Here is a 103,927-nt window from a genome sequence, read left to right as displayed (position 1 = left end):
ATGGAAACAGATATGGCTGCCAGTCAACCCTGTGCCCGAGGAGGTCCCAGCACAGGAAAAATGACCCCTGCGAGCACCCCCATCTGGGAGAAAGCCACCCCCCAAATTCCTGCCCTGATACCAGACAATCCAGTTCCTCCCTGGGTCCCTGGCGCTGGAGCTCAGAGGAAGCGGCACCATGTAAGTCCATGGCTGGCCCTTTAACAGGAACACCTGGGAACTCCAGCAGCCTGTGTCACTGAGCCACAATCCCTTCTGGTTTTTCTGTCCGAAGCTACGGGGACTATTCTTCTCAGCTCTGGAACCCTGTGCTGGGGGTCTGGTGTGGGACTGGGACCCCTTGCTTCTCAGGGAAGGCCTCTGCAGCTGAGATATCCCTCCCAGTTAAAAAACACACCGCACGTGGGTTTTGGACCAGCCTGTTATGTGCCTCCGCCATTCCTATAAGTCTTGATATACTTTCTTCTCTAGTTGTAGGACTTCCATTCAGCCAGATTTCAGGTGGTTCTGAATGGCAGTTGTTCTGTTTTAGTTGTAATTTTGATGTGGTTGTGGGAGGTGGTGAGTACTGGCATTTACCTACGCCATCATCTTGGTTCTCCCAAGGAATCAGGTGGGAAGTATTTGGTTTTTAGCATTTGTCATCATAAAGCCCTAAACAAGTACTGGTATATATCTATAGGTCTTTTTGTCATTTACTGGCTGAGGTTTTAAACTCTCCTTACTGGTTGTGGTAGCAGACACCTAAGATGGTGCCCAGAGACCCCCACCCCCTGGCATTCATGCCCCCTGAACCCCTCTCCCCTTGGGTGAGCTGGATCGAGCACCGTGCAGAGAAGGTGGTGAGAATGATGGACATCTCTGAGATGAGGTTATAAAAGACTGTGACTTCCATCTTGCTGGCTTGGGTGAACCAAGCTGCCATGTTGGAGAGGCCTTCGTGGCAAGAAACCTAGTATTTTAAGTATTTATCATAATTTATTTGTATTGAGAGAACTCAATTTCTTCTGGCATCAGGGCTGTTAGGCAAGTGGAAGAAACTCCAAACCCTCTCCTGTTTAAGCCACTCTCCCAGCCCCCTCCCTGCCATACACACCCTTCATTTCTCCTTCTCTGACCCCCACACAAAAAGTAAGTCCTGTGCCATCAGGACTGATGACTGCATCAAGTGACTCTGGGGATTATGTCCCCACGACTCCCACCCTGTCACTAAACCCTGAATGGGCCAAAGCTTTCATGTTGGAGCTAGAAGGAAAGAGAGCACAAATAGAGGGCTTAGATCAGGGGTCCTCACACTTTTTAAACAGGGGGCCAGTTCACTGTCCCTCAGACCGTTGGAGGGCCGGACTATAGTTTAAAAAAAAAATATGAACAAATTCCTATGCACACAACGGCAGCAAAAACACCCGGCGGGCTGGATAAATGTTTTCGGCGGGTTGCATGTGGCCTGCGGGCCGTAGTTTGAGAACCCCTGGCTTAGCTAATACACCAAATCTCTCATAAAATGCCCTGGAAAGGCACAGATCACCAGGCAGGGAAGGGAAGGACATGGGAGGACATGGTGGCAGAGAATTCCCGAAGCCCCTCTGCAGGAAGACAGCAAAGGAAGCAGGGACAGCCACTGCAGAGCCACACAGGGAGGGGCAGGACGCGCCCATGGCAGTTTCACATGGTTCACGGGGGCTGTATATCCCAGAGGCCATTGCTCAGGAACCATCTCACTCCCCTGTGCGTTCGAGGGCCTCCTCGGCACCAAGGTGTTCAGTCAGTATCCCCTGGCTCTCACTGACCCTGTGGCCTGAGAGAACATTTTTTAAAAAGCAATATTCCACTTCTCAATTGGGACCTGTATTATTTTTAAAAGTAAATTGCAATCTGGAGGGGGGACAGAGGACTTCTTTGTATGGACATTATACTTCATTAAATACTTCCCCGGTTTTATCTGTAACTAGGAAATAATTAGAAGGATGAACACAGTTTCTTAAGTGATACTAGAAAGTAGGATTTCTGGTTCCTTTACGTTGTCTAATTTTTATGTAATGACCTGCATTGCTTTGCAAGATTTTAAACATGTAATAAAAAAGAACAATCCTTTCAAGACAAGTGCAGGAACGACATCGACAGTAGTTAGAAAATATGACATTTTATTTTCACTCAGGATGTACAGTACGTGAATTTGGAAGTGAAATCATTGCAAGGTTCTGCAGTGTAGAACCTTACTATCGGCCCACCATTAATTAGTCCATTCATCGCAAAGCAGCCGCACCAGGGTCAGCTCCATTTGTGCTGTAGTTGAAATGAGCTCTCAACGTTAAACACCCAGTAGCATGTGAGTAATAGGTTACAGCAGACATGAACTAAGTTTCAACATTTCATCTTTGGAACAAATTCTGCTTATTTACATGTTAAGAATAGGTATTCTAATCACTTTCCCTATTGTGAGTTTTAATGACTGATTTTACGCTACAGAAGGTTTGCCAGCTGTTACTTTTAGTTTCTAAAAGCAGTAACTTATTGTTTATAAAAGGTGATGTTGAAGGCGCTTTTAGAGATATTTGAGGAGAACAAGATTACTACTGAAAGAACTGCACATGTTTTCAAGCATAACACACATGGTTGCATATTTAACTGAGCTGTTTTAAGACAGTGGCAGTTGTACTACCTCACATACTTTCCTACCATTTAAACCTCATAATTACAGTTTGAATATACAGTCTGACTTAGACCTCTGCACAGCCTCTAAAGCATGGTTTTCAGGTTTGTTTTTATACATAAATTAGAGCTGAAGTTGGTCCTTGATTTGAAGAACTGTGCTACCTGGAAGCACTACATCTTACACTATTGATGGCTAACAGCAGCTTTACAGGGGAAGCATCCCAGCGGTACCTCCCACACCACCGACCCCGGACAAGAGCCTCTCAGAGGCCCACGCTGCCTTGAAGGGTCCGGAGGAAGCAGCTGAGCAGCCAAGGGCAGTCCTAAAATCAGGTGACTTTGGACCATTAGCATAAGAGAGAGACTTTACAATCTTTGATTTCATTTATACCCTTTAAAAAAGGTACAGCATACCTGAACTTTCCATCACACTTGAAGAAGCTGAGCTCCTAAGGCAGCCCCACAGAGACTCCCAGGAACACGGCCCCTTCTCTTCCCACCGCGAAGTCATGGCTGTGTTGTCAAGCTCCTTGATGAATGGAGAAAACTTACACTTTATAAGCAGAGCAGTTAGCGTCCATTAAGAAGAGTCCGAAGGTGTGTAGGAAAGTATGCTTGCCAACAGTAATGCTTCCATAGTGACGATAATGAAACTGAGCTAGATGAACAATGGACTGTTTTACACAATGAAAGCTAGATTTTTGATATATATTACTTATTCTCCAATAGTTGATTAAACTGACAATGGACAGATTCCTTCCCTCTGTGAGCTGAATTCAGGTTATGTTTGAATTACAGAACAGCTTCAGATTATAAACACAGCGTCCAACAGTAGAGATCACCAGGCAGATCACCAATGGTCAGTCAGCGCCCCGCACAGACAGATGTGCTCGGGGTAAAGGCTTCCTAAGACCTCGGCTCCTGTGGAAAGCGGGTCAGTAAAGACTCCAGTTCTGCAGGATGGAGTCTTGCAGGCCAAGCCGCTTTCCACAGACACAAACTCAGTCTATCTTTTCTTTCTGGACCAATCTGGGAGCATCGACAAAATCTTTGCCGTTGTAAAGGATAATAAAAAATGTTCCAACGCTTGCAACTCCCCAGAAGAGCACATAGGCCAGTGTTTCTGTCCAAGTGTCACCTGTTGATACAAAAAAACAAAGAGTTGATAAGTAAGTCATTTACTGAGACCAGAGCCAATATTCAGCCGTTCAGCACATCTTGGACATTAAAAGTTTACAAAATACAGAACCTCTCGCTTGAGCTTTAGGCCAGCAGTTCTCAAGCTCTGGCTGGGCTTGGTAGCCTATTTGAATAACATGTAACCAGTGCTGAGGGCACTTCTCAGCCCTGCAGCTCACGAAGGTCAGCAGCAGGCCAGGCAAGCTGGACTTTGCTGCAGTCCCTGAGGAGTGGACCTTGTGTACCCTGTCCGTGTGATCACACTGGCCTCCTTGGTGGAGAGGAAAGCAAGGTGGGGACCCACTCCTGAGGGCTGTGGGAAAGCATGCTGCAAGGGGGTCCTAGTCTCTTAGATACCAAAGTAGGGACTGAAAATCAGACACTACTGTATATAAACTCCACAAGGCTCATTATTTCATAGCAAGCAACTGACATGAGATATTACCATCCACAGCATTCAGTATCTTTCTACTTAAAAACATAACAAAATCTGTGTGATTGCTCATTTTCCCAGCTCTTGAGTCTCAAAATTCTTCCTGGACAAAGGAGAAAGGCTGCTCCTCACAAGCCCCCTGCCCCCACCGTTCCCCAGACAACTGTCCAGGTACTCAGGCCATGCCCAGCCCTGGCTCTCCTGCCTCTCAGGGGGGGACGGGACTTTACAAGGAAATGCAAGTCCACAGTAAAAAATAAAAATAAAAATAGCACAACTAACTCAACAGTGGGGGGACTCCCAGGAAATGGCATTGGGCGGTGTTGTGAAGAAAGCAGTCAGAGGATTTGGGAGTAAACAGCCTGCAGGCCTGAGGGACCAGGAAGCACATGCTGGCTGGCCCTGTCCCCTTCCTTCTGCCCACACCTGACACGGGACCATTTGTGCCACACGGTGATCCCTATGCCCTCCAGCCCTGGGCCTGTTATTACACTATGAGCTAAGAAGGCTTTTTACCTTATTAGAGTGGTAAAAACAAAGTGCACAACAGAGATCACAGGTAGTTTGCAAAGTGTAAACTATTGATTATCTAACTCTTGACAGAAAAAATTTCCTAAGTAAACTTAGCAAAAAAAAAAAAAGTAAGCCCTGTGTTAAAGCAACCATAGGCCGCCTCCTTCCCCACAGTGGCTGCTGCAATGCTCACCACCCCAGGAGATGCAGATGAGAGGGACTGGCTCCCTTCCAGGAGCGGGTGGGCAGAACCTGTGTGGTGGGGGTGAAACAGGAGTCCTTCATTCAGCAAACTGAGCTGGGGACTTCCTATACCCCGGATGCAGGCAGTAACCAAGGAGAGAGACCGTCTATGCACTCAGGAAGGTGCTGATCCAGTGAGAGAGGGGTGTGCAGATCATTACCACTGAGAGGCACACGAAAAAAAGAAATCCTAGGTGCTTAGGAAGTTAAAGGGGGGGGGGGGGGGGGCTTACGAGTGCTATGGAAATCAGAGGAGGAAAGGGCGCCTGGTGGGAGAATCAGGGAACACTGTGTGTGTTTTTGGGGGGCGCATGGGGGCGGCATCTGAATAGGGTCCAGGCTGAGAAATGTTAGCCCAAGGAATGCAGGGTGGGGGTGGAGACTGGAGGCTGACCCAGTACAAGAGCACAATACAGCCCAGGCAGGCGCCAATTCCCAGAGACTGCAGAGTACTTAATGGAGACACGTGAATCTTAGGTGCTTAGTAACTTAGTTACAAGAAAATATTGAGAGAAAAAAAGAAAACCAGTAAAGACCTTGCAGCTCAGTCCGTAGGCAATTTTGCTCTCAATCTGTTAAAATTTAATAAGTACTATATTAACCTACTAACAACATTTGTCCAATAGGTGATTGGTTAAATAAACTATACATCCATAAATGGAATACTTTGGAGTCTTTAAAAATAAAGAACATGGCCCTAGCCGGTTTGGCTCAGTGGATGGAGCGTCGGCCTGCGGACTGAGGGGTCCCAGGTTCGATTCCGGTCAAGGGCATGTGCCTTGGTTGCGGGCACATCTCCAGTGGGGGGTGTGCAGGGGGCAGCTGGTCGATGTTTCTCTCTCATCGATGTTTCTGACTCTCTATCCCTCTCCATTCCTCTCTGTGAAAAATCAATAAAATATATATTTTAAAAAAATAAATAAATAAAGAACATGGAAAAGGTTTATATTGCTCAGTGGAAAAAACAAGTTTTTAAAAAATGTATATTTCAAGATTAAAACATCAAAATATTAAGAGTAGTTAGCTTATCTCTAGAAAGCAGATGATAACAGGAAAAAAACATTTATGAAGCTACCGAGTATATTTTTTCCTCTGGTCACATCTAAGGACTAATCTTACCTGTTCATTCTACTCACTGAATTTATTTGGGGAACATCAAGTGTTGAGTAGACTCTAAAACTCAAGATGCTATACAAGGAAAGTTCAACATTCTAAACGAGTGTAAGATGGTGAAATAGGAGCAGACTTACCAGCCATAAGGAGGCAGATAATGCACATTGAAAAGGCCACGACCATGATAATAGGCAACTGGGAGAGAGAACAGAGAGAGAAAACATCAGTAAGAATGCTCCCTAGTGGTTGCATAATCAGTTTGCTTTCCCTGAAAGAGAATAAACCTCGTCCGCTATCTAATATACAAATATCTTTTTTCAAAAAACATCACCACTTAGGGGTTAGTCACAGCTGCCTAGACCTTTAGATGGTTAAGTAATCAAACGTGAGAAGCATGACTTTGCTCCAAATCAAGTACCACATGGAGGGCAGCTGCCCAGATGCGAGCCAAGGACACCAGGCCCCCTTCCTTCCAGGACTCTGCCCACTGGAATGGGACCCCAGAGTGGCTCCTGCAAGTCTGGTAAAAGGAGTCAAAAAGGAGAGAAGTACCGGAACCGTACAAGCACACCTTGTTTTATTGTACTTCTTACTGCGCTTTGCCCTTTTTTTTTTTTTTTAAACAAATTGAAGGTTTGTGGCAACCCTGTGTCAAGCAAGCCCGCCAAGGCCATTTTCTTACAGGCTCAGGTGATGGTTAGCATTTTTTAGCAATAAATTTTTTTTTTAATTAAGATCTGTACATTGCTTTTTTTTAGACATAATGCTATTGCCCACTTCAGACTACAGCACAGTGCAAGCGTTTACATGCACTGGGAAACCAAGAGTTCCCGTGACTCACTGCGTGGCGATAGCCGCTGCACTGCGGTATCTGGAACTGACACCGCAGTATCTCTGAGGCATATGCCTGTACTTTGCCTTCTGAGACACAAGGTTGCCTCCAACAATCCCTGCACGTAAGGGGCGTGGAGTCTTCCTGAAATGAGAAGCCTTTTACGTTCCCCTTGCTATGGTTCTTGCATTAAAAGGATGTGCAAGACGGAGTGAAATCTGAAAGAAAAATGCTCCGAAGTTTCTTTACTCCTCTCCCAGTACACTCCTAGGGGAAACCGGAGCATTTATATTCCATTTAGAATTCATAAATGTTTTAAATCAAGGGGAGTTGGCACCATTTATACCCTCAGATACAATGCTTTTAATAACTTGAAAAAATAAGGTTTCTTACCGCCAGAAATTTCAAATCCCGTGGAACACTTAGAGGACTATGAGATTCTAATTCGTCCACCGAGTAGTTCCCCAGAAACAAGTCTATGGCGTCCTAGAACAGACAGAAGAAAACCATTAACTCCCAAGTCAGGTGTGCACACATTACTGAGGAACAGTGCAAAGGTGCAACCACCAATGACCAATAATCAGCATCAAATACAAACTCACTTGTCTGAATCCATCAGAAAAGTTGTTCTTGTAATACCGAATCAGTGAGTTCCAGCCGTCCTTTACAAGTCCCAGCTGAGTTCTCTTCCCAGTTCTGGTTGAAAGAGGTCAATTTTGAGTTACATACAGTGGGGCCTTGACTTACGAGTGTCCCGACTAACGAGTTTTTTGAGATACCAGCTGTCTCTCAGCCGATTTTTTGCATTGAGTTGATAGAGTAATTTGAGTTAACGAGCTCAGTCTCGGAACGAATTAAACTCTTAAGTCAAGGCCCCACTGTATTTGCATATTAAATTCCCCCAGTTTTACAGTGTGAGAAAAAGTGACCAGTAAGTGTGTGTTACGGAGATAAGGGAGTTACGACAATTTTTAAAATCAACCCTGAACCTATAAAGGAGATACCTCACAAATGACCAGTAGTGGGGTCCAAGAATATGTATTCTCTTTCTAAAACACCACCAAAGTAGCACAAAGAGGAAAAGCATTCAGTTCCCTTTGCAAAGACCAGAAATAAGAGGAGAAACACAAAGTCCAGGTTAAGGGGTATGAAACAGCAGAAAGGCTAAGAAATCCTATTTTGCTCCCAGGGAATCCACACAGCGGAAAAAGCCCACCCGCATCGGTAACAAATTCAGTGGTCCCACCTCTCGCTATCAGTGTGGTCCCAGGAGCAGCGTCAGAAACCGGGTGCTTGCTTAGAGGTGCAGAATCTCAGGCCCGCCCCAGAACTGCTGGCCCTAACCAGGGACTCGGGGGCCCAGTACATCTGAGAACTGAAGAGCTGTTGTTCTCAATCCTCGCTGTGCATGTGAATCACCCAGGGAGGCGAAGAGCCCACGAGCAAGCCTGGGCCTCACCCGACCTGACTGGTCTAATGGGGCCCGGGCGCTGCTGTTTGCTCTTATTGCTGCTGTCTGAAAGCTGTCCAGGTGGCCCAGACCTGTGAACACCGAATGTTATTTAAAAAGCATGGCTTGCCTGGTAAAGTCAGTCTTCAAGGCACCAGTTCCCGCATACTGTTTGGCACAAGCATTTGCGTTGTCAGCCCAGGCTGTGAAAAAAAGTAAAAAGCAGCTGATGATGAAAATGACAACCAGAGTTCTAAATCTAAAATATTAATTTATTTCAAAATTTGAGTAACTTTGCCTCTATTAAAACACCTACCATTTTTGTAAATCTTCTCAAATTCATCTTGTTCTTCAAGCTTTTGTCCCACATGCAAAACACCTAGTCTCTGAAATGAGAAGGACCCCATGTTTACATCTACTAGGTTTCAGCACCCAGGATTTAAAAGAAAAAGCAGACCGTCCTGCCCTAGCTGGTTTGGCTCAGTAGGTAAGAGTGTCGGCCTGCAGACTGAGGGGTCCCAGGTTTAATTCTGGTCAAGGGCACGTACCTTGGTTGCAGGTTCCCTGGCCCTTTTCGGGGTGCATACAGGAGGCAACCAATCGTGTTTCTCTCTGTCTCTCCCTCTCCCTTCCACTCTCTCTTAAAATCAATGGAAAAATATCTTCGGGTGAGGATTAACTAAAAAAAAGGGCAAGAAAAAGCAGACCATCCTCAAATCGCTTCACGTGGTTCCTGGTTCTGGCTGCAGGCAGGAGGTGCGTTCCTTGTTGAGGTCCCAGTGGACCCAGGCCCTCTGCCCAGCCAGGGGGCAAAGCCTCTCTGAGGGTTCCCCCGCAGCCCCAGCACCAAGGGAACAGGCAGGGCTGTCAGTACTTGGGGGAGGAGTGGAGGGAAAGGAAAAGGAGAAAGTGAACGCTCCTGTGAGATTCCTGCCATCGCTTCCTCCTTCCACTGCCTTTACCCCTCTGCCTTCCCCACAATTCACCATCCCCAGGCTTCCTCACCCCAAACTTACCCCCTAACCAGCGAGAAATGGATGAACTCTACCTGCCCACAAACTGCATACCCATGAAGCCCTTCACATATCATTTCAGGATTCCTGGGCACCCGTGGCTCCTTTGGGTTCAGTGGTCACTGGTTAGAAAGCCCTGCATTGGGCTTGGTCGTGGACCCTCAACCCTCTCAGAACCACCGTCTTCTCTGTGTCTACCCCAGACACAGCACAGGTGTGGTAACCTCAGTGACCTCAGCGGGGTAGCAGCTCTGCCCTCACTGGAAATGGAAAGAGGCACCCCTGGCGTCCCCACCCCAGTGCATCCGGCACTGATGACACCAGAGAGGTTCCTGCCCCGAGTGTCTACAATCGGTCAGGTTTATACCACCATATTCAGCATTAGAACAGTTCACTGTAGCTTACAGAACCTGGTTAAGTAGAGTTTTGTTCATCAGCCTTGGAAAACACCATTCTTAATGTTGCCGCTATTGAAAAACACACTCTGAAGTCAACCCAACAGACTGACAAGCACCCAATTCAACAGGAAACTGGAGAACCTCCAAGAGGGAGTCCACGCCCTGGGCACATGCTACTTTAGGGTTCCGGGACAATTCATCCCGGGGGGAGGTACTCTACTGCCACAGTTCCTCCCTGGGTGCCACAAAACCTCTGTGAACAAAGTTGAATGCTTCCTAATTATTTCAGCAGGAAACCATTTGGGATGCATTTTTGTTTGCCCCTCATAACAAATGCCAATGTGATCTAGAAAGTTGGATGCTACATATTTTTTAAAAATATATTTTATTGATTTTTTACAGAGAGGAAGGGAGAGGGATAGAGAAACATCGATCAGCTGCCTCCTGCACACTCCCTACTGGGGATGTGCCCGCAACCAAGGTACATGCCCTTGACCGGAATCGAACCTGGGACCCTTGAGTCCGCAGGCCGGCGCTCTATCTATCCACTGAGCCAAACCGGTTAGGGCAGATACTACATATTTTTAAGTCCAAACATAAATAGAAGAAAATATTCACATCTATTTTCTGAAACAGCATGATCTCAATGATGAAGCAAAGCTGTGTCAGAGCTTTTTACCTGGGAGTCAATATCCTTGGCCAGTAGTAAGAGATGCAAATGAAAACAACCTGGAGGTGCTACTGTGTACTACTAACATAGAAAACAGTTTTAAGTGGAAATATCTAATGCTGGCAAGAGTTCCATGAAATGGATCACTTACTGATGTCCGTGTAAGTGATCCAAAATGGCATGACCCTTGTGAAAAAATATGTGAGTGTGTGTGTGTATAATTCCCTTTAACCCAGTAATTGAACTTCCAGGAATTAACCCGAAGGAAATAAAGTAACAATGATACATGCATATATCCTCTCTACAGTGTTATTTATAAGCCAACAATGTAGCAACCTAAATGACTTAGTAAAACTGAATGCAACCCATAAAAATTATGACATATATGATGCTAGAGGAAATTGCAAAACTGAAACTTGCACATGCACATACCGACCACGGAAAATGCACAGCCACAGATGGCAAGACACAAAAACAACATAAGCTGGGTTAAGGTGAGGGCAACATGAATGTTTTTTGTTATTGATTTTTAAAGATGAAGTTTCTTTAATTTTTTGCTATACTGTTGAATAAAAGAAGAGAAGGCCCTAGCTCCGTGGTCGGCAAACTGCGGCTCACGAGCCACTTGCAGCTCTTTGGCTCCTTGAGTGTGGCTCTTCCTAAGCCTTAGGAGTACTTAAGTTAATAACAATGTACCTACCTATATAGTTTAAGTTTAAAACATTTGGCTCTCAAAAGAAATTTCAATCGTTGTACTGTTGATATTTGGCTCTGCTGACTAATGAGTTTGCCGACCACTGCCTTAGCTGGTTTGGCTCAGTGGATAGAGCCTTGGCCTGTGGACTGAAGGGTCCCAGGTTCAACTCCGGTCAAAGGCACATGCCCAAGTTTCAGGCTTCATCATAAGTAGGGGGCGTGCAGGAGGCAGCCGATCAGTGATTCTCTCATCATTGACGTTTCTCCTTCTCCCTTCCTCTCTGAAGTCAATAGACAAAGAAAGAAAGGAAAGGAAAGGAAGGAAAGAAAAAAAAGGAAGAAAAGGAAGGAAGTAAGGGAGGGTGGGAGGGAGGGACTGCACCTGCAGCTGGGCCTGAAGCGAGCGCCGAGCTAACAGACTCTGGATCACGTTGGTTCTGTCCAGACAGTCCATGCAGTTGCTGCGGAACACGCCTTCCTGATTCGTCACCACCTTGCCAGTAGAGTCCACTAGAAAATAACTAAAACATATTTGTATAAACACTCTCATAAAAGTCAATTATATCTACCAAGGACATACCTCTTATAACACAGGACTCCGATCAGTAACATTATTAAAACCAGTAAACTGAAATGTCAGACAGGAAATGCATGATCCAGGGATACTTGGTTCCCACAGACCAAAAAGACGTTTGAAGTGCTGAGGCAAGTGAACGCCCCATCCAAACAACAACTGTAACATCACAGGTCGTTTCACCTAGACAGTGGTCGGCAAACTGCGGCTCTTTGGTCCCTTGAGTGTGGCTCTTCCACAAAATACAGACTTCTGCGCATGGGCCACGAAGTTTCGATCACACTGTACATGCGCGCCCGCACGTGGTATTTTGTGGAAGAGCCGCACTCAAGGGGCCACAGAGCCGCATGTGGCTTGCAAGCCGCAGTTTGCCAACCACTGACCTAAGAGATGTGAAGAAGCTCAGCTGGAGATTGTAAAGGTTGCCATGGCATCAACCATGCTTCCCTAAGGCCAGAGGAGGCTTCACCTGACATAATCATCCCACCTCCGTCCCATGTGTCAGGATGTCTTGAAACACGGTCCCTGTACTATCCATGTCAGAATTCCCTGTTTGCCGAAACCGGTTTGGCTCAGTGGATAGACCGTCGGCCTGCGGACTGAAAGGTCCCAGGTTCGATTCTGGTCAAGGGCATGTACCTGGGTTGCGGGCACATCCCCAGTAGGAGATGTGCAGGAGGCAGCTGATCGATGTTTCTCTCTCATTGATGTTTCTAACTCTCTATCTCTCTCCCTTCCTCTCTGTAAAAAATCAATTAAAAAATATTTAAAAAAAAAAAAAGAATTCCCTGTTTGTTCAAAGTGAAGGTGGTTGGCCTTGAGGTAAATTAAGAATTTCTGAAGCAAGGGTTGGATGTTATACATTAAAACATTTTTAAATCCTTTCTTAAAACAAATAATAAAAATTTTATAAGGTGTAATGGGGTATTTGAAGAATCAGTCTCCCTTTCTCCCCTTAACCACCAGATGTCTGCACTGGAGCCAACCTGGTCTCCAGTTCCTGAGTCTCCTGCAGTGTTAACAATCTCCTCAGAGAATGCTCTGCACTCGAAAATTCGACAACACACATGGAGGCGAAGAGCATGAACTCTGACAGCAAGCAACTGATTTGCTAGCCTTACTCCTTAGGCAACTTAACTAGCTGTGTGACTTTACATGATTAACCTAATCTCTCCAAGCCTACATTTTTTCATCTACAAAATGGAGGTGACAGCACCACGCTGGGCTGCTTGAAGGTGTGAATGATAACGCATAATACACACAGAAGTCAAAGTGCTTGGCAGAATGCATGAACAGCATGTGATGAATACTAGATAATACTAATTAAGGCAGACAAATTGACAGGATGGTTTCCATTCCTTCTTCTGGCTTTAAAATAAGTAAAGACTGACATATGCGCAAAGTACAGTAAATCTGTGAACAACACAGTAAATAGCATGGTAAAAGCACACAAAAAAATGCTATGAGGACATTCAGACCCTTTGACCCATTAATTTCTACTCTCAAGAATTTATTTTAGGAAATAATTTAACAGAAGTAACATATGTACCCAGAGTGATTCACTGCAACACAACCTTCCATGGCAGGAAGAGAAAAGGAAACAAATACTCAACCAAGGAAAGCATTGAACTGAAACTGTATCATGACGCAAGGGAACACAGAATGCCATTAAACACAAGCCTCACAAGGGCTGGAAACGCTAATGACACAAATCTGTGACAATGTTTAGTTAAAACAACTGAATATTAAACAGTGTAAGTTAACGTCAATTATGTAAAAATTATAAATGTGTGAAAGATAATTCATAAAAACACAAAAATACCCTGTTATGGGTCATTTTTAAGAATTTAAAAATATTTCTAAATTATAAAGTCTCATCTTTTCAATATAAAAAAATCTAGTCCAGCCGGCATGGCTCAGTGGTTGAACGTCAACCTGTGAACCAGGAGGTCACGGTTCGATTCCTGGTCACGGCACATGCCCAGGTTGCAAGGCTCGATCCTCAGTGTGGGGAGTGCAGAAGGCAGCCGATCAATGATTTCTCTCATCATTGATATTTCTATCTCTCCCCCTCCCTTCTTCTCTTAAATCAATAAAAAATATGTTAAAAAAACAAAAACAAAAGAAAACTCTAAAAATAATAGTATGGACAAGTGCTGTCAACCCAGGGAAATGTATTTGTAAGTCTGCTAGACAATGAATAAATATGGTTAATATATACACAGATCTTTTTCCACGACCACCACAGGGAAATAATAGCTTACCTTAATTCATCCTGCATTTCTGCTACCCGATCCAATAAAATACTTAGTCGATCCCATCTCATATTTTTACATTCCTTATGGAAGTCAAAGGCAATATATCTACCAAAACAAAAGATATTCAAAACTGACCAAAGGTTACTCACTTTCCCTCTAACAACAATACCGTCCTAGCTGACTGTCCTCTCTATATCACAGCACACAGCTACCCTGGGACAGCAGGCCCCCTTCCCTCCAGGTTTACACTGTGCACACACCCACCTCCTCTCGCTCGTAACCTACAGAGGGAAAATGCACCCACTCCTGCCTTCACATGCTCTTCTAGAGGCCCTCAGACTGAGAACAGAGCAGCCTAGCTCAGTGCAGGAGTGAACTCAGGTGTAGCAACCAGGCGTGCAATATAAAGGAGCCCTCTCCAACTAAGTATCTGACACATGTTACCCCCATGTGCAAAGGACAGGGTCCCACTGTATTGTTTTTCAAAGTGTTTAAAATGTTCAAAATGGTTAGATGGTGCTGTGTACTAGGGAAGAACAGAGGCAGAATGGCCGCCACTCTGGTTACTGACCATACTAACAAGAAATTTCCTTTTGCCAATATCTATGCATCACACACACGGTAGAATTTTCCTGTTTGTCAATCTATGATGGGCTGTTGTTCAGTTATCCGATACTTAAGAGACACACATCTTTTCAATGTTAAAACACATTTATCAGTGACGGCAGCCTACTATGAGCTGAAAAATGCCCCTTGAGAGGGGAAAATCACGAACCAATTCCTGAAGGTTAAGGGGGGAAGAGTGGACAGAGGACCTGAGCACCACAGACACATGAAGATCCTCACGTGTCCCATTTCTGCCTAACTTCCCTCTCAGGCTCAAGCCGAGTCACAAGGTAGGACTAGAAGGAGACTGCACTCATCTACAGAGTTCAACTCAGAGGAGGTGTCTGCTCTCAGGTGACACCTTTGGCTCCTAGAAACTGACGGGGCATCACCAGACTGTGGGCTTGTTCTAAGAAGGTCAAAAAAGGGTCTCCTATCACTTCCATTATTGCAGGGGAGAAGTTAAAAACAAAACTAGAAATAAGTATGAAAATAGAGGTTAACCAACTGAGAGGTTTGGCACTGGGAAGACGGGAGTGAGGGACGCATTTTCAGTGACAGCTCCAATAAAAGTGACACTGTGACAGTTATTTTTGGAGTGCTCTGACCAGAAGGAATAGCTCTAGACTTGTTCAAAGAATTTAAGTAGTTCACTGGCACCTAAATCACATTTATATCTTCTAAGAAGGAGTTACATAGTTTTATTTTGATAATATAAAATATTACATAAAATAGAAAATATGATAATTTTAAGTATATTAGTCTACTGAACCCCAAATAACCCAGTACTATTTCTTTGGAAAGTTTTCCCCGTGTCTGTGACGCCTTCCTACCAGAGCACAGCCCCTCCTCCGCCCCAGTTCCTGCCACAGAAAGCTCCAAATGGGCTGACTCATTACCTCGCACCTCTCCACAGGCAACTACTGATCTTAGAATTGCCCTCTGTTGAAAAGGCTACACAGGGTTTGCAACTGCTGCCTGGTGACTTACAGGAGAGGCCAAGCTGCTGCTCTAGACAAGGCCATCATGCCAGAGTAAAGTGCTCCAGCTCATGAGGGGGCTGCGACCACAGAGACCACACAAAGCTATCACAAGGAAATGTAATTCGTGGCCCAATGACCATAGTGATGCAAAGCCTCTAGAAGGTGATTTTAATCAGGGACTAAATTTTTGCAAAGTTCAAATTAAACTCAACTGCTAAGAAGTTATTCTGCAATAGAAATTATGCTAGAAAATTTCAAGCCAACAAAATCATGCTTTGATCTAGTATTAAAAAACCAACAAATTAAAACATATGTCTATGAAATACATAATACTAGAGGCCCGGTGCACAGATTTGTGCACCGGTAGGGTCCTTTGGCCTGGACTGAGGGGATCAGGCCAGAACTGGCTTTCGACATCCCCTGAGGGGTCCCGGATTGCAAGAAGGTGCAGGCCAGGCCAAGGGACCCCACCAGTGAATGACTGGGGCCGGGGAGGGACCGTGGGAGGGCTCCAGGACGTGTCTGGCCCGTCTTGCCCAGTCCCAATCAGCCGGACCTCAGCAGCAAGCTAACCTACTGGTCGGAGCATCTGCCCCCTGGTGGTCAGTGCACGTCATAGTGACTGGTTGAACAGTCAGACACTTAGCATAATAGGCTTTTATTATATAGCATAGGATGTGGGATCTATATACTTGTGTATGTGTGCAAGTATACATCTAATCCGAAAAGACTTGTAACAAATTTATATTGAGGTACCTGATCATTCCATTTCCCAAGGAGGACACCATTGTTGCAAATGCCTGTTCAAGTGGCTTCTCGGAGCCCTTCTGGTTAACCTGTAAACAATTTAAAAACACTATAGCTTTAAGTCTATTTGAAAGGAGAGAGTGATGGCCTGGCCAGCTAGCTTAGTTCGCTAGAGCATTGTCCCAAAGTTGCAGGTTTGATCCCGGTCAGGACACATACAAGAACCAACCAATGAATGCCTAAATAAGTGGAACAACAAATCAATGTTTTTCTCTCTCTCCTTTCTTCCCTCTCAAATCAATACATACAAATATAAATTTTTAAAAAAATAAAAGGAGAGAGTGACATCAGCAAAATGCAGGACCAGGAAGCTCCAAGCTCTTGTTCCCTTACAAAAACACTGAGAAAACCAGAAGCTGACAACCAACTTCTTAGGAGCTCTGGAAAACAAAGGTTTACAGCAACCAAGAAAACGTCCAATCAAGAAAAAGCCACTCCTAGGTATATAGCTAAAGGAATGGAGAGCAGGGATTCTTACACCTCTGCTCAAAACAACCCAATGTCCATCAATGAATAAATGGATAAACAAACTGTGGTACACACATATAATGGAATATTATTTAGTCTTAAAAAGGGATGAAATTTTGATACATGCTGTGACATGAGTGGACCTTAACCAATTTATGCGAGGTGAAAGGAGCAAGACACAAAGGAGCAGGTATTTGAACAGGTAAATTTATAGATATGGAAAGTAGGTCAGAGTTACTTGGGGCTGAGGGGAGACAGATAATAGGAAGCTAAGTTTAATGGATACTGAGTTTCTGTTTGGTATGAAGAAAAGTTGGAAATGGTCAGTAGTGATGGCTGCACAACATTCTTAATGTCACTAAACTGCACAATTAAAAATGATAATGATGCAGGGGATTGTTAAGGGCGGGGAAAAAAAGGAGACATATGTAATACTCTTTGTAATACTTTAAGCAATAAAACAATTAAAAAATGATAATGATGAATTTTATGTTAGGTTAAAAAATAAAAGTTTGTTCTGCTCCCCTAGAAACAAGAAACATACCAGATTGATTATGACTTGTTTTCCATAAATAATTAATTGTGAATCAAAATGCCTTTGGAAACCATCCATCTAGAGAAGAAAAGAAGAGTTATTCACTTTACCAGAGGACACTGTAAGAATACTTATAAAAATGATGTAAAGTATCTCCTTGTCTTTTAGATATTCTAAATACCAACTAGTAAATAGCAATTATAAGCCATTCTACTCCAAGATGCAATATTGCTACTTTAACTCCGAGCACAGTATCAAATAGCACACACTAAATACTCTAGTTGCAGATCTTACTGAAATCTCTAAAATCTAAATGTGTGATAGCATTCAACTACAGCTTGTTCTTGCACATTTCTAACATGCCATCTTACAACCATTTGGTTTAGGTTCACTATGTGCCAGGACTAAGCAGAAAGGCCTCAAGGATGATGAATTCTGCCTTACGAGGAATAAATACATGCTCTATATGTAAATTACAATGCCAATAGGCTATTTTTAGCCAGGAAGGAAACCATGGAAGATACACACATGATTTGCTACTTTGTTGATCTGCGGTCGTGGTTTGTACTTGAGGTTTGGTCTTTGAGACCAGAAAACTGGTATTGATCCTCGAGTCTAAAAAAAAAAAAAGAGAAATGTGAAAAAAAAAAAAAAGAACAATAACAAACATACACGTAAACTTGTTTTTCTCACCTTACATGTTGTCAGAGGTATATACATATCAATAACCACAAAGGAAAAGTATATATACAACCTACCAATTATGAAAGAAGTCCATGTGTGCCTGCTCCTAATCTAAAGTTCATGTATTGTGGGAAGACATTTGAAAGGCCCTTTTCTGCTTCTGATTTTATATGCATGTTGCTAGTGTAGTACAGTTTAGTGTTTCCCTAAATTCTAAAGTAAATCAATTTATCTGAGTAGAAATTAATGTTATGTCTGTTATATAATTTGGCATTATAATAAAACTGGAAAATGGCTGTATTCATTCTCAAATGAGTATGTCTATGAACGTGTATGTTTAGCTACTAATGCTCTGGAGCAGCAAGTGCTCCACAACTCCTTAGGGAGGCGAAAAACGAGAAAAGGAGATTATCTCACAATGAAGTCAGCGCAGGTAGAGTCCGCTGTCCCATCACCCCTGCCCTGAATAAGTCTGAAGAATTAGGCTGAAAGGTGGCTCCTTTCCATAACCCCGGCACCTCCTATTCCTACCCCTCTCCTTTAGGGACCTAATTCAAGGGAGGAAGTGCCAGAAAGCTGAGTGTCAGGTTAATAGAATACCCTTGTTTTGGGTGAACTTGTTCCACATTGCAGACAAAGATATTACTTTTAAAAGGAGGAGAGCAGAGAGAAATTTCAATAACCTGACAAAATTATGACCCAAGCAGAAAGGCCAGCTCACCTGGCTGGCTGCCCACAGACATGTTAACTTGCCTGGACAAATGAAGCTTTGCTTCCATTGTAGTGAACAATTTGTTCTGTTTCTACAAAGTTAGCTGCGTGGCCTTCAGAATCAATCCCTAAATTGAAAAAAAATTAAATTAACTGTTTATCACATAAGAAACACACCAGAAACTCACTAGTTCAGTTTAACTTGGAGAGAATTAAGTCAGTTCAAATTAGTGGAAAAGTACTTATAAAAACAAATGCATTAACACATGACCAGAAAGTTAATAGATGCTCATTTTAAACAGGCTTAAAGAGGAGTATTAAGGACCTGTTAACAAATAAAGTTGGTTGTTATTTAATATTAATATATCAAGTGTTTATACATATTTAATCCTATGATTCCTCAAAAACAGTGTTTCTCAAACTTGAGATATATTGTAAAGGAAAAAATTACAAATTCTCAAGGACTCCTGAAAGTTTGTCCATAAATCCCAGGATGTTTTGTTGTTTGTTTGTTTTTTTGGTTAATCCTCACCCGAGGATATTTTTTCCATTGATTATGAGAGGGTGGAAGGTTCTGTGATCCTAACCACCTCACTCATTTAGTGTCTCTCTTCCTCTGCTGTATTATCTACAATAAGGGAGAGTAACCCAATAACTCCCTGGCCCCAAACTTCTACGATTTATCTAAAGGTCCATAGGATTTTACTCTGATAGTCTGGCAAAAAAAAAAAAAAAAAAGAGAGAAACTCCTTTTCATAATAACAGTAACTTTTAATACAGATTTTAAAGGCTTGGTTTAAGGAAACTAGCATTTGCTAGTACAAAGCCTAGAGAACAAATGTAGATCTTTAAAGTTGAAGGCATAAAGTCACATGTCTAGCTTTATGCATGCAAAGAAACGAAGAATAGTAAGAGAAAATACTTTCTGCTATGATTTCAGGTTACTGAAACTACAGAGTTCAGCTTGCTGTCACACATCCAGCAAATAACATGATTGGTGCCTCTTAGAGCAGGAAGCAGCAGTGTATAAGGTCTCTTAACGTTTGCAACATAATACAGTGACTGGAGTAAGGCACAGAAGACCTAACTAATTCTTATAATGAAGCAGCAGATAAGTATCTATTGAGGCTTTCAAATGATAATGAAAACAAAAAAATACAAAAGATTACAGTCATGTCACATTCAGTAGTGACAGATATAACCCAGAACTGCAGCATACTGGACAACATTAATCCTACCTCTCACGTAATAGCGCACGCCAGCTCTGAAGCAACTCCTCCTCGAGATGAGAATCCAATCAAAGTACTTTCCATTAATAGAACACGAGTGCATAGTAATAACTTAACTACATTAAGTAAATATAACATACAGAGAAATCACGTGTATGAAGGAGAGGAGTTTGGTATGACTAAATCTACCTGGATGTCTATAGAAATCTCAAGCTTCACATGTCCGAATGGAACCCTGAATACTCTTAAGCCTCCCTCCCACCTCTAGGCTCTTCCCCGCATCAGTGGATGGCTTCATTCCATGTACTCTGATCAAAAGAGTAAATTTTCAGAAACCACCTCTCTTCCATATCCCATGTACAAATTGTCAGAAAATCCCATTAGCTCTACCTGCAAAATATATCTAGAACCTGCCCATATTCACCACCATAACTTCTATCCTCTAAGTCTTGGGCAACGTTGCCCCTCACCTGGGTTACTGAGGCTGCCTCCTAATCATTCCTTGCATCCTCCCTTGCTCTCCTTTGTCTTATCATGCCCACCCTCTATTTAGATCCCAACAGTTTCTCATCACAGCTGAACTAAGAGGCACGGCCTATTTGGCCCTGCATAATCTCAGCACAGCTACTTCTCTAATCACACCGCCACTCTCTCTGCTCCAGGCATGCGCCTGCCTTGGGGCCTTGGATCTTGTTGATCTCTCTGTATGTATGCAAACCATGTGACTATACCTCTAATCAAGAAACTACATTAATTTAAAGCTTCACATTAAGCCTGTGACAATATTATTTCCTCATGAATAAACTATTCTAAAATCGCCTAGACAGAAAGATCACCTCCATCTCTGCAGGGCACCGTCCTGATTCTAGGTACTCATCAGCATACAGTGCTTGTCCTTCAACAGCCAGCTCATGTTCCTTCCCTATTTTTATTATAATCTCCATGATAAAGATTAGTTTTTAAAGTAAACTTACAATTAGATAATTATTGAATTATAAACTGCTTTTGATTTGATTCTGCAATATTTGAGACTCTCCTCATGCAATATTTGAGGCTATCACTAAACCTGCCTTGTAACAGTATTCAAACAAAGACTGCTAGAAAACTAGAGTATCATGTAAGGATACAGCCGTGTAATACTGGAAGAGCAAACCGATGGACCTGAAATGAAGACATATATTACATTTAGGACTAAATATAGTTTAAAAGTAAACAGCACGACATAAAATGTATTCACACATGAGGAGGTAACATACGAGTATAACAAGGTAGTAATCTTATGGGTAAAAAGAAACTTCTCTCATGTAACATTGTCTTTTCAATTAGAAAATTCAAGAATGTGCTATAATTGTTTGGGCTTGACTACTCAGATTTTAGAACACTAATGAAACCACTGCAGTTGCAGAACATTTTCCTCCCTCCTTTTCAGTCTTTGTCTCCAACAACTCCACTCCTCTAGGGAAAAGATGTGCCCACACTGGCTGTCTGCAGCTCAAACTACTTTGTCCCCAAAAAGAAAAGCACATGACAAAAAATAAAGCCATTAGGCAAATCTGTTTAACCAGATTCACTATATTATGCCTACTAGTTGGTCCTCATTGTTTGTACTTCATTTGTATAAATGAAGGACAGAGGAAGGTGACGCCTATCGAATCACATCCCCACAGAAAGACAAATGCAGAGCTCTCCACTTGCCTGGGTCTTGGCTCTGGCTCCTCATTTCTCCATTATTTGTCCACTAAAACCCATTATCTCCCTCTTACTTATAAAAACAGTGTATTTTTACTTAAGGCTCCTACAGGAGATACAACCGGAGATGGCAGACCTGACCCAAGTTTAATAGTCATAAACAGAGTTAAATTAGAATTATTTACCCAAACCTTTGGTGATTAGGGAGCCATTTATACTATGTAGGCAATTAAAACTTGGACTGTAACAAATAAGCAGGTTTTATTTAGTGTACATTACCTCTGGCTGCGCAGAAAGTTCTCTCAGAAGGTGACAATTCCATACAAACCGCTGATCTGCCTAAGAGAGAAGTTTTACAATTAATAAAACATCTCTTGGCAAGGCGAGTTTCTACAGAAAGAAAAATATGACAACCAATGTTTCCACCTGGTGGCTTTGACAGGCTCCAAACAAAACCCTTCCCCTCAAATCGGGCCCTCCTCTTCTGGGTTTCCTGCCTCACTGCCTCAAGCCAGTGCTGCTGGCCCAGAAACCTGGGAGTCCTCTCAGGATCTTTCTTGCTCATATATTTCGTCAATTTAGTCCAAAGTCTTCTTCCAAATCTGCCCTCTCTTCTACATCCCTACTCCCACCGCCTCAGCAGCACTTGACTCCAGCCTAACTAATGAAGTCAAGTCTTGGCCTTGCCCCTCCCACTGGTCCCTCCACACGCTGCCAGCAATTCTCTAACAGGACACGTAGGTCAGGTCTCCTGTCTGCTGGGAAGTCTTCACTGGCTCTCTGTCATCTAAAGAGCCAAAGCTTCGCATGGCTTCACCAGGCCTGGGATCTGGCAGCCCCTACTTAACTCTCTGATCTCATCTCTGACCATTCTGATGTTCAAACTGTAAATACATAAGAAGCTCCTTCAACAACTCAGTAGATTAATCAATTCTCTCCATTCTCTTTATAAAACGCACCAACTGACACGCCACTCCCACCCCGCCCACGACCACCAGCTGAGAGTTGCAGGGAGTGGCTCTTGTGCTTAGTTATAACCAGGTAGATGGTACACTTCCCAAGATTCAGGTGTGTGTTCCACTTTGGTCTGGGCCAGTTGTACTTGTTAGTCATCATTACACAGTTTAACGAAATATTTTATAAATCAATGAAATGTGATTTAAAAACAAGCTGCTGTTTCTATAAAGCTGAATGGTTTGGAATTTAACTTGATAAAAGGCAAATTGCTGAAACAAAGCTGCTGCTGAATTAGAAGTGGGACTGGCACAGCAAAAATCTATAGGATTCTGCAAACAGACTGCTCTGTGTCAAAATCTTTAGAGATTCAAACTGGGAAGTGTTATGGATGTAATTTATCCAGAGAAGACAATTAGGAACCAAGGAACCAAAAACAAAGAAAAGCCTATGGTACTACATAAAAAAAAACTGACCAGTCAATGTAAAATTTCACGTGAAGCTAAAACATTTAAAGCATAGGTGGTGTCTTTATCACTTTTGTGATTCCCTATGTTAACCTGAATGACTCTCTTGATTAGCTGACAAAATATTCCTTCTGCATCCCCAGATGTGACAGCTTCTTTTTCAGTTTAGCCTAATACTGTCACCATCTCTGCCCGGAACCCCCCTCTCCCATTGTCACCTGACCACTAAGGTCTATTCATCATTCAATCTCAGCTCAAAAGTTATCTTTGTAAAGCCGTCCCTGACTCCCGCAGACAGAATGAGACCCGCCTTCCTCAGGACCCCGCTACACTTGGCACAAATCGCCACGGCAGCAAGTGCCCCTTGTTTTGTGATTGCCTGGACTTCGCTTCCCCAGGAGACTGCAGGCTCCCACAGTGCAGGGCCTTGTCAGTTCATTCTGTGTCCCTAAGTGGCTAATACAGTGCCCGGTCCACAACAGGCATCTGAGAGACATTTGACAAATGCAGATTCAGAATGTAGCAACTGCTTTAAAAAGCAAGTTTCTTTGTAGTTAAAAGCCAAATTTCTTGATTGCTTAGCTTACATCTGAATTTATAGACAAACCTACATAAATTGTTCTAGATTAGAGTATGAAATCTTAATAATGTAAATCAACAAAACATTGATTTAGGTTGAACTAAATGAAATTACCATTTTTATTGGTCAAAACTGGTCAATTACTGGCAATTTCTTATGGTTCAATCTAATACATAACTGACAGCAACCTTTTAAATTCTTTCTGCCACCTAAACACAACTAAGGTTTGTTAATAAAAAATCAAGACAGCAATCATCCAGGTTCCTACAGCAGCACTTTTAAGATGAGATAATCTGAGGCCTACTTTTAAAGGTATGTTCATCTTTAAAAAATAATAACAAAAAAAAAACCATCTTAAACAAAAAAAGCAAGTTCCTAAGTCAGTAAGTTGTTACTTTTTCAGCTGCAAAAACTATAAGTAACTCCACTGCAGAAAGAACACTCATTGCCTGTTAGAACATCTATTTTTTAAGCATAACTATCTACATTAATAAAAGAGAAACATGGTAATTAGTGTACAACCGCTACCCTTCCCATTGGCTAATCAGCATATCCTTATGCAAATTAACTGTCAGCCAAGATGGCGGCCGGCAGCCATGCACTGAAGGGAACAGGGAGGCTTGCTTGCTCCAGTGATGGCGGACTCCAACGTTCCCCGCCTGACTTGCCAGCCTCTCAGCTGCAACTCTAAGCAACTATGTTGCAAATATAGAAGCTAAACAAAACCCCAGAAACCTGCTTTCAGTCAGCCGGGCTTCAGCCAGCCTGACCGCAACATTGTATCAATGTTTTCAGCAGCGAGGCCTCAGAGCTAAAGCTGGCCCAGAATAAAAAAGAAAAAAAGGAGCGGTTGGGAGCTTCAGTCACCCACCAGCCGGAAAACGGCCCTCAGCCCCTCACCCAGGCTGGCCAGGCACCCCAGTGGGGACCCCCACCCTGATCCAGGACACCCTTCAGGGCAAACCAGCCGGCCCCCACCCATGCACCAGGCCTCTATCCTATATAGTAAAAGGGTACTATGCCTCCCGGCACCAGGATCAGCGTGACAGCGGGCAGCGCCCAAACCCCCTGATCGCCCTGCGGCTCTGTGTGTGACAGGGTTTGGCACCCCAACCCTCCTCCCCCCACGGGCCCTGCTCTGTGTGTGACGGGGTAGAGCCATAACCTCCCCATCGGCCCTGCCCTGAGTGTGACAGTGGCGGCACCCCAACCCCCTGATCGGCCCTGCTCTGTGGGTGATAGAGGGCGGCGCCCCAACTCCCTGATCCGCCCTGCTCTGTGCGTGACAGGGGGGAGCTCCCCAACCCCGATGGGCCCTGCTCTGTGCGTGACAGGGGGGAGCTCCCCAACCCCCTGATGGGCCCTGCTCTGTGCGTGACAGGGGGGAGCTCCCCAACCCCCCTGATGGGCCCTGCTCTGTGCGTGACAGGGTACGGAGCCCCAACCCCGCTGATGGGCCCTGCTCTGTGGGTGACAGGGGGCAGCGCCCCAACCCCCTGATCGGCCCTGCTCTGTGCGTGACAGGGGGTGGCGCTGCAACCTCCCCATCGACCCTGCCTTGAGTGTGACAGGGGGCGGTGCCCCAACCCCCCAATCTGCCCTACCCTGAGCATGACTGAGGGTGGCATCGCAACCTCCCGATCCGCCCTGCTCTGTGCATGACAGGGGGCGGCGCCCCAACTCCCCAATCGGCCCTGCTCTGAGCCCGACCAGGGGCTGCACCTAGGGATTGGGCCTGCCCTCTGCCACCGGGAGCAGGCCTAAGCCAGCAGGTCGTTATCTCCCGAGGGGTCCCAGACTGTGAGAGGGCACAGGCCGGGCTGAGAGACACCCCCCGGTCCCCCCAGTGCACAAATTTTTATGCACTGGGCCTCTAGTGTTACTAATATATGTTAAGGCTGTAGAACACCTAGAGCTAGGGGATTACCAATGTGTGTATTTATACTGCATTTCTGACTACCTACGTCATGGCTCTCAGTCCTGTCTGTGTAACATACAGACTGGGGTCCTAAATTGGGAATTGACATATATCTGAAACATGGTAAGTTTTCAAAGCCCCATACATAATCCTGATACAGCCAGGATTTAGAAAAAGCAATATATATTTTTATGGAAGAAACAGATATGCCCCTTAAAAAAAAGAACCCCAAGTAAGTAAAAATACCTGTCAATTAAGCTTACCCTTTCCAAGAGACTCATTTCTTGAAACTCTGGACTAGTGTTGGATAGTCGCTGCAAAGTATGGGTCAAATCATATGTGGTTGAAAAGTAAAACCCATCCACACTCAATACATGGTTTATCATTGCTAGGAAGGTTTTATTATCTTGTAACTGTAAACAAAGGAGATAAAAAAAATCAGTCTACCTCAGACTTGAAAGGAATCTGTCAACATGAAGAAAGAATGAAAATAAAAACCTGTTAGTCTGGCCCTATTAAATATCACTGGCACAAGGACTGGGTTGGGGGAGGGGGGGATGCTCACCATTTCCCCAGGACCTAGGACAGTTCCTGACTCCAGATGATACTCAATAACTAGTGTAACGTATGACTACATTGATGAGGCAGAACTCCTTCCCTCTGATGTCCTTCACAATTTTTACTCTATAGGCAGAAGAGTTATTTTAATGAAACATCACCAACTTAGGTTATGACCTACTGTGTCCCAGATACTTTACATAGATTTTCTACCTTCAAAAACAACCCTGCTAGATTAGTATTATCCTCATTTATCAAATGAAAAACATAAATTCACGAAGGGCCCAGTAACCTAGTAAATAACAAGAGAATTATAACATCCCGTTCTTAAGAAACTTTACTGGTTGGGGTAGAATTCTTTTTCTTTTTATATTAAAAAGAAAAATCCTGTAAAAGTAGTATCTATATTTTCTGGTAATAATTTTAGCTGGCTTTCCCAATAAATACCAAGATTGACATTTATTTTAATCTTTGTTTTAAAAAATAACTGTTTTCCTAGCCAGGACACATACAAGAATCAATGAATGCATAAATAAGTGGAACAGCAAATGGATGTTTCTCTCTCTCTCAAAACAATCAATAAATAGAGATTTTAAAAAATAAATGTTGATGTTTGGTAATTATGAGACATAAGCACTTCATTAATATTAATAAGTTCACCTTCACCGAGACCTCTCGCTGTGTATTTAGAGTTTCTTGAACAGCGACAATAACAGCATTCGCACAGTCAGCTATTTCTTCCACACCCCATTTATGTTCAATGTGAATTTCACTCCTAGAGTTGTCACTTTTTGTCTGCACTTTCATCTTTAGTGGGATAATATTTAGTTAGTATACCAGGATAACTGAAATATAAACCATGTTGTTGGAAGACTGATATTAACTAACCATGCTAACTGAAATCCATGCATACAGGAATCGTGCAAAAAGAGGACTGTTTGAACACATATACACACATATTTATAGTCACATGTGGAAAAAGTGAAGAAAAAAATTTTTATGGGGAAAGATGGAACGCAACAGGATGAGTGCAACTTCAAAGGTATCTAACATTTTATTTCTTTTACAAAAAAAAATGAAATTAAAATTGGGTGTTGAGAACATGCATTTTCTGTTTGTCCTTTTCTCTCCATATGAAATTTCACAATTTAAGAACTGAGTCAGTTTAAAATAAAACCAAGAGAAATTAAATATATGAAGAATTTTTTAAATACATTTTATGGCTAGGTGTAAAAGTATGTAAAGCGACCTTGCTTTATGGTTAAATAATGAGGCTTAAAAAAATCCAGCAAACATTCTTTGTATTCCACCTCCCTCTTCACCCCATGGTACTACTTTGGGTTTTGCAATTAGTAAGTGCTTCCATTTCTTACCTGAATATCAGTTAAGTGCAACATGGTCTTCTTATAAGAAAGAATATCAAAATCTGTTGCTTTCCAGATTACATGATTGAAAAATTCACCTATTTTTATCTTTTTGGTAATGACAATTAGATAATTTCCTGCAAAAAAGCAAAGCCAAACTCAGATAAATAGGCAACTCTAATGCCAAAAGTAGTAAGTGGTCCTTGTTTAAACTCCAAAGGCTAGCGAATGAGACTGTATTGTGCTATACAGAGAAAAGGCCCATACTTTTTTAAAGCAATCTTATAATTTATAAATAGTAAGACCAGCATATTATTTAGAAAAATTCCTATTGAAAGTTCAAATTTTCTCAAAAAGATAAACGCAAAAGCTTTTGGTAGCTGAAGTCGTGATCTTAGCAGATCAAAGTAGAGACAGAAGACACTTCTCTCTCTCTCTCTCTCTCTCTCTCTCTCTCTCTCCCCCCTGTTATCCCCAAGACAGACAGGTTTCTGCTAATACATTTCCCAGTGTGTAGCCTAAATCAACATAGTTATGAGATCTGGCCTCTGTAGGACAAGGTCCCATCTACACCACTCCTATGTCCTTCATGTCTGTCGTTCTATCATGGTAGAGAGAAGTGCTGGGGCAGTAGTATAACTGGTTAATGCAATGTTACAGATGGTCCCCAATTTATGATAGTTTGACTTAGGACTTTTCTCCTTCATAATGGTGCTAAGCAATATGCATTTAGTAGCAACCATACTTCAATTTTTGAATGTGGATCTTTTCCAGGCTAGCAATATGCAGTAGGAGACCCTCCCATGATGCTGGGCAGTGGCCGAGGGCCGCAGCTCCCAGTCAGGCACACGATCATGAGGGTAAACTGGTGTGTTCATGTATCAGAGATGCTGCCCAGCTGTAGGCTAATGTGAGTGCTCTGAGCACGTTTAAGGTAGGCCAGGCTAAGCTATGAAGTTCGGTAAGTTGGGTACATTACATGCATTTCTGACTTTGGATATTTCCAACCTATGTATGATGTGTTTATTGGGATGGAAGCCCATCGTAAGTCTGGAGCATCAGTACAAAGATGAGCAGTCAGGCATCAAGGAGCCAGCACAGCACCACGCACAATACACCAACCCTGATCCTGGCCACCACCTCCCCCCACAAATAAAACAGGGTAAGCCTTTCCCACTAATTAATTCTTAAGCTCTGTTCAAGGCTCTACTCACAAGTGCCCTCCCTGGCAGTTTTCCTATGTACATCTCTCTCCTAGACGTTGTCACACTGTACTGCAGTAATTTACTACTAACATGCCTTTCACTAGACTGTAAAGTGAGGCCAAAAGGGACGTACATCTTTTTTTTTTAAGTATTGCATATTTTCTTCTTTTTTTAAAATTATCTTTACTGATTTCAGAGGAAGGGAGAGGGAGAGAGAAACCATCAATGAGATAGAATCATTGATGAGAGAGAGAGAGAGAAACATCAATGATGAGAGAGAATCATTGATCGACTGCCTCCTGCACGCCCCCTACTGGGGATTGAGCCTGCAACCCAGGCATGTGCCCTTGACCAGAATTGAACCTAGGACCCTTCAGTCCACAGGCCGATGGCATATCCACTGAGCCAAACCGTCTAGGGGAAGACATACATCTTTTATAACTTAGCACAGTACCTGACACAACATGAATTTTTTAAAAGTTCAATGAAATGAAATTTAGACTAACAAAACCACTTTCTAATTGCTCAGAATCAGGTAACATTCTCTAACATGCACTATGTCATATTCAACTCAGTCCAGAGTTGAAAGTAGAATACTCTGATCCATCAATGCATTAAATTATTTCCTTAAACCCTCTTAGAATATATGAAAAATTCGTTTTTAATAAAACCTCAGGCTGATAAATTTAACCATTTGGGGTATGTTATTTTTAGAAATTAATGACAAATATTTAAATCTACAGATTATTGCCTAAAGCATGACATGAAGTGTTCCTTCATCTTATACTCCAAGTGTCAATTTAATTACCTTATTTGTCCATCTTAGCTTATTTCTTATTTCTTCCTTACCTGCCACCAGATGGATTGTGCCCAGGATACCAAATATTGGTCTTGTGACAGCTGAAGGAGGAATATCTTTCTTGACTTTAAAAGAGAAGAAAAAAAAAATCACAGAACACATTCACCAAAAGAATGGGAAATTTAGTTTGATTTCAACAATTACTTCTATTAAGTAAACATACATGATTTGTTGTTAAAAGCAATACTCCTTCATTAGTCCTCCATTTGGGCAGAATTTAAAATAAGCATGTCCACATTTACAAAGGTCTCTGCCTGTCCCGAATATGGTGTCAAATGTAACATGCTTCAGCATTCCTATCAGGTAAATTGTGGGTTATTTCTAATGTCAATTTTCAACTAAATTTATTCAACCTCTTGCCAGAAGGTCTTTATCCCTTTAAGATAATTAGAAAGTAAGTGGGAGGAGTGTTGAGACATGATTTTAATTTCAACATGCAACTAATGGAATGCAACGAAGACTTGCCTAGCTATGCCTAAGAATGTGGGAAGTGCAGGTGAAGGTTCAAGGGAGATAGAAGAAGGAAAAGCCTCCTCCTCATGTCTAATAGTAATTTGTACAGTCGGGAGGCATCACCATGAACTGTGACTATATCAATGCCCTTATTAATAAATTAATCTATTAATCTTAGACTATAGGGTTCATTTCATAACTGTTAAACTTTTAGCCAACATGTTTACAAAACATATTTTGTAGAACTCCAGTTTAGAGAATAATGCCCCAATAAATAAGCTTATTTTACTTTGCCCACATCACCCCTAGTCCCTCTCCCAGGAAGAGTGAGAATGCACAGGAGAATAAAAGCTCTGAGAAGGCCTAAGGCAAAACAAAACTGTCCCACTGTGTAATTCATGGTTTTCCAAACTTATGTGACTATAAATCTTTTCTCCCGGTCACAGTTTAATTATCACTGAAACACTGTTGTAAATCCAAGTTCTTTTTTCTAAAGGCAGTCCTATTACTCTGAAGAAAGTAGTTCTCAATAAGGTCTAAAATTCACTTGCTTTATCTAGTAATTCAATTTACTCAGCAATGTTATCACACAATTAACAACATGAAATATAGGAATATGAGTGTGATGAAAAGCACAAAGAAAATTCTGAGTATATTGAGGTCATCTGATGAACTTAAATAGATAGAGCTATAAGTTATATTAACTGGAGTAGAATAGCAATAAAAACATGATAATTTTAATAGGTTAGTTTTTCATGGAAGAAAGTAAATCCTTCTTTTCATGGCAACGGTCTGTATTTCCAACTGACAGAGAAAAGGAGCAAGTCACCCCTCATCATCACTGGCTTTAGGTCAAAGTATCTCTTCATGTATCTTCTGATGAGTGTGTGGTACTATCTTTACATCCAAACTATTCATGACCCACTCAAATGGGTCTGCAATCTCTACCCACAAATTAAATATCACTAAAAAGTCAAAAACAATTGAAAATACATTCATACTAAATAGCTTTTATCAATAGGTTGTATCAATAGGGGATATAGAAGTAGTGTAATTAAACTTCAGGAGAAGGACACTGACATTGGTTAAAACCAATCAGCTATATTGAGAGAGCACCCACCAAGAAATGTCAGATCAAACTGAAACAGAGATCTAATTCAATTTGGTCGAATGAAAACTATATTTATGGCCCTTACCAGACTAACCACATAACCAAGGAAATGGAAATGTATAGTCATGCCTTTCTTGCACTTTACTATCCTATGCAATATTTTCGTATTTCACGTTATGTGTTGAAAGGATATTTATTATGTCCTCAATGCCTATTCCATGGTCACTCAAATGCTGCACTCAAGAAAAAATATAGAATTCGGTCTAGAGGTGAATTTTTTTAAAAAATGAAATTCTAAATGTGATAATGGTACATTAATTTGTCACCAAAATTATTTCACATTAATTTAGTCAGAAATCAGTGTTCTACACAACTGGGGGGGGGGGGGGGTAATGGAGGACAGGGGGAGAGATAAACCCGGTAAGCAAAGCCGAAATATAACTGGACAGATGGATAAGATAGGTAAAGCTTAAAACATTATTTGCCTAAAACAGAAGTTGTTGTCAGTAATGTTTATATTATTTTTCATTCTTTAATTACCCTCACAGTCATGAATATTTTAAAAACAAAAGCTGGTATTAACATTCCACACACTTAATGCTAAAACAACCTTCTCACACTCAAAATACCTTAAATCTTACAGATAGAAGGAACTTGGACATCAACAAAACCAATCATGTAAAGAGTATAGATAAAGGAACAAATAAAGAAATAACTATCTTTTTAAAAAAGTCCTTACAGATTGCAAAATTTTCAAAATCGTTTCTCCTTTTCGGAAAAAGGAGAAAGCATAAAATTAATGCATAGAAATCAAATGAGGTAGCAAGAATTAAAACTTTGTAAGATACTCAGAGACCCACACACTGGCACACCGCTGATTAGTTTAATGACTGCAGCTTAGGTATGAAGTCTTTCTGACACTTGTAAACCTGGCTGTAAAATACCTGAGAGGGTAACCTCTGTGGACACGCGGTCGATGATAAGCACATCATCCACTCCATCGTCACAAGCTTCCACATAAAATTTTTCAGTTGTGATATGCCTAGGAGAAATTTAAAGCCATAAATAACTAAACCAAATGAAACAGACTCCCAAAGAACTACTTATTATAACAATTTCAGCCGGGTTTAAATTTTACATCATTGTCCCAGTTTCTGGATTGATGAAGCTGTTATGCAGTCCTTATGTGTTCAGTGCCACTCTTTTCACTTGTATATTTAATGCTGACAAGATTTTAATTTGCTGTAAAACCACCAATATTCAACAGTCACACTATTGGACTAGTCAACAGCAAGGTCTTCAAAATTCTGAAGGATAATAATTTCTAAGTGAGAATTCTATATATAGCCACACGATCAAACAAGTGTGACAACAGAATAGAAACATTTCCAGGTGTGCCATATCTTAAAAGACACCTCTTTCACTCTTAGAAAGAAGGAAAGATTAGTTTCACAAAAATAGAGTAAATCGAGAGTTAGACTTGGCATTCCACACAGGAGATGTGAAAGAAATGACGGGCAGAGAGGTTCCAGGACAGCTCTGTGGCCGGACGGACAGCCCGTCCAGATTAAAGCAGGGCAGAGGCTCCCAGAGTAAGCCTCAGAGAATAAAATGAACTGAGTTTCCTGATAGGTTTGAAAGGAGTTTTACTGCTGAAACTGAAGATTAATTAGTGAGAACGACACTGAAAGTTAATAAAAGTTAGTAAAAAGAAAACGGTCACTTTTTCAATTCCAGAAAAAAACAACACATTTTTATAAGACTATGTAATTAATTATACTATACTCCTGACTTCATTTGAACCACATCTACATAGTAACCAAAACAATATGACCACTGAGTATCTTAATATAACTACACTGAGGAGAGGAGAGGAAAAGAATGTGGTATAAAAGCCTAATTCTCATCTTCTACAGCAGGAAGACATCAGAAGACTAAAAATGAAAAAACCAGGAAACAGCAGTACAGACATGTTGTTCTGGAGTGAAAAACCAGAAGCGATCGCTTGGAGAGTTGAAAGTGGATGTCTCTGGGGCAGAGGGGACTGGGCGTGAGAAGCGCCTTCATTATAAGCTTTGTGTACTGTTTACTTTTAAACCACATACATGCATGAGATTAAAATAAAATTAAGAGTAACTGTAGATCAAGGCAGAGAGTTCTGGTCCAAGGGCTCTGACTTCTGCTGGATGTCATCTCTCTGGGACAGGGGTCCTCAAACTACGGCCCGTGGGCCACATGCCGCCCGCCGGCCCGCCGGGTGTTTTTGCCGCCGCTGTGTGCATAGGAATTTGTTCATAGTTTTTTTTTAAACTATAGTCCGGCCCTCCAACGGTCTGAGGGACAGTGAACTGGCCCCCTGTTTAAAAAGTTTGAGGACCCCTGCTCTGGAAGATATGGCAGGAATCTAAGTGCTGGTGCTGCCAGCAGGCTATTCTGATAATGTTATTGAAAACAGCTTAAGAACTCAGTAAGAACAGTGACTGCTAGCTAAGAAGAGTAATGACAAGTAATGACTCAGAATCCCACTAGTCATAATAGCAGGCGTCATCCCAACTCATAGTCACCTGCCTGTCCCTTTGCTGTCTTCCTCTTCTTTCCCTCCTTCCACTTCCCACCCCTCATTAATTGGCCTTAACAATGATCTGAAATACAACAGATTTTATTCTCTAAGTTTTATGCTTCCCAGGTTTCATTTCAAAAGCTAGCGGAAACTAACTGTCCAGCACTTACTGAGTCAGAAAGACTTAAGTAAACACCCGGTGGTTTCATGTTTGCTGGTAAGTATGGTTTTACTATTTTTGTCTTTAATCTTCCCCAAACAGGCTACCAAGCCTCTGTTGACAAGGACTCTAAGCTTATTCATTCCCCTGGGTATTTTTCACACAAAATGATAGCAGACGTTCCAGTTAATTTTCTTAGACTATAACAAACACCTACATTAAGTTGTTTGTTTTTTTCTTTTCTTTTAAACCTCACCAGAAGATATGTCTATTGATTCGACAGAGACAAAGGGTGGGGAGAGAGAGAGGGAGAGAAAGGAGATGGAAAGAGGGAAAGAAAGAAGGGGGGAAGACATAGATCTGAGAGGGAAATGAAGTGAGAGAGAAGCCTCGATCGTTCGCTTCTCCTAAGTGCCCCAACTGGGGACCAAACCCACAACCTAGGTATGTGCCCTAACCAGGAATCAAACCTGAGATCTCTTGGTGTATGGGACAAAGCTCCAACCAACCAAGCCACACTGGCCAGGGCTAATTTGGTTGGGTTTTTTTTGTGTTTTTTTTTTAAATGTATTTTATTGATTTTTTACAGAGAGGGAGGGAGAGAGATAGAGAGTTAGAAACATCGACGAGAGAGAAACATCGATCAGCCGCCTCCTGCACATCCTCCACTGGGGACGCGCCCGCAACCCAGGTATATGCCCTTGACCGGAATCGAACCCGGGACCCCTCGGTCTGCAGGCCGACGCTCTATCCACTGAGCCAAACCGGTTTCGGTGGCTAAGTTGGTTTTTATATGTGGCCTTTAACTGATGTCTTCTTTGGCTCAATGACAGGCAGAACAAACAGAATTTTAAAAATTGTTTTCCTTTCTCCTAGCAAGAAAAGATCTTGACAGGTCACATTTTAACTGGATTTGATGTTATAATGTAACTAATAAAGAGGAGAAAGAGGGAGCGGTTTGTTTTCTCTGATTAGAAAGTCAACAATGTGTCACAGAAGCCAAGTTTGCCAGCAGTTTTTCAAAATTAACTAGTCAACAGGCCATACTGAGTTTTTGATGTAATAAATACATGGAAACCAAGACAGAAGACTCACTCATAACCAAAAATCTAGGAGCAAATCCTCTCCCTAATGCAAAAAGAAAGGTCCTCAATTGCTGTGATGTCTCTCATTTCTATAAAACTATCTCACATTGCTTATTTTATGAAATAGATTTTAGAAGTTAAGACAAGGGGAACCGTTCCAAGAACATGATTTGCTCCTTAACTATGCTGTTGATAAAAAAAAAAAAATCTCAAGTTCAAAATGATACTGTATACTGAAAAGAACTCTGGTCCTATATAAACCTCTGGTGAAGTTATCAGAAACCAATGGGTATTTTAACCTCTAACTGAACAAGAATACCACCTTGTTCCCTTCAAGACAGCGATTCAATATCAACCCAGAGTTCTAGTTTCTGTTAAGATGACAAGTATTTTGGGAGATAGCTAAAAATAACATAATACTGAAATAACAATTACTTCCTATTGTCAACTTTCATTTGGTTGACTTTTCCTTTTATGGATTACTGCCCAAATATGGGACAAAAAAAGAAAAAGAAATCACAGGCAACTAAAAATTAAATTCAGGGCGGGCTGGAGGGGGTTAATGGGGGGGAGGGGAGAGTGGGACATATGTAATACTTTCAACAATAAAGAACTATTAAAAATAAAATTAGAAAATAAAAATTAAATTCAACAAGGGCAATTCTATTATATTTAATATAAATACACTTAACCTTATAGTCACCTGGGATTCAATAGCTATTTTTTTTTTTTCTAATGTATTTTTATTGATTTCAGAGAGGAAGGAAGAGGGAGAGAAAGAAACATCAATGATGAGAGAGAATCATTGACTGGCTGCCACCCGGGAATGTGCCCTTGACCGGAATCGAACCTGGGACCTTTCGGTTCGCAGGCCGACACTCTATCCACTGAGCTAAATTGGCTAGGGCAGGATTCAATAGCTTTTAAGAATGCTTTTAAGAAATTACCCTTGTTAAATTTTAAGACAGGCAATATATTTAATTATAATATAAACATCAGATATCATTTTTACTTTCTTTCAGTGTTGGCAATATGATTTTCTAGTATCTGAAAACATACTTTCCCCCCATGTAACATTTACACATTTCAGGAAATAACTGACCTCTTCAAAATCCTGTCAAACCATAATGAGTAAAATTAACCTACTTCAAAAATATTACTATTTGCTGACCTCACACCCATTAGAATGACTATCAAAAGCAAAACACAATAGAATAACACATGTTGAGGCTGTGGAGAAATCGGAATCCTTGTGCACTGTTGTTGGGAATATAAAATGATGCAGCTACTATTTGAAAGCAGTGTATGGTGGTTCCTCAAATCATTCCTGTGAGCTTACTACACCCATACCCAGAAGTTGCTCCCACCCATCCTCATCCCTCCTCCTTTTGGGTCCCAGCAGTATCTCCCTCGCTGAGTGACTCTTTGGACACCTCTCCTATAGCCCAGGTTCATCCCAGACCACCCAGAAGCCCAACCCAATTCCCAAGTCCAAGCTGATATTTCTAGGAAGCCAATTCATTTTCATTCCATCTTCTTCCTCAAATCCTTGAGATCTTATTTACTTCCTATTCTGTCCATCCTAAAACCTATTTTCTCCAAAAACCAGTCTCCTTCATTTTTTTAAAAATATATTTTATTGATTTTTTACAGAGAGGAAGGGAGAGAGAGAGAGAGTCAGAAACATCGATGAGAGAGAAACATCGATCAGCCGCCTCCCGCACATCTCCCACTGGGGATGTGCCCGCAACCCAGGTACATGCCCTTGATCGGAATCGAACCTGGGACCTTCCAGTCTGCAGGCCGACGCTCTATCCACTGAGCCAAACCGGTTTCGGCACCAGTCTCCTTCATAAGACCAGATCTAAATGCCACCGAATATGAAGCTTTAACCCACAGCAAAATCTTCCAGAGCTCCAGGCCCTCCAAAGAGTGCTCTTCTATCAGCTCAGCCCAGCCCTAACATACCTGTTAGAGTGCATAAGAACTACCAGGACAGCTGGCTGAACTTGCAGGTTGCCAGGCCTCAGCAGGCCTAAATGTGGAGCTTTGGAATACACATTTTAAAAAAGCCCAGCAAGTGATCTAACGCAGCCTAGCACTAACCTAGACTCTCTACCCAATCAAGGCCTTGGAAACAAACTTCAGATCATTTGTGCCTACATTTATGAGCATAATTTTAGCTCCCCTCCATCCTTCCTTACAGAGAGATGTGTGAATAACCTGAATGTTCATTGTACCAGATAGACCACATATGTCACAGTGTAGCTTAGTTTACATCTGTTCTCAGGGTTGCATGTATCTGCCCTGACAGACCTCACAGCTATGACAATCTTTTAAGAAGAAAGGCAACTTCCTAAGGGAGGAAACAATGTTTCTTCAGAGGTCAGCCTGCCTGATTCACTTTCTAAAGGATTTCTTGCCTTACACGGACTTCAGTTGACCTTTTAAAATAATTTTTTTAAAAATGCTTTGAATGTTTCCAAGAATGGATTTGTTGTAATTATTTTGTAATTTCAAATTTTTATCACTGAATTATCCATGAATACACAAATCACTTAAAAGGAAAAAGGAGTCGTAAAATATTAAGAACTGCCTGGATGTTTAAAAAGTATGAATTTTAAATTCTGAACAAATCAATATTCTGTTTCCTATATTAAAAAATCCATATGGACATAACTATTTTCAATTATAAGTGACTCATTTCTATAGCAGACATGTCTGCGGACTAAGACAAGAGCAATCTGATAAGAGGGGAAAAAAGGTCACTTGAATAATGCAGTGTAATGGAAAGATCACTAGACGCTGGGCCTGCTGTTCCAAGACCAGTTCTGCCATGGCTGGGCTGTGACCTGACTGCGGGGCAAGGGCAACTATTTCCCCGTCTTTAGCCATGATGACCTCCGAGCCTTTGGAAATACATTAATATACATGAAATGACTTAAGTTGCTGCTACTTCAAGGGCTACAATCCAAATTACTCCAGACTGTTCAATTTTTGCAGTGCTGGTAGGTGTTCTACACTGGAAAGTTCCTTTCCTCAGGTGATTCACGGAGGATCTGCTCTACCCAAGGGTTTATGCTAGGTACTGAGGAGGAGGAGAGAGAAATCAAGGCTAAGAGGTTCCACATATTTGCAACCTAATTGGAGAAATAAGTATTTATAGTGATTTCATCATTTCTAGGTGGCAAAGTGAGTGTTGCACAAAATGATCACTGTAACTCTGTCCTCTTGTCCATGAGACAGTAAATATACTGTTAGTCAATCCTGAGACAGAATGTGCAAACCATATAGACGTTTTTAGTGTCTCATCCTTGTGATAGAAGACTGGTCTGGCAGCCCAGTGAAGGGAATGACGTGGAAAAAAGGTTTCTCAGAGAAAGTGAGCATCTGTTAAGTACACTGGGAATTTCATCCTTAAAATAATCCCATGAAATAGTAATGTTCTCATTTTGTGGATGAAAACCCATTTTAGAAAGAGAAGTGACATGGCCAGGACACAAAGCAAGTAACAAGGTCAGGATTTAAATCTAAGTCTGTTCTGACTAAAAAAAAGTCTGATATCTCTCAACTCTATCACAGATATGCTCAGTAGGTAAAGAGGGGAGGGAAGAAGGCATTCTGGGTAGAAGGATAAAAATAAGCCCAAGCTTTAAGCTATAAAAAAAAAATTGCCAAGTCTAGTGCGAGTGTGGGGGGAGAAGGCACTGGGCAGTTTTGTGAAATAAAGTCAGAGCACAGATTGTGAAGAGGCTAAAAGTACAGATGGCTTAGAAATGGGGACTTAATCCTAAAGATCCATAAAACGGAAATGGAGATTGTAAACAAGGGAGTAGAGGATGAAACCAGAGCACTTAGAAAGGCGAACTTCATAGCAGGACAGAGATGGACTCGAGAAAGTGTATGGCATGATACAGAACAAATTATTATTTCGAATTCCAAGCACCTCAATATTTCAATAAACCCAGTAACAATACTTTTATGCATCTTTCTTAAAACAGATGCTGACTGGTGTGGCTCAGTTGTAGGGTGTCGTCCCATGCACCAAAGGTTCACATGTTTCTCTCTCTCTCCCTCTCCCTTCCCTCTCTCTAAAATCAATAAAAACCTATTTTTTAAAAATCTCAAGACACATTTTTAAAAACAGCTCTTGTGTCCTACTAACTCTAATATAGGTTGGAAACTCCTTCCACCTCCAAATGCATCTAAGAAAGAACACTCCTTAGATCAGGCCACATTTAAAAACCTTGCCCAGCATGCCCACAGCAGGAAGAGACAAAAAGGACTAAGAGGGGAGATTTCAACTCACAAACGCCTTAAAGAAAAACAAAGTTGCAAAAAGGTTGCATCTTTACATTTACAGAAACACTCAAAACTTTTTGTCAGGGAAACAACGACTGACAAATTAGAGAATGCCTTTCACATGACCCCACATTTACTTTTCGCCCGCATTTATAGTTTCCACTTCCCACACACAATCAATACAAAAGCATCGGTCTCATCACTGTAGGGCCCAATTTCCTTTCTCTTATGAATGTAGAGCTTTTTTTTTTTTTTTTTTTTTTTTTAAAGGTCTGGACTGGTGCACTTCGTGCCTCCTTGGCAGCTCAAGTTCCCCATCCCATTCAATCTTTACCACAGGAAAATTCAGCTGCATTCCGAAACCCAACTCCATCCAGCCTGGGCTCCGAGTTGCTTAAACACACTTGAGACCTGGCGCGGGATCATATGAAGCCCTTTAGTAAGGATCAGATGGACAGCAATAACCTAATTAGCCAGCAGAGCACACGTGACACCGGCCCCGCCTGCACCCTGGGTCAAAGACACAGCTGGGCTCATTCACCAACAAGGTGATCACCACCTTAAAGGGGAACTGGGAGAGAATAAGGAAACTTGGCCAGGAAAATCTGGAGGGAAGTGTGCAGCTGCGGTTTTCAAAGAGAATTTCAGCAGTAAAGAGAAGCGGCAAAAGGGCATGGGCTGAGGGAAGAGTAATCACCTTTTCTACCAGATACCTGGTGTTGACAGGACCTCACTCCCAATTCTGCATCCCTAACTAAGTTTGAACCTTCGAGAAAGTTAAGTGAGCTTGAGGTGCTGGGGAGCATAGCAAGTGCCCAAACCACATTTTGATGTCTTCCTAGCCCTGCCCAGGAAACGGGATACCTATGCTTAAGTACCAAGATATTTTAATTCATGGAGGGGATGGATAAGCTCCTCAAAGATTACATCTTGCTGCTGCTGCCAAAGACCTTCTCAGACTACAGCCACTGGATTTCCAGTCTGGGGCTCCAGCATTCAACACAAAGTGAGCAGAACCAAGTTATTCGCAGACAAGACCAGCGTAGGGGCCGGCCGGTCACGCTACGGGGAACGCATGTTTTTATTTTTCCGGGACAAGCCAAAATAACCTTACAAATACCTAATGTATAACCCCAACAACCAGGGCCTGTTCTCAAAGCCTCAAGGACGTGGCTTGGACCGAAAAGTCGGTCTGCAGCGCCAAAATCCTCCGGATTAGCCTCCGCCTGTCAACGTGGACTCCAGCCCCTGCTTTATGCTTGAGTTGTACAATATTCAAAGCCAAGTAAACCTTCCAGGACCAAGACTACTGACTGCACTTTACTTTTTACCCCCCGCCCCCCGGCCCCCGCTGCATCATAAACACGGGTCAGGGAGGCTTCATGCCCAAATGTTTGTCGATTTGCATGTGGACTCCCACAAGCTGCCACGGGTCCATTAAATAAGAAAAAAACTTTCTCTGGTGAGTGATAAGGACACAATTAGCCGCCACCTCTCCAAAAAAGCAAACAACAACAACAAAAAACCACACACACACAAAAAGTGAGGACCTTCACGGGCTGCATCCCAACGCCGAGCGCGGCTGGCGGACGCCGGCCTGCAGCTGCGCGCTCCGGCCGTGGGCGTAGAGGCCGCGCGGGACGGAGAAAGGCGGGCGAGACGGCCGCCCCCGGGCCTGTGGGGACTCGGCCGGGGCGTTGGGGCGGCCGCGCCGGGAGACGAAGGCCGAGCCGGGAGACCAGGGGCCCCCACGCCGGCCCGCCGCCCAGGGACCCAGGAACCTTCCCCGGGAACAGCGGCCCGCACCTGCCGCCCGCCCGCCCGCCGCCCCTTTCGGTCAGCAGCCTCCCGCCCGCGGGACTCACAGCTTCAGCCGCTCGTAGGTTGTCGCCGCCATCCCGCAACACCACCTCCTTCCTCCTCTTTCTGCCCGCCCCACCCCGCGTCGCCACCTCGGCTCTACCGGTCACCCTGGCGCGGCGACTGCAGCGCCCTGGTCCCACCCCTCCCCACGCCCCGCCAGGCCAGCGAGCGGACGGGAGGCGGCCGTGGACAAACTTCGAGCGCACACTAGCGCACGCAGGAGACGCGACGCACGTAAAGGGTTGGAGCGCAATGACGTCGCCGCTGCGGATTGGCGGAGCGGGTTTGCAGGGGGAAGGAGGAGCCTAAGGAGCCCTAGGCTGGCTCTGCGGCGGAATTGCAGCGCTGGTGTCAGGAAGCCTGTTGAAACTGCGTAAGCGGTAATCTACATTGCTGCGAGGAACTGGGGTGTACCGGGCCAGTGGCGCAATGGATAACGCGTCTGACTACGGATCAGAAGATTCTAGGTTCGACTCCTGGCTGGCTCGAGGTGTACACTTTTGCCCCCACCTGGGTGAGATGATCCAGGCCTTTCTTGGGGAGGACTTATGATTAAAGTGTAAAGGCTAAATATCTGAAAACTTAACGTTATTTTTGCCCGAAATGTCATCTTTTAAGCTGTATTTGGAACCCGGAGTTGTACGAGATGGTTTGTAAATTGCAAAGCTCCCTATTAATGATCCACTTGAAGAGTCTCTGTAAAAGGGGGCACATTTAGGAAGACACAGCTGGAAAGGTAGCAGTTTGGAGTGCGGTGGGCATGGGAGGGGGAGCGTACCATGGCCGGAGCTTAGCCACCGGATGACGCAAAGGCGCACTGAGCGCTGCAGTTCTGGAAGCCGGGCGGTGGTATGGAGAGCCGTGCACTGACTGTCAGGTTACAGGGATGGGGTGGGCTCCAGCTCCGACCCGCTTTGGGGCAGGAACTGCTGCAGTGCGGCTGCGCGCCTCTGAGCCGCTCCGCAGTGCAAGGAGTCTGCAACCCTGTCCTTTGAGATCTCCGGGTCCCAAGGTAACCTGGCCCCCCAATGCCATAGGGAAATCTTAAGACCCGGGTGTGGTAATCGCGTCTAGTCCCCTCATTTTATAGGTGCCTGGCTCAGAGACCTGGGAAAGCCCGAAACGTCTGTGGTGGAGAGGGGACTCGAAGCCCGGGAGTGCCCGAGACATCCAACACTGTCCATTAACCAGTCACACTCATCGATTGATTAATCTGTCCAATATAACGTGTTTTCCTCCCGAGGAAATTTAGAAAATTTGTAAACTACCGAAAATTATTGGGAATAAAAACAATGCCAGTTCTCATCGCGAGATCATTACTATTAACGTCATAATTTCCCCCCCTAGAGGCCTTTTTTTTTCTTCCACATTTTTAGTATGGATCTACCCACACGTATTTTTCCAAATCCCCGCTTGTACCAGAAATGTCTGTTTTCTTTTTGTCCCTTTAGCTTTTGGCCTGAGATTTAAGGTCATTAAATATTCTCCGAAGATATCTCATTAGAGAATATTTTTAAGCAATACTCTTTTGTTGGGAATTTGGGTTGTCAGTTTTACACTTTTTAAAAATAATTGTGTTGAATTATTTCATATACGTCATAAATTTCTAGATGTGAAATTATCAGGTTTTCATTTTTTTGTTGTATTTTTTTATTTTTATTTTTTGGGTGTTCATTTTTAAGGTCCATTTTATGGACATTTTTACCTCGTGGTATATATTTTAAAATTGCCCTCCAAAAAAACCCAATAAACTCTTCTATCAATAACATGTTTCCTTGCATTCTAATCAGCACTGTTTTACAAGTTTCATTATTTCCTTGCAATTTTCATAATTGAAAAACAAAAGTTCCTTTTACTTGATGTATATATTTTCTCTTGGTATAGGCATTCAATGTTTTCTTGCAGATTTGTTAGACTTTTTCATAATATAAAGGATATGAATTTTTTACTATCAAAGATTGCATTGCAATCTTTTCCAGTTTATTCTTTACCTTTTCCTTATATTTTTGCACCTAGAGTAATTTTCACTTTCATATATTCCAATGTACCAATATTTTTTACTTTATGGTTTCCTCTATTGCATATGTGCTCTTTTCAAATTGTTTTGTGTTTGTATTATTTTTTTCCATTTACTTGTACTCCATTTGTAATTTATTTTGTTGGTCATTCCAATGGAAAAATCAAGTAAGCTTAAAGCCTGTCTATATATATATCAATAAAAATGTGTGTATATATATATATATATATATATATATATACACATATATACACATTTTTATTGATTTCAGAGAGGGAGAGGGAGATAGAAACATCAATGATGAGAGAGAATCATGAATTGGCTGCCTCCTGCATGCCCCACACTGAGGATCGAGCCCGAAACCCAGGCATGTGCCCTTGACCAGTTTCAAACCTGGGACCTTTCAGTCTGAAGGCCGATGACGCTCTATCCACTGAGCCAAACTGGCTAGAACCCTGTCACTCTTATTAAGCAATTAAGGCTGTAAGCTCTTTACTTGGACTAATTCAATACTACCACAATTCCCTAAGGTAAATTCTGTTGTAATCCCCATTTTTAAATATCAGGAAACTAAATTTGCTTAAGGTCATTGAGCAATTAGGTGGTGGGGTCTGAGTTAGACCTTGAATCTGGGCTCTTGACCCCAAAGCCATTCTGCCAGTAGGCTTATTGTATACCAGAGGGTGACCACATGAGTGGACACAGGGCCATTCCCTCTCTGGGCAGGAATGGTGATCCCATATGCTCCTCCCTCCCATACCCCTTGCTAGTTAGCAATCAGAAGACCTCATCTCTCGTACATTGCAGGAAGATGTTGACGGCTACATAACTAGGCAATATAAAATTTTCAGCTCCATTATAATCTATGGGACCACCTTTGTATATGCAATCCGCCATTGACTGAAACATGGTCATCTCAGGACAAAATCTCAGTCCCCTCCCCGTTCTGACACCCATATGTTCCTTTAAGAATCCAGAGCTCTAGTGTCCCGGGGTTCAATTCCGGTTCAGGGCACGTGCCCGGGGTTGCAAGCTTGATCCCCAGTAGAGGGCGTGCAGGAGGCAGCTGATCAATGATTCTCATCACTGATGTTTCTACTCTCACTTCCTCTCTGAAATCAATAAAAATATTTTTTTTTTTAAAAAGGGGAGGGGGGAATCCAGAGCTCTAAAAGGAGACCAAACCCAGTTTACAGTGAGCTTCCTACTCCACACACAAAAGACCCGGTCAACATTATCAAGTTGGAGAGCACTTTAATGGTCTACAAATTGATGCAGTTTTATTGTTATGACATGTTAAAATCATTTTATAGAAACAGTAAAACTTCAAATAATTTTATAGGAACAACATTGTGCATAACTTTATAGAAACAGTAAATTTTTGAATAAATTTGTAGAAAAGAAGAGACACCAAGGAAAGTAATTTTCTCTGCACAGTTGACATTTTCATATTCTCGATGGAAATTTCCCACATCTGTCCCATTCTGGCTCAGAACAATGGATAGCCAATATATGTTGTTCATTTTTTATCTATTACTTTACACAGTTACTTCCAATAGTCATTGGGAAATTAGGACTATTCGTGGCACAAACAAGAGCACAAAGAATTTGGTTTTCCTGGCAGACAGGGTCTTATTAGCAACGGCACCAAGCAACCACGGTTTGGGGGGCAAGTCTCGCACATATTCTTTGCAAGAGTATCAGCAGCCCTCACGGTCCTCACACTTTCACAGGAAGACGGCCTGCAAAGGATTGTGGATAATTCCCAAGTCCTAACATCCCTGTTTTTCCTTTTGTAAGTTCCCAAGCCCATGGAAACAAGGCGATGGCCGCCCTTGAAGGTGATGGAACTCCGCGACAATCCCTTCCACCACCCAGGACTCAATGGCATAACCTCAGGACTCAGCTGAAAGAGGCTGTCCACTCCAGCAGTAAGTCCTGTGGGGCAGGGGACAATAGGCAGTGACAGGGACAGGACTAAAGGCACTCCCATGGTGAGAGATGGATAAATCACTCTTTACTCAGTGACAGACAGGAAACATCAGAGACAGAGACTCCTGATAGAGCTGGCCAACCTGGGTTACAACCTTTAGACCACCCAGGCAGTTTTTGAAAGGCCTGACCTGAGGGGGGGTGGGGGGGGAGAGGTGGTTGGAGGCAAAACAAAAAAAAAAATTAAAGGGCAATGAGGCAAGGGAGAAGGCTGGAGGCTGGTGCTGGGGTTTGGAATCAGGCCATAATTCTCTCCTCACTTAGCTAAAGTCAGAGTTGTCTAGGGAACTTGGGAAGGACTATTTGCTCTAACTTTTACAACCAACATATTCATCCTGGTCTACCAGGCACTTGTTTTCTAAGTACAACCTCATTACAGGTCCACTTGGCTAATAACATACAGAATGTTTAAAATAACCAGGTAGGCGAACATCTCCTTGTGGCTTATGTGCAAGGGCCTGAGCAGGAGAGAGAAACTCGAGAGTCCTGCCTGGTACCCTCTCTCCAGGGACGCGGATCACAAGAGAGGTTGCTGCTCGGGTTCCGTCTGGTAATTCTCATTGTTCTTCAATGACACAAAAAAATGCCATATTGACAGCGAGATCCGAATCACCCCAATAAAGGCTATTTTAAAAATCTCACTTCAAAGACTGAATCACAGATTTAACTAGTTACCCAATCTGCAAATAAACACCTCCTACTTCTGTCAGTGGCTCACTCGCTGGACTCGAAAGTGGAACAAAGGTGAGTCCTCAAGGCCAGAAACATTCATGGTTGGCAAAGATGGGCTGAGACGCATTGGCTGGCTTCCTCTGCCCACAGCCTTGCCCGGGCTAAACTGGATGACTTGATGGGGAGAGAGGGGTGTGGCCCCAGGGGTCCCTTCCCCAGCCCCACTCATTCACAGGTTTTCAGGAGGCTCAGCCTATGAAAAGGAACCAAGGATAGCACACAGCCTGGAAGTGGCATCTGGCCAAAGGACCCCAGTAGAATGAATTTCATGCAACAACCCATGGTGTCAATTCTCGCATCTTACAGGCAACTGTTACCGAATGAGCCAAAATTGTGGCCCGGGAGGGAAGCTGGGCCAGGGGAAAGTCTGGGAGTCCCTGGATGTCTCCCCTGACCACCCTCCTCGGCCCCAGTCCCCCAGTCCCCTGGCTTGGGGTGCCAGGTGAGGAGACAGAGAACAGGCACTAGCTGCCGTGCCCCAGCAACAAGGCTCTGAGTCCCTCTCCACAGGCTGAGAGGGCAAATGCCAACCCACCTTTGACAAACATGAATGTATGTATCTTCCTATTGAAATACCAAGGGATCCTGACCTCTGGCCTCAGGACTGTGACATGCAGGGCAAATTGTGCCTCCTCAGTTCAGAAGTTGCCTTGAAAACTCGCCAGGGGGTGGCCTTCCAGGCCATGCCACCCCCCCGGGAGCCAGCACGATGAACTAGGTAAGGCAGTAGCACCCAGTTTCCACCTATTCCCTGCTGGCCTTTGGTTAGGGGCACAGGGCCCTGACCCACTGGAGTGTGGCCGGCATGAAGCTGGATGTTCCTAAGGCACCGAAGAAGGTATCTGAGCCCAGGGCGGCGGTCCACTTCCTCCTTGACCTGCGATTTGGTGATGCTCGTATCTGTGAGGTATTCTGTGTGTGTGGAAGACTGAAAGTGGAGGGAAACAGTTAAGACAAAAGAGACAAAAGCACTGTACCTAATACCGGTCTCTTCCAATGTAATAATGCCGGTGCCAAGATTGGGGCAAGAGAGAAACCCGTGAAATGACTGTAATAACTTATCCTCAGGCGCGCCCTCCACCGGGCCGAGAGGCCTCACACACGCACACACACTCCTCGTGGGTAAGGGGGTGGCTCTCAGGATGCGGGGCTTCCAGAAGCCCAGCCTGACCTGAGCTGAACAGGCACGTGGGATCCTGAGACCTGCCTTTGCCGAAGCGGCTCCCAAGTCACAGACCCCGGAGAGCGGCAGAGGGGCAAAGGGCAAACGGTGGGCAAAGAGGCCTGGTGCCCGCACCAAGTTCTCAGTCCCAGGGCACTCCGCTAGGCTAGAGCGGGGCAGGTCTCCGCCAGCCCCCGGCTGCCCACAGGGAGTGCAGGTCTGCGGGGACACGCAGAGTGCTGGCGTGCGGGGCGGGAGACGGGGGACAGGAGGGCACCCCCGTCTCGCTTATTTCGGCATTGGCTCTGGTTCACCTAGAAAATGCTCCCTAAGATGCAGAGCACGTGTTCGGGCTTCCCTCTCGCCCTAACACCATTACAATTTGCAGCCCTTCCACTGAATGAAGCTCTGGAGCGGAAGGAAGCCCTAAATCACTCTGTGCGCGCGCGTGGGGGGGCGGGGGGCGGAGAACACGTGGGGTGCAATATTTCCCTGGAGGGAGAGGGAGGGTTGAATGCATCGGCAGCTGGACCCTCTCTCCCAAGATATTATGAAATACGCTCAGTGCACACCTTGCCCTCTGAAAGCGACCACCTCCGGTCTCAGGCCGCCCGCTTGCTGCAGCGTCTTCCTGAGCAACCTGATGCGCGCAGGGCAGCGAACAAGGCCCTTGGAAATACACACCCCAGACGGCTAGGGTTGAAAGGAAAGGGCCCCACGCATGCGCGCAGGCACTCGCTGGCCACGCCTACGCCCCCCCCCCCTCCCCCCAACTCCACTCCCAGAATCAACAGGCGGACTTGTCCTTTGCGCCCTGGCCTCCCCCCGCCCCCCGCGGTCTGGGAGAGGCTCCGCTAGAAGTGGTGCTGGTGCAGGGCCGCGGGCGAGGGGCCTTTCTCCAGCCGCTTGACGTGGCAGGGCTGGCAGAAGAGATGGTCCTCCAGGGGGTAGCAGCGGTGGCCGTCCTCGTCGTTGAGCTCCAGGCCGCAGTCCTGGGAGAGGCAGAAACATTCAGCGGCAGCCAAGCAAAAGGGCTGCCAAAGGCCGGCGTCCCGGGAACCAGCAGTGTGGCTCGCCGGGGGGTGGCAAACGCAGGGCCCCAGCCCCCCTCCCCGGGGAAGGTCTGGGCTGCACGGTCCCACCCCCGGGCCACCGGCCACATGTCCCCATCCTGCACTTGAAATGGGGCTGGTGGGAAATGGGACGTGATGTCATTGTAAACACACCCCAGATTTCCAAGACTTAGTGGGGGGGGAGGGGGGGGAAGGATATAAAATGGCTCATGAAAAATGGTTTATAGTGACTACAAGTTGAAATGGTAACACTCTGGATAGAATGGGCTGAATAAATTTTATCACAAAAATCGATCCCGACTATTTCTTCTACCTTTTTATGTGGCTACTAGGAAACAAAATGACACGCAGGCCCTGAATCTGTGGCTCTCGATTTCCACCCCACGGCGCTGGTCTGGATGTGTGGAGGGGACAGTGGAGCTTGTAACTTCACCTTTGCCCCCAGTGCCTGGGGCACCACTGACAAGTCCCACCTACTTCCTCAGCGCCAGTGGGATGGAGCTAACTGTACCCACACCGGTTCTCCTGCCCCCCCCTTCACGCCCCCTCCCCGCATCACAAAATAAGTCTCATCTCCTTCCACTTAGTTCTGGCTGGAAGGCCACGGGCTCTTAAAGTGTCTGCACCCTTTCACAAGGCTGGTGAGGGGCGACCCCTGGCTGGCCTAATGGTCCTGGGCACCCATGGCTCCTTCAGCCTCGGGGTGATACAAGGGTAGGGAAAGGCAGATTCCCCACCACCACCACCACCACCTTCACACTGATCAGCCACATCCCTGTTTCCAAGGGGAGTGGGGTAGGGGTGAAATTTCTTCATGATTTCCAGGGCTCGGCTGAGAAGGAGGCTCCTGGCAGATGAACAGCCTACACAAGCATGTCAAACTCACAGCCAGCGGGCCGGCCGCATGTCTGACAGGCTTGGTACAAGCTGGAGGGGAGGGGGTCTATTCCCCACATCGCACACCTGCCTGAAGACGTGGCCCCCAAACAGGACCTGAACCCGCATTCCCCATGCTCCTCCCACTCCGCAGCTTCAGGCGGGGCAGCTGCCACGGACTCAGGCCTTAGAGAAAATAGTAAAGACCTTCATGCCCAAACATCTACATCCTCTCCGACCTCTCCTCCCCCTTCCGCCCCCAGAACAGGCTCCATCCCATCTTCTCCATCAGCTCTGACGGCAGCCCCAGGCCCGAACCTAACCGCCTCCTGCCACAGTCAACTGGGCCGGTCTCGTCTTGGACTGCTAAGCGGGTTTGGGGGCCTGGGCAGGGAGAGGCCTACCTCGCAGTGGTAACACTCCACGTGGTAATCTCTGTCCATGGACACGACACGGATGGTCTCATCTGAGCCCTGGATCGAGAAAAAGCGAATACGAGAAGTTGGGGGGCCCACTGGGTTCCACATGCAGTGGGGGTGTTGGGGGGGGATTCTGAGTAACAAGCAGGCGGCCTTAGGAGATACTAACAAGGGGGTACAGAGCACAATGACTTATGGGAAATGGAGGGACAGGAGTCCCACCCTCTGAGATGTCGTTGACACTGAAAAAGCCACCTGCTCACCTTCTACGCTAGGAGTTAGCATTACGTCATTACGTCGGCGAGTCTGCCCTGACTGCAGGGAACAAACAGGGCACCAGCAGGGCATTGGGCTGGGGAAGCCGGCGAAAGAGAAAGGGGCTCCTTGGGGAGGACACGAGGGACAGAGCCTGGAAATGACCCCAGGAGGAATTCCTGTCGTGGGCGACCCGGGTCTGAGGGGCATCTCACCTCAGGTGGAAGGATGGGGAGCCCGCAGGCTGCACACTTGGGGGCCAACACCCTGTGGGGAGAGCAGAGAAGCCGTGAGATGCAGGTTGTGCTTCTGGAGGGCAAGGCCCAGGGTTCCTGGGAGCCCTCCTCCCGGCCCGGCCCTGCCCCCTCCAGCCCTGGATAGAGGGCCTGGCTCGCTCACTGGGACTCGCTTCCTGATGCTTCTTCGGGACCCATCCCCAGCGCTAACGAGCACATCTGGCCCCTCGCTCTACTCGGAACAGAGACAGACTGTCTGTTTTCTCCCCTTGAGGAGCCTGGTACAGGCCCAGGCACACCGAGGGTGGAGGCCAGCTGAACCGGCGCCTTCTAAGTTAGCAAAGCTGGAGCCACAGGGCCTGGAGGATGTGATCTGGGGTTTTTGGTGGGTTTTGTTTTCCAGTAAACATAATTCTTTCATCAGTTTCTGTCTGCACCGAGGCCCCCGCTCCACCCCTCAAATCATGAGGCCTTTGCCAGGCTGTGGGCTAATGGGCAAGCTGCCTGTAGACAAGCCTCAGCAGGTGTCTGCTGTCACTGCTGTGTGCCCACCGCGTGGCTCCCACGTGCGGCTCCCGGCCCTCCTTACTTGTGGTAATCTCGGACACAGTAGATCTTGTTTTCTGAGTCCACGGTGAAGGGCACCCCATCCAAGCACTCGTTACAGATGACACAGCGGAAACAGCCGGGGTGGTAGGACTTCCCCAGGGCCTGCAGGATCTGGGGACACAAAGGACCAGGTGGGACTCAGCGGGATGATGGGGAGGAAGGGAGAACATCAGGCGGAGGGACCATGTGAACAATCACGCCACGAGAGGCACACACACCAAGTTTCACGTGGACCACGGTCAGGAGGCGACCGGGCAGGAAAGCTAATGCAGTCACATGTATAAACAGGAGGAGGCCAAACAGGACCTTCCTCCTGAGTCCACAAAAACTCCGGGAGGGAATTTCAATGGCTCCCTGTCAGAAAGCCTTATGGTTCTTTGTAGGAAATGACGCATAGTAGGACCACAGAAGGATCCATCCCGGATCTGGGGAACAGCGAGTACGTGGAAAGATTAAAGGAAATTCCCCGTGAAAATGCAGAGCTCAGAGAAAACCTCCAACTCCTTCTCAGCGGCTTTGACCCTGCGGCATGACAAGCAGTGACTCAGCCGATTATCTCAAATCCAAGTGCAAGCAAAGCCTCTTTGTTGTTGTTGTTTTCTGTTTGTTTTGTTGTTGTTGTTTTTAAACACAGAGAAGAGAAAGCCCCACAAACCTCCTTCCTCTCAGCGTCACTGACCCGGATGTGACACCTGAAACTGTAAGAGGCCACCCTGAAGCCCGGACAGCGCTGAGAGGCGAGGGGAGGGGAGAAGAGCTGGGAAGAATGTCCTTGGTGACATCAGCACATAACCAGTTTCACCCACCGTGGAACTGCCCACCTCCACACTCTTGTTCAGCGAGATAAAGCACTGTTCCTCTTAAGTCGGTGGTTCTCCAAGTGCAATCCCTGGACCAGCAGGAATGAGTATTTATGTCCATCAGAGACATGCCTGAAAGTGTTCACGGCTCTATTCCTAAGAAGCCCCCAAGTGGGAACCACCCAAACCCCACCAGCAGGAGGACGGATCAGCAAACTGCTCTATCCCTACGATGGACTTCTACTTAGCAAGGAAAATAAATACGCTACCAACACAGGTAACCACAAATGAATGAATCTCAAAAACATTTTCCCAAGTGAGAAACGGCAGTCCCCAAGGAGTCTACACGGTATGATTCCATTTACACGACGCTCCAGGACCAGCGACACAAATCCGAGGCGAGAGATGTCAAGATAGTGGGGACCGCTGTGGGAGGGGGATCTCAACGGGAAGGGGGGAGGGGGGAACCTTCTGGGGTGCAGACTGCAGGATATGATCTACATCCTGATCTGGGAGGTGCTGACGTGGGCATCTGCAAGTGTAAAAATTCACTCAGCTGCATGCACACTTGGGGGGGGGGTGTGTCCTTTACTCTAAGAGTTGCTTCTCAATAAAAATGGTTGTTTGGCCCTAACCAGTTTGGCTCAGTGGACAGAGTGTCGGCCTGCGGACTGAAGGGTCCCAGGTTCAATTCCGGCCAAGGGCATGTACCTTGGTTGCGGCCAGTAAGGGGCATGCAGGCGGCGGCTGATCGATGTTTCTCTCTCATCGATGTGTCTAACTCTCTATCCCTCTCCCTTCCTCTCTGTAAAAAATCAATACTATATATATATATTTTTTTTTTTTTTAAATGGTTGTTCGTTTTTTTAAAGGCAACACTTAGCAATTCCCTTCTCCTGAAAGGAATGAATAGATCAGTAAAAGGGGATTTAACTCCTTACAACTAAAACGAAGTTCTTTGTCATTTTCTCTAGTATATTAAATAAAACCTCCAGGGCCACTCTGCATTGGTGAGCACCTGATCCCTGAGACAGAATAAGAACTCCATATTCCTTAGGCCCACGGCCTTTCCCTATAAGGCAGGGCTGGGGAACGCCCACCTGGGGGCCGTGTAAGGCCTCGGAAATCACTGGGTCTGGCCCTGCCAAGGCATCAGGGGTGAGCTAATTAAATGTTCGACCAAATACAGCAGGCTGATTTTAAGTTGGTAATCTTGTGTGGCCCATGAATGATGTTACAGATATCCAAATGGCCCTTGGCGGGGAAAAGGCTCCCCACCCCTGCTCTAAGGAGGCCAGGAAGGGGAACTATTTCCACTGAAGAGATAAAGATACTGCGGCCCAGGACGCGCTCAGAGAGCCAGTGGCTCAGCAAGGAACAGAATGAGTAAAATTTGCTCCTTGTTCCCCTGGTTCAAAAATTCATCTTAGGCCCTGGCTGGTGTTCTCAGTGGTTAGAGTGTTGGCCTGCACACCGAAAGGTCTCCAGTTCTGTTCTTGGTCGAGGGCATGTACCTGGGTCTCAAGTTCGCTCTGTCCCCGGTTGGGGCAGGGGCAGGGGCAGGAGGCAACCAGTTGATGTGTCTTTCTCACATCAATGTTTATGTTTCTCTCTCTCTCTCTCCTCTCTCCCTTCCTCTCCCTCTCTCTCTTCTTCTCCCTCTCTCCTTTCCTCCCTCCCACTCTCTGAAAAGCAATGGAAAAAAATCTCCTCAGGTGAAGATTCACAACAACAAAATATTTTTTTAATTAAGTTTTAGGAACAGACTGAGCCAGGCAGAGCAAAGGGGAAAAACACAGTGTTTATCTGACTTTCTGCGCCTGGCTCCGAGGCAGCTGAGAATTCTGTGGTAAAAACAGGTTCCAGTGGGCGTCTCAGCTAGGATGCTGCAGGGGTCACAGGAAATCAGAGGGAGGCCAGTGTGCGGACAGCCCAGGGCAGAGAGGATCGTCGGAAACACAACACTGGAGGGCTGAGGATGCGAATACCAATGCAAGCCAACACTGTGGGTTCTGCTACACCAAACAAGGTGTATTGCATAGGGTCTGCTTTCCATACAACCAGATGTTAATAAAAACTGCAACCACAAGTCGAGCTAGGAAACACGGTTCTCCGTGGTTAATTCCTCTGTTCTCTGCAGGCCTCCCCCTCTCACCGGGCTCTTATCTTGTTTGGCTGACCCTACTCACCATGTCCATGATCAGATGGCCACACAGAAAACACCGGTCAGCTGACTGCTGGAAGCCAGAGTACTGCAGAGGAAAGAGGAGAGAGAGTGAACCCAGGCAGGGCCGAGGGATCCAGCCTCTCCCCTGCCAGCCACAAGGATAACGCTGCCGTTCTCAGAAAGATGTGTCACTCTGTTCAGGAATCTGTCATTTCCCCCGAGGACAACACAGGTGTGTGATGACTCACGGAATCATTTCTGTCACAAAAGCCATGACGCATACTAATACTGCCTGCCCTAGGAAGTATACCTGGGCACCCATGGCACGGCAGAGAGGCCTGGATCCAAGCAGGCCGTTCTAAGAGGAGTTCCCAGGCATCACCTACAAACTCTAAAAAATGCAAATGATTAGGATATACAGCCCAATTGGAAACTCAGGGGGTGGGGCCCGGAATGTGTGTTTTCAGGACCCTTGCATGGTCCAGTTTGAGACCACCACTCCAATGAATCCTGAAAACAATTCTGCAGCAAACATGTTAACCGTTTCTCAAAAGGGAAGCTCAGAGAGGTTACGTGACCTTCTCGAGGTCACACAGCCTCTAAGGGGTAAGGACAGGATTCAAATCCAAGTCAGTTTCTGGTTAAAAGGCCAATGCCTTTTACAGTTAGCTTCAAAGAAACCCGGTAAGTATTATCTACCTTACACACACACACACACACACACACACACACACACAGGCGCAGCAGGAGTCTTAAAAGAAATGAGGAACTCTCTTCAGAAAACAGACGAGATACTACACCCTGGGAGATAGTAGAGTTTCGATATTGCAAATATTACTTAATGGGGGAAATGTAATGGAAAGGAAGGTGGGGAAGAAAAAGGGAAACTTTCTGCAACTCCACACCAGTTGTGGTTTCTGCTGTCTGGCACCTTCTCCTGTTCTAGGGGTAACAACAGTTCTGCATTTTCACTCAGGACCCCACCATTCCTGTGGGACTGACCCGCTACTGTGTTCCAAGGTGGGGCACAGACTCGGCCCCGGCCAATCAGAGCCTCGCATTCTGCCAGCACCAATGACTTTGCCCAAGGATGGCCATGAGACCCAACCAGAGCTATGGAGACCCCAGGAACTGCCTGGCCAAGCTCCGAACAAATGCAGGGCCCGCCCATCAGGCCATCGCTTAGTGCCCACCCGAGTTTGACACACACAGAGAGAGCGAGAGGCAGGGCCAGAAAGAGAAAATGACTCCCGGAGGCCTTGCTGGGATGAATTTCCTTTTGGCCTAAGCCAGCTTGGGTGTGCGTGTCTGTGCCCAGCAAACATGAGTCACAGGAATCCATCCACACAAGGAAGCTGGCCCGGCCCCTCTGGGTCTCTGGGTCTCACAGTCCTCAGCCCTGAAACGCAGGCTCAGTTCGGCTCCCTCTCCCGGCCGCACTCTATGCTCAGCAGTGAGCTCGGATCTCAGGGCCGGAAGGTGGAGATGCAGGCTCATCCCTCCCGAGGGGCTACAGTCTCCACAGTCCGGAGGGGGAGGCTTGTAAACGGACTTGAGGCTGTGTGCTATCTGCCAGGGTGGGGGGCTGCACGGAGGAGGCGAGCCTGTGTCGGGGCAGGAGGGACAAGGAAGGCTGCGGGAGTTACCCGAGCAAAGAAAGGGTGAAGACATTCCAAGCAGAGGAGAGGGCAAAAGCTAAGGCAGGAAGGGAGGCTGGCAGGCGGGCAGAGCATGGCAAGTGCAGGATGAGTGAGTCACAGGCTGGGAGGGGCAGGCTCCTGACGCGGACAGCTTTTCTGCACATGCTTTCACCCTGGGGGTGCGCCCGAAGGCCGGGTGCACCGGCAGATAGTGTGGAGGAGGGCACCAGGCCATCCGGCTGGGCCTCGCTGCCATTGCCAGCTAAGCAGGCCCAGGGAGGGCCTGGTGGCACAAGGCTCTGTGTGTGGCTGCATTGGGACCGGCGGGAAGGAGGAGGGGACGGGAGGAACCTAGGACACAGTTCTCCGAGGTGAGGACCCAAGGCGAGGTGATGTTTCTGCTTCTGGAAAGTGGAGTGGGAGGAGCTGGGGGGCAGCCTGGGACTGTCCTGTGGGCGGTGGGATGTCAGCAGCTGGCCTCAGAGGTGACAGGGCTGCACACGGAGGTACTGTCCATGCGTGGGGGAGGCTGGGTCCGTGGAGGGCAGGCAGAGGGAGACGTGAGGAAGGCCTGCATCCCAGTCCGGAGGTGTTTTTGGGATAAGGGATGGAGTAGGCAGAAGTGGGCGAAGCAACAAGAGGACAGGCAGAGTGACCCTCAAGTCCCTTCAGAGCACACAGCTCCTCGGCTTGTCGTTTGCCTCAGGCACATGGGCCCCCCCACGCATCTCCAGAAGGAGGGTCAGGGTCCCTTTCGGAAGCAGAGTGGCCACCCTCCTCTCCTGGCCTGGCCTCCCGCGTGCTGCGTCCCCGTCCCCCCCCCCGCCCCCACTCTGGTCAGGACTGTGGGGAGGGAGATTTGGGGGTCAAACTCACCAGGAAGTCTTCCTCACAAAACACTTTGCCGTTGACGAAATAAAAGGCTTTTCCTCTCAGCTTCCGGCCTAAAGAAAAAAATTAAAATTAAAATAATGTCCCGCACTGCGTCAGACCAGCAGCAGTTACCAAGAACAGCATTAATAATGACACTGGCAGGCAGACATTCCCCCGCCACGAGGGTGTTTGTTCGTTTTTAAATTAAGTCTTTATTGTTGAAAGTATCACATATGTTCCGCCCCCCCCCCCCCATGGACCCCTTCTTGGAGCAAGGTTTTGAGAGAAAATTTGGTATTAAATATTCACAGAATTTAGAAAGTTCAGATGATTTTGACCCAAAAATTCTACTGCAAGACAATAATCAGAGTTCAATTGTTTAAAGGCTCTTCATTCCGGCATCATTTATAACATCTATGAGAAATGAGCGGTGTCTAATTCTTATAAAATAAACAGCAGCATTTATTCTATTAGGCAGACATAAAAAGGGATTGTTTTCAAAAAGAGATTTAAGGACCCAGCGACATAATTAAAATTTTTTAAAAGGGGAGGGAGGTATAAAAGTGTGTGTGAGCGTGTGTGCATATACCTGGATATACAAACTCACACGTATATGATTGCAAAATTGTATGTGCGCTCATACACTTCAGATGTAGACCAAATGTTAATACTTTAGCTCCCCTCAAAGTTAGTTACCCTCACTTCTAGAAGGTCCTAGAACCTTCGCAAGTATCTCCTGACTCTGCTAAACTAGGGGAACAAGACGAGTGCTTACAACTCCGTGATTTCAGAGTTCACTAACAGAACCCCCTGGCAGCCTTGGAGGTTAAGTTTAACTCGTTTTCTTCATTCTAGGATTTCCCACGGGGATGATAGGAAAGGAGGTGAGGCTGCAGCTGCCAGTGAGGTCACTAGAGGGAGCCAGAGGCTGCCTGAAGCCCACACAGACCGTCCTAGAGAGGTGAGTCTTCGGACCCACCCACGGGGCAGATACCCAGCTCTGAGCCCCCAGCTCTGAGCCCAGGAGTCCGCCCAGGGAGTTCTAACGAGTCTGAGCCCAAGAATCTGGGCTGGGAATTCCGTTTGTTGTTTTAATAGAGGGCGGATTACCTCTGTTGCAAAAATCATCGGGAAGATCATTAAGCATGCGGAGCACTGAACCCTCTCATATTCTAAGAAACGCAAATTAAACAAGAGCTTTTTCACTTATGATTATCAACAAAGACTTTTTTTTTAAAAGTGATCCCAGTCGTGACTGCAGCCACGACATATTCCTGTGAGCTACTGATGAGAGTGTAAAATGATAAACTCTCTTTGGAAAGGAAACTTTAAAATCTTTGATTCAGTGGGGCAGTCTGGTTCTTAGCTTAGGGAAAGAATCTGACATGTGAATAAATATTTACTTCGATCTAAATTGCTAGCCTTTGAGAAGGACTACATAAAACAGGGCACATCTAAATGTGAAAACATTATTTAGCCATTTAAAATACCATTCGGTTAAGTGTTTTAGTGACACTGGAAAATGCTTACACTATAGAAAGATACTCAAATACATTAGTAAGTGAAAAAAGCAAGCTGACAACTGTATTTATAGCACAACTCCAGTTCAGCAACTTCACACACACACACACACACACACACCACTGATATGTAAAAGAAAAACCTTGAAGATTGCACACTAAAACTAGTAGTGGTTACTACCGGTAGCTAGCATTACAGAGAAATTTCACTTTCAATTTTATAAATTAAAAAAAAAAAAACTTATCTACTATTACACAGCACTGGGAGGCTGTAATGAAGGGAAGCTTCACTTACCACTTTATACATTTCAATATTTGAAACTTTTTTGTAGTATCAGGTACACAGGTAGACGAAATGAGAAATTTTACTTTTTGTTTCATAATTTCTATATTAAAATTTTCTAGAATTATGTATTGATTACCCCCAAACACTTTTTAACTTAAAAAACACCCTTATGTAATAATATGAAAAATAAAAAAAGATGTAAAGATTGTGCATTTCAACAATGTAAAGAAGAAATTCGAAGGAAAAAGACTGGGAAAGAAACCTGCCCAGAGGATGGTGCCTGTGTGTGGACATAATGGTGTTGGCATCCCAGGGGGTGCGGCAGGGGCTGCGGGCTGTTCATGCTTTGTTTGCTGCTTTATACTTTCCTTCACCTCCCCAAACTTTAAAAACAAGCAGGTATTACTCTGATCATTTAAAAAACTGCCCCTCTGGCTAGACAAAGCCTCTGGCTGCCAGTGCCCAGGGCTGAGAAGTCCCAGGTCCAGAGGCCAGGGAAGGGGCCTAGCAGCTGCTCCTGCGTTTCCTTTATTCAAAAAAAAAAAAAAAATGAGGCCTGGCCGGCGTGGCTCAGTGATTGAGAGTCAACCTATGAACAAGGAGATCACGGTTCAATTGGGGCGTACGCCTGGGTTTCGGGCTCGATCCTCAATGTGGGGCATGCAGGAGGCAGCCGACCAATAATTATCTCTCATCAATGTTTCTCTCTCTCTCTCTCTCTCTCTCTCTCTCTCTCCCTTCCTCTCTGAAATCAATAAAAATGTATTTTAAAAATAATTGAGGCCCGGCTGGCGTGGCTCAGTGGTGGTTGATCATCAACCTATGAACCAGGAGATTATATACAGTTTGATTCCCGATCAAGACACATGCCTGGGTTGCGGGCTCACTCCCCAGTAGGGGGCGTGCAAGAGGCCACCAATCAGTGGTTCTCTTGTTTCTCTCTCTCCCTCCCTCTTCCTTTCAGAAGTCAATAAAAACACATTTTTTTAAAAAATTGAGGACTCCCCCACAGACCTGAGAGGAGTGGACCTGGATCTGCTCCAGTTTTTACTTCAGTTTTAAAAAACCATCTAAGTTTTGACACCAAGTCCCACATAGAAATTTTTTAGTTTGTCTTTGGTCAGTGGGAGAGAAAAGCTAACATCTGTTGATCGCCTTCTGTGTTTCAGGTGCTGCATTTAGAACGTGCATATATTAAAAAAGCTTTTTAAATGTTTAAAAAACACGGTCACACGTCCCTGTATCATTAGCGCCCCTTCCTGTCCCTGTCCCTCCGTGCGCCTCTTAGAAAGTCCACAGGTCTCTCCCTGTCACCTCATCGGGGTTTCAGTGTGGAAAGGGCTCCCCAGAGAAGGAGGCGGAACTAAAACGCACCCCATGTTCATCTCTCGGAGCCGCACACGGAGGCGGGCACTGATTATTCGTGGGAATCCACTGGAAGTGACATTCCGGGATTGCGCCCAGCTCTCTGGGTTCCCCTTCCTCTTCATAGAAACACAACACTCATGAGTTCAACATTGTCATCTGCATTTGGTCAATTCTGAGGCTCAGAGAGGCGCCGGGGAGTGAGCGGGCAGGACGGGAACCCGGGTTTGTGTGACTCTGGGCGCATGTGGGTTGCACGGTGCCGTGAGCCCCCCTTGTTGTGTACACTTGTGCGTGGAATCCAGTGTAGCTCCTCCTACCAGGGAATGGAGAAGGGAATGTCCACTTTGAAGCACCTTCTACTTACTGGGCACTTTACCTACATAGAATCTCCATGATCCTGACAATCCCGTGAATGTCTCTTGCGATGGCCCACGTGTGGGTATAACGTGTTGGGACCACAGGCACATTGAGGGGGAGGGGCATCAGGCAGAAAGCAGCAAGCAACCTCGTCTTGAGAAGCAGGGAGGAGGCAGAGGGGCAGGAATCCCTCCAGATCTGGCCAGTGACACAGCCACCAACTAACCCGGAGATTCCCGGAATCACAGCCGCTGTCCTGGGCGCTCCAGGCAAGTGCAGGACCCAGAACCGCGCTCACGGACACGCGAGCCAGAGCAGCCGGCCACCACTAGGTGGCCCCAAAGCACAGCCAGGACCGGACCCTTTCTCACGAGTAAGCAGACTCTGGTTTAGCAGAGTTATGGGCACTGTCCAATGCGGCAGCCATGAGCCACATGTGGCTAAATTTAAACTTTAATTAAAGTGAGATATAATAAAATGTCAGCTTCTCAGTCGCCATAGCCACATTTCCAGTGCTCAACAGCCACACATGGCCACTAGCTGCCACATGGGACCACGTGAGTCTAGAGTTCAGAAAAGCCGCCAAAGACCTGGAGGCCAAATGAAGGTAGAGAGGAGCGGACGGAGAGGCAGCTGTAGGGCCATGGACACATTCCCAGCCGGTGGCATCGGGTCCATGGGACGCTCCCCACGGAGCACGCGTCTGGGCTCTGCTCTCTAGATTTCAGGGATCAGGATCTCCGCCGGGGGAGCCGGACGTCTGCATCATGATAGGCGCCTCGAGACTGTGACTGATGCACAGTAGAGGGTGAGGACCATGGACTCGGGGCGGGGGGTGGGGGGGGAGAATGTACACTGCATGTACACTGCAGGCCACCTAGGACAGAGCTGGGACCCCAGTTCCCCATGCACCAGCCGTGCGACCACTCTGGGACTCCACTTCCTCTTGGGTAAATGGGCGTGGAGGTGAGGCAAATGAGGGGGCTGTGAGAAGACACAGCAAAACTCCCTGAGCACTGATTCATATCACCACCAGCGTCAGAGGAGTACAAGTGCCGATGGAGACCGGGTGCAAAGGAAATTGTTGGTGAGGAAACACGGGAGAGAGTGGAAGTGAGGAGGGGAGGGAGGGAAAGGAGAAGGAAGATGAAAGAGCCTGTATTAGTCAGGGTTCTCCAGAGGAACAGAACTAATTGTGTGTGTGTGTAAATAGATTTATTATAAAAGCAATTGGCTCACAAAATTACGGAGGCTGACAGGTCCCAAGGTCTGCAGTTGGCAAGCAGGAGGCCCACAAGAGCCGATGGTGTGAGTCTAGTATGAAGGCAGGAAAAAACTGATGTCCCAGCTTCAGTTTCCTCCATCGTGGGAGGGTCAGCCACGTGTGGTATTCTGGCTTTCGACTGCTTGGGTAAAGACCACCGTTTTGGAAGAGCAATCTGCTTTACTCGGTCTACCAACTGTCAATCTCATTTAGAAACACCTTCACAGACAGACACACCTAGAATAATGTTTGATCCAGCACGTGGGCTCCGCATGGCACATCAAGCTGACACATGAAATTAACCACTATAGGGGCCAGACTTGGGACAGAAACTGAAGATTCTAGAGGCAGGATTTAAGAGAGAAGAGGTGCTCTTAGCAAAACGAGAGAGCCAGGGACACCCAAGTGGTGTCTATGATACCTGAGTAAAGATCAGACCTCCTCCCTAACCCCAGGATTCTGGCTCTGAGATGAGGCACCCAGAGCAACATCTTCATGCCATTTAGGGTGTAGTGTCCCCTGGCATGTGGCACACTCTCCATTCTCCTCTGAGGGTTGGGGAGGCAGGTGACACATTGGGCACGACCAGCTGGCAGCCTTGGTCTGGGATTACTGCAGGAAAGGAAAGCAGATTCCCACCCAAAACCACACGTGTGCTTGGAATGCAGGTGTGGCAATTCATGCTGTAGGCCACACTGGAGTTACCTGCACACTACAGGTCAGCAACGCCGACTCCATTAATGTCACCGGCACGAAGCATCTGATGTTCTTCTACGTCAGGGACTGTGTGGCCTCTGGTTGCATCAACAAAGTCTGACCTAAGACACCAAACCTGGCCCCACTTCCAGGGGACCCAGCGGGCCTGGGTTTGCTAGGATGGACACGAGCCTCTGACCGCACGCCAAGTGAAAGTCCCCCCTCCGCTCTCTTCCGACCCGCACAGCCCTCGGCCCAGCTGTCTATTTCGGTCGTTTCCTGGTTTCTCCCTCGCCCACTGATTTCCTTTGGGATCTGCCCACTCTTCCTTTCTCACATTCTTGATCTCCAGCTTCCTCCCTAGACCCAGCTGACTCCCCCGGCTGGTGCAGAAATACCGACTAGGATGAGAAATACTGGGATGACTCAACGGCTCCGAAATTCAGGGGTCGAAGGCCTTAAGAAGGCAGAGACCTCTGATCAAAGCCCAGGATCCATTTCTCTGCTCCGGGTGCAGCCCGCTATCGTCCTGTCTCCCCTCCTCCAGGTCCCAGGCACAATCTGCACTCACAACCCGAGAGCAGCCAAACACTCGACCTCCGTGGTCCCCCAGCCCCAAGGCAGCGGCTGGATCCGAGACACCGTGGCAAGACCCCATGCCTGGAGCCGGCCCCGTCTCCAGCACACATTCTCTCGAAGCAAAGGGAACATTACAGTGGCTGACGCCAAGGGCTGCGGGCCCACACGGTCCTGGGCTTGAGTGCCGGCCGCCGTACTTAACCGCCACGTAGCCAACCACAAGCAAACTGAACGCTCCAAGCCACTGCCTGCTCGTCTGCAAAACGGGGGTGATGACAGTACTGAACGCACCGGATTGTTGGTTACAGGATTTGGGGAGCTGCTGTGGGTGGAGGGCTCGGTGAGGGGTCAGGCTGACCGTGAGCTAGAAAGTTCACCTACAAACTACATCAGGCCCTCGGATAATGTCGTTTTATTGTGACCATGATGAGGTGCCTTAGGAACGTAACTCTTGTTTATATCAATTAGCTTAAGATGACACTGACTTAGACCTCATTTTGCTTAAAGTCGCGATGACATTGAGTGAGGCCTGACTGTAGTTATAAGCACTGCGCTGACCGTTCCCAGGAGGCAGGCCTGCTGTGGACTGAGGGTGACTTCCCTGATTCAGGCTTCACCGTTTCAGACTGTGAGCATTTTCAGTCAACAATAAAGTCAACAGGATTTCAGGGGTGGTGTTTAGACTTAGGAAGCAGCTGACCAGAGCCCCCTGGACTGTACAGCTTACTGGGCAACGCGCCACCAGCCACTGGCTGAGTCACCAGAACCTCTGCTCCACACGCCGGGCCTATGTCTCGTTGTTTTATTGACCTGAAGGAAGAAAATGGCACTTTTTCAGGGTTCCACTGACTCGGACAGCCTTTCCCTGGACTGGGTCTCAATGTGTGAGATTTCACTGTAAAATCCATGCATGGTCCTTAACAGGCATGGATGTTTGGGTTTTGGGAGGTGGGATGGGCAATGATTTTTATTCTTAATATTTTTGTGGTATTTCCCCCCAAGGTGTGGCTGGCAGGTCACAGTGCACCCCACCCCGGGATGTGAGCCTGGGTCACAGCAGTGAGAGCCACCAGGTCTGGCCTTGACTCGCACATCCCAGCACTGTCCCGCGTGGACCCCGCCCGGCCCTCGGTGGCCTTCCTCTGAGGCCAGGTGGGCACTGGGCACAATTCCTGTCGGCATAATCCTCACCCCCAGGACCCGGGCGCCCCCTGTTCCGTGAGCCCCGGGGAGGTAAGCACACAGGATCCCTCATCTAGTCCATCACCTGCCAAGTCAGGCCACGGACACCAAGAGCAGCCTAAGCCCCAGCATGGACCCAGCAGGGAACACGCTCGGTTAGTCTTTACAAAGTGAACAAAATCTCATGTGCTGGACTCAGAGCCCTGCCTCCTTCGTCCCTCAGTCTGTTCTGCAGGGATCCAGCGAGAGCTCCACTTGACCCCAGCACACCGTTCTTCCTTCTCATTCCACCCGGGGCCACCAATGGGCGCCAGCGTCCCCTCAGACGGGCCACTTGACGCACGGTGTCCAGACACAGGGTTTGTGGCCGCCAGCCAGGGCCATGCCTGCCCTCTGCACGGACCCTCCCTTCCGCTCCACAGTGCGCCAGCTGGGGACACGGCCACCTGGGTGGGCAGGGCCTGCGGGGGGAGAAGGGAAACCCAGGGCACACGTCTCCATGGCAACCAAACACACTGGCTGCTGGAGGAGCAAGGCAAAATAGAAGGGGACTTTAAGAAACTACAGAAACGCCCACACATTGCACTTCTGGGAAGGAACACCAAGGCAACACTTCGGCGAGGGAAGAAAGGACGCATGCACCACGGCAGTCGGGGGCTGTGGGTGACGACCCGCAGGCCGGAAGCGAGCTCGATGCCACAACACCGGGGAACAGCTCCCGGTTACTAGGCAACGGTGACAATGCTTACTATGAAGACTGCGGAGACGTGGAGGAACGTACGACAAAATAGTAAACCAAAAAGGATATGATGCTTTAGATGCTATGATTACAGTTCTAAACATTTTAGAGACTTGTGGGCAAATTTGTACACATTTAGACAAAGCCTAGAGGGGAAAACAGACAACTGCAAGCCCCTGTTTCAGTAACATCACAGGTTTCAGCTTCTAAGACGTTCTTTGCAGCTGCCATGCTGTTGTCACAACCAAAAGTGAGCTTAACATTGTTGCTGCTTGTGAGCGGCGGGGAGCCAGGGCGCCCCAAGGAACCCGCACCCTCCACAGAGGAAAAGGCCCAGAGGGGACACCCGGGACCCTCCCAGCTCCCCTGGGGATGGGAGGCTGTCGGAGCACCTCCCAGCTCCCCTGGGCCCGTCACGGAGACGAGACAGCTCTCATCTCTGATGAGGGCGGAGCTGCACCTGGGACTGGCTGCTCAGTGTCCTGCAACTGCTTGGCCATGTGTGTCCTTTTCGGTGTGTGGGACGAGGACCCAGGCAGCTGGCACGTCTGGTCTGAACCTAAAAGCAGCTCCCTGTATCTTCGCCAGTCAGGTCACTGGGGCCTCGGCCTTTCCTGGACGCATGTGTGAGTGGACAAGACCCAGCATTTTGTTAGTAAATTATCAATACGATCCAGGAAGCGAGTGTGCATGTGTGCATGTGCGTGTGTGAGTGTATGTGTGTGTACATGTGTGCACGTGCGCACGCGTGTGTACTTACAGAAACACGCCTCTGTGGTGTTTTAGGCTAGATTGTTTTCATAAGTGAAACGGGAAACAGGAAAACACATGCACCCCAACAGGAAAAACCCGGATGTGCAAGGCTGAGCTGGATTTGGGAGCCTGGATTCTGGGCCGGCTCCACGCTAGGTCGCCAATCTTGAGCGACTTTCTCCCTATTTCTGGGCCCCCATTTCCTCTTCCCCCATGAGGAGGGGGGGGACCCCAGCTATACCGTCCCCTCAACGCTGAGGTTCTCAGACAACCTGAGGCCCCGCGGAGCCAGGCCACAGGGCGCCCGGCCTCCTGCTGCTGCAGCAGCTCCAGGGCAGCGGTAAGTCACCAAACAAAGGCAACTCCTTCGGGCGGCTGACAGAGGCTGCTCAGGCGCAGGCCTGGGTCTCCGCCGGCTCCCTCCGAGTGGAGAGGCGGCGGTGTGTTTACACACAGCAGGAGTGTGTGCAGGCCCCGTGCAAACGGGAATGTGTGACACCCTCTTTCTGATGGAGTCCTGTCCCCGTGCCTTCGGCAGCCCCTCTCTGGGGCCTGGACGGCTGGCACGGAGTCACGGAGCGTGTGGTCACGGCATCCATGACAGCACCAACCAGAAAGCCGGGCACATCTCCCGGCTGGGGGAACAGGGAAGGCGCGTGGAAAAGGCAGCCTCTGAGCTGGGTCCTGAAGGCTGGTCAGAATCTGAATGTACAGAGCGAGTAGAGAGGGGAGAAGCTAGGGAGCTGTGTGTTCAGAGACACGGATATGGAGAAGAGGAGGGCTGTTTGACTTGCTAAGTTAGTAGGAAGCAATGACAGAGACCAGACCACAAGGGCCTTGACTGCTGGACCAAGCCAACGCCCACACACGCCAGCTATCCCCCTGAAGCCTGTGGGCTTGTCAGACTCTGAAGCGAGAGAAACCCAACCATCGAGGAGCTGACAGCTAGTCATGCGGCCACGGGAGGAGCCAACTGACTCATTAATATACTCCTCCCCAACAGCTTTTCTTTTATTTATTTTTAATATATTTTTCTTGACTTCTGAGAGGAAGGGAGAGGGAGAGTGCGATAGAAACATCAACGTGAGAGAGAATCACTGATCAGCTGCCTCTTGCACGCCTCCTACTGAGGATCGAGCCCGCAAACCAGGCATGTGCCCTTGACAGGAATTGAACCCAGGACTCTTCAGTCTGCAGGCCGATGCTCTGTCCACTGAGCCAAACCACCAGCTAGGGCTTTCTTTTATTTTTAATCCTCACCTGAGGATATGTTTTTTGTTGATTTAAGAGAGAAAGGAAGGGGGAGAGAGAGAGAGAGAGAGAGAGAGAGAGAAACATCGATATCAGACAAACATAAATTGGTTGCCTCTGGTACATGCCCTGACCTGATTGGGGATCAAACCCACAACCTTTTGTTGTACAGGATGAGGCTCCAACCAACGGAGCCACCTGGCCAGGACTCCCCAGCAACTTTCTTAGTTCAAATGATGATCGCTTGAGAAGGAAAACAGCCTCTACTTAATATTTTCTTTTTCCCTGGAAAATATAGCAAATATTGAGAAATATTTTGGCACAACTCCTGTACAGATGGATAAAACAGAAACATGTCAATGAATGAGGGAATCAGTAAGATGTTACAACCGGGAGACTGTGGAGAACCACACGTACGCAGGACACCAGAAACGCCGAAGTGAGCGTGTGGGTCTCTTCCCTTTTGCGGCCACCACAGAAGCGCCAGCGGTTCAATCCCTTTGTGATTTCTGACCGGAGCAAGAACCATAAAAGGCACTTCAATGCACCTTCCCACATTCGCAGGAAGATTGTGTGCTCTGCTCTTTCCAAAGAGCTGAGACAGAAGTGCAGTGTTGGATCCATGCCCGTCCGAAAGGATGACGAAGCTCAGGTTGTTCGAGGACATTACAAAGGGCAGCAAATGGGCAGAGGAGCCCAGGTGGACAGGAAGAAACATGTCATCACACTGGACGAGGGCAGTGGGAGAAAGCTCACGGTACAACCGCGCATGCGGGCATTCGCCCCAGCCAGGCGGTGATCACTAGACTAACACTGGACAAAGACCGCAAAAAGATCCTTGAATGTAAAGCCAAGTAGGAAAGGAAAAGGGGAAAATTCAAGTAAGACACAAGTGAGAAGATGCAGGAATAAAGTGATATTATATACAACTTCCATTAAAAACTTAAAATAAAGAGAGAGAGAAAAAGAAACGCCGAAATGAACTTGCTAAACAGACGCGAAACCCACAGCGGTCAACGCCACAGGGCCACGGTCAACCGCCCTCCACCAGACGAGTGCCTGTCGCGGCGGGAAACACGGGTGTCGCCAGCAGGACCAAGCCACCTGCAGCGTGTGACCTGGCTCAATGGCAAGGCCAGGCCCCGACAGCCTGGTGACCGACCACAGCATTCCCACTCAGGACACGAGGAGACTTCGGTCCATTTCCAAGCCTTCCACAGTTTTCCCTGCAAAGGTGAGTACTGCCCTAGCTGGTTTGGCTCACTGGACCGAGCGTTGGCCTGGGGACGGAAGGGTCCCGGGTTCGATTTCGGTCAAGGGCATGTACCTTGGTTGCAAGCACATCCCCAGTAGGGAGTGTGCAGGAGGCAGCTGATCGATGCTTCTCTCTCATTGATGTTTCTAACTCTCTATCCCTCTCCCTTCCTCTCTGTAAAAAATCAATAAAATATATTTTTTTTTAAAAAAGGTGAGTACTGATCAACGCACAAACTGTGCATCTCAGGCAGGAGTTTTACGGGAGAGCGCAGTGGGGACTGGAGCGTGAGGTTTCGAGCATGACAAGCCTGACGTGGCGAGGTGGCCCTTCCAAGCCATTCAACGACTTGCCAAAGTCCATCCCGGGCGAGGCCTGGTGCCCTGGGGCCAGTCACCTGACCGTGATGGGCCCCGTGTCGGTGGCACAAAACCCTGCGCGGGAGGCACCATCCTTCCGGTGGGACGGCGAAGGGCCCAGGCCAGCAGCGTCTTTGGAACGGAGGCTCTTCCCTCTCCTCCCTTTTGCGGTCCCCACGGTGCCCCCCCCCCCCGCCCCCCCGCACACTCACTGCAGGCCGCACAGGTGAAGCAGGCGTCGTGGTACAGGTTCCCCATGGCCTGGCAGGCCTGGCCGGCCCCAAACACCCCTTTGCTGCATTTCACACAGGAACCTGCAAGGGCGAGAACACACCGGTGAGTCAGAGGGAAACTGTAAACTGAGTCAGAAACAGCCAGTGAGCAAAGCCAGATGCTCCTCCCCATAAGCAGGGCATCGCCCACCCCATGGGTCGCTCTTTGCAATGTTTTCCCCTCTCTCTCTCTCTCGCTCTCTCTCTCTCTCTCTCTCTCTCTCGCCCTGCATCAGCCTTTCAAGGGTCAGTGCTCCCACCACAGGGAACGGCCGCCAGGCTGAGCTTCAGGCCCCACCCTACTGCCCTCCGCTCTGCCATGCCTCCAGGTTGTCCGCTACTTCCTGCCGGAGCCCGAGTCTCCCACGTCTCTAGCACAGAGTCCAAAACCCCGCACCGTCATGAACACATGCAGAGCGCACGGATGGCAACATCTCAGCTAAATGGTTTCCTTTCAATCTCAGTGGGAACCTCGGACTACGATCTACTCTCCTCACTTCTTACAGAAGTGTCCGGCTCCGAGCCCAGGTCTGTCTGACTGCAAAGCAGGCGTTCTCCTCCGGCCCCATCACCTGGCCCCGCACCTCCCCAACCTGCCCCCACCCCCCTGTGCTGGGTCTCAGCTCTTAGCCTTGCTCCTGGGCTCCCCTGCCTGGCACCCTGCGCCCACCCTCCATCCCTCCAAGTCCGGGTCTCTCCCTCCCTCCGGCTCTCTGGCTCTGAGGCGACACGGTGAACCTGTATTCACAGAGCCGCTCCAACCTGGAACTTTCCACCCACTCATCTCCCACGTGGCTTGAGTTAAGCTCTAAGGTCTCTGAGCATCAGTTCTTAGTTGGAAAGAGGTTCATCCACCTGCCCTGCACGTTTGCAGGAGCAGCAGCGAAGGCTGCCTGGCAACCAAGGGTTCTGAAGAGTCACCTGCCCCGACTACCGCAAGCCTACGAAACACCCGGCCTGGGATGTAATGCCACAATCTACAATCACCCATACATCGGGGCGAGGGGGCCCCTTTCAGGGTCACCGTGAGAGACACGAGTGCTTCCCGCAGGGCCCCTCATTTGGTGGGTGCTCGGGAAACAGGCACATAGATAAAAAGGGTGGTGCTAACGTCACTGCACTCAGCAAGGAGTTGCTTCAGCATGAAGGGAGCTCTCCGAGACCTCCCAGGCCCCAGGACCTCCCCGTGTCCGTCTGTCTGGACCAACCCGAAGCCGCACCACCACAGCCAGGCTCTGGGCTGGTCCCCAGAAAGGAGGCCCCGGAGCCCCTCTTCCAAAGGACCCCCCCCCACCCCAGGCAAGCAAAAAGCGTGGCCGATTACATACAGAATGCAGGACACACACACACACACACACACACACACACACACACATTTCTTTTTTCCAGGGAAATATACCAAAATGTAAAGAGGTGTTTCTTCAGGTTGTAAATTTATGACTGCTTTTACTTCTTTGCAGGGTCTGTATTTAAGAAATAATTCTTGTAAGGGCAGGTAAAAAAAAAAAAGGTGTAGTCTCAAAAAAGGTTTGAAAATGTGTAAGTAGATGGTGTGATGTTAAGCTGTTGAAAAATCAATTCTGTGTACACACATCTATGCGTCCAGCCGGTGACCAGCTCTCGTGCTCGGCCAGCAGGGGCTCGGGCGTCCTGCTCTAACTCTGGGCCGATCTGCCAGGCTGTCCCCGGGCTGCCAATGCCCAGCCTTCTGCCTACAGCGCTGAAAGCCCTGTGTGTCACAGTTCCTGTCACCCCAAGTGGTGAGCTAACGGTACCACCTTCAGAAATGCACTCGCACCAGCCCAACAGGTCCACAGAGAACACGCCAAGCTCAGGGCCCTTGCGCTGCAGCCAACTCCCTGAGAAAGCACGCAAGGCCGCCTGACGGTGTCGGCCAAGGAAACTGGCTCTGGGGGGAGTTCGTTTATGGAAAACTCTAGAAAACACAACTTGTAGTTGTTCAGTTTCAACATTATGAAAATTTTCAAACGCGCAGACACGTTGAAAGAATCATCCAGGAACACCCTCCCCACGTCCGCCCACCACCCCAATTCTATGACTGTTAACATCAATCAATCCAACTATCCATCTTTTTTGTTGTGGTGGTTAATCCTCACTCAAGGATATTTTTTTCCGTTGATTTTTAGAGAGAGTGGAAGGGAGGGGGAGAGATAGAGAGAGAAATATCAATGTGAGAGAGACACATCGATTGGTTGCCTCCCGCACATGCCCAACCAAGGCCAGGGATCGAGCTTGCAACCGAGGTAGGTGCCCTTGACCGGAATCGAACCTGGGACGCTTCAGTCCGCAGGCTGATGCTGTGTGCACCGAGCCAAACCGGCCAGGGCCCATTTATTTTTGATGCATTTCAAAGTAAGTTGCAAACAGATGTCCATTTCACCTTGAACTCTTCCGCCTGCAAATCATTCCCTAGAGTTCATTATTTCCAAGCAACAAAGCCTGGCTCATCACACAGCAACCGAAGCTCGCTCCGAGCACGGGATGGTGCCTCCAAACAACGTGAAGATAGCTGCTCACCAACGTGAAGTAAACCGCCTACAGGGGCAACACCACGTCTTCCCAGCTGAACCTACTCTAGAAATGTTACTGCAAATAGGAGCCCTGAGGGTCAAGGGCGTGGTCAGCCCTTCCACAGACCACGGGTGAGCCTGGGAAGAGGACCGGCCTTCAGGACCCCATGCCAGGGAGGAAAGCATGAGCACCAACCTCCTGAGTGGGTGGGATGCTGTCCACTCACAGCGAAGACGTGAGCTCACGTGGTTTGGGGAGTAAGAGCGGAGCGGCTGTCCCCCTCCTGCTCGCAAAGCGCATGGCAGAACAGACAGCGCCTTCAAGTGGACTCAGACAACCGCCAGGCCCCCGGGCTTCCTGCTAAGTTATCTCCCCACGCCAGGCCTTCCTCCCCTCCTGGCAGCCAGCCAGCGACGCGGTCTTCTGGCTTCCTCCTGATCTGAGGGCTGAGACCTACTGCTTCAACCCGGCCCTACCCCCACTCGCTCTGATCCCCGGGCAGGTCCTTCTCCGCCGTCCTGGGGGCTGGCTGACATCCTCTCACCACGCTGACCGCTGACCGTCTCCCACAGACACAAAGCAAGGAAGGGCCGCCCGTCACAGAGTCAGGAAGGTCCCCCAGGGGGCCACGGAGGTGGGGAGCCACGTCATTCCTGTGGCCTGTGGTGAATGGACAGAAAAGCACCACGTGGGCAGGAAATACATTTATTCCTCCTCTGGTAGTAAAAGCAACCAAAGCCAATGTCACGTTTTAGGAAATAGTGCGCCTGCCAGGCCTGGGCTGGGTCTTCTTCAAGGGAAGGAGCCAGCACCCCTTTCTGCAGCCCGCGCCCCAGAAGGACAGACGCTGTAATGTGCTGAAGGCCACACGATGGCAGGTTTGAGAGACTGAACCAGAGCCCTACCACTGGCTGGCAGATGTGTCTATTCCAGCCACATGCAAGGGCCCCCCGAAAATCAGGGGGCTCCTTCCTCACCCCCTATGTCACCTGCCCTGAAAATCCTCTGTGCTCCGCCTCCTCGCCTCTCCCTCTCCTCTAACATCTGGCACCACCGATCTTACTGTCTCCATAGTTTTGCCTTTTCCAGAATGCCACGCAGTTGGAATCATACAGTGTATGTGGCCTTTTCAGACTTGGCTTCTCTCAGTCATGTACATTTAAGGTTCCTCCATGTCTTTTTTAAAAATATATATTTTCATTGATTTCAGAGAGAAAAGGAGAGGGAGAGAGAGAAACATCAATGACGAGAATCACTGACCGGCTGCCTCCTGCACGCCCCCTACTGGGGATCAAACCCCCAACTCAGGCATGTGCCCTGACTGACCGAGATTCGAACCGTGACCTCCTGGTTCATAGGTTGATGCTCAACCACTGAGCCACACCCGCCGGGCCTAGGTCCCTCCATGTCTTTTCATGGCTTGATAGCTCATTTCTTTTTAGTGCTGAATAATATTCCATCGGCCGGATGGACCGCACTTTGCTGATCCGGTCGCCTACGAAGATGATGACATCTTGGTTGCTCCCCGGTTTTGGCAATTGTGACTGCAGCTGCTGTAGACATTCACGGGTGGGTGTTTGTGTGAACACAGGTTTTCAGTTCCTTTGGGTAAATACCAAGGAGCAAGACTGCGGGACTGGATGGTAAGCACATGTTTAGCTTTATAAGAAACTGCCACAGGGTCTCCCAAAGTGGCTGCATGGGATTCTTTTAAAATCAGAATATTCCCACGGGAAGGGCAAGGACGAGGGGCCGCTTCCTGTTTTAAGGGATGCCCAATAGGAGGCGAGAGCCCCAGCAATGCTTCGAGCACTTGGCCCACCTCTCTTGTGGGTTGTGGCTTTCTGCCAGGTAATGCTAGGATTACACGTCTCCTCCCCTCTATCAGAAAATAAGCTTGCTGAGGGCCGGGCCTACTATACACTGTGTCCCCTAGCACACAGCAGGTGCCAAGTAGCATGGAACGCACTCAGAGCCAGAGTTGGGGGAGGAAGGGCGGTCTAGCTTCAGGGAAAGGTAAGAGAAGATGCAGAGAGGAAGGCCAGGGGCATGCGTGCAACTGTGGGATGATTCATGTGACGGCGGCGATGAGCCAGCTGGGAGGAGGGGCTGGAGGCATAGAAACTCCAGAGGGGGCCCCTGGGACACGGGAGGGCTGGGAAGTGACCCTCTGAGCCAGGGAGGGAGTGTGGTGCCCGAGAGGGGAACAGAGAGACCCTGCACATCTCGGGCAGCAGGCAGGGCTGGCAGAGAGTCCAGGGCTGTCACCAACGCACATGGCCCAGGCCTGTGCGCTGCATTTGGGCGAGTCAGGGCCTGGGCAGCCGTCCGGAGCCTTACACACAGACTTCCATGGGACAGAGAAGGAAAAACAGCACCGATGACAAACTCTACTAACACTATGACTTACTGTAATGCAATGTCCTCTAGGAGCCGGAGCACCATAGCAGGCCTTCCTAAAGCTTCCCCACTCACCAGAAGTAAACAGGACGTCTCACTCCTGAGGGAACGTGACATTTTATTATTAATGTTGTCATCGCCACCCTGGTTATTGTTTCGGCTTCACATTATCGGCATCGCTGAGATATGAGCCAGGCTGGCCCGACCCTGCACGGCAGGGGTTGTTGTCAAACTGCTTAAAGGGGGAGACACTTTTCTCAAAACAAGTATCAGTGGAACCTCAAATATAGACAACAGGCCAAAGGGAGGCCACCCTACGATTTGGGTGGGACAGAGACCGCTCTGCCTCCCGTTGTATCAGGTCCCTGACTGAGGTTCCAGGAAGATTACTTGAGGATCAATCACACAGTGAAACTGATCAAACGCAGACTCCACCCAGCAGGGCCTGGGCGGCGCTCTCTGGGAAATAAGTTGTCCCAAGTTGGTATGAAATTGCCTCCCGCACACCGAGCCAGAACTGAACGCGGGTTTAGGGCCGTGGCACCTTCCCCACTCCTTGCAGAGGCGGGATTTACACACAAGGCGCCCGCAACGCAGCCTCCTGCCTTCGACAGCGTGAGACCCTGCAGCCCTCCTCCCACTGAACAGACAGCCAACCTGGGTGATGCCGAGTCAGCTTCTTCTGTTGTCCCGATTAAGGACTGAAATACACAAACTCCATCAGACTAGGCAGGAGGTGTGGTCTGCACCCCAGCTCTCATCTGGGCCCCTCCAGCCACTGCTCCTCTCTCAGGGAGGAAGAGTGGCTCCGGAAGCTGCCCACCCTTCACTGGACATGCAGGGGCAGCCTCTCTAGCTTGGCTGGCCGGATGCTGCACAGCCCAGGGGATCACACAGCCATCACCCACCTACTGAGCTGACAGGGGTTTGTGGAAAGGGCCAGGGCATCCAGTCGGCGTTTGGGGGTGGGCTGGGAGGGAGCAGGTCGGCCTGGAACACACTTGAATGAATGAGTCCAGACACAAGTTCAGCAAGGCTTTTTCTCAGCTGGGCGGCGCAGGGATCAACAACTCTGGGATCAACAGGTTCTGGAAGAGGTGCCAGGAGTCTGGGGCAGAGCTGGACCAATGACCCCTGCCTCCCATGCAGGGGGCCGCTTCTAAGTCCGGCTGTAGGAATCCCTGGAGATGCCCACCATGACCTCCAGGGATGGGTTTCCGTTTGGGGGCGGGGCCAAACCACCGCAGGAGATGCTAAGGTGCGGCCAAGGTGCGGCCAAGGTGAGAACCATCGGTAACACCACACCCCACCTGGTGCCCGGGCCTCCCTGCCTCTGCCCTCTCTGCCACGCACCCTGCAGTTCCCGAGTCAAGGGGAGAACTCTCGGCAAGCCACAAAGGAAGTACTTAAGGGCATTCTGTGCTCTGGGGCCATTGCGCCAGTCTGCTTTCTTCACTCTGAAACCAGCCATGGCTTCACTTCACTGCAGTGAGAAAGGAAGTGTCTAGTACAATTTCCCTGTCACTGTGAGCCGAGCTGGCCTCGCGGCTGCCCAGGGCACTCCTTCCCTGCCCTCCACTCTCCGAAGGAAGAAGAGACTCCAGGGTAGCCCCGTGCCCCTCTGACTCCTGCAGCCGCTGGGCCTGCAGCTTTGGGCTCCCACTCTCTGTCCTTCCCTCACTCCGGCCTCTCCGCTCAGAGGCTCTAATCTGACACAGGAATGGCCCACCTACATAGGAAGAGATGGGCCACCTTGCCAGGAGTCAGACACAAAGGAGGGATGCCACCTGTCACTGACTTACTGGTAAAGACAGAAAACAATCACAGCTGTCCCTGAGGGAAGAGAAAAGGGCGCTCGGTGCTCTGTTAGCAGAAGCATGAGTGGACCACTTTCTGGAAGGCAGTGTGGGACAACGTGCGAAAGCCTTAAAAAACCTTCACGCCGCCTGGCCGGTGTGGCCCAGTGGTTAAGCATTGACCTATGAACCAGGAGGTAATGGTTCAATTTCCAGTCAGGGCACATGCCCGGGTTGTGGCTTCAATCCCCGGTGTGGGGCGTGCAGGAGGCAGCCGGTCAACGATTCTCTCTCATCATTGATGTTTCTCTCTCTTTCTCCCTCTCTGAAATCAATAAGAATATAGTTCTTAAAAAAGCTTCACACCACTGGACACAGTGATTTAACAGGCCAGGCTGCAGCACTACAGGATTCTCGTCATTCCCCAAAGTCGCCTCCCATAAAGTCACTGCAGATACTGAGTTCACAGATACCGAACCGTGGCTCCTAGAGGAAACACAAGGTTAGGTTCCCACGAGCCTCTGGTCACGTTTTCACCAACCGATCAGTACCTAGCGTTGTTTCACCCGTGTTTCTGCTTAAAGACACCTTACTTAGTAAATACTGTTGATTTATTAACACTGAGCTCACACCAACAGCACTTATGACTCACGCCTCAATGAAGCTTATGTAACACACATGTCTTCTCCGTTAGGACACGTCAGAGCCCTCTCACGTTCAGGCGTACTGGACGGCACTTCAGCGCTGATCTTGGGTCACAACAAAGAGCACAAAAATGCAAAAAAGCGTGGCACTGCACAGACCACAAACGGGACACTTGTTCACCGTCCAGGCCCCAACCGGAACATCTGCGGGCAACTAAACTTTTTCACTGCCCTGGGCATGTCCCCAAATGACCGCCGCAGAGCTGACTATTGACTTGCGGGTTACAAATACACGTTAGCCAGTAGGCAAATTCGCAAAACACATCCTGAGTAATAAGGACTGACTGTATATGAATGCTGTGTGAATCCATTTATATCACCTTTTAGGACAGGCAAACGGATAAAGGATGGAAAAGTCAGAACAGTGGTTGCCTGGGGGAGGGAAATGACTGGGAAGAGGCGTGAGGGAGCTTTCTGGGGTTGGAAGTTCATATATACAAAAAAAATATATATGTGTTATATATATATATGGATCTATGTTAAAATATGTTTTTATTGAATTTTTTAGAGAAGGAGAGGGATAGAGAGGTTGAAACATCGATGAGAGAGAAACAAAATCGATCAGCTGCCTCCCGCACGCCCCCCCACTGGGGATTGAACCCAAAACCCAGACGTGCCCTGACCAAGAATTGAACTGTGGCCTCCTGGTTCCTGGGTCGACGCTCAAACCACTGAGCCACAGCAGCCGGCGGAACTTGCTATATTTTGATAGAAGTGTGGGTTACACGGGTGCATGCATTTGCCCAAACTCCAGGAACTAAACATTTCACTGTATGTAAATGTACGTTTTTTAAAAACACAGCCACAAATTCCTTGACACTCCTTCCCTTGAGAGGTGGGGGAGGGCTGGGACGGTCAGCAGAGGCCTGGCGTGTCCAGTGCGGAGGTGAGACGCCCACAGCGCAGAGCCGGGCCCACTCTCCCGCCTCATCCTGTGCTCCCTTGGCTCTCTGTCCGGCTCTACCCTGGGGCGGAGCTGCCCCTCCCCACAGCCCATGCCCACGGTCAGGCCTGGGTAACCTGGAGAGGTGGCAGGCACAGGTAGGCCACGGGCAGAGGAGGGGCCGACGGCTCTAAAACGGACTTCCGTGGCGCACCGACAAAGGGCCTCTGTGTAAGCCGGCCACCTGAGCGACCAGCCTCAGCTGCGTCAGAACAGGCCCCGGACAATGGGGTCTTTGGAAGCTGCCGGGGAAAGCCGCCCTGACTTGGCCGCCCGCGCCCGCGCCCGCGCCCAGGCAAGACCTCCAGGGCTGGCGGAAGGCGCAGGGTGTGGGCAGCCTGTCAGCTCGGGCCCCAGAGGAGCCGGATCCCAAAGGGCCCTCCCTCCCACCTGACAGGAAACAGCAGTTTTCACTTCTCTAACTGCAGCAGGAGGGCGGGGGCGGGGGGCCCACAGTCTCTGGATGCACTGCCTCTACTCGCTGCACAGAGTGTTTTTAAGGTTCTGGAAAGTTGGCTCAGCTGCATGACCACCTGCTGGGTCATGCCCCATGCAGACACCAGCTCAGGGCCCCAGGGTGTCTTCTTCGTCCGTCAGAGCTCACGTGAGCCTCAGTGAGCTCAGGGGCGGGGGGGGGGGGGGGGGGGGATGGGGGTGGCAATCATGAAATCTGTCTCCCCTGGACACATAACAATGGATTTGACCCGGCCGTCGTGGCTCAGTGGTTGAACATCAACCTATGAACCAGGGAGATTACAGTTTGATTCCCGGTCAGGGCACATGCCCGGGTTGCAGGCTCGATCCCCAGTAGGGGGCGTGTAGGAGGCAGCCGATCCATGACTCTCTTTCATCATTGATGTTTCTATCTCTTTCTCCCTTCCTCTCTCTGAAATAAATAAAAACATATTTTAAAAAAAGAAAAAATAAACATTTGTGGATTTGAATGAAAACAGTTGGGGTTGGCTCTCAGATGGGACAAGGTAAAGACGCTTTGATATTTGGAGAAAATAACCATTGTAAGTGCATTGTAAGTGCTCGCACGGTAAGCAGTCCCCGTGCGCCACACCCAGTTCCAAATGCCTCACACAGCACAGCCCCATCCAACAGAAAACACTGCAGGCCAGCTGTGGTTTTACATTTTCAAGCAGCCACGCTTAAAAAGTAAAACAGGTGAAACCAATTTTAAAATACATTTACTGAGCCCAATATAGCCAAAGCATTCTCATTTGAACATAGAGTCAATATAAAAATATTGACGCGCTGTTTCCATTCCCCCCACATACCAAGTCTTCACGATCCAGGTCTATTTCACACGGCGAGCACAGCTCAATTTGGACTGGGCAGCTTTTTTTATTTTTATTTTGTAAACCCTCACCCGAGGATATTTTTTCCATTGATTTTTTTAGAGAGTGTGGAAGGGAGGCGGGGGGGGGGGGGGGGGGGGGGGGGGGGGGGGGAGGCAGGGGAGGGGGGCCCTGGAGACACAACAGTGAACAGGACAGATGCCTCCCTGTCATGGAGCGCACATTCCAGCAGGGGGAGCTAGGCAGGAAGGCTCTGTGTACAAAGGGAGCCCCACTAATCTTAACTCAGTCCCCTGTATACAGTAGGTGCTCCATAAAGGCTGTTGAGGGCATAGGTGACTGGGCTTGGAACTGGATGTGGTGGTGGACAGAGGTGGGTGAGAGGTCTGGGGAAGGGCAGGGGCGGGGCAGGTGAGAGCCATGGGGACGCAGCAGGAGTCAGTGACGCGCTGGGCTCACCCCCACACCCCCAGCAGCAGAGCTGCGCCCGGCCAGGCAAGACAGAAACAACAGGCTCACGCAGGTTACATGCCAGCGACTACAATTCCCTTCTCCTCAAAATGTGGGCAGGTCCCCAGGCGCACAGGGAACAGGACTTCTCCTCCTGTACGAACTTTGAGGTCCAGCACCTCCATGTTCGGCTTCCACTGGCCCACCTACCATAGCCATGTCACCCCAGTCCTCGCCCAATAAGCTTGTCTTCACCTGTGACACGCGTCAGGGTCCGACTGAGGTGAGCCCAGGGCGTCAGAGCTACCGCTGAGCCCGTCACGGAGATATTACACATGGCATTCACTGTGTCTCGGCCCACTACAATGTACTGCTAAGCCAACACATCCAATTTTTATTCTGATTGCATAACATTATAAATACACACCATGATTCATTCATTCAACAAACATTCAAAGTCACTTCTATAGACCAGGCCTTGCATCTTAGATTTTGAATCTTATCACTAATTCAGTGTTTAGTTTTATTGCCTCATGTTCCTTATTTCTTAAGAGCTTCTTTATCGGAGAGCTTAAATTTTCCCCCCAAAGGAATGTCGTTTTGATTCCATGAGCCAGGCCAACGATGAGCAAGCGTTATCGGTGGGAGAAGGGCCGTTCTGAGTCACCCTGGCTGGGACACGATGATCTTAGGGAGGGACCTGGCGGACCAAATAAAAAAAGTGCCTGCCATCGCCAGCCACTCGCCTGCGGCCCAGGGCGTGCCCACTGACACACGGGTTTTTCACGCCCTCGCCACCCCAGGCTTCTCCACTCTGTTGCTGGCTCCTCTTCCAAGTTCAACGGACACACGTTCCACACACAGTGTCTGAAGCAGGTCCCAAACACCATCACCCACAGCCCTCAGCCCCGCAGCATGGGAACGCAAGCAGAATTATAACGCGCACAGGACGCCCACTCCCCATAAGGGCAGGAAGCGGAGGGCAGGAAAGGTGCCCCGGCTGGCACAGCTGCAGCTTGCTCCCCTGCTGCCCGCAAGGCCAAGGTGAAGACAGCTCTGTCAGCAAACGCCCTGGAGCCCCGCCATGGCCGCCGCCAGCTGGACGGCCCGAAATCCTTTCTTTCTAAATCCATTCCTATGGCATCATCAGGGAGCAATGCGAACTGAGGTGCGGGGGGGGGGGGGGGGGGGGGGGGCAGAGCAGGTGACATGTCAACAGATGCAAAACCTCCACCCGGCCCTGGGCCAGTGCTCACCCTCATGTGAGCCAACAGGGTCACAAGTGGGCTCCATCCACTGACAGGTAACTGTCAGCTCAGCAGACAGGAGGCTCCAGAGAACAAAGGAGCTTCGGGAGGCAAATGGCAAATCCGCTACTGTCTCGTCACGCTGAAATGACCGTCACGAGCTGTCCAGCCCAGAGCCTGCTGTGAGAGGCGTCCACCCCGACTCAGGGCCTGTACTATCACAGGGGCGCCGTGTCCTCTTGGTCCTCAAATTACCTGGGTCTCTGCACCCCCGGGATCAGCTGCAGGGAGACCCAGGCTAAACTCAAGTCCCCTTCTTTTGAATGACAGGCAGCATCATGGCAGGCTTCCAGTACGTTCTATATGTTTTTTTGGGAGGAAGATAGAGACCTCTGATATGCCCCCAACAGGGGAGTAAGCCGCCCTGGCCCTCCCCGGGGACACCCACAGAACAAGAAGGGAGAGGAAGGAAAAGGGCCAAGTCTAAACTCGTGGCTCTCAAAACTTAAAATAACCTGGCCACAGATCCTAAAAGCATTCGCTTTGGAACACTCGGGCCGAAAGTCTCCAGCCTTCCACGCTGACCCTGAGACCTGTGTCCAGCTGGCGTCCCTGGAAGGGGACACATGAAATACAAAACCTGGAGCGGAGATAAATATTTGCTGGCAAGTTCTACCCCCCCACACACACCCCCTACCCGTGACGCGCCTGGAGACTTCGAGGCCCGCGTGTTTTAGGGTAAGGTTTCTGTTCTGTTTGCCAGACGGCCTCCAAGCATCGTTCCATCCCACCTTTGGGTTCATTGTCTTTGCACATAGCCTGGGGTTGATACCGACCCTTAGACCAAAGCATCAGAACTGTCCCCAAGAGTGGCCTGGGCTGGCACCCCCCATCCTTGCCCACAACACTTGGGGGAGTCACACAAGCACCCCGAGAGCATGCCCCCTCGCCCTAACCCACACCCTTCAGAAGAGCATGAGAAGTCAGGGACCTGAGGGGCTGTGGGCAGTCAAGGCCACGGTGTAGAGCCTGTATGCGCCCCTGACCTCCAGGGCTCCATCACCACCCTGCAGAGAGGGGCTCCGCTCAGCTCCAAGCGTGGGACCCCGCTCCTCCAGCCAGCTGGGGCGCCCCTCCACACCACGCCTTCCTTGTTGCTCCACAGAAAAAAGGGGGGAGGCTTCAGCCCTGACCCACTTGTGGCCGCAGACCCCCCTGAAGTTCCCTTGGCCAGGAAGCCGCTGTGCTCCCAGGAACTGAGGGGCAGCGGGCACAGTGGCCAAGACCTCAGACTCAGCAGCCACACTCAGCACAGCTCCTTAGTAAATGCGTTAGGCGGGTTACCTCAGTTTGCCCATCTATGAAATGGGGATAATGAAGCAGGGTCATTGGGAGGATTAAACAAGCTAATGCATGTGAGATGATTTGCAAAGTGCCTGGCACAAGGCAACTGTTCAATAGATTTCAGCAAAATGATCTCAGAGCCAGCACCCCAGCTAAAAATCCCTCTCCCTCCCCTTCACACCCTAACAGAAGCCCCCCATCCTTTCAACAGACATCCACTGAGCCCCCACCTTGTGGGGCCCCGACAGTGCCGGGCCCCAAGCCCACTGCCCATGTCCGATGGCCCAGACGGAGACCCAGCACTGCTGAGGACATGACAGGAGTCCACGGAGGGGGCCTGGGACACGCCAGCAAAAAACAAGGTCACTGAGCCCCACGGTCGGTGCTCGCAGCTGCTCCCCCGCACGAAGGACCCCAAGTTCAACTAGAACAAGAGTCTCAAAAGGCCTCTGGAGAGGCGACCAGGCCACACAGTGGGGCCCATGTTTGTTCCTTTCTCATCTCACTTTCATCAGACGCACTCTGCAGAGCAAACTGGCCTCCTCGCTCAGAAAATGCTTCTACTCGGACCAGAGGGCCAAGCAGCACAGCCCAGGACGTAGCCCGCAGCCCGCAGTCCACATCCCGCAGCCCTCAACCCGCCAGATCCCACACCCCGCCAGGCTCCGACTGCTGAAGCTCTGGCTGCGGCTCTGCACCGGGAACTTTCTGCAGAAATCCTCACAGTGACGGTTCTGAGGACGGCAGGCATGCCAGTGGACTCATGCTTCTTGTTTTAAGCGTAACTGTATGTATTCCCAGACTATCTGCAGTGCAAGTGATTACCACTTACAATTGAAAGTGTAACTGCAAGGGAAAACATTTTTAAAAAGTGGTTTTTGATTCTGTAGAGGCCGGGAAGGGAGGTGGTTCCGTGCAGCTCCCAGCTCCCGCCATGGCCGGCATAGGCTGCCGCCCGGTTCCTGCCCCCCAGGTCAGCTGAAAACCAGGCACTCAACTGGCCAGAAGCGGCCAGCCCCAGCGCAGAGAGAAGCAGCGTGCCCAGTGCCACACCTGGGCTGTTGGGGGGGAGGAGGGGGGGACCGGGCCCGGAACACCTGGCTTCCTCACTCTCCAGTGCCTGCCCTGCTTCCGCAGTTCCGTCTCCTGTGCAGAAGCCCCTAAGTCAACACATGCGAAGAAATACAACTGAGAGCTGTAACCCGTTTGGCTCAGTGGATAGAGCGTCGGCCTGCGGACTGAAGGGTCCCAGGTTCAATTCCGGTCAAGGGCATGTACCTTGGTTGCGGGGCACGATCCCCAGTAGGGGTGTGCAGGAGGCAGCTTGATCGATGTTTCTCTCTCATTGATGTTTCTAGCTCTCTATCCCTCTTTCTTCCTCTCTGTAAAAAAATAGAATATATTTTTAAAAAAGAAAGAAATACAACTGAGAAAACAAACCTCTGGCGAGAATGGCCTTGCCTGGGGTCAGTTTCAGCTCTGGATTGCTAAGGAGAGCAGGAGAAAGAGATGGGAACACAAGATTCTTTCCTGGTCCCGCAGGAGCGCGGCAGGAACACCATCCCGAGGACCTCAGGGAGATGCCGACGGGACCAGGCAGCCACCGTGGGAAACCGATGTCAGGACCTGCAGCCGGAGACGGAGGCCCCCAGGGGGACCGCTAGGGGCGGGAGCACCGTGCTGGCTGGAGGACGTCGGCTGGGGAAGGTCAAGGGCAAGAACCCCGTGGTGGGAAGGAACACAAGGTCAGGGGTCGGCTGGTGTGACGGGAGCCGAGAGCAATGGGCTGGGGGCACAGCCACGGCAGGAGAACCACGGTGTCACCGCCGAGTGCAATGGCCTGGGGCCTGACCTCTCGTGCCCTTCCCGGCAGCACTGGTGCTGAGAGTGCGGGGGCCTGACCGAGCACCTTTCGGACACTGCGAACAGATGAACCCTCCTGGACGAGATGCGGGCAGTGACCATCCTCGCCCTGAAACCTCTGAAGAGCGATCCCACGGACAGAGATGGCAGATAGGGGAGAACACGGGGGGGACCAGGGGTGTCCAAGCCCTGACCACTGACCACACAGGAGCAGCCACAGGGACAGAGCGAGCTGGACAGCGCAGTGGGTGGCGACGGAGCTGGCCACGCTGGCGTCCCAGGTTCCTCGCTATCCACAGCCCATCTGCACTCTGACCCCCACACGCTGCCCATTCATCCCCAAACCTGCCATGAAACGTTTTTAAACTTGCTTAAGGTTTTAGAAGTTACTTCAAATCACGCGCTTGCTTAAAACCGTCGGGAGGCACGGCGATGGTTATCTTTCAAGAGTGACAACAACTGTAAGGAGCGCAGGTTCGCGGGCTTCTTGGGTGCTGGTCCTGTCGGTGTCTCGTTCTGGGTGGAAGGTAACATGGGTGTGTCCCCTGGGTGAGCATCTACAATATGTGTCTATTATACACCAAGAAGGAGTTAAAAGATATATGTCCTCCTGCTTTTGAGGGGAAGATTGCCAGATCTACTAAGAAAATGCACACAGGCTCCAATTTCTAAAGGGCTGGGTGCCCCCAGAGCCCAGGTGTGCACCGCAGGGGCTAGGCAGGCGGGGGCTGGAGTCCTGGGTGCCACTGACAAACGTCACCCGGAGGATCAGGAATTTACTGCCATGGCAACAGACGCCTGCATCCAAGCGATGGCCCGGTGTCTCCAGAAGGAATTCGGGCGCATTCCAAGGCGATGGCCCTTGGTCACGCCAGCTCCTCAGACGGAGCCTGAGGGCCGATAACCTTGTGTTGCCTCCCACTTCAGCACAGGTTCAGGTTTCCTGACCTGCCTGGCATTTGGGGGTATCTGGGGGTCACCCAGGCCTGCAGGCCCGCGTGGCGGCTGGGGCTCTCCTCTGCCCACCGCGCCTTCCCCTCCCTGCACAGGTAAGGTTCCAGGAAGCCCTCAGCACGCTAGCCTCTGCCTCAGAGGCCGCTTCCAGGAGATCCAGCCTGTGACAGGCGGGATTAGTGTCCTTTCTCCTTAGAAAGGAGGAGAGGCCCCGTGCAAGGAAGACGAACGTGCGGAGGAAAAGGCGGGAAAGATTACACAAAAGCACCCTGTCCTCCTCCCTTCCTCTACACTGTAAACAGTGGTGCTTAAGCAGAAGCAACATGGCACTGGGCAGCTTCCCCCGAGAGCGAGGCCGGGGAAGGCGGGAAACCCGAGGACGTTCTCCTCGTAGCATCTAGTCTGTCCTGAACTCTTTCCTCGTGGACAGAAGGACACAAGAGACCACAAAGGACTCCCGGAGAAGGACGAGGGGGAGAAACGCCCCCGTAGGACCAGGTTGTCATGAATCCACAAGGACGGCCACAGAAAGTGCCAGAAGAGTCCGAGGTGACCACTGATCAATAACTGGAAACCGAGGTGTCCTCAGACTCAATGTCCTCAAAGGTGGGGATTCCCGAGTTCATGCACAATGTCAAGTACTCCCAGGACACCTGTGTCTGCCCCAGGAAGGGCCTCCATAACCCCCTCCCCCCCCCCCCCCCCCCCACACACACTTTGCTCTGCTTCTGGCTAGAACAACGACATCGATTGATCGAGACAGTGCCTTACCCTGACTCTCTGGCAAGAGCCGTGTCTGCAGATATTCTTCTATGTGAAGTACAAGCTCATCATTATCTAACAACTGCAGTGTGCGGGGCAGACCAAGTCTTTCCAATGACCCCAGATCTGGGGAAGGGAAGGCGAGCCCCTCGGCCGGCCCAGCCTCCTTGTCCCACAGGTGGGGGAGGCCTAGAGGAGAGCAGGGTTCGCTCAAGGCCCCACGGTGGGGCTGGGCCCAGAGCCGACTGCCGGATGCTCAGAGGACAGACGGCCTATGCCACCCGGCCAGTCACACAGAGAGATGGAAGCTGCCACCAGGCATGGGCAGGCCCTCTCCTCCATGCTGGGCAGTGGGGGTTCCCGGCACAGGCTCCACAGAGAGCCACCAGGCAGCAGCTGAAGGGCACACAGCCCCCAGCCCCGCAACCCCACCCCTGAGAGTTTATCCCACAGCTCTGCATGCACCTCACAGACAGTCCCTTTTAAAGGCCTGCCAGGGGGGGCTGCTTACGTGACCCGGGGCACATGCCCATGGCGGGTGACAGCCAACTCCACACATGCCAATACGAGGCAACTGCCAACACACTGCTCAGGGGCAAGGCAAAAAGCAGGTGACAGCATGTCACCACTGCCACGGGCCGAGATACATATTTTCATTATACCCAGCCAGAAACAGGGGAGGAAAGAAGATTAATAATTCACCGTACGTATCTTTACGTCTTTGGAACTTTCTACATGTGAATAATGCAGTCAAGAAAGCAAACGATTCCCTTCACATGAAATATCCAGAACAGGTAAATCTAGACAGAGAGCAGCGTGGTGGCTCCGGGGGCTGGGAGAGAGGGGACGGAGGGGTAGCAACAGCTCTCCGGGGGCCGGGCTTCCTTTGGGGGTGATGAAATGCTTGGGAACTGGGGAGAGGTGGTGTTCGCACAACATGATGAACGTACTAAATGCCACCGACGTGTTCACTTTAAAATGATTTTGTTATGTAATGTTCGCCCCAATTTTGAAAAAGCCATAAAAATGAATGAATGAATGAATGAATGAATGAATGGGGTTTTCACAGGTGACCTTGGGGGAGCAGCTTGGCAATGCTGTGAGAGGCATGGCGTTGGCGGCTGAGCGGGAGGCGGGGGGGGGGGGGGGGCGGGGGGGGGTGCCTCACACCCGGCACCACCCAGGAGACCTCGGAGACATAATGGAGCCTCGCAGAGCTTCGGTCTCCTCCTCAGTGCAGTGGACGTAACCACGGAGCCTGCGTCCAAGGGTTGCTGTGACGAGTAAATTAAAGAGTCCACGCCAGGTGTCTAGCCCAGCGTCTGGCCCCGCCCAGGCCCCAGGGCCTCTGCTCTTGCTGTCTGCCCCCGCTGGGCACGCCCTCTCCCTGGGCAGACGCTGGTCCACTCCCTCGCCTCCTTCACGTCTCTGCCCAAATGCCTCCATCTGGATGGGACCTTCTGTGACCACCTGATTTAAAACTGGAACCCTCCCTGCCCTGCGGCTCCTCTATCCCTTCCTCCCCTTAAACTGGCTTCTTTATTTTGTTCACGTCCTGTCTCCTCTACTGCACTGTCCTCTCGGGGAGGCAGTTTCTGTCTGTCCCCTTCTCTCTGTGCCCCAGGGGAGACGCTCAGTAGGTACGTGTGGAATGAACGAATGGTGTTCACTAATATGTCCGCTCTGATCCCGAGGGGAATCCTGCCTCCCCAAAAAAAGAAAACTGTTGTCTTGTTGTTTAAGCAGCTTGAAACAAAAGAATCAAACAAAAGCCCTAAATTTAAAAACCCACAGTATTTCCAGCTCAGCCCTAGTCCCCAAAGGGAGCCATCTGCGGAGAAGAGACAGTTCTCAGTGAAAATGACGCTACGTGCTCGAAAACATCAACCACCAAAAGTCACCCAGTGCGGGGTGACGTGGCCACCGCGAGGCTCTCAGGAGCAAGAACACAGTGCCAGCCTGGCCGGCGTGGCTCAGTGGTTGAGCGTTGACCTATGAACCAGGAGGTCACGGTTCGATTCCCGGTCAGGGCACATGCCCAGGTGGGCTTGATCTTCAGTAGGGGGTGTGCAGGAGGCAGCCGAGCAATGATGCTCTCTCATCATTGATGTTTCTATCTCTCTCTCCCTCTCCCTCCCTCTCTGAAATCAATAAAAATATATTAAAAAAAAAAAAAAAAGAACATAGTGTTACCACGGGAGCCTGGGACCCGATGCCCACCTCAGGACAGAATCATCCATTCACAGAGAACAGGGAGGTTGGGAGCAGCCAGCCTCTCCGCCACCCCCCCACCCCAGGGCCTCCCCTGCCCCTGCTGTCCACTCGGCAGACAGTCTCCCCAGTGGGACTCGGCTTCCCAGGGCTCTCAGGCCTCAGAGGGAGAAATCGTGACCCCAAGAATCCAGAGTTCAAAAATGAAAAACAAAAAAACAAAAACAACCCTCAGACTCTTCTAAAAATAGGCTCTTTCAATTAGGTCCCCTCTGAGGCGCCAGAGCCTTACTCCACAGAAGATTCGCTCGCTGCTTCCCGCGGCCTCCAAGCCCTGGGCGGACAGAGCCAAAGCCAGCCGTCTCCCAGAGCGTGTGGTTTCAAAAGAGCATAAAGCAAAATCTGCAAGTTTGAGCAAAACCAGAAAGGAGCACCTTCCATCCTATGGTCAGCAATCTGCGGGCTGGCGGGAACCGGGTAGGCGTGTGGGGCTGAGTCAGGAGACAGCTCGTCCACGGGTCTCAAATGTCCTCGAATGTCAGGCTCACTCACCTGGCTTGTGAACATGCGGATGGCCGGGTCTCACCCCAATTTCTGAAGTAGTAGGTCTGGGGTGGCGCCCTATAATTTACATTTCTAACCCATCCTCAGGGGAAGGGCTAGAGAGAGAACCACTGCTCTAGAACAAATAGTTTCATGTTAGTGTGACACCTGCCTCAACTACACACGGTACCTGCAGACAGACAGACACACACACACACACACACACACACACAGCCTTACAGAGCCCCTGCCTGACCACTGATCCTCAAAGAGCCAGACCTGCCTGGCCCAGCCAACTACTGAGGCACCGCTCAGGGGCACGGGACCTGAGAAAGCTGCTCCCATTCAAATCTGAATAAGCCAGTCACTGTGAGGCCCGAGGGCACACCCAAAACCCTTGAAAACCGAAGTCACAGCATTTCCCTTTTTTGAAAGCAGTCACAAGCGATCCCACCCGGCTTCGCCCTTCACACATGGGTAACCCCCAGCTGCAAGATCCGCTTTCTGCCAGGGATGCTTTCAAGTTTCTGAATCAGAAGAAGTGGCTGAAAGAGGAAGCAAAAAAAAAAAAAAAAGGACAGGCCACTCGAGAGCTACAGCATCCCTGGTGGCAACCCCATCACCCACTGCGGGCAACTCCATTGGCCTCTCACTCACCAAAGTAATCGGCCTTCGGATGAGCATCCATCTCCTGCTCCAGACGCTGGGTGAGGGCTTCTAATTTCAGCTCGGCAGTCGAGGGCCCAAGCTCGGGACCCGGGGTGAGGGTCTGGCAGGGCAGCCTCACTCTGTGGGGGCTGGGGCTCTCTGGGAGCACAGACCCCAGGCCACCCTCAGAAGACCAGCCAGGGGGACCTTCTTTACAAGAGAACTCAAGTGGGGTGGACATCACTGGAGGGACACGGCTGACGGGGCTGAGCTTGGGACCAGTGCCAGGGTCTGTGCAGCCAGGCTTGGGACCCAGCCCAGGGGCGGCATCCAGCTGCAAACTGTCCATGCTGGCTGGCAAAGATGATGGCCCTGAACTAGAAAGGTAGGATTTGGGCCCATCCTGGAACCAGGACTGAGGGTGCGCATTTGGTTTGGGCATCGTGCCTGAAACCTCACTCCGTGCCCCCGAGTTTGTTCTTGGAAGAGCTCCTTGACTGGGGCAGCTCCCTGAAAAAGGGGTTCTGGGCTGAGTGGGCCCCAGGAGGGCCCCGTTCTCCAGGCCTGGGGAGGGAAGGCCAGGGCGTGCCCACTGGGAGGAGGCAGTGGTCCAAAGACCCGCTGGCTTCTCACTGCTGCGGCCACCACCACCACCGTCCTGGCCGCTCTCAAACGACCGGCTGGAGCTTGGGGAGAGCTGCGGCTGGTACAGGTAAGGGTCCCTGGCGCGTGTGGGTGGTGGTGGGTCACCGCCTGGGGCGCCAGGCCACCCAGTCCCTACACCCAGCCTGATGCCGGGAGGCACTCCTGGTTCTTCACCCCACTTCGGGCTTCCCAAGGAGAGGTTGTCATAATAGTCTCCATGGGTGAGGCAGGAAGGGTCCTCGCAGGGGCTCAGCCCGTGGACGGCAGACATCTCGGAACTGGCCGGGCTCTCCTTGGAACCACAGTCCTGGCTGCCAGGCCTGGTGTGGCCATACGGTCTGGCCTTCTGCTCCTGGGCTGGGTACAAGGGCTGCCCAGCAGCGATGGCGGTGGCTGTCCCAGGAGCTACTGTCGAGGCAGCCAGAGGGGGCTTGGCAGCGCCGTCCATGGTCAGCCTACTGCCCGCACCAGCTTCGCGATGGGCCTGCGTGCCCGGGCGGCCCCCGCCGTTGACAGGCCCTCGGCCAGCCCGGGGCAGGGTCTCCTCCTGCAGGAGCTGCTGCTGCTGCTGCTGAAGGTGGATCTTGGCCATCTTGGTGGCAAACACCCGGCGTGTCTCCTCAAACTCCGGGTTGTTGCCTGCACCCTTGTCCACTCGGAAGAGTCCATCCTTGGAAGCCTCGTACATGTTCAGGTCCTCGATGAATTTACTGGCCTCCAGGCCCAGGTCCTGGTACTTGTCCATGTTGCTGAGGGGTGTGGAGGCCTAGGCCAGGCACCGGGTAGTGTGTGTGTGTGTGTGTGTGTGTTTGAGGGGGCGGCCAAGAACGGGGGGTTCAAGTCCAGCCCAGAACAAGTAACACCCTCCACCTGCCCAAAGTCAGAGTCATGACCCCGGGCCTTAGAGTCCAGCCCCAGTCGAGGCCTCAAGGCCAGAAGCACCAAGTTCTCCTGCAACTTCTTTTCCCCTCGGAAGTGTCCACGTGGGGGCAGATGGTGGCGCTTCCCTGTCCCAGCTTACTCTGCGTTTTCTCTTTTTAAAATCATAAAAAGAAAAAGAAGAGGAAAACAAAAAAAAGTCACATCCTCTTTAACCAAACTCGGAAACGCACAAGGCAGCAGGCGCGGAAGGGTCCGGGGTGCAGCGGATTTACCCAGAGCGGAGAGGCCGCCAGACGCGCGGCGGCCGAAGGCGCAGGTACGTCCTGGGCGCTGGGTCCCCGCGGCTTCCCGGGCGGCCGCGGGGCTGGGATCCCGCCCGCGCCGAGCAGGAGCGGCCCCGCGCACCGCCGGCCGGGCGGCGGGAAGTTCTCGGCGGCCGGGGCGGGCGGCCTATTGTCCGATCGATCGCGGCGGCGGCTGGACGCGCGCGGGCCGAGGGCGGCGGGACGCGGAAGTGAGTGCGCCGGACGCCGTCCCCTCGCTCGATCGCCAGCCCGGCACGTCCCGGGCCTGCAGGAGGCGGGGGCGGGGGAGGTGGCCACGGGGCGGGGGCGCGGCGGGGGGCGGGGCCGGCGGCGGAGGGCGGGCGCCCGGGGCAGGTCTACAGCCCGCAAGGTGGCCCAGCGCCGATCCTCGCCCGTCCCTCCCGGGCTGCCCGGGCTGCGGAGCCCCGAAGTGTGTTCCGCACTTCGCTCCAGGCTCCAGCGCTGCGATTGCGCGGGGTTTTCCTGCTGCCACCGCCGCCCGCTGCGAGTCTGGACGCTCCGCCTCCCACTTGCCTCGCCCCCGCGCCCCCCCGCCCCCCCCCCCCCCCCGCAGCGCTGGGCGGGCCTCTGCGCCTGGGCCGCCTGCGTGGCCCCCAGGCGGCGGGTTTACAGGGTGCGGGAGTCTCAAAGGCGCACGCTGCTCGCCCCGCCGTGCCTCAGTTTCCCGGGCAGGAAGCCCACCCCGCGTGTGCCCCGGGACGCTTCCTCTGACTGGGCAGTGCCCGCTGCCCAACTTGTCCGAAGTGCAGGAGCGGAGGCCCGGCGTGTCACCCGGGGGCTGGCCCGACGTCCTCTTGGACAGGTGGGGGGACTAAGGCGCAGAGGGGGACGTGTCCAAGAAGCCGCCGTTACCAGCAAAGCCTGATGGAGCCAAGTCCTCTGAAAAGGGAAAAGTCATGTTCCTGGAGCGCGGGTTTGAGGTCCTCAGAGCAGCAATAAAAACGCGGACCCTGGTGGCTCCTTATTCCTGTGGGTATTCCTGACCCCCAAGTAGATCCACTGGGGGCCGGGTGGGCGGGCACCGCCTCCCAGGTAAGAGGTTTCATTTTCTGCACAGCAGCTCAGAGTGATCCCAAGGCAAATGCCAGGCCAGACACTTCCCTGCTTAAACCCTGGTCAACTAAGACCATCCAAACCTGTGGAGAATGTTTATAAAAATTAACTGGAGTCAAATAGAGGATACGCCTGGAGGCGGGATTTTAACAGACAGATAAATGCTTCCAAGGAAATGACAGTTTGCAGCTTCTTTTATGCATTCGGACTTCGGGAGGAAACCTAAGGAGGATGACCTGAAAGTGGGAGGAAGCAGGGCGAGGACGGGTTACAGGACAGTTAAGACCGGGTGCTGTCCTGCCAGGCTGGCGTGGCTCAGAGGTCCAATGTTGACCTATGAACCCAGAGGTCACGGTTCCATTCCCAGTCAGGGCACATGCCGGGGCTGCGGGCTTGATCTCCAGGGTGGGGCGTGCAGGAGGCAGCCGATCAATGGTTCTCTCATCATTGATGTTTCTATCTCTCTCTCCCTCCCTCTCTTCCTCTCTGAAATCAATAAAAATATTTAAAAAACAAATATCACATCCTCTCTTGAGGTTGATCTCGCTCGAGGAGGGGTGCACAGAGACAAGGGACTGGCTTGCTTACGGCAAAGAGCAGCCTTTTACTAAAGAGGTTACACGCCTGGTGCATGACTGTCCCTCCATGACGTGCCTCGCTGAGAATTTATGATCAGATCACCCTTGGAGATTACTTTCCATAGAACCCTTTTTTGTCCACACCCTCCATGCTGACCCTGGACCTAGATTGACACTGACTCCCTGCACCGCCTTCCTGCACGGTTCCCTGGAACTGGCGTGGGGGCCTTTCCACCCCGTTCTCTGGCTGCCCGAGCTTCCTGGTGCGGACAGGGCCTCACCTTGAACTTCTCAGTGCTCACCCTTCCCATCTCTGCTCAGTCACCTCTTCCTGGAGGCTGAGTGGTTTATTTGTACAATTAAGTCTGAGGAGCACAGCTGTAAAGAAGTATACTAGAATAAGATATTCTTATTTTAAATTCTTTTAATTTTTATCTACAAAAGCAATCCATGTTTATAACAACTTTGAACAATAGAGATACATAAACTTTTTAAAAAGTTGCCCGCAATCCCCTTACTCAGAGGTAATTATTATTAAACATTATTACAGCCTTAGGGATTCAGTAATACTTGTTAATGAACAACATGATGACTCATAAACTGAGTAATTTGCTGACAACATTTCTAGAGCAGTGGTTCTCAAAGTGGGTCCTGGAACCAGCAGCGTCAGTATCGCCTGGAACTGGTCCGGGTCCGTGGTTCCCAAATGCCTTAGGATTCCTCGGGGAGCACATGGAAACACTGGTGGCTGGAACCCACCCCCAGAGTTTCCGACTCAGCAGCTCTAGGGGGGGGCCCAGGAATGTGCATCCCTAACAAGTTGCCGGTGGTGCCGATGCTGCTGGCTCAGGAGCCACACTTGGGAACCACCGGTCTAGAGCCCGAGTGCCATGCTTCCTCCGAGCACGGCGGCAGTGAGGACATCTATCGGAGTGGAAGGCTGTGGCCCACTTCACCTGAACCCCGAGTTCTGGGGGTGTAGCTGACAAAGCACTGGGGACACAAAGTCTACAAGCCCAGGGCCAGCTTCCCGTGCATCCAGTGCTGACAGCTGGTAAGCCTGTGCAGCAGCCACATGCTCCAGCCAGGGCCTCCTGCAAGCCAGCCTTCTCTTTGCATCCTAGTTGGGCAGCTGCCAACTCTTTGGTCCCCTCCTGCCTCCAGGCCCATCTTGGCCTGCCTGGAGTGCAGGAGGAAGGATTTGGGCAAGAATGAAGTAGGTAAGTACATAGGTGTTGGAATCTTGAAGCAGTCGGTGGCTCCTCGGATTACTGAGGGAACTGGGAAGGCGTCAGCTGAGAGTGAAGCCAGGAGAGTAGCTGGTGGAGCTTGGCCATCTGGGGAGTAAGAGCCCACCGCCTAGAAAGCATGCGTGATGGAAGCACGAAGGCTCCCACTTGCTCCCACCCTCCACCGAGATTCTGGGCATAAATTTCAATGAGGCCAGCCAGCACGGTGGCATGGTTTTCTGCAGATGTGGGTGTGTGGTGGGTGGTGAGTTGGGTCTAACCAGGGCTGGCTTTTGCCAAGTGAATGCAATGTAACTAGAGTGAGCAAGGGGGTTGCCACTTCTCCTGCCTACAACCTTGATATCCATGGGACTCCGTGGCTTATAACCTTCAGATCTGCACTCAAAGGTCACCTCTCCAGAAAGTCCCCTCTCTCCATCCCTGTCCTCCTCTGACACCACAGTGGACATCTGTCTCCTCACTAGAATGCAAGCCTCTGGCCATGGATCGCCGACCACACTGTTCATTGCTATACCCCAGGAACCTAGAATAGCACTTGGCACATGGCAGGCCCCTCAAAATGCTTGGTAAATGAATGAATGAGTCACAGCAGAAAAGGGAGTACAAGTGTTGCCATCTGTAAGTGGAAAGAATTAACTGGACTGAAGGATGACTCAGATTTGGAGAAACAAAGAAAGGATACAAAGCTATGTTACTACTCTAATAGCTTTGTATGTCACTGCCAACCTGTAGATCTTGTTACCTTCTACTAAATATTTGCCCTACCTCATAGATCTTCTATTATTGCTAGTCAAGAGGATGACTACATATAAATATGTATACCTGCACATTTGAATGTATAAAGGATATTTGAAGAATAGCTGTTTGCACGCAGACATATACTAGTATGTTTTGCATATAGGTGTGCATAAAGAATTGTTGACCAAAGGGCATTTGAAAAACCCTAATGCAATAGACCGTAGGCAGTAAACTGTGCTCAGACAGCCTATGAGTTACCGGGAGCCCACGAGGCAGGGGCCCTGTCTCTGGACAGAGCCCTGCTTATTTTGCAGTTAACTGAAAGGGCCTTTCTGTCCCTTTTGCTGGCGATGGGGAATGTCCTTGCACACAATGCTGTGTGTGTCCTGCGGCTGGAGAGCCAGCTCAGGGAGAGCTCTGAAAAGAATCTTTATACTTCAGCTGCGCAGATGGATGAAGAATTAAGAACCCAGGTTCCTCTGGGCTCTTTCCACCCCACTGATGCCTGGAGCGGGCCAGGAAACTGTGGCCCCTCCAAATCTGCTTCCTGAGCCTTGGGCTACTCTGCCCCGAGTTCCACTGTGAATTGCCCCGTGAATGGTGGCAAGCAGCTTCGATGGAGGGCCTTTCCTGATGCTCATAGTGAGGCTTTGTGTCCTGACTATCTGCCCTGAAAAGCTGCCCAGCCAGACCCAGATACCAGGGCCGTGACCTTGCCCTGCGTGTGCCGCCTGTGCCAGGCAGCTGTGCCTACTCCTCCCCAGCCTCCACCCTGCTGCGGCCTCTGCCACACAGGAAGACCCGGGTGGAGGCATGTGCCTAGCCACAGGCCCCACGTGGCTCCCCACACGCCCACGGTGGGGGGTAGGGGGGCTGCCCGCTGGCCCCACCCAGCCCCTCCGGGGACACAGGGACTGGAGTACTGATTTCTGAATCAGCTGCTGTCTGCTTACTCTTTTTTTTTCTAAATAAGCGAGACATGTATATGGCTTCAAATTCAAAGGTGCAAACAAGCACTGGGAGAAAGGAATATGTCTCCCACCTGTGAGCCTCAGGCAACCAGTGACCCCGTCAGAGACACCATTGTATCACCAAAGTGCACAGGCATGTGAATTCTTTGTGTGTTTTAATAGATTTCAGAGAGGAAGGGAGAGGGAGAAATAGAAACATCAGTGATGAGAGAGAACCATTGATTGGCTGCCTCCTGCATGCCCCACATTGGGGATCGAGCCCACAACCCGGGCATGTGCCCTGACCAGGAATCAAACTGAGAACTCCTGGTTCCTAGTTGACCTCAACCAGCTGAGCCAAACCATCTACCAGTGGGGCCGTGTGTGTGTGTGTGTGTGTGTGTGTGTGTGTGTACGCTTTAACACAGGACGTAAGACTGCACTGCCCCTTGCTTTTTGGAAATCTTTGCACATCATTTCAAATGTGCTGCCTCCGCTAACATTTCTCTTCAGGTGAGTCATGCAGTTTGCAACCAGTCTCCCGCTCACGGTCTCTGTGTCCATGCTTTGGCTATTACACCTTGGCAATGGACAGCTTAGAAACCCTTTCACACTTGTGCGAGCCGCACACCCACGAGGCACGCGTAGTCTCGAGAATCCCACCAGGCTGCAGAAACGACGGGCTGTCCTGACCTCACCTACACCGAGGATGTCCGCCTTACTTTCCCCTGGTTCCCATCCCACTGCGGGCAGAGTTTCAGGCCGCTGATGGGTCATAGCAGAACAAGAACAGCCGTGGTCGCCCACACGTCACAGCACCCACTGTGCTCAGCACCCGCTGTGCCCAGCACCACCCTCTACGCGCGACGTATGTGAGAGGAGGGTGTGACGTATGTGTCCGCAGGCTTTGCAGACTGGAGGTCATGGGCCGGGCAGTTTCAGGGCGGGGAGAGGGTGCGACTTCCCCGGTCTCCTGGGATGGGGGGCTGGACCTAGTTTCGTTGGGTGATAAAGATGTCAGAGGGGACATCTGTGCTGCCTGTATAAAGCAACCTCAAACAGGAAAATAAGTGCCTGTGACATTTCCATCAGTCAACATGGTTGGGGTGTGAACTGCGAAAGAGGCACCTCAGGGCTTGAGGGCGGCCTGAGGACACCTCAGGGGCTGGAGAACCTGACCCGAGGACGTGGGTGTGAGGTTCCCACACCTGGGAGAGGGCCACCACCTGGAGAGAGGGAGCCCTGCGGGCAGGAAGGAAGGCTGCCCTGTGTATTTTTGTCCCTGATTTCACAACTGCTGACACCTTCCCTCCAGCTCTTCTTCTTCTTTAAGCCTCAACCATTTAGGAGAGAAAACGTATCCCTGAGGCCAATGCTGTGTGTCAAGCTCCTCAGTTTGGCTCAGCCAGTCTACTGGGAGCTCAAAGGGGGAAATGCTGAGAAGTAGGGAATACTCTAATCTCCATCCTACGTATATAAAAAAAGTTGGAAAGGATTTGCTCTGCCCAGTGGACGGGCATAGATACAGCAGGCAGCCAAGGGGTGCGGCCACATCTGAAGGCTGGTTGGAGCCACTATTTTTTTCTTGTCAAAATAAATGGGCCTTTTGTGTTGAAAATGATTTCATGGTTTGATTGCCTCTAAAGCAGCGGTTCTCAACCTGTGGGTCGCGACCCCTTTGGCGGTCGAATGACCCTTTCACAGGGGTCGCCTAAGACCATCCTGCATATCAGATATTTACATGACGATTCATAACAGTAGCAACATTACAGTTATGAAGTAGCAACGAAAATAATTGTATGGGGGGTCACAACATGAGGAACTGTATTTAAAGGGCCAGAAGGTTAACCATTCTCTAAAGACATCCAACCCTCATCGACGTTCAAGTGCCACTGAAACCCCTGTGGGCTGGCCGTCCTGGGTGACCTTCCAGGGAGGCCCGGGTGGGGACTCCTGCCTCCCTCCTGCAGCCCCACCTACTTGAGAACTGACCTGGCTGGGGTCCCTCAGGCCCCAGGCTTCCTACCCACAGGGGCAGGGCTGGGAAAGGACCACTGGCCCTCTGGGCCCCTGAGGGCCTTGTGATCAGAGGACTACTGCCTGATGCCCGGATGTCACCCTCCAAACCCAGGTGTGCTGAGGCCACACCTCCCACGGCCGCTCCCAGCCCACGCTGACCGTGGCGGGGATGCTAAGGCAGGTTCGTTCTGGGATGTGGGGGCTCCCTGACCGGCACCTTGATCAGGGCGCTGCTTTAGACAGCTGTCTAAGACCTTCCTTTCTTCTCTCCTTCCCAGGGGTGGGCCTACATCTCAGTCTGAGGGCTCTCCCAGCCTCCTCCCCCCACCCCCCTCCTGCACAGGCACTTTCTCCAATAGACCTCCTGTGCACCTGCCTCATCTCCACGAGGACTCAATGGACACAGCTGGAACTGATGGGAGTGCCACAAACAGCCCCAGTGTTTATTGCCTAGAGGCCAAGGTCAGTCTTACTCACAGTCTGGGCCAGGGGTGGGGCCTCAGGCCCACTGCCATATAAGGCCCGTGAAATCCTTTGGTCTGGCCCTGCCAAGGCATTAGGGGTGAGCTAATGAAGTGTTTGACCAAACATAGCAGGCTAATTTTTTATTGTTGTTGTGAATCGTAACCAAAGGATATTTTCCCACTGAATTTTTTTTTTTTTAAAGAGAGAGTAGAAGGGAGGGGGAGAGACAGAGAGAGAAACATCGATGTGAGAAAGACAAATCGACTGGTTGCCTCCCACACCCGTCTGGACCCACTGGGACCAGGCCTGGGGGTTGAGCCTGCAACTCAGGTACATGTGCTTGACTGGAATCAAACTCGGGACCCTTCAGTCCATGGGTTGATGCTCTATCCACGGAGCCAAACCGGCTAGGGCTAAGTTTTAAGTTGATGACTTTGTATGGCCCACGAATAATGTTATAAATGTCCAAATGGCCCTTGGGAGAAAAAAGTTTCCCCATCGCTGATCTATGCCAATGCCTGTCCATAATCGGGATCGTTATTCTGTCCCCTTGTGCAGAGACACAAGTTCTCTCGCGGGAGGGGCACACTGCATCCCCAGGAGCCTGCTGCAGGGGCTCACACTGAGCCCAGCCTGTAATCCACGTCCCCCCACTAACCACGTGTCCCCGTTATGGGCGCCTCCACGAGCTGGCAATTCCCACATTCCCAAGTGAGAGGTGACACATGACTTCACTCTGAAAAGTGAAGCCCCCAAGTCCAGTTCCTCTTCGTGTTTGGGGTGGAGAACATGACGTTGTTGACCTTAACCAGGGCTTCTGGGTGCCATGAGATTAGAGAAAAATGCAAAAAAAACCAGAAGCAAACCCACAGATAACCCACATGTTGGGATCAGCAGTCAAGGGATTTAAAAAATAACTATTTAAATATGATGAGGAATTTATAGAAAAGGATAGACAAATCTAGTAAAATATGGAGTAATTCAACAGAAAAATAAAAACTTTAAAAAAACCAATGGAAAAACTTCAATCGAAGTATAGAGTATCTGGATTGAAGAATTCATTGCGTAAATTCAACAGTAGACTGGACACAGGAGAAGAAAGAATCGGTGAACTCAAAAGCATGCCAGTAAACGTACAATTATCACATGACCCAGGATCCACACTGTTGGCATTTATCCCAGAGAAATAAAAACTATGTTTACACAAACCCGCACACGCATGTTCACAGCAGCTTCATTGACAATAGCCCCGAACTGGAAACCACTGAGCTGTGCTTTAAAGGGTGGATGGTTATACAAACTACAGCATGTGCATACCCTGGATACACCTCAGTAATAAGACGAGATGAACTTTTTTTTTTTTTTAAATATATTTTATTGATTTTTTACAGAGAGGAAGGGAGAGAGATAGAGAGTTAGAAACATCAATGAGAGAGAAACATCGATCAGCTGCCTCACACACATCTCCTACTGGGGATGTGCTTGCAACCAAGGCACACGCCCTTCACCGGAATCGAACCTGGGACCTTTCAGTCCGCAGGCCGACGCTCTATCCACTGAGCCAAACCGGTTTTGGCCGGAATGAACTATTGATAAACGTAACAGCTTGGATGAATTTCAAGGGAATTGTGTTGAGTAAGAAAAGTCAATCCCAAAGGTTACATACCATATGATTCCATTTATATAACATTCTTGAAATGACACATTTATAGAGATGAAGAACAGATTAGTGGTTTTCGGGGCTCAGGGCTGGGCTCAGCAGGAGAGATCCTATTAGCGATGGAAGTATTTGGTATCTATATATATATTAATTTCAAAAATAAAGGGAGAGGGAGAGATAGAAACATCAATGCTGAGAATCATTGATCGGCTGCCTTCTGCACGCCCCACACTGGGGATTGAGCCCGCAGCCCGGGCATGTGCCCTGACTGGGAATCAAACCGAGACCTTCTGGTTCATAGATCGATGCTCAACCACTGAGCCACGCTAGCTGGGCCAGGAGGGGATCTTGTTGTAAGTTCAGTTCTATTTGTATCTCGTCTGTGAAGTGGCACAACATTAACTCAAGGAAGACTGTTATCAGTTAAGGTTACATGTTGTAATATCTAATAACCACTAAAAATAATACAAGAGGCATAATAAACATATCTATTCAATACTCATGACAACTGGGTAGAATGGGCATTACCACTCCATTTTGCAGATAAAGAAACTGAGGCTTGGAGATGCCAAAGCTCCAAATTTTTGGAGCCCCCAAGTCCAATGCCCCCTCCATCATTCCAAGAGACAGCAAACTTTCTCTGTTCAGGGCCAGTCTCATAGGGGAAGGAGAGTGGGAGAGTTGGGGACCAACAAACAAACGTTTGGAGTTAAAACCCGTCATTTATACACTGACACAAAGTCGGTCTGTGATTTCACACAGCTCATGGGTGAGGCTGGAGTCTAGGACAGAAGGCAGGGCGGCCACGGGCAGGGTAGGGATGCATGAGTCTGCAACTGCCAGCTGTGCTGCAGCCACAACCAGCAGCTCTCACAGAGTTAGAAGGTAGACAGTTGTCACTGGGGAGATGTCTGTAAACCCAGGCGTTAGCAGACAACCGCGACATTTAGAAGACAGATAAGATAGAGTCTCTATCACAACTACGCAACTATGCAAAAACAGCCATAGACAATTCATAAGTAATTTAGCATGGCAGTGTGCCAATAAAACTATTCACAAACACAGGTAGTGAGCCAGATGTTTGGGCCACAGTTTGCCAGTCTCTGATATTATTCCACCATCCAGTGGTTTTTAGTTCTGGCCCAGAAAGGGTCATTCTGTCCACCTTGAACCGAGCCTTAGGCATGTCCCTGACAAACAGCTGTGACTTAGATTAATTCTCAAGACTAATTTGCCTCCCCACAACTCCCCACTTACATGGCTGTGAGGCTTATCCTATCAGACAAAAGTAAGTGACCAGCCCGGCCGGCGTAGCTCAGTGATTGAGCAACAACTGATGAACCAGGAGGTTACTGTTCGATTCCCGGTCAGGGCACATGCCCAGCTTGTGGACTCCATCCCCAGTGTGGGGTGTGCAGAAGGCAGCCGATCAATGATTCTCTTTCACCATTGATGTTCCTATCTCTCTCTCCCTCTCCCTTCCTCTCTGAAAACAATAATAAAAATAATTAATTATAGTGTATAAATGACTAAGTGCTCCCCCCCCCCCCGCCCCCCCCCGCAAAGCAGACCTTTGACTGTGGTGTCTGTGTGTGTGTGCTATGTATTTTGTGTGTGTGGTGTCTGGGTGTGTGTTGCATGTGTGTGGTGTGGTTGTGTTCTATGCTGTGTGTGTATGTGTGTATGTGAACATGTGTTGTGGGTGGTGTGTGTGTGGATGCGTGTCGAGGTGGAGTGGGGGTGAGGTGTAAGTCCCCAGGACAAATTCACAGTGCAGCATTCAGGGATGTGTCACGTGTCCACCCTGTCAATAGCCGTGACCCTCGGGAAGCAGGAATCTGAGGAATTTCCCAGGTTGCCTGAGGGCATCTGGGAAGCATGCCTTTCTCTACCTTTCAAAATGCCCCACACCCTCCAAACCAAAAAAACAACAACACTTGAAACCCACTCCAAAAGCCAACATGTGAGTCTCTCGGAGGAAGGAGAGTGGGGAGAGTTGGGGACCAACAAACAAACGTTTGGAGTTAAAATCGGTCATTTATACACTGACACAAAGTCGGTCTGCGATTTCACACAGCTCATGGGTGAGGCTGGAGTCTAGGACAGAAGGCAGGGCAGCCATGGGCAGGGTAGGGATGCATGAGTCTGCAAATGCCAGCTGTGCTGCAGCCACAACCAGCAGCTCTCACTGAGTTAGAAGGTAGACAGTTGTCACTGGGGAGATGTCTGTAAACCCAGGCGTTAGCAGACAACTGCGACATTTAGAAGATAAGATACACACTGACAATCAAGAGTTTGGACATAAGGACTGATCCGGTGGCAGAGGCAACTAGCTGCCCACAGACGGGGTTCCTCTTGCCTCCTGCGAGTCGTGGCTGGGAAGTGGCTGCCCGGCAGGGCCCACATCTGCCAGCCCTGAGGGCTGTGACTGAATCCGGCAGAGAGAAGCAGGCAGAAGTGATGCACGTGGGGGGAGGACCACGTTCCTCTACCCTCCCAGGCTCCTTCGGCTGCTCTAATAATTAAATCTCCACGAGACAGATTAGAGCAACAAGAGAAAATGACCAAATTTAATTGCATACACATGGATGGGAGCCCTGCGTGCAGGAGAGAGACCCACGCGCACAGGGGTTCCGAGACAGAAAGGGGACGCCTAGAGGACACTCTGAGCCAGGGATGAGGTCAACCCCGGGGCCTTCAGGGGCAGGAGGTCACTGCAGGATGGTAAGAGCAGATGTTCCCTGATGAGGAGTTTTTCCTGCCCCACCGATAGGTCTCATATAAAGTTATCTCTGGTGATAACTCTTAGTACGGGCGAGGCCCCAAATTTAAATTCTTTGAGGGAGAGGTAGTGAGCTACAGGGTCTCAAAATAACTCACATGCCAAAGTAGCCCATCTTGGGGAGGCCTGCTCTGAACCCCGTCACAGACCTCTTCCAGACCTGACTCATAAACACTTCCTTATGAACGTCCATCTCTCCTCCCCGCCCCGCCCCCCCCCCCCCCCCCCCGCCCCAGGTCTGCAATGTCCAGGGCAAGAGTTAAAGATGGTGGAGCCTCCATCATCCTAGCCCCTGCCTGGGTCTGGACCTGAGTGGGACAGAACTCCCTCCCCTGCTCCCTCCTCCAGAGGAGCAGACTATGGGAACGAGAAATAAAGCCAGCGGTGTGAGAACAGGGAGGTTTAGGGGGTTTTATGTTGATAATTTAAATTTTTTTCTTGCTAAAGATGATAGGCAGACAATCAAGCAGCCCACAAAGGTGTAGGTGTGGATTAAGATGTTGCAGGTAATGATGAAGGGGCTGAGAACTAAGAAGTCTACTGCCTTCACTAAGGGGAACCTACGGGCTTGCTGCTGACTAGGATGCTAGTGGCTGTCTCAGTTTAGGCTGCTGTCACAAAGCGCCATAGATTGGGTGGCTCACCAACAACAGGCATTTATTTCTCACGGTTCTGGAGGCTGGAAATCTGACATCAGGTGCCAGTAGGGTCGGGTTCTGGTGAGAGCCCAGTCATGCAGACCACTGGCCTCTGGTGTCCTCACCGGAGAGGAAGCAAACACTTGTGACACGGATAAGGGCACTGACCCCATTCACGAGGGCCCCACCCATATGACCTCATCTAATCCTAATCACTTCCCAAAGCCCCACCTCCTAACACCATTCATTGGGGAGTAAGGTTTCAACATATGAATTGTAGGAGAGACACAAACATTTAGTCCATCATAGTAGTCAATTAATATATTAATAGAAAATTAAGCTATTTTTTAGAAACTAAGATGTTAATGACTAGGAGGTTGACAACAGATAATGGAGCTGTTAGGTGACATTGGCCTAGGTTCCCTCTTCTCAGCTATTTCTCTCAGCCTGTTCCTGGTCAGCGGCTGCCCTGTGTCCTGCCCACTGACAGCGAGCCCCTCTGGGGACCACCTGACAAAGCCACTCTGGCCTGCCCTGGCCTCTTCCCATCACCAGGTGTCTGACCTGTGGGGTCAGATGAGACCTGGGTTCAGCAACCTCAGTTCTTGAGTTCTGGCTGAGAAAAGAATTTAGAGCCAAGACTCAGACTCACTAGAGGTTTATTGGGCAAGCAAAGAGAAAGTACACTCGGAGAGGAATTTCAAGATGCCCTGGGTGTGGGCTAGGGCTCCTTTCAGCCCCTCAGAACAGGGGTTAAATGCTTTCCTCTTCCAGCTGACTTATCAGGGCCTGTCCGGTCATCTTCTGTCCTTGCCTGGAAGTTAGATGGGGCTTCCTCCGGCCCCCTTGTTTTCCTCTCGGGGTGGGGGCCTACCACATGGCTTCACCATGTACCAGGGGAGAAAAGGTCAGGAGAATCCCACCTGCATGACCGGAGGCGTTCTAGGGTGGAGAGGGGTCCCCAGGGCGAGGTTCTGATTAACAAACTTATCTCCAATGCTTGCTCTGCGTTTCTTCCCAAACTAAATGTTTGTGTCTCCCCTAAATGCCCTGGTGACCTTCTGCACCTGGCCCATCGTCCTTGCTCTGCTCGTGTCTGTCTAACTGCTACCCTATTTCCAGTGGAGGGGACAGGCCTTTTCCCTGATGAATGACATGCCAGACCCAGTGAAGGACATCATCCACCGGGCAGCCCCACCTCCCCTACTGACTCCACAGTGTCCATGACACCCACTGTGCACAGCCTTCACCTGTGTCTGAAGAAGAGGGGCCCAGGCCTGGCTCTCCTGGCTCTGAGGGCCGCCATGAGGTTGCAGCTGCGCAGGTGTGGCGGTGTGGTCTCCTGTGGGTGGGACCACCCCTCAGCCCCTCCAGATGAGGCTCTCCTGTCCTGTGTGGAATGATCTGGGAGGACACTGCCCAGGCTGCTGTGAGGCCAGCCGCTGCCGCTGTGGCCACAGCCCGGGCAGGTCTCCCCACTCCCCTTCCACGGGATGCTCCTAGAGGTATGTGGGGTTGAGTAACGGTGACTCCCTGACTTCTAGATCTCACTGATGGGACCCAAAGGAGGCTCTGTATATCTGTCTGTCAGAGGTGATGGCTTTGGGGAGTGGTCTATCCCAGGCTCCCAGAGAGCCCAATCCTCTCCCCAGACCCGGCTGAGCTGGGTGCCTCGGATCAGGGGGCGGTGCTCCCCCAGGTGTGCACCCCCAGCGAGCGTCTCCCCGCCACAGAACAGGAAGGGGGAGCTTGGCAGGGTGCTTTGGGGACGCCGAGAGGAAAGGGCAGAAATGGGGGCTGCCTTGGAGAACGCAGGAGGCTTGAGGGCTGGCTGGCATAACGGCCTTGGGGAGCAATGCGGAGAATCTTGGCTCTGTCACCTTTTCGAGTGTGGACTTGAGCAAGGCCCCTTCTATGGTAAACACTTAGAATAGGCATTGGCACCCATGGGTCCTCCAGACATGGTAACCATCCCAGCTGCTGATATCGGGGATCACGCCCGTGGCTCCGGCATGCTGGGTGGGGGCGAGGGCATGCCCTTCAGAGGTCAGGCAAGGACTGCAATTCAAGTTCAGGGCCGAGGCGGAGGGGAGTGAGTCACGAGTGCTGGTGTCCAGGCCATGACTGCAGCGGCCGGGCTACCACCTCCCCTGTGCCCCTCCCACACGTGGGCAGGCGGAGACTGATGAGGCCTGGAGTGGGGTCAACCCTTCTGCACAATCCTCGGCCCACCCTTGGATCGGAGCCTCTGCCCACAGGACTGGCCTTTCCTGGCCGCTCCAAGCTCCCTCCCGGCCAGCACCCTGGGGAGATTGCCCTTTGCTCACTGT

At 49.3% G+C, this 103,927-nt stretch overlaps 2 protein-coding genes, 1 non-coding gene and 1 pseudogene across 4 annotated transcripts; 2 read left to right on the top strand and 2 right to left on the bottom strand.

Annotated features, from left to right (window-relative positions):
* Nucleotides 1–2,123: 2,123 nt before the first annotated feature.
* SACM1L (SAC1 like phosphatidylinositide phosphatase) lies at nucleotides 2,124–41,275 on the bottom strand. 2 transcript variants are annotated; one of them, XM_070391671.1, is made up of 20 exons: nucleotides 41,181–41,275; nucleotides 32,153–32,250; nucleotides 29,635–29,709; nucleotides 27,590–27,717; nucleotides 25,922–26,071; nucleotides 22,019–22,078; nucleotides 21,178–21,211; nucleotides 20,060–20,161; nucleotides 18,864–18,949; nucleotides 17,955–18,041; nucleotides 17,436–17,504; nucleotides 16,373–16,452; nucleotides 14,034–14,132; nucleotides 11,578–11,716; nucleotides 8,735–8,804; nucleotides 8,549–8,621; nucleotides 7,571–7,664; nucleotides 7,362–7,454; nucleotides 6,274–6,331; nucleotides 2,124–3,793 (listed from the first exon to the last, which is right to left on the bottom strand). In XM_070391671.1, exons 1-20 carry the CDS (start codon nucleotides 41,210–41,212, stop codon nucleotides 3,657–3,659), a joined length of 1,764 nt encoding a protein of 587 aa, XP_070247772.1. In that variant the 5' UTR covers nucleotides 41,213–41,275; the 3' UTR covers nucleotides 2,124–3,656. The 2 variants fall into 2 exon arrangements, with proteins under 2 accessions (XP_070247772.1, XP_070247774.1); XM_070391673.1 differs by lacking the exons at nucleotides 29,635–29,709; nucleotides 32,153–32,250; nucleotides 41,181–41,275 and adding an exon at nucleotides 26,224–26,342 and having other exon boundaries at nucleotides 27,590–27,658.
* A 318-nt stretch (nucleotides 41,276–41,593) lies between these two features.
* Nucleotides 41,594–41,666, top strand: TRNAR-ACG (transfer RNA arginine (anticodon ACG)). The gene has a single exon. It is a non-coding gene; the product is annotated as a tRNA-Arg (tRNA).
* A 2,776-nt stretch (nucleotides 41,667–44,442) lies between these two features.
* Nucleotides 44,443–89,691, bottom strand: LIMD1 (LIM domain containing 1). Its single transcript, XM_070391669.1, has 8 exons — nucleotides 87,621–89,691; nucleotides 67,851–67,952; nucleotides 56,033–56,100; nucleotides 53,539–53,601; nucleotides 50,530–50,660; nucleotides 49,920–49,971; nucleotides 49,435–49,503; nucleotides 44,443–48,073 (listed from the first exon to the last, which is right to left on the bottom strand). Exons 1-8 carry the CDS (start codon nucleotides 88,999–89,001, stop codon nucleotides 47,936–47,938), a joined length of 2,004 nt encoding a protein of 667 aa, XP_070247770.1. The 5' UTR covers nucleotides 89,002–89,691; the 3' UTR covers nucleotides 44,443–47,935.
* LOC138992542 (large ribosomal subunit protein uL24 pseudogene) lies at nucleotides 65,262–67,225 on the top strand (annotated as a pseudogene).
* Nucleotides 89,692–103,927: the final 14,236 nt, after the last annotated feature.

The sequence above is a fragment of the Myotis yumanensis genome, unplaced genomic scaffold, assembly GCF_028538775.1.
Source record: "Myotis yumanensis isolate MYYU_CA2020_CCGP unplaced genomic scaffold, mMyoYum1.0.hap1 SCAF_14, whole genome shotgun sequence".
Taxonomy (NCBI): domain Eukaryota; kingdom Metazoa; phylum Chordata; class Mammalia; order Chiroptera; family Vespertilionidae; genus Myotis; species Myotis yumanensis.
Note: the sequence above shows the minus strand (reverse complement) of the source record. Positions and strands in the feature narration are given on the sequence as shown.

What these genes read in the sequence shown, in the direction of transcription:
- SACM1L (XM_070391671.1), bottom strand. Translation starts at nt 41,212, where the DNA reads ATGGCGGCGACAACCTACGAGCGGCTGAAGCT. An exon ending in CACAATCCATCTGGTGGCAG is followed by an intron (nt 27,718 to 29,634) that starts GTAAGGAAGAAA and finishes GCTTTTTTGCAG; the next exon opens with GAAATTATCTAATTGTCATT. An exon ending in TCAACAAAGTAGCAAATCAT is followed by an intron (nt 17,505 to 17,954) that starts GTGTGTATCTTC and finishes TTTCTTCTCTAG; the next exon opens with ATGGATGGTTTCCAAAGGCA.
- LIMD1 (XM_070391669.1), bottom strand. Translation starts at nt 89,001, where the DNA reads ATGGACAAGTACCAGGACCTGGGCCTGGAGGCCAGTAAATTCATCGAG. An exon ending in GCCATCTGATCATGGACATG is followed by an intron (nt 50,661 to 53,538) that starts GTGAGTAGGGTC and finishes TTGTGTCCCCAG; the next exon opens with ATCCTGCAGGCCCTGGGGAA. An exon ending in TGTGTCCGAGATTACCACAA is followed by an intron (nt 49,972 to 50,529) that starts GTAAGGAGGGCC and finishes CTCTCCCCACAG; the next exon opens with GGTGTTGGCCCCCAAGTGTG.